This window comes from Sceloporus occidentalis, unplaced genomic scaffold (assembly GCF_023333645.1).
Source record: "Sceloporus occidentalis isolate IW3139 unplaced genomic scaffold, rSceOcc1.0.p SCAF_47, whole genome shotgun sequence".
Classification (NCBI taxonomy): domain Eukaryota; kingdom Metazoa; phylum Chordata; class Lepidosauria; order Squamata; family Phrynosomatidae; genus Sceloporus; species Sceloporus occidentalis.
This window is the reverse complement of record NW_028317027.1, coordinates 1,732,481-1,876,659: the sequence shown is the minus strand read 5'-3', so window position 1 is coordinate 1,876,659 and position 144,179 is coordinate 1,732,481. Positions and strand designations below refer to the sequence as shown.

Here is a 144,179-nt window from a genome sequence, read left to right as displayed (position 1 = left end):
AGCCCAGTCAAACGAGGGTCTTTTTTGGCTAGCTCCAGTTCCATGAGCAGATCACTTAAGTCCTGAAGCTTATGGACTTCCTTGAGATTGATCTTTGGGATGTTTTGCAGTCTCTGGAATAGGGCCTTCTCTATCGCTTCTGCACTACCAAAGGTACGTTCAAGTCTCTGCCAGGCGGCAGCGAGACCTGCTTCTGCTTGTCCCACATAGACAGTTCTGAGGCTCTTGATACGATTTGTAGAGCTTGGGCCCAACCATCTGATCATGAGGTCAAGTTCTTGCTCTACGGTTAGGTTGAGGTTGGCAATGGCGGCTTTGAAGGTTGCTTTCCAGGCTCTATAGCTCTCTGCACGGTCATCGAACTTTGAAAGACTGGTGTTGATTAGCTCTCTGCTCACCATAAACCTAGCGAACTCAGACATATCTGATTTCTCACCGCTTGTTGCCATGACAACTTGTGATGCCCCTGGGGCGTATGGGCTGCTTGGCGTGAAAGGGTGAGATGCTACCGGGTAAAATGATGTTGCTGCAGGGTTGAGCTGTGGTTTAGCCTCTGTAGATTCTGATGACTGCTGCTTGAGCTGTGGAGGTAGGCCAGAAAACACCTGATCTTGCTGTAATAACTGTCCTTGAGTGGGCACATCCGGGTGACGGTTATTAGCTTGCTCGGGTGCTGTGGGTGGCACTAGCACCGTAGGTAAAGCTGGTTCGGAGGTTGCAGTGTTGTCGGCTTGTACAGTACTGGAAATAGGGGGTGACACGGGTAACTGTTTCAGCACATAGTCACTGGTGCGATCGACTGGATCGTCCATTTCCTGTGGTAGTGAGCAGACTGGATCAAGACCTTGGCTCAATGCTTGCTCAAGTATTCTTACTTCGGCTAACGCAATTTCCTCATCCATCTCTGATTCAAAAATCTTTATCCGAGCCTCTGCTTCTGCTTCTACCCTCTTGGCCTCTGCTTCTGCCCCAGCTCTCTTGGCCTCTGCTTCTGCCTTTGCAAGAGCTGTTTTCTCAATGAAGGTACGTCTCGCCTTGGATTGTTCTGCATTTATGCGGGCCTCTAGTATTCTGTCACTCATGGCTGAGCTTCTAGAGCGCGATGATCTGTATGACCGAGAGGAACGTTTAGATGAATTTGATCTGTGTGATCTAGTTTCCTGCATATGAGAGATATGGAGTTCCGCTTTATCTTTAACATCCTGCACCATGGCGTCTCTTTCTCTGTCTAATGATTCTGCCTTGCTCAGTTCTGATGAGGCTTCATCGATATTAGAGTCTTTTAGAAAGTTTATATACCTTGTAGATAGCCCCTTGTATCTTTCATAAGCTGTGTTCAGCCGTCCAATGGCGACTTGTAACCTGGCAGCACCACCTGAGGAGGATTTAAGTCCTGACATGAGGGAGGAAACCTGTTCCCATTGCTCTTCCAGGTTATCACATAGCTCATCTTTCATGGTGTGATAGTTTTCAATGACCTTTATCGTCGGTTTAAGAGAGCGTTTCGGTCGTGCGTCTTGATCTGCTGGAAGCGTGGGCTCTGCTTCCTGCTCTTCATAATTACCATTATCAGGTTGCATTTGCTTTGTTTTATCACTGGGGAACTCAGCAAGGTCCTTTTCGGCCATTTTGATTTAAGGTGCGCTATCTCTTTAAGAAAATAAACTTTTGAATTGGGGGCTGAATATCGCTGCACGGTTCCTATAGGGCACCTGATAAGCTTCCTAAGGTGTTTTGAGTGAATTGCTGGGGTTTTGGAGTTGTGGAGGACTTCCAGGCGAGGGAGTAGATACTGCAGATGCACGTTGATTCCCCTAGGCTTGTCCAGACATGTTCAGTGGCTGGGCAGATTTGCTGCACGTGAGCCTGTTGCTAGCGAGATTCCTGAGTGTGGTACTGGTCACTAAGGCAGTTTTTTGACTGTTCTGTCCCCACATGAAGGCGAATGAAGGTGTAACTGGTAGTGGCTGTGTGACTTTCCTACCTTCGTGTCCAAGCAGTGGAGCAGACAGGACCGGCAAAAGCTCAGGTTAGATGGATACACGTAAACACGGAGATTTGAATCAATGTGGGTTTATTTGACCCAAGTCAAACACAAACAATGATACTGAAACCTTGGTGTTGTCTGTTAATATCTTTCCTAAAGCTATCTGCTGGTCAAAAAACTGATGCCTTACGTGCCCGAGAGATGAATGTCCAGTCACACAGAAAGCAGATCCCTCCCATAAGGGTTGCAGGAAGTGACATGGACCCAGGCTCCTGAAAACACGCCCAACTTTATTAACAAGAACAGAGGCGTGCAGCATACGAATTCTGGCCAGCAGGTGGCAGCAAAACAACAATACATATAAACAACATGGTGATGGAAGAAGTGACAATATGGTGGACATTAAATAAATACAGTCCAGAGGACAGCACAATGTGTACTGGTAGCACCAGAGGTAGTAGTGGTAGCAACAGGTACGGTTGTGGTTACACTGGTAATAGTGGTTTTATCCATGCTTCATCATAAAATAGCTTGCAAGCTACGGTATCTTTGCCCTGGATCCCACCAGGTCACAGCAGTAAAATGCCTGATTTTGTCACTGATAAAGTATTTATCAATTAATAATATATGATAATTTGTCCACAAATTAGAGGTTTGGCTGATAAATGGGCAACTGTCTTAAATGAACAACTCTACTCAGGAACAGATTTTACATTTTAAACAACTGAAACACAGTCACACTGTGCGCAAGCCCAATAAAATGCCCGGTTTTGTCGCCAATATTTATCAATTAGTCTGTATGAATCCGAATGCACAAGTCTAACTGGGACTCACCCTCAATCTCAATATCTACCCTCTCCATACCCCCCTCCATTCTCACTATGTACCCTCTCCCTACCCCTCTCCCTACCCCTCTTTGTAGGTCACTTACCGTGCAGTTCTGTGGTGGGAGCACGAGGCATGAAGAGCTGGCACCCGAGACAGACGCCTCACGCTCCCACCACTGCACTCGGGGCAGAGCTGAGGCAGGTAGGCGGCGGCAGGGAGCAGAGGAGACAGGACGCCGAGCGGTTGCTGAAAACGACCGCTCGGCACCCCTTGGGGCCCCCTGACTGGCAGAACTCCAGGGCCTGGTCGCAGTTGCGACCCCGGTAGTTCCGCCACTGTAGAGAGTTGTACACCGATGAGAAATAACATTATGACCGCTGACAGGTGGGGTATATTACTGTATACAGCGTAAAGGATGTTCACACCAAATATTAATTCGATTTAGATTTTTCCTCTGTTCACTCACATTGCATTTTTTTAAATGGTAAAAAATAAACTATGTATATTTAAAAAACATTAAAAAATAAATCTTTGTCAAAGGCTGGTGGCAGAATTAGTGTTTGGAAAAAGTTAAAATACCACCATTTGAAATATCCTGGGATGTGAAGTTTTCAAAAATATATGGTTTGATCGGAGTACATTGAATTGGCCGGCTTCAAAGATGTCCCAAATAGGACATGGGGCAGGATGACCAGATGTCAACGTTCCAAGCTTCAAAAATATGCACTTCCAAAATGTGGTGCTTTATCTCCTAAACAACCTGACAAACCTTTGCATGGGTGCTATCATTGTACTCTGGTGATGATGCTAAACACATATTGGGCACTGGGCGTGCAAGTGGCAGATGAGGTTAAATATAGAGAAATGCAAAGTTATGCATTATGGTAAAAATAATAAAAATGCAACCTATTCTTTAAATGGAATATCCTTGAGGGAAACTACCAATGAGAAGGATTTAGGAATAACAGTTGAGAACAGATTTGACAACAGTGCGCAATGCCAGCAAGCAGCTGCGAGGGACAATAAGGTTTTGGCATGCATAAAAAGAGGTATTGATTCAAGGCAGGAGGATATTATCTTGCCTCTTTACAGGTCATTGGTAAGACCTCACCTTGAATACGCGGTACAATTCTGGGCACCGGTCCTTAAAAAAGACATTATGGAATTAGAAAAAGTGCAACGGAGGGCTACAAAATTAATAAGGGGATTGGGAGATACTTGTTATGAAGAGAGACTAAAAAAGTTAAAATTATATATGCTAGAAAAACGGCGGGGGGATATGAAAACATTATATAAATATATGCAGGGCCAATATAACAAGCTCTTCAGTGACCTGTTCATTAACAGAATTGTACAAAGAACAAGAGGTCACCCTCTGAGACTGGAAGAGCACAGGTTTCATAGATGACAAAGGAAGGGAATCTTTACAGTGAGGACAATAAAGGTATGGAATTTGCTGCCAAGGGAGGTGTTGTTATCAAATACATTAGATGCCTTCAAAAGGGGACTGGATATTTTTTTAGAAAGGCATGACATACAGGGCTAGAAATAGAATAACATTAATATTTTAGAGCTTCTTGATCCAAGGAGAAATCCAATTGCCTCTTGGAGTCAAGAAGGATTTTTTTCCCCTGATGGCAGAATTCGAAGTAGCTTAATTAGGGTTTTTTTGCCTTCTTTTGGATCAAAAATAGGAAGGCTAGGTAGAAGGGGGAACTTGATGGACTTAGGTCTTTTTTCAACCTTATTTACTATGTAACTATGTAACTATATTAAGGTATTGTTTGACAGTGACATATACCAGGAGTTCTAAATTTATACCTGAAGTACGAAAAAAAAAAAATTACTATCACAAACTTTGGCAAAGGGTGGTGGTAGACTTAGTGCATGGAAAGAGTTCAACTATCACTATCTGAAATACCTTGGGGTGTCTAGGTTTCAAAAATATTTATTTTCATGGGAGTAAATTAAGCTGACGTCAAAGATGTCACAAATAGGACACGGGGGCAGAAGGACCAGATGTCAAAATTGCAAAAAACTGAATTGCGCGTGTCCCAAATGTGGCCTTTTAGCCCTCAAATAATCTGACAAACATATGCATGGTTGGTTTCACTGTACTCAGGAGATGTTGCTGAACACATATTGGTGTGTTATTGTGGAGTGAAATATACCAGGAGCTGTAAATTTGTATCTGTTAAGTACAATTTGTGTGGGAAAAACCCACAAAATAAATTACTACCACAATGGCTGGGAGTAGAATTAGTCCATGGAAAGTGTTAAAATACTACTATTTGAAATACCTTGGAGTGTATACTTTAAAAAAATAAGTGGTTTGATAGGGGTAAATTGAACTGGCCAGCTTCAAAGATGTAGCAAATAGAACATCCGGACATGATTACCAGATTTACAAACAAATGGTTTTGAAATAGCAAAACACTACTGTTTAGCAGATTTTTCAACTAAAAGTGAGAAAAGGTGATTTCTTTCAATTTTTCACCATATTTAATATTTTTATATAGGAAATTAGATATGATCAAAAAATGGTATCTGAAGAAACCCCTCCCTTCTTGTTCTGAAAAAAACAAAACAATAAACTTTTGTGAATACACTAAATGAGAGAGAAGAAAATTACAGCCTGGTCCTTAATTGGTTACATTTCTTTTAATAGTAAACACAATTTTAATAAAAACACATGCCATACATAAAATGTATTTTAGAGTCTTTACAATTTTAGCCATATATGCTAAATGGCACTGTGACAGTCTGCTATTCGCTTTAAAACCAGTAGATGTCACTATTACCAAACGTAAAGCTACAGCCATGATTTTGCCATGATGAAATCAACAATATAAAAAAATACCCAAATGTTAAACAATCCAGTAACAGCTTCAACATATTACCCTCATACAAGCAATACACGTGGCACGCAACCGTCTAAAGGAAATTTAAAAAATATATATAAATGGTGGAAAAATGTTAGTACCAAGGATTAAAAGGTATCTATCTACCCATGGACTCAATTTTAGAATTACTAAAAGAAAGGTAGCAGTGCACCTTCAGATGATAACAAATTCATGCCATGGTCATAACCAGCTGGCCAGAAAGAAGCAAGCAGGACCCAGAGACAACTAAACAACGAAATGGTTTCGTAATTAGGGAATCAATATATATTTTTGATGGAAGATGAAACAGACTCTTGAAGTGCTATTTAATGCAAGAGCACATCTTCATATTAAAAGGCAGAGAGCTTCATCCAACTTGGTCTGTAAAACATATTACCATTGACAAGCTAACTGATTAGAAGGCACTAAGTTGCAGACCACAAGCGTAACCAGACCTAGGGAAACTGCAATAAGTATGTAGACAAGGTGCAACCCTGTAATGTAACTATATGCAAGGAGCTGGATTCCAGAACATTACGGTTTTTGGTGGATAGGTGGTGGTACATCTTGGCTGTCTTCTCTCATTGAAAATTTCAGAGACCCCTCTCATAGCACTCTTGAGGACGGCCAAGAAGATCCGGCCCCCCTGAATTTTTTGGCTGATGAAGGAAGGAAATGAGAGCATATCCCTTTGAGGTGTGCCCCTTCAGAAGATTTCACTGTGGCTCTTACTGAGCACTTTTTGGATACCACTACCACTTTATCTTGTGAATAGTGAACAACAGCACCTCGGGCTTTATTAAAAAAACAAGGTGCAATGCAAGGGAACACTGGTGCTGAAGCCAAGGACTGGATATATTATTGCTAGCATTCTATATTAAAAGTTACTTTTTACCAAACCAAGAATATTAGCTGCTAAGGTTAATAGAATTCAAAGGAACACAACCATTTAGCAAGTTCACTTGCAAAACACAACACCACTCTACAGTGCTAATTAATGTTCCTCTGCTCAAAGCAATGAGAGGTATTATTTGGGTATTAATTAATGTTCAGTATGCTTTATATAGTTTACACTACCGTACTTTGGGGTCTCTTCGAAGTGTCCTTGTTTTTGAAAGAAAAGCAAATTTTGTCCGATTAAAATAACATGAAATGTATTAGAAATACAGCGTAGATGTTGTCAATGTTGTAAATGACTATTGTGGCTGTAAATGTTTGATTTTTAATGAAATATCTTCATATATGTACAGAGGCACTTTATCACTCCTATCACTCCTGTGTTCCAATGGCATGTTGTGTTGGCTAATCCAAGTTTAAGTTTAAAAAGCTAATTGATCATTCGAAAACCTTCTTACAATTATGTTACACAGCTAGAATGATGAATAGAGATATGATTCACTGTGGAGGTTTTGTATATAGAGTTTGTAAAAAAGATCAATTCTCTTGCAAACAGTGCAATCACCATTGCAACCAATGGGATGTTCTGACTGCTTGCACCACGTTTACCACGTTAGCACTATATATGTTACCTTCTGGGAGTGGCAAAAGAAGTTAGAGTTTTGAGAGCTTTTGAAACAAACGCCTTATAAACCGACAGCCAAAGATAATTAAACTAAATAAACCTACATTGCATATATTTCATACATGATATACTTGCTCCACCTTTCTGTGTAGATTGTCTATATACTAGGGCAGGGGCGTCCAGCGGGCCAAATGCGGCCCGCTGGACCGGTAAGGGAGGTAAGGGAGTGGGAGAGGTTGTTTGAATGAGTACGCCTGTGAGGGAATGAATCTGTGAATGAATGAATTTGTGTGTGTGTGTGTGATAGCATGGATGTGTAAGTGCTGGAACCTAGGCATGATGGGACTGTGATTGCTGCTAGCAATCACACTCCTATCATGCCAAGTCAGCCAGTACATGCTGAAACCTGGCTAGCTGCCCCCTTGTGTATTGATGCTGCCAGCAGTATGGGGTCTGCACTTACAGCCACCCTGTACCAGCATGTACTGGCTGATTTGGGATGATAGGAGTGTTATTGCTAACAGCAATCTGCTAGCAGTAATCACAGTCCCATCATGCCTAGGTTCCAGCATTTACTGGTTGCCTGGGTATAAAAAGAGTGTGTTTGCTGTTAGCAATCACACTCCTATAATGTCAAGTTATATTGTTGATTTTTTTATCCAATTGTGGTGTGTTACTTTTAATAAAAGTGTGGTTAACACTAAAATTGGACAAAAAATACTGGGGCTGGGGCGAATTTTAAAATGCCGCCCCCCCCTTATCTACCCTTCCTCTCCCTCCGTCCCTGCCGCCGCCCCCCCCCCCCCTTGTACTTACCTTTCAGCAGTCCTGCGGCGAGTCTCCCTGTTCGGTCTCGGTGCCGGCTATGAGGAAATCTTCCGGCACTCAGCATTACAAGCCAGCACCGAGACCGAACAGGAAGACTCGCCGCAGAGGAGAGAGAGGGGCGCCGAGCGGGTACTGATAGCTTGGTAAGTGAAAACCACTTGGCGCCCCTTTCTCTCTCTTTCGCTTTAAAAAAAAAAAAAAAAAAAGGGCTTGGGGCAGCAAAGTGCCGCCCCTTCAAAAGTGCCGCCCCTTCAAAAGTGCCGCCTGGAGCGGTTGCCCGACTCGGCTCCATTGTCGGGCCAGCCCTGCCTTAGATGATGCAATACCTGGCTATGAGTGCTATGAACAAGCTATATACTCTTGAAACTCTACAATAAAACAAATTGTCAGAGGATTTCGGTGACTGCTCTGGAATTAAGTACAATATTTTTGTCAGCGATCACAAAACACATATGCTGTAGTTTGGGGTTTTGGCAAAACTTTAATTGATGAGATTTGTCTATTAAGTATCATGATCGGAGGTAAAGATCAGAGGCCACAGGGTTAATTCCAATTCCTATTACAACAATGCTTGTAGTTTTAGAAAACGTTCATAACTAATTATGAATTAGTTAATTATCTTCTAAGTTGCACTTTATGAGGGTACTACTTATTTCCTGTGAGAGGAGGCATAATGATAGACTGTCTAAGACAAAACTAGAAGTCGAAGCAGAGTATACCCTCAAGATGACATATGAATTGAACAGAGATTTAGAGAATGACTTTATGATATCAATAACTATGAGATTGCATTATGAACTTTTCAATATCTCTTACAGCCTCAAGCACTAAAAGCACATGGCATACACGCAGTAAGGGAATTTAAACACGGATAGGTTAGGCACAATATTATCCTGAATATAAGAAGTAACCGAGGACTAAGGTTTGTGGATCTTACTGCAGCAAAAATGATCAGAGCAAATCAGTCTAATGGTTCTTATCTTTAGTTAAATCATTGTTGTATCATACTGCAGATAACAAAAAGTCTGGTGGAAATCTCTAGTTTTTGGGTACATAATAAACTCCGTAAAAGAGGGGCTTATTATGTTGTATAGAAACTGAAAATGCAGTAATGAATTTACATTTGGGTTGCTAAATGGAAAAACTGTCCCACATCATTATGGTAACAGTGCCCCACATCATGCCATGATGTCATGCACCACCCATCAGTTTGACAACACACATGGAAGCTTTGCACTGCAGTAGGTTAACTACACATGGCAAGGGGAGACAGGGGTGTAAAAATACTTTTTACATCTCCACACAGCCAGCCAGGGTATCAAACCGGCAACCAGCTAGGCATTCATTTTAAATAACAGCTACTTGACAACCCTATTTTACATTGCGTGTCGCAATCTGAATGTTTGCTTAAAGAAGATGTATTTAAATCATGAGCTATAAAAAAATCATTAGACATTCCCTTTAACTTGACAAATCTCCTGCTGTTCACTTATTTCTCTCTTTGTACTCTGGACACCTTAATTGCTAGCCTAATAAAATAAAACCTAAAAATGTTTAATATTTAATAATGTTACTATTGAAGCCCTGTAATCAGGCCAGTAATGAAACCACTAATGTGACGGATACTATATTTTTGCTTAAAACATAAAATTCATACTTTTGTAAATTCTGTCTTTTTCCAATTAAAGTTTAACGAGGACATTATAATTGTAATCATATCTTGGCATGCATCTAGATAGATATAGATATTTTTTTTTCCGGTAGGGTGATATTTTTTAAACCATACACATACTATAACTTAGTGTGGGGAAAAAAGTTAGTATCCAGTATACACTAGGTGGCGTACGGATAATAAGTACAAAAAATCTTTACAAAAAAGTAGGGAAAAACAAAAAACACAAATAACCTTGAAATATATTTAAATATCTGTTATGATTCCATAAGTACCTCATATGCCTAAAATGTCAAACCAATTTTTCAAATTTGGTAGCCCTAATAGTGCTCACAGTTTGGCACAGATTTTGGAAAGCAGACAACCTAGGCTATTTCACAAGGGTCTTTCAACCTCTTTTAATGCAGCCATGTCCTCACCAATCTCTTTGCAATTTAGTTTTGGATTTCTTCCATAGGCTAGGTTTGATCATGTTGCAGGGAGATTGTTATAGATAGCCCATAGCTGAAAATGGTATTGTCTGTCTTTGAAGCCCAAACATCTCTGATTCCCCTAGATGGCACTGTGCTATACTTGCCCTTGTACCCGTCCAGCCTAACTGTATGTTGCTGAAGACTCATGTCATCTCCCTAAGTGTATCCATTGTTTCACCTATACACTACTTAACCAGTGTGAATATTCACAGGGAGGGGCACTACACATTTCTCATGGCAGAATGGGCATGTGCTGTACATTTAGTGGTGCCACAGGAGGTAAAATTGTTAATGATAATCCCACCCATTCTTTTCCAGCCTTCAGTCCCCGTCCAGTTACCCATATTTTTAGCCCTGTCCATTTTATACCCCTCCTACAATTTCTACAAATTATGTCAATATTATAGGAGACCAATCTTTAAAAAAATACTTTTGGAATTAAAGCTGACAAACCGAGTTAATAATGCATCTTATTCAATAAGGTGACCCTTTTTCAACACCTCTTTGGAGGATATTAGCATGATCTTAAATGAATTTTCTCACTGTACATGAATTGACCCAGTACGTTTTACCTTCCCTTATGTTTAATTGAGTACTTCCCTCCCATATGCACCCTCTGTTGCAAAAAGTCTGCCCATGCTTTTCTTTTCATTTATGTTTATATTTAAGTTATTATTATCTCAAAATTGCGTTCACGTGCTCTTGTGGATTAAGTAAACATTATATAGGTAAATAAAGAATGGATTGTTACTATATTGAATGGTTATATATAGCATGAAGTTTACCATCTGTATGACAATACATGTCATGCAATATTAAAATGTATTGGAGCATACAAGATGTACAAAAATATACGTGAACTCAACACTTTTGGGAGGTGTATGCATAAAATAGTGATTCTGGTGCAAAATTGTAAGATATATTTTTACCATAGCAACCAATGAAAGGTTCTGCTGGCTGGAGCATTCCATTAGTTGCTATGGTCCTAAAATCACATTATTAAAAAAACACACAAAGTACTCATCTCGTGCAGGCATTTCTATAACCTTTAACTATGGTCTATGCCCATACAGAACATTTAGCAGTCCAAAGAAAAGAAAATGTCTAATTTTGGTCTGATGTGGTAGAATGCTGGGTTACATGCAGTGTTCCCTCTAAGCTGTGCGCTTGTGCGTGCGCACATAACTTTTCGAGGGAGCGCACACGTTCTAACATTGTGTGCACAGTACCTAACGGGGAGCTGGGGGGGCGGGCAGTCCGTCCAGGGTGACGCTGGCACTCCTCCAGATACGGACATTAATGTCCGCCGCTGGAGGAGCAAGCTCGGTTGGGGAGATCAAAAATCTCACCCCAACCGGCTTAAAATCAATCAAGGGAGCGGGAGGTCTGTTAATACAGACCTCCCATCCTGCTCCCTTGCTATGCGCGCGGCAACTGATGCTGTGCGTCGGGATTTGATGTCAGATCCCGGCACACAGCACTGAAGCCACGCCCACCTTCTTTACTGCACCGGAAGGACAGGACACAGAAGAAGAAGAAGAGTCAAGAGGAAGATGAAGATGAGGAGGAAAAGTAACTAACAGAGGAAAGGTAGGAAAACATTAAGTGAGAGTGGATTAGTAAGTGTGTGATAGTGATGGGTGTTATGCTGTAGTTTATGCTGAATGTTTGTGAATGAGTGTGTGTGTGATAGCATGGATGTGTAAGGGGGGGGGATAGCATGGCATAGGGAGGCTGTAATCACATTAATATGATGCCCAGGTTCCAGCATGTACTGGCTGCCTGGGCATGATAGGAGTGTGATTGCTGTTAGCAATTATATATATATGTGTATATATATGTATATATATATATGTGTATATATATGTAAATATATATGTATATATGAGTATATATATGTATATATATATATATGTGTGTGTGTGTATATATATGTGTGTGTGTGTATATATATATATGTGTGTGTATATATATATCTGTGTATATATATATGTATATATATATGTGTGTATGTATATATATATATATATGTGTGTGTGTATATATATATATATATATAATATTGTTGTTGGGGGTTTTTGTCCAATTTTGGTGTGTTATTTTTAATAAAGTGGGTTTTTTTTAAAGGGGGGGTCATTTTCAGTTTCGGTCATATATACTGAGGCAGACATTGACGGTGGTACAGCATAACACCTATCACTATATACTGATATATATATATAGGTATATATATATATATATATATAGGTGTTATGCTGTACCCCAGTCAATGTGTGCCTCAGTATACAGTGATATGCTGTACCCCAGTCAATGTGTGCCTCAGTATATAGTGATAGGTTTTATGCTGTACCCCTGTCAATGGTATGCAGTTTTTCCCAATAAAAAAAAATAAAAATAGATATATATATATTGATCCTTTATGCAGCCCGGAGCCCCCGCTCATGATTCGCTCATAATTAATTTTTGCCGTGAGAATTTCACCTTTAGAATAGACCATGGAGTCAAAAGGGTTGGAAATATATAGCTCCACCCCCTTGCAATGTGATTTTTTTTTCAGCTCCACCAACTTTATATGGACTGTAGAAGCATATTGTGCGCACAAAATTTTGGCTCAGGGAAAGAGCCAAGAAAAATTAGAGGGAACATTGGTTAGGACCCACTGATATATTGGAGTACTTTGGCGTAGGTGTGGGCTACGCATTCTATGGCCATAATATTTAACGGAATCTCCAATCTTATTATCTTAGAAAGGGGTTCTATATTTCACTGAGTAACTTGCTGGTTAAGACACAAGTTAAGAAAAAAGAGGGAAATATAACACTCAGTGCTACGGAATTTGATGCTGCTATATAAAACAATAAATAATAATAATAACACCTTTAACATTTTGAACACCATGTCAAGACTGATGAGGAAAACACTGCAGCTTGGTTCATTAATCAAATACTCATGGATGAGTTGTGGAAAGATTAAGAATTTCATGTTGCTGCGATAACTATGCATCATTTAGGGTGTTGCCTGGTCTTGAATGGAGGATCGGGGGAGAGGATGTCAACAGAAGCGATGTCATTTTGCCCTAAGGTGAACTTCCGCCAAAATGGTGGTACTTTCGACAACGTCCTCTCACTCAATTGGAGGATCCAGGGAGAGGACATCACCGGAAGTGCTGCCATTTTGGCAGACGTTCGCACCAGTTTATGTCCATGGCAATGCGGATGAAGGTAAAAGAGAGAAGATAGAAGAACAAGAAGATGCGGAAGTGGAAGCAGAAGGGAAAGTGTTAGAGATAGTAGGGAAACATTTAGAGAGTGTGAGAGAGAGAGAGAGAATGATAATCAGAGGGTGAGAGTGTGGAAAAAGTGAGTGAGACTGAATGAGAGTCAATGTGGGCACCGAATTTAAAAATGCCCTCCGATTTTGGTCCGAACCGAATGGGCAGGGGATGTAATTTGTTGTCTGAGAATTGCGAGGAATAGCAGTAACCCTTCTTATCAAAAAACAAACAAACAAAGTGTACATTTCTTCTGAAGAATGAGGTTATTATTAGACATATGCAAATGGTACAAAAGCAATTTGGACACATTTTTCGGCTTGTTTTTGGCCCAGAAATAACCCCATTTGTCACAAGCAAATGGAAATGTACATTTTTGTTTGCTTGTTCTTATGTTAAGAAGGGTCAATGCTATTCCTTGCAATAGAACCTATGAGATTGTATGGTATCTAATTTTGTATATAAAGGTTTGAACATTTTTCTTGCCTGCAAAATATAAACACATGTAATGTTATGTTATGTTGGAGTACAATCAGGAAACCAGTATATATCCTATCAAGGAATAAGTCGATTAGGGGATTGTAGCGAAGTATTCATACCTGGACACCAGTGCCCGTGACAAAGCTTGTGGAAGTCATTGTTCTAGTGAAATGCTTTTTAGTGACTGTCCATCAGTTTCTGCCAGTGTAGGACTGGACAAAGTCTATTTTGTGCTAGCCAGGGAAGACTCTAAAATGAAGATCCCTGTTGGGGAATCAAACAATTTGCTCAAACAATACCTTTGGCCTTGGTACATGAATCATGCACTGGGATAGGATTTAAAACGGATTTGGACTTTTACAGAAGCTGAGCTAACAGGTCTGAAAGCATTTTCCCTGTGAATCCCAAGGCCACTCTAAGCCTGCAGAGGCCACAAACAGTTAAATACATTTTCAGCTATACCAAGCAATGGACTATTATTTATAAAAGACAGCAACTGCAGTGCGATACACTTGCATAAAATAGGGATAAAGGTAAGAATGCTGACTGCTAAGTGAAATGCTAAACACACAATAGTTTCAGTTGAAGAAGAATTCACTTAGAATTCTAAGGAAATAATAAATGGTCAGTACATCATGTTATTACGTCTTGAATATGGAACCAGCTAAGCAGTGTGTGCTTTAATGCCTGCAAGGGATTTTCATTAAGCCACGGCTCTACAAAATATTATTCATGTCTCACCCTTAATTTGTGCAGAGACAAGAAACAACTTAGGACATTTGTTCAGGGCAAAGAAATATTTCAACCCTACAGTAAGCTTGCAAACACAAGCTGATTATGTGCTATCTGATGTCAGAAGGATTTTGGTGGCTAATCACTCAGAATAAGAAGCACAGAAGTGGAGGCACATTTTTAACAATGTACTTTATATTGCTTAGGTGATTATACTATTTTCATTTTTACTTACACTAATAAATAAAGTAGGAATTATCATTAGTACGTTTAATGAACTTTTAGCTGTCAGAATCTGTTATTTATAAATGGCACTTAGGGCAGTCAGGCTTTCTTCCCAGAGCCGGCGTTACCTATAGGCAATGTATGCACCGGCCTAGGGTGCAGAGCTACGCGGGGCGGCACCTCTGATGTGGACTGGATGGACAGTTCAGTATGCTGCATTGGAGGCACCCCCATGCAGATCCACTCGAGGAGCAGGGCTGGTTGGGGAGAACCAACTGTCCCTCACTGCTCCTTTCCAATTCTGCCGATGCCAGCAAATACCGTATTGGCCCGAATATAGGCCGCACTTTTTCGCCCCACTTTAAAGACTTAAAGTGGGGGGAAAAAGTGCGGCCTATATTCGGGCCCAAACGGTATTTGCTGGCATCGGCAGAATTGGAAAGGAGCAGTGAGGGACAGTATATTCGGGGTCTAGCGCCCAATGCCCGTGACATGCAGTTCCGGGCGCCGGGCAGGCAGCAGGGTTAGGATACAGATCCCCCGCAGCGGTGCAGGGGACCTGCATCCTACTCTCCGATGCGCTCTGACAGCCTCCCCTGCCGGCACTTTCCACGAGGGGAGTCCCGGCAAGGGAGATTGTTAAAGCGCATCGTGCAGACATGCTGGCAGCGGAGGTCGTTTACGCACATCGCCGCAGCCGGTGAACGTCTGCATGATGCGCTTAGACAATCTCCCGTGCCGGCGGAAGTGCGCGTATTGCCGTCCCTGCAAGACACACGGGAGTCTGCTTTGGTAAGTCGTGGGGGGGGCAGAGTGGCAGTATATATCGGGTGGAGGGCAGAGTGGCAGTATATATTGGGTGGAGGGCAGAGTGGCAGCATATCTCGGGGGGGCAGAGTGGCAGCATATCTATTCTACGTTTTTTTTAACTAAGAAAAATTTTTCCTTAAAAAAGCACCTAACTTTAAGGGTGCGGCCTATATTCGGGTGCAGCCTTTATCCGAGCCAATACGGTAATATCATATGCCAGCGCTTAGCACATTGGGTGGGGGGTACAACTGGGATGTTGCTCCCCCCAATATACACTAATGTAGGAGGAGGCCTGGTCACGCAACATTGTGCTGCGTGACCCCACAGGGGCAGCTCGCATGGTGGGTTGTGTCTAACACAGGCTGAAGCTTTGCGTGGTAAGTGAGCTGCATGAATGTATCTGTCTTTCTGGATATGCATGTTAGTGTCTACCTGTATATGTTAGTGTGTGTGTGTCTGGGTATGCATGTTGGTGTTTGCCTGGGTATGCATGTCAGTGTCTGCCTGGGTTTCGCCCCTGGGTCAGGAGTGAAGTCACTCACACCGCAACAGAGCAGTGACACAGTAGCTTTGCACTCCCACCACAGGACCTCATCAAGGTAAGTGATGGCAAAAAAGGGGAGAGATATATATAGTGAGAAAGGAGAGATATAGATAATAAAAATGGACAGATAAAGGGAAACACATAAGGGGATGGATAATGAAGAAAAAGAGAAGGGAGATAACGAGAAAGACGATAGACTGGAAAAAAGAGAGAGAATGAGATTTAGAGATGGGGAAAGACTTGCAGAAAAAGAAAGGGGAGAGATAATAAGAAAACAAAGGGGAGAGATAAAGTGAAAGCAGGTAGAGAAGAGATAAAGAGATGGGATAATGAGAGATTGGGAGATAAACTCGTTTGAGCAGGGCCCTCCTGTCACGGTCTGCCCAGGCTGCGGAGCTGCATATCTGTCCTGCTTTAGTTTCTCTGCTTTGTTTTGATCCATTCCTGGATTTCCTTTTGCTTTGTTCTATTTTCCATTCCTTGCTTCTGCTCCGACTCTTTGCTTCAGCTCTGCTTCCTTTATTAGGTTTGCCCCACCTGTGTTCTGTTTGTCTCAGTCTGCAGTCTGCAGTCTAAGGTATGTCTCTGTGCTGTGTTTGGTTTACATGTGTGGTTTGTTTTGTATCTTGTCAGCAGGGATTAGCGTTAGGACCCACCGTCATTGGAGTACTTTGGCGTAGTGGTGGGCTAAGCATACTATGGCCATATCATGTGACGAAATCTCCAATAGTTATCTTGTGGTCCTAGGCTAGTTTCTGTAGTCATGTTTGTGTGTCTTTATGTACCTTTGCCCTTCTTCCTTGAATCATCTGAGGATTCCGGTTCCTCTCTCCTCTCCCCATGTCCCTGTTAATATGTCCTATCCTTGCTTATAGGAGAAGCGTCCGAGGGTTCCGGCTCCTCACTCCTTCCCCTGTGTTCCTTGCCTTCTTCCCTGTCCTTTGTTGTGCCCTGTACTATGTATGTCTTGTCTAGTTATGTTTATTCCTCGTCTAGTGCCTGTTTATATTTTGCTCTATTCATATCTTGTTTCTAGCCACTTCTCATGTATATTCTATATCATGTTTCTTGCCTGGTCTCCCTTTCCTTTGCTGTGTTATGTGTCTGCTACATTAACCCTTTGCTTAGCCTTCATTCTCCCAGCCTGCAGCATCCTGCTCGTGATCAGTGTGATATGCTTCATGCCTGCTCCTGGGTGCCTGCAGGATTCGTTTTATTCTGGACTACATCTGCTGCCATATCAGGGCGCTGGTGTTTGGCTGCACTTCCTAGGTGCTCAACGCCTGGGTGAGTGTGGTCACCCTGCACCAGGCCCTGCCCCAGACTCCACTGCTGCATCGAGACTCTTGCAAACAACCATCGGGCGCGCTGGGTCCTTCTGCCATCAGCTTGGACCCAGTCCGTGACACATGACCGCAGGTAAATGGTCAGGAGTTCGCGGAGTGGAGTTTGCAGCGTCAGCCCTTCCAGTGGGCCTCCGTATCCGTCTGCCCTTCCAGTGGGCCTCCGTGCCTGTCTGCAGCATTCCAGCCCGGCCAGAGGGCTATCTATCAAACACCCCACCAAACGGGGTTTTCTGTTGTGTGCACCCCATCAAAAGGGGCTTCCTGCTAAGCTTGCCCCTTCCGGTGGGCTTCCTGATGTGTGAGCCCTTTCCATTGGGCTTCCTACCGAGCGTGCCCTTTCCGTAGGGTTTCCTGATGTGTGAGCCCTTTCCATAGGGCTTCCTACCGAGCGTGCCCTTTCCGTAGGGTTTCCTGATGTGTGAGCCCTTTCCGTAGGGCTTCCTACCGAGCGTGCCCTTTCTAGAGGGTTTCCTGCCAAGCTTGCCCCTTCCGGTGGGCTTCCTGCCAAGCTTGCCCCTTCCGGTGGGCTTCCTGATGTGTGAGCCCTTTCCATAGGGCTTCCTACCGAGCGTGCCCTTTCCGTAGGGTTTCCTGATGTGTGAGCCCTTTCCATAGGGCTTCCTACCGAGCGTGCCCTTTCCGTAGGGTTTCCTGATGTGTGAGCCCTTTCCATAGGGCTTCCTACCGAGCGTGCCCTTTCCGTAGGGTTTCCTGATGCGTGAGCCCTTTCCGTAGGGCTTCCTACCGAGCGTGCCCTTTCCAGAGGGTTTCCTGCCAAGCTTGCCCCTTCCGGTGGGCTTCCTGTCATGTTCCTGAGTTGCGGCCAGCGACCCACTATGGACTCCCAGTATGAGTGCCTGCATCCGGGCTACCCTGGTTGAGTATTCTCCAAGTGGGCAACCTGCCGTGTACCCTGAAAGAGGGTTTCCTGAGTTGCGGCCAGCGACCCACTATGGACTCCCAGTATGAGTGCCTGCATCCGGGCTACCCTGGTTGAGTATTCTCCAAGTGGGCAACCTGCCGTGTACCCTGAAAGAGGGTTTCCTGAGTTGCGGCCAGCGACCCACTATGGACTCCCAGTATGAATGCCTGTATCCGGGCTACCCTGGTTGAGTATTCTCCAAGTGGGCAACCTGCCGTGTGCCCTGCAAGTGGGTAACCTGTTGTCTGAACCTGAACCCGTGCCTGAACCGTGCCTGTGCTTGAACCTGTACCAGTCGTGTCTGCCCAGCAAGTGGGTTACCTGCTGTCTGCCCAGCAAGTGGGTTTCCTGCCGTGTCTGCCTTGTCAAGTGGCTTATCTACCTTGCCTTCGTCTGGCCCTAAATGTCAGCTAGAGACTACTTCCTCAATCCCGTACAGTCATTCTGATTCCTGTTTTTGGAGGAGATTTGTCTACTAGCGGCAGTGCTGGTCATCGAAGGACTCCTACGTTTTTCGGACTTTGTATGCTGGTTCCTGGGTTGACTTGTTTCCTCCGTTCTCCCGTCAGAGGGCGGGCCTTCCTTCTATTGCTGTTTCTGTTCGCGTCCGGAGGCCGCTCTTTTCGGAGGGGGATACTGTCACGGTCTGCCCAGGCTGCGGAGCTGCAGATCTGTCCTGCTTTAGTTTCTCTGCTTTGTTTTGATCCATTCCTGGATTTCCTTTTACTTTGTTCTATTTTCCATTCCTTGCTTCTGCTCCGACTCTTTGCTTCAGCTCTGCTTCCTTTATTAGGTTTGCCCCACCTGTGTTCTGTTTGTCTCAGTCTGCAGTCTGCAGTCTAAGGTATGTCTCTGTGCTGTGTTTGGTTTACATGTGTGGTTTGTTTTGTATCTTGTCAGCAGGGATTAGCGTTAGGACCCACCGTCATTGGAGTACTTTGGCGTAGTGGTGGGCTAAGCATACTATGGCCATATCATGTGACGAAATCTCCAATAGTTATCTTGTAGTCCTAGGCTAGTTTCTGTAGTCATGTTTGTGTGTCTTTATGTACCTTTGCCCTTCTTCCTTGAATCATCTGAGGATTCCGGTTCCTCTCTCCTCTCCCCATGTCCCTGTTAATATGTCCTATCCTTGCTTATAGGAGAAGCGTCCGAGGGTTCCGGCTCCTCACTCCTTCCCCTGTGTTCCTTGCCTTCTTCCCTGTCCTTTGTTGTGCCCTGTACTATGTATGTCTTGTCTAGTTATGTTTATTCCTCGTCTAGTGCCTGTTTATATTTTGCTCTATTCATATCTTGTTTCTAGCCACTTCTCATGTATATTCTATATCATGTTTCTTGCCTGGTCTCCCTTTCCTTTGCTGTGTTATGTGTCTGCTACATTAACCCTTTGCTTAGCCTTCATTCTCCCAGCCTGCAGCATCCTGCTCGTGATCAGTGTGATATGCTTCATGCCTGCTCCTGGGTGCCTGCAGGATTCGTTTTATTCTGGACTACATCTGCTGCCATATCAGGGCGCTGGTGTTTGGCTGCACTTCCTAGGTGCTCAACGCCTGGGTGAGTGTGGTCACCCTGCACCAGGCCCTGCCCCAGACTCCACTGCTGCATCGAGACTCTTGCAAACAACCATCGGGCGCGCTGGGTCCTTCTGCCATCAGCTTGGACCCAGTCCGTGACACCTCCTCACCTGTTGTCTCTGTAAGTCAAACTGTTATGTTACATACTACTTCTTATGTCCTGTCTACCCATTGTACAGTGCTACGGAATTTGATGTGCTATATAAACAATAAATAATAATAAAGAGACAGAGGAGGATAAATAAAGAGAAAGAGGAGGGATAAAGAGAAAGAAGAGATAAAGAGAAGGGAAAATAATACAGAGAAATCAGAGAGGGATAAAAGGGAGAGATAAAAAATGAGATGGGAGGAGATCTGGGTGTTGGGGCAAGTCCTATGTGCACAATCTGGGTGCTGGGGCAAGTCCTATGTGCACAATCTGGGTGCTGGGGCAAGTCCTATGTGCACAATCTGGGTGCTGGGGCAAGTCCTTTGTGCACAATCTGGGTGCTGGGCAGTTCTGTGGCTGTACTATGTGTGTAATCTGGGTGATGATGATGATTATGTTCCTACATCACAAGTGGAAGATGGTGAGTGTCTACTACATATGGCAGGGGCGTCCAACATGCGGCCCGCGGGCCAAATGCGGCCCTCGAGGTGCGGCCCACGTAAGATCGGCAGCCAGGGCAACCGATCTTACGCGGGCCGCACCTCGAGCCCTGCTACAACAAGAGCCCTGCTACTTACCTGTGGGAGGGTCTTTTGTACTGCACAGAGGAAGAGGAACCCAGCAGAGTTCACGTGACATCACAGCACATCCTGCTTCCTCTGGCAGTACCTGCTGAAGTCTGTGAGCAGCATCGAGGAGCTGCAGTGCAGGTAAGGGGGTGGGGAGGGTGTTTGAATGAGTATGCGTGATTGAGGGAATGAATCTGTGAATGAATGAGTATATGAATTAATGAGTGTGTGTGTGTGTGATAGCATGGATGTGTAAGTGCTGGAACCTAGGCGTGATCTGACTGTGATTGCTGTTAGCAATCACACTCCTATCATGCCAAGTCAGCCAGCACATGCTGAAACCTGGCTAGCTGCCCCTTTGTCTATTGATGCTGCCAGCAGTATGGGGTCTGCACATCACTTACAGCCACCCTGTACCAGCATGTACTGGCTGACTTGGCATGATAGGAGTGTGATTGCTAACAGCAATCACAGTCCCATCATGCCTTGGTACCAGCATTTACTGGTTGCCTGGGTATGATAGGAGTGTGATTGCTAACAGCAATCACACTCCTATTATGCCAAGTCATATTGCTAATTTTTTTTGTCCAATTGTGGTGTGTTACCTACTTTTTTAAAAAAAATTTGAGTTTTTATTATTATTTTTAAAGGTGGGGGGCCATTTTCGGTTTTGGCTAAGTGAACCGTGAATGTTTTGGTCCAGAATTTTCATTTTGGTGCATCCCTAGAATAAATAGAACTATTTCATTTTTAATTTTCCTGAATTTGTAGTCACAAAACTTTCTAGGCCCAGAAATCAGTGAGAGGAAAAGTAAAGGTTTTGTGTCATTTACTTTATTTTAATTTGCATATTTTATTAAAGGCCATATTTTCTCACAGTGGCCCACTGCAGAAAAAACTTGGACACCCCTGACATATGGGATACATGTTTAGCATGTTAGGAATACTTTGCCAACCACACATCCAAGAGTTGTAACTAGGGGCTGTTTCAGAGGTCCAACTCCATGCAAACATTACATCCACTTCTGGAAGTGAAAGGAGGAGCAGTGGCACTGACACAGGACACATTATGCACACTTCTTGATTTATGGCATTTATGCTCCTGATGTATCCTATATGTGGTTAACCAAATTTCTTCAAAACCATGGTGAACAAAAAGCACAGGCTATATGTTGTATTTAATTTAGTTAAGCTTAAAAGCTTAAAAGTAACAGTTCCGAATTGATGCCAGCAGGTAGAGCATAACATAAGAAGAAAAAACATATAATTCACATAAAATTATATTGTCGGCAGTTAGCCTTTTATATTTAATAATCTTAGAAGAAAAGTGGCGACGGTGCCAATATGAAGTTCCCAGTGTTTATTGTGATTTCCGGCCTAATTCTTACTGCTGAGTAGACTTGCTGTCATTCGCAATGCACATTGTAAAAGTCTTAATTTGACTGCCTACCTCAAGATCAGTCCAAGTGTCTGAGTGCACAGAATAATTGGCTTAGTGAAGCCTCACAACCTGCTGGTCTCGCCCAGCTGGGAATACCTCTATTACTGTAAGAGCTTAGTAACACTTCACAGAACATAGTTTTGTCTCTGAAAATGTGAAATTCAGAGTGGATAAAAGCAGCTTGCATTGCAAGCACTGAGCATGCAGATAAATAATGAGATTTGATTTTGTGTTGTAAGCTCTGATATGCCATGCTATGATATTTGGTGTACCTGGTTTTATTTGGTCTCACTATAAGAATGCACGTACATAGTATGTATATATTCTTGGGCATCATGTTTGGTCAGGACTTGGGGCTGCTTCATCATTTTGACATAATCAAGTATTTCAAGGCTAAATCATTATAATATTTTTACCATATTTTCACATGCTCAAACATTTGAATGTGAAAATATGGTAAGCAATTATGGATGTAACTGGATTATAGCTGTTCTAGTCCTGCTAATGGTAACAAATCGCACATAGTATGTACTGGAACTACAACTCTAAATGCAACCAGTAGTCTGGGATAGCATTAGTCTATGTTCAGCAGTTTGATAATATACACCACTCTTTGTTGCGCTACCCTCCTTGTGTCACGACAGAAGTCTGACCATTGATATTGAATTGGCACCCCCTAAATGGCTATAACAGCCTCCACCCTAATGTAAAGGTTTTCCACAATACGTTGGAGTGTGTCTGTGGGAGTTTGTGCCCATTCAGCCAAAAGAGCGTTTGTGAGGTCAGGCACTGATGTTGGATGAGAAGACCTGGCTCCCAGTCTCTGTTCCAGTTCATCCCAAAGGTGTTTGATGGGGTTGAGGTCAGAGCTCTGTGCGGGCCAGTCAAGTTCTTCCACACTAAGCTGGGACACAGTCATGCTGAAACAGAAACTGTTGCCACTAAGTTGGAAGGATACAACTGTCTCAAATGTCTTTGTATGCTGTAGCATTAACATTAAACTTCACTGGAACTAAGGGGCCTAGCTGAAACCCAGAAAATTGCCACAGACCATTATCCCGTGGCTGTGTGATTACACCACTATAGGTAACGCATGGTGAGCATAAAAGGCATACACATTCAGATTCCCGGGTTGCTGCAAGAGTAATATCCACCAATAAGTACACAAAACAAAGCAAGGATTCAGTGCATACCCAGCAAATACCATTCAAAAACACCAATCCAAGGCACACATTTTGGGGATTCTGTCACACTATATGAACATATATTGTTTAGCCTGCCACTACATCAAAGTACCCCAAGTTTGGCAAGTGCCTTAGGTGTTATTTGGTGTTGAATTATTGCCTTGTATTATGCATAGTGATCGTCGGCTTGTGTGCAGCAAAGTGATAATGTTGCTTCCAGAGGCAGTTTGGAACTGGTCTACCGCTTTGTGGCTGAACTGTTGCTACTCCTAGATGCTTCCCCATCACAACAGCACTTACTGTAGACCTGTGCAGATATAGAAGGACAGAAATTTCCCAAACTGATTAGTGGCAAGGGTGACATCCTATGACAGTGCCACGTTTAATGACCGGTTCTACTGCCAATATTTGTCTATAGAGAAAACAAATCTGATGTGCTTGATTTCATACACCGGTTAGTATGGCTGGAATGCCTAAACTAAATAATTAGGACAGGTACTATTGGTCATATAGTTTGTGTATATGACATATATTATATATACACACACATCAACATTAACAAAACAAGCTATTATTTTGTACCTTTTCAAATCATTTTAACTCTGTAAGAAACATTTTAGACAAAAAACACAGAATCAGCATTTCTTGACATGGATTTGCCGTATGAAAATGGTTTAATTTGTTATGCATGGTCAGTAAAGTTAATGGAAATTGACACATTTTCAGAAGATTTAGGAAATTACTTGGTGCTGTAGAAATGCTTTACATAGTAGGGCATGCACTAAACCACATTATGTGCCTAAAACATTATTAAAAAGTTAATAGGAGCATGCCTTTTTCTTTAGTATAAAAAATACTTACTTGGCATTTTCTTGGGTAGCACATCACGCAGCAAAAAAAGTTGTGCAGTCAAATACATGACAATGTATATATTTTTATGTCTACTCTATCACTTGAAATATCTTTTGGACAAGTATGTTATAAACAACTAAGGAAAAATGCACAAAGAAAACCCCTAGAACAGAGGGTAGACACCCACCCTCACCACCTGTCAAGGTAGAGCCATCCTCGCCTGCTTTGAAGGATTTACGTACAAGTGGGACAATCTCCCAAGGACAAAGGTCTCAGACTACACAAATGGTCCAGGAGGCAATCAAGGAACTTTGTGGAAATTAAGACATCAATAAACTCTGCTATTAACTAGATAGCTCCTAACAAGACCAAAATCACAGAGTTGCAACAGAGGCACGGTGATCTGGTGGATATGGTGCTCCAGATGCAGGAGGAACTGTCTGATTAGTCGAATACTATCCTGGCCTTACTTGAGAAAGTTGATGATTGGGAGACCCGTAGCAGAGTAAACATTCTGAATATTCTGGAATCGGTCAAACCCTACCAACGTCTGAGGAACATCCAAAAGTGGCTGCCAGGTGCTTTGGGTCTGACCTTCACCAGAAGACCTGCCCCTGCTAATAGTGTGGGCACACAGGATCGGCCCGGAACGAAAAGGCGCAGATGTGTAGCTCTGACGAGTTATCTTCCAGCTGCTTAACTTTTATGATAAATGAAGAATCCTGGCAGCATACAGATCCAAGGGGAAATTGCTATATGAGAATCAGAAATTCCTTTTTTTTTTTCCAAGATTACACATTCCAGGTTACCTCAAGGTGACTGGAGTTCTCCCCTATATGCAAATATCTGCACACAAAAGAGGTCACTTCTAGGATATATACACCGCAGAGCCCAAGGTTAGGGAATAAGGCATTGTTCTCTTACAGCGAGCCAAGCTGCCAAGGCTCATCAACTCGCAGAGGGAATTGTTAATGCCTCGTATAGGAGAGGGAGGTGATAAAAGCAATGGGTACCCTGAGTTTTTACAAAATTCTTCACCCCCACATTACAGATACATTAACCAACTTATTTAATGAGGTAATTTTGGGAGAAACTGCCATTCAAACCTTTACAACATCTTCATAACCTAAGCCAGATAAAGAAAGTTTTTTTGTCTGCATATAGACCCATTACTTTCATAAACCAGGACATTAAGTTACTGTTGAAAACATTAGCAGATATGCTAAGGTTACAATTAGTACTTCCCCAAACCCTGCATCCAGTTTAGAGCAGGTTTGTTAATGGGAATACACACAACAGTTGTGTCTATTTTAATAGCTAGGCAGCAGAAAGGCCTCCATGCACCAGCTTTTATTAGTCTTGATGTGGAAAAGGCTTTTGACCTGGTGGTTTGGCCTCACTTGGAATGAACCCTATGTTAGGGTTCCAATAGTTTGGAGCTGCTTTTCGGACTTTTTTCAGGAAACTTTATACTAACCTTGTAACAAAAATCAACCCTAATGGGCTGGACCTTGGGACGAGATTATGGAAAGATTCATAAGACCGGGTTGCCCCCTGTTGCCTCTCTTGTTTAATAAAGGCTTGGACTCCCTAACTCATGCCTTCATCAATTTACCAGACATAGAGGTCATTAGGGTGCAAGGCAGAGATCAAGGTGTTTTTGCAGATAATATTTTTTCCATTCTGCAAAAATTTTTGGATAGGTTGGGCCAGGTAATATGTTTTAACGTCAATATGTCTAAGACTAGAGATCTTTCTATGAGCGCTTCAGAGACCCCTCCAGGAACCTGTGCATTTGGTGTTACATAGGAGTATCATGCCCTTATGTATTGGGGTCTCAAATGCCCAAACTTACTATAATACCAAAAAAAAAGAATTGGGATGGGAACACCTTTAACTATTTCAGGTAGGGTAGCATTGAGCATTGAAGCTCTTAGGCTCATGTTTCTTGTGAGTTATATGGCAGGGCAAGAAGGCCAGGATTACTCCGACCCAGTTGCAAAGTTCAAAGTGCAGCCCGGGCTTTAATATCCCAACCCCAAAAGACTATAATACAGCAGCACCCACACGATACGCAATAGATTGGATCCAGGCCAGTGACAGGTATACAGATGCATATTGGGACAAAGCCACCTGTGGTGATTACTCTCCCCTAGCCTTGCTGGATATGTCTGTAGCCCAATCTAAGGCAGTTGTCTCTAATCCTCTACTTGTTAAAATGATAAAGGCATGAAAACTATTTGATTATGTTTGCTCCACATACCACACCTACAGTTGATGGATACTTATGACACAACTTGTAAGACACATAGGACCATACCTCCAGCTCTATGTAAAGACTTCTTATCCAACGTCTGTGCCTGACCTTAGAAATGCTCTACTGGATTAATGGGCAAAAATTCCCACAGAAACACTCCAAAATCGTGTGGAAAGGCTTCCCAGAAGAGTAAAAGCTGTTACAGCTGCAAAGGGGTGACCAATTACATATTAACACCTATGTATTTAGCATGAAATATAATAAAAGTCCCTTTTGGTGTAATGGTCAGGTGTGCCAATACTTTTGTCCATATAGTGCATGTCACTTAGGATAGCTTACTATGCTTATTATTCTCTGTTTGAGAATGGGTCATGTGCAGGACCAACTGTAGAAATTATAAAGCTGCCTCAGCAGGTATGTTCCATTGCTTCTGGCAATGCCCGCATATACAAAAGTTCTGGACACAGACTCTGGCTTTCTTTAAGCAAGTAGGGATACCACTACAGCAAATAACACCTGAGCTGGCTGTCATATGTGTTATTGATGAAAACTTCAGGGGCAATAAGGCAAGGATTAGAATAACTATGGTCACAGCAAGAAAGTCCATTTTAAATCAATCGATAAAACACACGCCTCCCCCGGGCCCTCTTGAAAACTAAATTGCTATATGGACTGGTTGGAGGCCAGTCAAGACAAGGAGTAGAACGTTCACTTCATTTTTTTCTGAATCTGGGGTGAATTACCGTATCTGCTCGATTATAAGACGACCCCCCCCCCCCAAAATCAAAATATTAATTTAGGAAAAAAACAAAAAGCCTGAATATAAGACTACCCTATAGGAAAAAAGTTTTACTAGTAAATATTAATTCATGTAAACTATTTTTTCATATTTAATAAAAGCTATGATTGAGAAAAATATATATTTTTAAATTTCCTTTTATTTGCCAACCTGCCCCCCCCAGTTATGCACATCTGCCCCCAGGGTTGCCACTCTGCCCCCAGAAATGCCTTATACCCCCCTATTTGCCACTCTGCCCCATGATGTGCCTTTTAACCCCCTATATGCCCCTCTGCCCCATGATATGCCTTATACCCCTATATGCCACTCTGGCATATAGGGGGTTAAAAGGCATATCATGGGGCTGAGTGGCATATAGGGGGTTAAAATGCATTTCTGGAGGTGTATATATATATATATATATATATATATAACTGCTAACAGCAATCACACTCCTATCAAGCCAAGGCAGCCAGTACATGCTGGAAACTGGGGATGATAGTAGTGTGATTACAGCCTCCCTATACCATGCTACAACCCCCACCCAGAGGCGTAACTAGACGCCTCAGGGCCCGGGTGCGAGAATCTGTTAAGGGCCCCCCCCACCCCCTCACCCCCCCAAAAAAACCATGATTTTTACCCAACAATTTTTTTTCAACTAATTCAACAAATTCAATTTACATATTGAATCATATCTGTAAAAAAATCAAAGAAAAAGGGGCGCATGTACAAAGGGCATAATCCAGGGGTGTCCCAAGTTTTTTCTGCAGTGGGCCACTTCATCAGAATTGTATACGTGCGCGGGCCGCACTCATTTTTCACTGTGACAAAAAATATGGCCTTTAATAAAATATGCAGATTAAAATAAAGTAAAATGACACAAAACCTTTACTCTTCCTCTCACTGATTTCTGGGCCTTGAAAGTTTTGCGACTACAAATTCAGGATTCCCTAGATTTATTCTAGGGATGAACTAAAATGAAAATTCTGGACCAAAACATTCAGGGTTCACTTAGCCAAAACCGAAAATGACCCCCACCTTTAAAAATAATAATAAAAACTCGCATGTTTAATAAAAGTAGGTAACACACAATTGGACAAAATTAGCAATATGACTTGGCATGATAGGAGTGTGATTGCTAACAGCAATCACACTCCTATCATACCCAGGCAACCAGTAAATGCTGGTACCTAGGCATGATGGGACTGTGCTCGCTGTGATTGCTGTTAGCAATCACACTCCTATCATGCCAAGTCAGCCAATACACGCTGGTACAGGATGGCTGTAAGTGATGTGCAGACCCCATACTGCTGGCAGCATCAATACACAAGGGGGGCAGCTAGCCAGGTTTCAGCATGTACTGGCTGACTTGGCATGATAGGAGTGTGATTGCTAACAGCAATCACAGTCCCATCATGCCTAGGTTCCAGCACTTACACATCCATCCAGTAAATGCTGGAACCTAGGCATTATGGGACTGTGATTGCTGTTAGCAATCACACTCCTATCATGCCAAGTCAGCCAGTACATGCTGGTACAGGGTGGCTGTAAGTGCAGACCCCATACTGCTGGCAGCATCACTACACAAGGGGGGCAGCTGGCCAGGTTTCAGCATGTACTGGCTGACTTGGCATGATAGGAGTGTGATTGCTAACAGCAATCACAGTCCCATCATGCCTAGGTTCCAGCACTTACACATCCATGCTATCACACACACTCATTTATTCATATAATCATTAATTCACAGATTCATTCCCTCAATCACACACACTCATTCAAACACCCTCTCCACCCCCTTACCTGCACTGCATCTCCCTTCGATGCCGCTCACAGACTTCAGCAGGGGGCTCGGCCTCCCTCTGCCTTCTCTGCTAAAGCACAGAGGAAGTAGGAAGTCCCGTGAACTCCGCTTCCTCTGTGCTGTCCAGAAGACCCTCCCACAAGTAAGTAGCAGGGCTTGAGGTGCGGCTCGTGTAAGATCGGTTGCCGTGGCTGCCGATCTTACGCGGGCCGCACCTCGAGGTCTCGCGGGCCGCATTTGGCCCGCGGGCCGCATGTTGGACGCCCCTGCCTTATTTAAAAAAAAAACTTAAAAAAGATTTCGGGCGGCCCCTTGGCTTGGGCCCCCCTGCCGCCGGGGCCCGGTCGCAGTCGCGACCCCTGCGACCCCGGTAGATCCGCCACTGCCCCCACCCCCTTTACACATCCATGCTATCACACACACACTGATTCACAAACATTTAAATACTCATTCATTCCATTAATCACACATACTTACCCAAAAACCCTCCCCCACCCCCTTACCTGAACTGCAGATCTCCCACTCGCAGACTTCTACAGGGGTCCGGCTGTGCGAGCAACTTCTCTGGCCCTGCCCCCAGAGGAAGGAGGGGGGAGGTAGAGTTATGTGAAGACTGTGCTAGCTTCCTGTTCTCCTGCTGCTAGTAGCAGAGACGCTGCTCGCGACCAAAGCCCGGTAAGCAGCATGGCCCCAGCAGACATTTTTTTGAGGTCTGATTAGAAGACGACCTCAATTATAAGATGAGGGGTATTTTTCAGAGCATTTGCTCTGGAAAAAACCTCGTCTTATAATCGAGCAAATACGGTAATTGATACGCTTGACAACACTGTTAAAACTAGCATATATGTTACTGTATGGCACAGCCTTGCTATACTTATAGCATAGTCTGAGGTTAGATGTTGACCACTCCTTTTTTCGCACCCTTGTGACACCACCACAACAGAATCGAACAAAACATGGGAGACGGACTGTAGCTATTCCTTATATTATACTGGACCGTTGGACAGAGAGATGGAGATGGGTTAATTCTTTATTACTTGCTTATTTTGTTATAAAATATTGTAACAAGAGGATTCTTTCTTCACTAGACATGTGGTTGAAGCTTGGTTGGGTCCTTTACCTACAAGAAAATAATAAACAGTTGAGGAGACTGGAGATATTAACCTTGCAATATAACGTATACTGCATATACTGTATGTGAGATGTAAACCGTGGCTAGTATTGTCAACATATGTATATGTCATACCGCTAGCTCTGTAACACCTCTTTAGGGTCCCCGTAGCATGCTCGGTGTCCTGGACGAATCCAAGACGGCGGTGCGAGTATCAGCACTCAGCATATCCCTGCCCCCTAGAGCAAGGTCAGAATACCAATATACCCCCCCCAAACACTGGCGTAGTCCTTCTCACAGCCCCCATTTGCTCATTGTCATTGGGGGTGGGGGGTGACAGACCTCTTCCCTACCCCATATTGTCCCGTGTAGCTCAGCTGCTTCCTGACCTTAGGCGTCCTCAGTGTTAATGAACCTGTGCTGCCAGCCCTGACCTCTGAACTGTGCTTTTAGACTTACCCTCTTTGGTACCTCGCTTAAGATTAGCACCTGTGCTATCACTTTCTACAAGTGGTTGTGTCTCCTGATCTCGCTGCCAGTCATATATTGTATGGGCAAGCAATACTACTGCATTCAGACTTCAGGTTTCCCAGGTACGATAATGTACATTGGCACCTTATTTCATCAGATAAAATGTTCTATTTTCACGCTCTAACTTTCCCTTCTTTTATTGAAATAATTTTTCATTGAGAAAAGAACATTGTGTGTATTGTTTCTTCTGGATTGCAAATACAAAATGTGTCTCTTACTAGAGAAGAGAAGAATTGATTACGGTGATCTCAAAATAGCAATGCTCCAGGTTTGGGTCCTTGCAAGAATGGCAGCCTCATCCAAATTGTAGATTTATAGTGTCATTATGGGTTTTTATTACTTTACCTAACTTCTGTTAAGGAAAAAACTTTATTCTGGTGTCTTTGTTTGTTTGCTACATAATTTGTAAACTGTTTTAATTCATATTTAACTTTTACTAATAGAACACCCCAGCTATATAGCATGTAATATCTGCCTGTTAAATACTTAAAGTTCCACAAAAACTTTGCCAGGTTCCACAAGTTAATCGAATTTTATGTTAAGACAAGTTTATTGCACAGTTTTGCTAGGAAAGTTTTCTCCAAAAAGGCATCACTCGTTAATATGCAAATAAAGGAATTAAATGTGTCACAATAACTTGGGATTTTATGTTATAAATAACTTTGTTTTTAACATACAGTTATTTAATTGGCCCCAAATAATTTTACATTTATTACTTGAAAGACTAATGGTTTAGTAGCTGCTCTTAAATTTTCATAACCTGAGAGCTACTAATATCTTTTATTTTCTTATGCAATTACATACCCTTAATACAATAATTCACTGATCTTCTGATTAGTGTTATAAATTTGCTGGTCAAAGAGATTGATCACATCATGGAAAAAAGCAACAATTGGTCAATGCTTGTGCACTTTCTATTATGTGTATGAAAGTATTAGTGAAGTTGAAATATCTATCTTTGTTTCTTCTTTGGCCTTTTAGTGTTGTCATGCAATATCACTGACACTCATAACAGCTCCTTCTCCCTGTAGGAGAAGTCTCTGATATGTCATGACATTTTAAAGGTGCTATCGGTTACCAATGGGAGACACAGACACCTACTTAGAATTCTAGATGTGTAAAGCCCTTGAGTGACAAAAAAAAGCTATTGCCGACAGCACGGAAGACCCGATTCTTGATATAATTGCTCTTGAGACAGTTTTAAGCAACAAGTAAATTTAAAATTAGGTATTATTTTTAGGGGAGAGAAATGATACAGCTACTACTTTCCAATAAGCCCACCCAGACCACCAGTGAGCTTGCACTAAACAGATGGCGAATAAGAGATGGGCCAACACCAAACAGATCTCCTGTTACCCTCAAGCCCTATGCAAATGCTTAGGTGCATAGCAGATAATTCTGCTTTGTTTTAAGTGTCACTTTTCTCTGTCTTCACAAGTCCATGTTTGCTATGGCCAAACCTTCCCCCACAGATTCATTAGTCCTGTGAAAAACATTGATACTTGTAATGAAAAACTCTAGTCCAAAGTCCAGTGGTTCTATCACCATAGAACTAATGGGATATTCATACCGATTGGACCATTCCAGTATTTGATATGGTCATAAGACACTTATTTTAAAATTTTGCCAAAATTACTTCATAAATTACTCATGTTATAGAAACACACAATACAAGTATAGCAGAGTTTCTTCAACATTAGACCATGGCAATGCATATTGTTACTAACTAAACCAAAACATAATTCGTCTTTCTGTTGACATTTTGAACCTCCTTCACCTTGTAAATCTTGATGAGCTGTATTTTTCCACAGTAACATACTTGCATTGCAATTACTTGCCGTAAAAATACATTTGAAATTAAATACTGACAGTAGTCCTTGTCCTATTTTCATTTTACTTGAAAAAAAAATTAGTACAAAAATTAGTTTCATTATTCTGAAGCAGACTTCCTATCTTTGACAAAATCACAGTGTCTTTTGAAGGTTTTTATTTGCAGCCTTCAGAAAGTCAAGCACAGCATCCAAAACTTGTCAATATTACAACTTCTAAGTCTCAGGAGTCCTGACATTATTGAATATTTTATGTTCTTTTTTTTGTGAGGAAGCCTGGTTTGAAAATCTATCATTACACAAGCAAATTTACTGAATCAGCTAATGGTAAATCATTTGAACTGGCAATGTTGTACCCTGAAATAACAAATATATAGATATAAAAAAGAAGTATTAATATAAAACTTGTTTGGATGAACATAAAATGGATCTAATGTATATATTACCTCCTCTGGGTCAACAATCGAGTCTTGGTTAGGATAATCCCACTTGTTGCACCTAAGCAGTGTTGGTCCTCATAATTGCTAGAAGTACATATATTTCAGCTGTTTTAGAGGTGTGTGGTTAGAGGCATGGCTGGGGGCAGATTAACCCCTTAACGTCCATTGCCGGGTCAGGCACGTCATGCAAAACGGTCACTTAACGACCTATGACGTGCCTGACACGTCATCAGAATTAAACAAGCTTAGAAAGTGATCAATGATCACTTTCTAAGCTTAAACGGTGTTGCTGTAATGCCTCGATGACGAGGCATTCAGCAACACCGAGATCGGCATGATGGGCCATGTCTGGCCCCTCCCCGGGGCGTCAACAGCCGCCATACATTGTATGGCGGCGGACGCCCGTTTTAAAAGCGTTTAGGAGGCGATCAACGATCACCTCCTAAACTTCAATGGTGTCGCTGGAATGCCTCGATCAGGAGGCATCCAGCGACACCAAACACTTACCTCTTGATGGACTGTGACCGCTCCGGAGAGCAGTCACAGCCGCAGCTGCACGCAATCTTCACCATCCGCAAGATGGCGGCGGCCCGAGAAAAAAAAAATAAAGTTGAAAAAGTTCGCTAGACAGTCTCCAGACCCTCTAGAGAACTCTGGCTCCACTTGCAGGTAGGGCATAGGCACAGACTGACCAAAATAGGGGAAAAAAAGCACACTTCCCAAATGTGGCCTTTTAATCCCAAACAGCAGCAGTCAAACCCATGCATGGGTGGTATCACTGTACTCGAGAGATGTTATTGAACACATATTAGGGTGTTGTTTGATAGTGACGTATACCTGGAGCTATAAATGTATACCCAAAGTACAATTTGTGTAAAAAAAAATACCAAAAAAATACTAACACAAAGTGTGGCAAAGGCTGGTGGTAGAATCTCATGCATGGAAAGGGTTAAAATACTAGCATTTGAAATACCTTGGGGTGTCTAGTTTTCAAAAATATATGATTTGATGGGGTAGATTGCATTGGCCGGCTTCAAAGATACCCGAAATGGCACATGGGGGGAAGAATTACCAGATTTGGAAAAAATGGTTTTGAAATAGCAAAACACTACCTGTACTTAATGCTCCATAACGTGCAGAAAAAAGCAAAAAGACATAAAAACATTGGGTATTTCTAAACTCAGGACAAATAGTAGAATATATTTAGTAGGTTTTTTCATTCGCTTTTTTGGATGAGTAAAAGATTTTTGGGGTAAAAGTCAGAAAATGTGGGTTTTTTTTACATTTTTCATCATATTTTATTATTTTTTTTATGGGAAATTAGATAATATGATTAAAACAATGGTATCTGAAGAAAGCCCTTCTTGTCCTGAAAAAAACAACATATAATTTGTGTGGGTTCACTAAATGAGTGAAAAGAAAATTACATCTAAACACGAACACCGCAAAAGTGTTAAAACAGCCTCGGTCCCAATGGTACAAAAGGTAAAACACAGCCTGGTCCTTAAGGGGTTAAAAAGTTTCTTGCTGCAATAAATTGTACAGTTCTCTGCAAATGAAAAATGTGATTCTGTACCCAATCAATACATGTTTAAGTAATCAAATAAGGTATTTAGAAGAAGATCCTATTTAACTTCAACAATTAAATGTATGAGCATGTTTCCAGCTGGTTATAAGGCATCACCTATATTTTGTGATGGGCTATAAGCCTACTTTAACTTTCTCTCCGAGCTCCTCCCAGAAGTAACCACCATCACAATTTGGGTTTTTTTCCATAGTTCATCATACCAACCTAATCTTTTACATAACCCCACTTGTGCTCACTTAGCAAAAACGCACTGATGTGACTTAGTGTTAAATAATACTGTCATACACTCATACTAACCAAACATTCTGACCACCCAGACAAGAGGAATGTGGGTCCTGAATGGGGGCACTTGGGTAAGTGGCATTGAACAATGTTTCTGGAGGAGATAATTCAGAAAATGATGGGTATTCTGAAATATATCACATTTATTCTAGCCATTGACATCTAATTCATTTCCAGGGAATGTTATGATGATGTCATTTTTATCCCCAAATCAGCAGAGGATGCATAGACAGAGGTGGGCGGCTCACTACAGGAGAAGTGAATGACTGAACTTGGCAGAAGCACAGAGAAGTAAAGATTGAGCAGCTTGTGATATAAAAATGTAACTTCATTTTTACTATAGCTTCTTTAAAGGAATAATGTGTTTCTATACTTGGGTGGCACTTTAACATTAAAAAATATAAAAAAAGGTTAGGTGCACAAAGCTGTGCCAGTCTTATCCTAACTTTCCACTAAAATTTCTCCATTTGTCCACTGTTGCTTATTTAATGCCGTGGGGTAAACAGGAGTGGCAAAGTTAGCAGATTCCATGTCTGAGTATCTTCATCCACCATTAGTTCAGTAGAGAGTTGACCCATGGGTCAAAGGATGGGTCAATAGATGGGTCAAAGGATCCAGAAATTGTCTGATCCACCATTCCCTGCTTAGTTATGTGTTTTGTCAAATTAATTCATACATAATAAATACCACGCCCAGAGCTTTTACAACTGCAGATATAAAATCCTTTGACCTACAGTGTACCTGAATTATAGAATTAAATTGGATTGAATCAATATCAGAGTCTGCGGAACCTTTTTTTTCTAAAGAACAAAAAATAATGGCTCTTCCACTTTTCAAAATAACAGTAATCTCTCGCAGTGAGGTATTTTGTTCTATTTGGACAAAGTGCATTTGTAGGACTTGCTGAAGGTCGCATGCCCTAAAATTCATTATTATGGTACAAGAAAGGCTAGCACTTACACCGCAGGATACAAAAAACCTTTTTTAAAATTTTGCAAATACACTAAATCATACATTCACATTTTTTTTTATAAATACTTGTAAAGGATTTTGGTTTGATACAACTATGCTGTCCCTTGATGGAAGGTATTTTTGCACCTTGAACATATTTTAATTTGGTTTTCAGTGCTTTAGAAATGAAGCCCTGGTATACAATGCAAATAATCTGTTTCAAATTTCACAGGATAAGGCATTTATAGAAAAGGATTTAGGTGTTACTAGCCTCCTGTGCTCTTTCTACAAATTATTGTGGTTAAATAAATTCAACAAACTCCATCCTAAATGACATACCAATTCCAAATTTCAGAACATTAGCATAATCAGGACCTCATTAGCATTGCAATAAAGAATCAGCGTGATGTTTGAATTTGAAATCTAACCAAAATATCACGACTTCTACAATGGCTCCATATTTGTTTTATATGGAGCAAAGCCCTGTTCCATTTACTGATGTACTTAATTATTATATATATAACAGTGTATCTAATACTTTTAAATTATCGTGGCGTATAAACAAATATGGAGGGGATGCTAGTTCTCTTGGTAAATGCTTGCTATAGATATTTTCCTTCTAAGATTTCAGTAAGGCTTTTGACACTGTCCCACATAAAAGACTTATCAATAAACTGCAACTAAAATGCAAGGTCTTGTTACCAGTGGGGTACCTCAGAGATCTGTACCTGGACCCGTTCTCTTTAATATTTTTATTAGTGGTATTGCAGAAGGTCTTGATGGTGAGGTATGTCTTTTTTGCTGAAGATTTACGTAAACTGGAAAAATGGTCTAAGCTGTTGCAACTGACATTGGATGTGTATAAATGCAAGATTCTGAGTATATAATATTTGAAACAAACCTGTCCTCAACATCCAAGGAAATGATCAGGGCTGGCGCCACCTATAGGCAAAGTAGGCACACGCAAAAGGGGTGGGTGAAGTGGGAGTGGAGCCAGGGGGCGGCAAAATTATGTTTTGCCTAGGGTTGCAAAAATTGAATAAAGGAGGAGAGCATATTTAAAAGAAGAAAACTTACCACAACAAGAGGACATAGCCTTAAATTAGGGAGGCAAAGGTTTAAAAGTAATATCAGGAAACATGACTTTACTGAGAGGATAGTGGATGTATGGAATAACCTTCCAGCAGAAGTGGTGAAGGTTAATACAGTGAAGGAGTTTATGCATGCATGGGATAGGCATAAGGCTATCCTAGATATAAGATATGGCCAGGGACAGTATAAGGCCAGGAAAGTATTCAGAAATTGTGCAGACTAGATGGACGGAATGGTTCTTATCTGCCAACACATTCTATGTTTCTATCTTGCCTATAACATTTAAGATCAATATTCCTACCTTAGAAAGAAAAAAAACTTAGATTTATAGTAGATTAGTCTACTAATAATGATACTGATATATGTATATATTAGTTAAAAAACTACTGACCATACCTGGGAAGTGCCCGTAGAAGGCTACCTAGACTTCTTCTTTCTCTGGGGCAGTGGGTTTGTAAAGGGATGGAGCTAATCATGGAGGTGATGCTATCCGTACACAGGGGCAGGTCTAACCTCAGACAGTCTTAAGTGGAGGGGAAATGGGTAAGTAGTGGGTATTGCCAAGCATAGGTTCCCCACCCAGAGATTTCAGGTCACCCTTGAGAGGTCCAAGTGTGCTGCTAACTTACCACAATACAAAGCATAAGACATAGTTAGTATACACAATACCAGGTTCTTATGAGCAAAAGACATTAGCAGAAGTGACTCAAAACTGTTTGTTAATGGCAACTTTAACCCTTTATGTGGCTTACATGATGAGCCATAATGATCCATATTTCATTTATTCCCATTCTTCTTTTAGAGAAGAGTCTTGTCAATTAAAAGATTGAAAGAACACAGTCTCAAAGTCTAATTTACACAGTAAGAGAAGTATGGTGGAAACTGGAAAGATTTTTAAAAGCAGCTCAAGTAACTCAAAGGGTTAAAAAAAGCATAATGATTGTACAGGGTGATATTGTATTATAAGTTAAAAAACAATTATAGATCTGATGCCTACATGCTAATAATAACCAAAGAGGCCTTCTGCTGGTTATATAACTCCCCAGGAACCTTATTTCTGATAAACAGACAGCAGCCTGCTTTGAACAATTCATAACCTTGATGAATATTCTGTTTGACTTGATTTCACATGAAACATTTCAAGGAAAAGCAAAGGAAACCTAATGGAAATATAAGAATGCATGTAGCGTATTGAGAGGATTTAGCAATATTAATAAGCAGAAGGCACATAACTCACCTTGTCTGGAAAGTAGAGCACTGGAATGTTTTCCTCATAATTACAACAGACCTAGAGTTATTATTTCTCCCTCTCTGGAAAAATAAAAACGCCTTTGGACATTTATTTATAAAAGCTTATTATTTACACTGTTAGCGAAAAAAAGTAATTTCCTTTAAAAAACTTTTTACATAATTAAAATAGTCCTGTTATCAACACCGTACATAGGTTAGTGAAATATCTATGCAATATGGAATAATGAAAAGTAAATACTTGTGTCTATGACTTGGGCTTTGCACGATAGAATCATGAGGCTTTTGTACACAAAAAATACAGAAAGCACACCCTAAAAGGTATACACATCTAGATTCTAGGGTGCTGCTGAAATGACCAACATGCAAGCATAAGAAAGCAAGAGATCTCATCACACTATATGGCCATATATTGTTTAGTCCGCCATTACATGAAAGTCCCCCAATTGAGGGTGCACAAGAACAACCGTCCACAGTATCTGTCGCAGTTGGCATACCGTTTGTGGATGAATACACATATTACTCACTGTTTACCCTCGCTGTTTTATGTAACGGCATAATCTCACCATGCCTTGAGCCTTCACCTTGTTGATTTTGTGACAATTTCTTGGATTGTGCTATGCTCCTTACCTGATAAATGATCAAGTCTGGAGGAGGGCTACCAGTGTGTGCTCCTACATGTTCCCTACTTACTTACTAATGTATAATTCCTGCCATGAGGTATTCACCATGTTTAGAGCCAGTTCTGTTTTGGTTGCCAAATTTACTGACCACCTTTATTCCATGGAGAGATTCCTTTCTTTAGATTTCACATACTGTACATACATTCCTAGACACACACACCCACTCTAATACCTTTCACATAATACAAACATACATACATACACTCACTGTAACACATTTCACATACATACATACACACACACACACACACACAGCCACTCTACCACCATACACTTACACATTCATATATACAAACACACTTACTCTCTCTGATCATCCAAACACTTCACTCTTTTTCACACATTCTTTTTAGGAGAGCTAAAGGTTTATTTGCACTGTTTTATTAAATTTGAAAGTGATTTCTATGTTTCCAATAATGTTTTCAATTATTTAAATAGATGTGATTTTTAATTTCATACTTACAGACTATAAGGGTGCTCTCCCAATTGGTTGCAACCCAATACATAATGCCATGGGACACAGTGATGTTAGGAACTATATGTTTTCACATGTATCTTATTTATGACTAATATGTTCTTAAAATATGCTTTAACCCCTTAAGGACAATGGGCGGTCCTTAAACCCATTGAAAAAAATGCATTTTGAGCCCCTACATGTACGGGATTTGTCATTAAGGGGTTAAAAATCCATGGTTTGTCTCTATTCTAACCATTCTAATATTGGGACTGACACCCCACATACCAGTTTTGTGCACAATAATGCCACCATGAAATATGTGGCTGGTATTCAATTATTTCCAGGGGGTGTTTTTATTTCTAGTCTAGCCCTAGCAGCCTCCTGCACTTAAACAACCCCCACTAAATGCTCACATTAACAGCCTCTCGCACAAGAACCCTTCCCATGACCATTATGGAGTAGCAGCCTTCTGCCCCTAAACGGCACCCCTCCCTCACTGCACACAACATTGCCAGGCAGGCCCTGTCACACTAAGCCACCCCACTGCGCAAAAGCACACCTCAATGCGGAAATGTGCTGGGCGTAACACGAAGGCCCAATCAGACTTTAGCACCAGCTCTCTGATGGGATCTTCACCTTAAGCCCCACTGTGGCCGATGTTTCACACGGTGACCAGACTATTATATATTATAGATAGATGCTGAAACTGTCTTCTGGGGTCTCATCAGGTGCACTTGTGTTACAACTATTATAGACCCACAATAATGGCAATGCATGATGCATATTCTGAACTATATTAGAGTATACAAAAAAAAGCACCTCAATAAGAATTTGTATATGCGCGATAACCCTGAATAAACAGTAATTTTTAAGCATCACCAAGCATAGTAGGTTGAAATGAAAATAGAAAAAAGAAACCCAAAAGCAATCTGAGAGGTCAGAGTTCAGAAGAAAGCTCTTTCTAGTCTTAAAAATGTTGGTAACAGATTTAGCTGCAGGCTGTACTTTTTCTTTACTGATTAACTAACTCACTCACAACTGATTTCACAAATGTCTGAATGAATAACAATTACTGCAATGATTTCTACTTGTTAGTATAAAGTTGTATAGAATACAAAACATTCCGCAGAAGGGAGAAATAGGATAAAAAGAATGGTTGTACCAGTCCTTCAGGGTCAGGTGATTACCAAACATCCAATTAGCTGGTTGGTTGGTTGATACAAGGAACTATTGAGGAAAACAGTGGGCTATTAGAACATAGTCGGTATAGTATTTTCTTCCTCATGTACCGACCTAATTAATCATGCCTAATTAATCATGTCAAAACCAGCTTCATTAGCTTGTCTACCTTTTCAGCAGCAGCGTGACACTCTTTAAGCGATTTTTGTTTGGTCTGTGATATTTTTTCATTGATTGATGCCAGAGGAGCTTCCTGTCGGCGACCAATAGAGTCGCTCGCACAGACCTTTAACTCCTGACGCTGAAACTTGGCCTGGGGAGGGAACAGGAGTTAAAGGTTCATAAGAGCGACTCTATTGCTCTATTGATGCCAGAGGAGCTTCCTGCAGGCTACCAATAGAGCCGCTCGCGCGGACCTTTTACTCCTTGCGCGATCCTACGGATTTCCCCTCCCATTAACCCATGTGTTGCTGCGTAGACAAGGTAGGCTAGAAGGGGAAGGGACCATGATGATTAGTTAGGAGATACTAACGAAGAAGAACACGAAGATTCTTCGTGTTGTGCATCTTCATATACGTTTTGCCGCCGCCATGTTCGTTTCTTCGGTATTCAGGCTGAACAACAAAAACGCACCCTTCGTGTTTGTTTTCATGTTCGCACAAATACAAAATGCACAAGTCTATTTTTAAGTGTATAAGGTTATACTATCAGCTCAGATCCAGTCAAATGCTGCAAAACTAATAGGACACCACTTCATAGTAAAGATGGACAATGACTCAAAACATACTGCAAAAAAGTGGGATATTCTTCAATGGCCGAGTCAGTCACCGTCTGACCTCAGTCGAACTGGACATACATTTCAGTTGCTGATGACAAAACAGAAGGCAGAAACAAGGACAAACACACAATTTGATGATGTCCATGGGTTCCGGACTTCAGTCATTCATTCCCTGGAAATGATTTTCCACCAAGTATAAGAATCATCATTTTGTTTATGATTATGTTGGTTTGTCCAGTTCCTTTTGAACCCCTGAAAATCGGGGGGGCTAGGTATGAAAATTTTAATTTTATATTGATATTTTTATTACACCCCTTGAATTAAAGCATAAAGTCGGCAGTTCAATCACATCTTGATTGCTTCATTTCCAATCCATTGTGGTGGCATAGAGTCCTAAAGCAGTTAAGCTATTGGCCACACCAGTGAATACACTATAGCCACACCCCAGCTGCAACCTGTAATAGTAGGTATCAATAGCTGCCCTAGCTGGTATGATTCTTGGATGATGGGAATAAGTCATATCTCAAATAAGGTGCTTTTAGGATGCTAAGAATTAACCACAATTGTCCTACTTGCAAAAGAGATACATACCCATTGTGGGGGATACCAACTGCTTTTCGCTTACACACAATTTCTTATTAATAATGTATGAATAAATTATCTCATATTATATTACCGTTATGGTTAATGGGGTATTTAGGGTTAATTTAGGGGCAGTTATGGTTGATGGGGTCTTTAGGGTAAATTTTAGGGACAGTTATGGTTGATGGGGTGTTTAGGGTTAATTTAGGGGCAGTTATGGTTAATAGGGTCTTTAGGGTTAATTTCAGGGGCCGTTATGGTTAATGGGGTATTTAGGGTTAATTTAGGTTGATGGGGTGTTTAGGGTTAATTTAGGGGCAGTTATGGTTGATAGGGTGTTAAGGGTTAATTTAATGCTGATGACTGAGGGTTAATTTAATTAATTTAATAAAGTTAACTGAAGGTGCAGTTAGAGGTAAAGGGGGGGGAAACCAAGGGGAATCTAAATCCTGGGGGCAGTGAAGATTATTAATGTATTGATTTATAAAAGTATGGTATCAGTGATATTCTCTGAATGATTCGAATCGCTGTAAGATTCGAATCTCTGTAAGATCCGGATCCCTGTAAGATTTGAATCATTGAATAATTTGAATCTTTGAATCATTTGAATCTTTGGATCATTCAAATCTTTCAACGACTCTCTGACTCTATAAGTCATCTTTCCTCTGTAAATTAATGAGCTGTAACCTGATCCCAGAGTCTGTGTCTGAGTGCTCTGCAGATGGCTCGCTCTAGGATCAGGTTATAACTGCATGATTCACAGACTGAACTGCTACAAATGAATCGTTCAGTCTACCGAACCGATTCATCCGGATCACTAAAAATAATTGGCTCAAATGAACGATTCGTTCATGATCGGGACATCACTACTGCCACATTCTAGACTCACCTTTCACTTACAGAAGCAGCATCTCATGTTTTAGGAAGACATCCATACTCTAGTTTGCATGCAGGACCATCACCATTTACAGCAGCACTACATTAATGGACACACACCCAGCAGCATGCTATGGGACTAAATTCCTTCCAAAGTTGGACCAATTTGGATGAATAGATCTCTAGTTATGGTTTCTCATTTATTATGTACATATTAAGTACACATGGATCAGATATCACATTCACAGAAGAGAATCAAATTAAATCAAACATTTTATTCAACATCACATCAGTAACGCTAGGCGCTGTAGCTAGCACACTCTCCTCCACTTTGGGTTAAAAGTGTCCCCATCCTCTCCATCCCTGGACCTCTTCTCAGGAGTTGTGCCTTCTCCAAAATATTTTCCCTTCTTCCCCTTTGGTGTCAAACTGTCATCCTCTTCACCTTCCAACTGCCGCTTTATAGCTTTCCTGCTTTCCTCAAAGATTTCAATCTTTCTTTTTTTGGTAAGAGCAAGGCCATCATCTTCTCCATGCCAGAGTTGTTTCAGTGCTCTCCTGTAATAATTTTCAGCATCCACCATTTCCACATCAGTTGGAAGAAGATCAAACACCCTCATTTTGCTGTTACCTACTCCTTTTGTCAAAATTAAATTCTTTGAATCCAAATCTCTAAGAGCAAGAATATCAAATGACATTTCAGTTCAGAAATACCCAGTTTATGTGGTGACCACGATGACATAGGATTGTGACATCACAATGATTTAGAGCAATAGCCCATGTTTTATGCTTCCACATACATAGAGACATTTACTATATATATATATATATATATATATATATATATATATAAATATATATATCATTAGGTTGGTCAAAACCAGTTTATAATTTTAATCCCTCTCTTGGTATATTGTTCCTGAAATCCTGGAGATTTTTGCCATTTTACCATATTCGTGCTCAGTTGTAATTCCTGTTTTAAATGCATGTAGATTGCATCTAGTTAGCAGGTTTTTTCATTAGCTTTTGTAGATGAGTAAAAGATTTTGGTGTTTTTTTTTTTTAAATCTTTCATTTATTTTCATTAATGGGGTATTTAGGGTTAATTTAGGGGCAGTTATGGTTGATGGGGTCTTTAGGGTTAATTTAGGGTCAGTTATGGTTAATGGGGTCTTTAGGGTTAATTTCAGGGGCTGTTATGGTTAATGGGGTTAATTTAGGTTGATGGGGTGTTAAGGGTTAATTTAATTAATTTAATAAAGTTAACTGAAGGTGCAGTTAGAGGTAAAGGGGGGCAAACTAAGGGGAATCTAAATCCTGGGGGCAGTGAAGATTATTAATGTATTGATTTATAAAAATATGGTATCAGTGATATTCTCTGAATGATTCGAAACGCTGTAAGATTCAAATCTCTGTAAGATCCGGATCCCTGTAAGATTCGAATCATTTGAATCTTTGATCATTTGAATCTTTGGATCATTCAAATCTTTGAACGACTCTCTGACTCTCTCTGACTCTATAAGTCATCGTTCCTCTGTGAATTAATGAGCTGTAACCTGACCCCAGAGTCTGTGTCTGAGTGCTCTGCAGATGACTCACTCTAGGATCAGGTTACAACGGCATGATTCACAGACTGAACTGCTACAAATGAATCGTTCAGTCTACTGAACCGATTCATCCGGATCACTAAAAAGAATTGGATCAAATGAACGATTCGTTCATGATCCGGACATCACTACTACAAATGTCTTGAGTACTAATGGTAAAGAGTAGACAATATCCCAACTGGAATTTAATATTTAAATGCAGTTTCCTTTAAGGCACTTCTGTGCTAGATTGCTTGTACACTTGGAGCTAAGATTCCAACATCTTTTCAGTTTGTAGGAAACAAAAGTAATGCTAGTAACACAGCAAATCCTGATTTTACATGCTCTTAAAATAATGTTACTGTAAGTGCTGCCCTGTTGATTTATGTGATATTTAAGGTTTTATAGCAATCATAACAGTACAGAATAACAATAAATAACCGAAAACAAATTTGAAGGGAATAAAAAATGGGCTATGACCTTTAGTGGGAAAGCTGTCATTGAACCTGTTGGTCCCTAGTAAGATGGAACATTGTCAATGTTAAGCAAGATAGAGCAGAATGTGAATGCTCGATAGGAAGAAATTCAAGTTAGTGGATCTATTTTGGTCTTCATAAATGTGTGGAATCCATCATTTCCAATTCCTAGATTTGGTGTATTTTTCCCCAGAATGATGACATGGTTGGGTACTTTCAGCTATGAATGGGGGCCCCTAAATGCTTTAGTGTCATGCCCCAGAGTCTACTGTATGTACTGGGATTGTGTTACTGTGTTCTGGTCATAAGAATTAAACTTTACTTTGAAACTGTCAATAACTGTTCTGTGGGAAGCAGTACTCTTTCACCTCCTGACATATTGTTGGGGAATAGCCCCATGACCTCCACATGGGGCCAATGTGGCAAAGCCCCCAAGGCTGTTGTCCAAGTCACCTAATTTAAGGCAGTCATTCAGCATAGGATTAAGTTCACAACATGATCGCTAATATCCCATGAACATTACGGTCTTATGCATGCCTCGGAGCACATTAATGTCAAGCCAGGTTGCACTAACGCAACCATTGTCAGGTAGCCCTTAAAAGGTACTCAGTTTTCAGCCTGACACGATCCTTCTGAAAATCAGCAGACAGCACCGAAGATTTGTCTTTGCTCAGTACTTGTTGGATTAGTGGTTGTGCTGGTGACATAGCTCAGTTGGTAAGTGTATTTACCAGCAGGGTTCGCTTAAACCTCATGCTCACAAGTTCAAATCCCTGTGGTTGAGTCCCACTTGGAGAAAGGGGCTTTATAAATAGTAGGTGTTGCCTTCATTGGTGCAAGTGGTGTGTTCAGATAAACCATACGGCTCAACGAGGCATACAATGAGCCATTCCATCACTCACTGAAAACCATAACCGTATTGTCCATGTACGTAACTGTGTTGATTTTAAAATTCTATGTAAACAGAATAACTAGGATAAATCATGAATTGAGCTTGGGATGGAGATTAACTTCAGTATTTTAAACAAAAGTAATTTCTCATTTACTATGGTCACCATTTTACATGCACAAGTGCAAAAAAACAAAATGGAAAAATTGATTTGAAAATAATTCTGCAGGTTTATATATGACAGGTGCTAACCACCTGTCTATGTTCCAGCTGTTTGAAACATTGCATAGAGGCATTTCAGCAATTTTTTTGGTTTAAATTGCATATTTGTAACAAACACAGCACCGTCTCATATAGGATAATTAAAGAGTAATTTTCTCCCTGGATTAAGGCTAGAAAGAAAACTCTGAGTGATGGATCTTTGTGGCGTTCAGAACATCGAAGGGAACAGAGGTATATTTGCATTATAAAGACACACCACAGGGGAGCACAGATGTTAGATACACACAGCGGAGAAATTATTCTCCTTTCCAGGTACACTAGTCTGTCTTTGTCGTCTGCTGTGCTAAATATTCTTGTGTTAAGAAAACCATTTTTAGAATCTGCTGATAAACTGCACTGAGCTTTACTTGAGATGAAAGGTCAATTTGTTTGCATTAAAGAATTGTTTTGTAATACAGGGTATACAAACAATGCATTCAAATATTATTAGTGTTGTGTTTTCTTCATGTAATTTGACATACATTATGAATATCTTATTGTGCAAAAGTTCTGGAAATGAAAAAGCATTCACAAACAATAACATATTCTATAGTTCGAAGTAGCTTCTCCAATAGTGTCATTGTTTTTGGATTTTGTACATTTTATTCACAAAAGTCTCATATATGAATATGGTTTCAAAAGAAAGCTGTAATGAAAAAAATATGATGTGTGCGTATGCTAATTGAGAAAGCAGGGAATTACAGATGAAGACATGGCAAAAACACTAATAATGCTCCGGGCTTCCTTTCGCTAAACCCTGGTTTTGATGGGGTTAATATGCCTTGTTTTAAGGCATACTGTACAGTTATTTGATTATCACAATAACTCAGAATGTAGTCTGTGAATAAAATGGATATTTGAAGGAAGCTAATTGTTAACTAGGTATGACAGAATATTGAATTAACTGGTATAAACAGCTTTGACGCGTATTACAATACACAGACACAAGATTTACGTACAATGAAAATATCTTTATTTATCAAACACTACATTTGAATGCATGAATTTATCTATTTCCAGGTAGCTTTCCAATAAAGGATCAAGATATAAATATATATATATATTACATGTGTGACCCTGTATAATAAAGATAGATCTGGATATTCTCTACATAATATAAAACATTTATTCAGAAATGTGAATTGTACTTCAAACAGTATTAATAACATTTCCAAAGAATAAAAAATCTTTGCCTTCCTTCATTTCTGTTATAGACGGGTTCTAATATATATCTAGAAATGATGCATTGGGATCGGTGGGACCATTGCGTTGGTTGCTACAGTGATTTGAAGAGTTGGCGTGTGAGTTAAAATCTTGGACATGATGTAGAAAGCGCCTGATGGTTTATGAGAAATACTGGGGTATCAAAGTTACATAACACAATATGAAGGCTGACAGTTCATCCCTTTGGTGTTCTCTGGTTTTGTTCTTAAAGCTTCAAAAAGGCAAGCTAGGCATTCTGCCCTCTATGTTCCAGGAAGCCAAAAACACAGAAAATAGTTTGTCTCGTTAACATAAACGGTCAGTAATACAACTAAAATACAAACACGAATCAAGAAAGTAAATCAAGGAATATTATAATACGGCCCGTTTAGCAAGATCTTTTGCTTGCTGGGTGATATATATACTGATTTCTACATAATTAAAAGTATTTTACAGCAAGATTGTAATATATGTAAATTTCAGCTCCACACAATAACATTATTTTTTGTTGTATTGAGCAATCAGACATATCTATCTACAGTATATCTGTAGGGAGATATATTATATATATATATTAAATATTTTCCATACCATGGATATTCTAATGTAAAGCTTACATTTTTTTTTATAATCTATTAATAGTTATCCTTTAATTAAATATTCTCCTCCTTAACATACTCGTGACATCAAGGTTTCCTCTCTGGAGATGTTAGATTGCTTGTTAGTTTTCCTAAGACTATTCCTGTCAGCAGGAGCAGTCACCTTGAAGGTGGGATTGTTTTAATAGAGGTAATAAGCAAAAGTTTCACTTTTTGTTAGAATTACGCTTTAGCACTGCATTACTTAGAGATATAAAATAGTTTTGCTCTTTAAATAAATGGCCGTGATATTTTAGGTGTACCAGACAAAATTACAGCTAAAAGCTACTTTTGTGGTTCATCATTATGCATTTTGATGAGCTGGACCCAACTTCCGCCAGAAAATACCATATAGATCTGTGTCTTTATGGTGGCTTTCGAAAATATTTACTTTGATCAACCAGCTCAGCCTACAGGAACCATTATTATTATTTACTGTTTTATATAGCGCCATCAAATTCCGTAGCGCTGTACAATGGGGAGACAGGGCATAATAGCATGTAATATAACAAATTGACTAACAGACAACAGGTGAGGAGGGCCCTGCTCAAACGAGCTAACCATCTGGACATGCTTTACAGATAAAAGGTTTAGCTCCTAGCTATTGGCAAAAATAAAAACCACAACCAAAAACAATATATCTTGGCCGTTGAGAAGAAAAAAACTAAAAAAAAAAAAACCCCCATCAAATCTATTTGCCGCTAAATTCTAGAACATATTTTATTTCTTACACATAGATGATATTTGTCCCTTTCTAACCCATTTTAAGCATCATCCAACATTATGGACGAATCTTCCCATCCAAGACAATATTAGAGTCGCTCTTATGATAATGAAGGACAAAATCAACAATTTACTCACGTGACGGAAAATAAAGTTTCATTAAGAAATTTCGCGATATGTTTATCCCCTCCCCCTAAATATTGTTAAATATATTAAGACAATAATAAAAAAAATAATATAACCAGATACTCCAATGTTTATGGTTGTTGGAACAAAAATGTTGTTTTAATGGTTACTACTAAAATGTAGCATAGCAAAGACACTTTCAGCTACGGCATACAGAAATACTCTGCAATCTATGCGTAAAGAGACTAATGATGTTGTCAATTTGGTAAACAAGCACTAATAAAGCTTAAAATGTTCCTCACAATGACCCTTTCTTAAGTGGTAGATGAGTCCAAATCCCAAACAATAAAGGCGATTAACCGTCTTGGGAATGCTGTTTGGCTGTCGAGATAAATAGATTCAATGCATATAATGAAGCAAAATAAAGCTGAGCAATCTGAACACGGTTTTGCATATAGAAGGCACCACTTATATCAGAAAAGTAAAAACGAGGTCAAATTTGCAATAAAGGTGTCATCCACATAAAAATGTGAACCTTGACAATCCATATTACTTTGTGTAATTTAAAGAGGGCATAGCAGACTTGGCTATTTCATCTTCTTAGTAAGAACCTTCCATGCATACTCAATACTCAAGACATGACCGATCAAGATAATGTGGGGAGACGGGATTTGTAGTAGACAAACTGCAAAGCACATTACATCACTCCTATGTAACAGTGTTAGAGATTATGGAATTACAGGTGTGATGGTTGTAGTCTGCATTGTAGTGAACTCTTTGGCCATCGATTTAACGTTTGAGAAGATAAAACACACCCTTAACATATGCCTTGCGTATTATATATTTATATTATAGGATATATACACACATACTATAGAATATATTCAGTTTATCTGAATATACAGGCTCAGCTGTAATGTATTTATGGGAATAATTTACATAGTGGTAATCTGCATATGCCATTGTCAGAACTGAAAATAATTCTCCACTGAAAAAGGAAGAAAAAAAAAAAAATAGTCGTATAAAATTAATGGGTCAATTTATATTCTTGTGAACAGCTATGCTTTCATAAAGGCTGAACAGCCTTAAGAGTTATGATACTGACAATAAAATGCAGATTTGTAACAGACATTACTAAATGTTTTATAATATGAAAGGAGCAAGCGTAATTTAGCATGTGAAATTTTGTTCAGTAAAATAAATAGCGCCTATGTTCAGCATAATAAAATACGGACCTCATAAGACAACACACAGGCTGTTCATTCAAAGGAAATCTATTGTGAACGCTCAAGTTTTTGCATTTGTGTGAACTAATGAAGTGTTTCTTTGTTGTTCATACATTTACTTTCAATGCATGTTTATTCGTCACTGATTTGTCATTGGGAGACGACTGATAAAACTTGCTTGTATGCTTTCCATGGATTTTTTTCATCATTTGTGATGTTTATTTTATTGTGTAAGACTGCAGATAAATATATGTCCAATACAGCCAACATTCAGTCTACTAACTGAAACAAAGACTTAAGCGTGCCTATCCTGAAAAGAACATTTTATATTTACATGTAAATGTTCCAATATCAATATCTTATGCACTGCTGTTTTGTGGTTTTTTTTTTTCTTCTTTAATACTGGAACCCGAAGGATTACGTGATCATTTCAATGAGAAATCTGATTGTAACAGAGTACAATGACATTGTGATTATACAGAAACTGGCAGACCACTTCAAATGAACTGTAGATTTATTAGACTTCAATTATTTACATTTGAAGGTTTCCCTGCTATACGTATTTCCTGCCATTTCGCATTCCTACATAGAATACATTTTTTTTTTTTTTTTTTTTTTTTACAGGACATGGCAAAACAGACCAAGTATTCCTATATTAACAATTGTTTTCGAAATAGCTTCCTTTCCAGGAAGAGACACAATAAATAATGCACGCATCTGTATTGGGAACTAATGAACTACAAGTACAAGCTTTTTAATTTTGACTAACATAGGCACGCATCGCTTTCCCAGAATGCCAGACTTTCACCTGGGCTACTAATATGTTCATCACAAAATAGGTTTGGCATTATATCAACACAAATTAGATCAGATGTGAGCAGGTAGAACTACTGTTAGTCTTTTTGTGCTGTGCACACATATTATTGGGGACAGGTGAAGTATATGTCAATATATACCCGAATTGGAAAGTGGGGAATGGCCTCGATAGTGCTGTGGATAAATGATTAAATTACAAAAATATATATACACTGTGCAAACTTGTTAAGAGGTGGAATACAACAAGAATAAAATCTATTTGTGGGAAAACAAATTCAAATATGAATATTTAATTCTCCCTTCAGGTTTCTGTGAATTACGGTATTTGCTATGACGACCTCCCAAAATTGTAATATTAATTTAGGGAAAAAAAAAGACTATCCTATAAGGAAAAACATTACCAGTAAATATGAATCCACATGCAAACTATTTTTTCATATTTAATAAAAACTATGATTGAGAAAATGCATTTCTTGTTTTAATGTCCTTTTATTTGTCAACCTGACCCCCAGTTATGCACATCTGCCCCCTGATATGTCACTATGCCCCCCCGACTCACCCCTCGTGCTCCAGACTCCCTGGTGTCTAGTGGGGCAGCCGGTAAACGCCTGCGCAATGCGTGCAGCCAACCTCTGCTGCTATCCGTCATAGAAGTCCAGCGGGAGTGCCGGGCAGCAGCAGAGGTTGTCTGCATCTCGCAGACCTTCACCGGCTGCCGGAGAGGAGGATCCAGGTCCCCTGCAGTGCTGTGGGGGATCTGGATATTAATTTTACAGTCAGACCTCTTTTTAAAATGATCTCGAATATAAGACGAGGGGTATTTTTCAGAGCATTTGCTATGAAAAAACCTTATCTTATATTCAAGCAAATACGATAGATCATTTCTTATTTTATTTTTTATGTTAGCCAGCTGATTAGCTAACAATAATAGGAATCATGGTGGGACAAACCCCTAAAGCCAGGCAGCTGAGACTGATAAAATCTCATTGTGGGCAACAGATACATTGCCATAGCTGAAATATTCTAGACAAACCGTATTATACTAAAATCACATCAATATATTAAGCACAAAACACACATTAGCATTTGATTGTAGCGAATATCAAGTACATGACGTAAAGATTTTCTAAAGTAAATTATATTTTCCCAAATTACAATTAAACTTTTACCTGCATAATGACATTCAATTGACAGACACTAATTTAACTCCACATTATGCAAGTTTCAGTGCTACAAGCATCTAATGTATGTGTGGTACGCGATTAGCTAAAATACAGCATTTGGCTAATTTACTTGTTCTTTGTTCAAGTAGGGAAACCAAGGTGACATGAATTTTTAACATAACCCATTGTTTTTATATTTACGTTAAGAATCTGAAAAAAATCACAATGTGTTTAAAGACTTCACTAAAGACAGACTCAATAACTTTGAGGGTCCTCAAAAGACACATTTATATAATCTATGGTGTAAGGGCCGTTTTAGACACTTTAGAAGAGCTATTACGGAAACCAATGTTTACCCGATTACATGGAGTTAAATAAATCTTTGTTAAATTATAGTAACATCTTCCAGAAACTTTCTGTAAATTCCCTACGCTGTCTTCTGCTTTTGGTGCTTGAAAGCGATACATTAGGGCAAAAATGTAGACTGATCAGAGTGACAAAGAAACCAACAATGCAAGAGCCAGTAGTGTACACGTGACAACTTTCTATGCCCCTATTTGGGGCACTTCAAAATTCCACTCTAGCGGGCCACTAACGGGCCAGGTATTATGTGTATCCTTGAATGAAAACAAATACTTTAATGCCTTTTTTTATTGAGATGCTCCATCTGGGATACCCAAGGATATCCAGCCCTTGGGGAGTTGGAGTTGTATACCACTGACAAACAGATACGAAAATATATAGTATTTAGGAAGAGCAAAAACAAAAAAAAAACACCTAGGTAACAGCAGAGTCTTAAAGTATTTAAGGCACAGATATGGTTATATCTATACGCCTACAGGCACTTTGCAGATCCACTAATGGGAGAATGTTTCAAATTCACCAGAGTCAGCTTAATAGGCTTATAGTTTCAGCTACAGTGCACAAAAGAGACATAAGCATTAGCAAACGTGATAGCGAACATACGCTGCTGAGATTTTCACACAGCTTTACTAAGGTGTTGTAAACGTATTCATACATATTTATTTATATTCGAACAAAAACAATTTTTAGCTGCTACGGAAAAATAAAGAACTTACGTTTTTTTGATTTACACCAAAATCATAGGGAAAAAAGCAGACCACTGGTTTTCAGTGTTATTGACAGATATATATATATATTCTTTCTAGGACACGGGTATTGCAGCATTTAAATTGAACAGTAATGTAACATATGACATAAACTTGCTCTATGTAAAATATATGCATATTTTCTTTCCTATACAATTAAAGTTTGGTAAGCCAGTTAACCAGTAATTTTTTTTTTTTAAACAATATCCTCTATTCTAGTCTCCCAATAAAATATATATCAAAATATTACTAAAAAATTTCATATATATATATATATATTTAAAGCTCTGATCAGACTTCAGAGATATAAGATATACATAATACAAAAGTCTTTGTACCAACAATCTTCTCTTTCAGAAGTAAAAACAAAATAGAGTTCACTGTGCAAAGTAGAAAATATAAATAACGTTTCCCTAAATTTTATAAAAAAGTTGTTTCTAGCGTTTCCCCGTTCCCCACGGTCCTTATGAAACTTTCAGGGTGGAAACCAATATTACATATTGACACTTCTTCCTGGTCTTTGGGTATATAGAGATCAGTGGGGAAAAACCTAGAGTCTGACGATCTTGTTTGATCACTGCTTAACAGGTGCTTTGGTTGGGAATACTCTTTAAACAAAGGAGTTGACGTCATCCAATTTATTAAGCTGACATCTGATTGGTCCAGATCGGCAGATGGTGTGCTCCAATGGGAGTTTGCTGTAACAGGAGAGTCTTGATAACCGAGCTGGTTACTAACCATCAATGGATTATCCGGCTTCTTGTTTGTAGAAGTTAAAGGACTGAGACATATACTTGCATCACTTGTTGGATTCCCTTCTTTGTTTTGCAAAGGTAAATACTGGCCTTTCTTCTCATGCAGCACATCAGAGTCTCTTTTGTTCCTGGATGGATGGATATCACTGATGTTTGATACTGTAGTGTTATCCTGTTTTTCAGTAGCTGCTGGTGGTGTATTGGAGTTCAGCCGGTTGATAACACGAGTCAGACACTCCGGGTGAGCTTTAAGAACCTGTTGACCAATTTGCACCTGGGTTGGACATAGAGTTCCCTGGACAGCTTTGTACAAAAACCTACACGAAGAGAATAAAAAAACAAAACTCATTTGGAAACACGAATCTCCTTGTTGCACACTTATGTATCAAGAAAATTAAGTTGTTTTCAAGTTTTAATCAAATCTTTAAGGCTGGCTTGTGCAACAGTCTCAACGGCTCTAACAAGACCCCTGCCCCCCCCACACAAATGCCAAATATTTAAACTAAAATGAAACAAGTTAAGTAGAAAGTAAAGTCAATGAAAAAAGTTAATGTGGAAGAATGTAACATAAAATGGGTGAAATAACATAAGAGAACAAAAAAAAATATCAACAGAAAATATAAAATACCTGGGTAATAAAGCAGCAATAGGACACAAAATGCAAATTAAATAAAACGAAGGACTGGCCATTAGATTCTGCATTGTCCAATATGGATTTGAAGGAGGGCTGCATGTCGGACAGGATGAATTGTAAATCAAAGCCACACAAAAAAACAGGAGGATACTGTACACAATAGAGCACACGTTGATCCACGTCTGAAAATAAAACAAGTACAGGTCTTAATACTCAACATATGCCTTTAGACTAAATTAGATACTTATCTTTCATAAACATCTACCTTTTGAGAGGGTTGGAGCACGTTTCTTATCTTTTTTTTTTTTTAATGATTAATGCGTTCAGGACCAGGAGTTTTTCATATGCTAAAGACCAGCGTTTTTACCTTATTATTAATAGTGGTAACATGTTAAAAAAAAAACAAAACAAAAAAAACTAACAAAAACCCCATACTAAACTAAAATTTCTTCTACACAGTAGGTGCCACGTTGACCTAAGTTATATCCGGCAGCATCCCGATTACAAGTAACACCGTACATTGTTTTTAATGTTTTAGAGGGCCACATCCCTTACAAGGAACCATATACTGTATTTGTTTAAATGCTACGGACTTAAAGGGTTTGGTGGTAAAAGCATTTTTTTTTTTTTTTTACTTGTAGTGGTAAGGCTAAAACATTAGGGCACTTTTTAAATGTTTTCCACTATACCCAGTGCAGTATGGAATTCCCTCTTGTTGTGTTTTGGAAGAGGGACAGCTTTGCATTACTGATTGTAATGTGTGTGATCAGCCAGCAGGGAAAGCGATAAGGAATCACAGGAGGGTCTGGGAAGACCCTCCTAGGTCTCTTCTCACATCTTGAGAATCTTCTGGTTGGAAGGGAGTCAGCATTGAGACCTACTGGAATGAAATGCCCGTTATTGCAGTATACCAGCGCACATGCTGTTACACCGTTTGGCAGAGATGCTGGCTTCTGCTGACAGGGGAGAGAGTTGTTAGACAGCCTGATCTCCCATGCAGAGGCCGGGAGATGTCCCTGCTGCAGCAAAAGACTGGACGTACTAGTACATTCAAAGGGATATTCCTGTCATCTTTTTGTGGACATACAAGTATGTCTATAGGGGTCTTAAGGGGTTAAGAACAAATAGGAGCCCTCTTCTGTTTTACAGATTGCTAATATACAAGATTCCATCTCTATTAACAAACCTACTTTTGATTTTAGTAATGAAATGTACTTTTTAATACACCACACAATGTAATAACTTATCAGATATAGGCATAGTGTGTTATATACCTGCAGGATTTTTTATTCCACTTACCCATGTTTTAGTCTCAATACCTAAATGCAGCATAATGGTGAAAAGTGCACACGTGACAATTGGAGTTCCCCAAGTGAACAAATCGGTATCAGAATCATAAAAAGTCTACAAAACAGGAAAAAGGTGTATGGTTCAGGTTTTTTGTCACAATGCAAAATTAAATAAAATGAATAAAAATGATGCTACTTACAAAATACGGAATGAAAAAGCACATGAGACTTTGGTAAAAAGCATCAATCATGTTACTCCAAAACATATGAGGCTTATATTCCTGTAAAACAAAAAAGACAGCAAGTGAAAGAAGGACAGAAGCAAGAATGCTACACACCAAATACCTACATATGCCCCCAATAAATGGTAGATTTTCTCATGGGCAGTTTCTGAAGCAATAAGGACATGACATTTTTTTTCCTTTTTCTCTCCATCTAACAACTGCACACCTCTGATTGTCCAAGTCTTGGAACACAGGTGATACCTCAATACAATTGTCACTTCTACTCATTCTTGGTCAATTATTCTTCCAAACTCCCTATAGCAGGGGTGTCAAACTCAACTGGGCAGAGGGTCTGTCTACAGACACCTATTGCATACCTTGAAACTTTTAGGCTCTAGACACCAGGAGTCCTACTTTTTTGGAGGGGGGTGGCAGCTTAGTGAGGGGCAGGGTAAGCTGCAAGAGGGGAGGGGCTATCCTCGCTTGTGGGCATGTATAGCGGTATAGTACATAGGTGGGGCTAGTGGCTTGTGTGGGAGGGGAATAGGGGGAGAATGGGCGTGCCTGAACACCACTCCTGTGTCCCGGAGATCAAGCGTCGTGTCTCCCAGTGCTTACAGACAGGCACTCATGCAACTCACAGTACTTCTAATCACACACTTTATTCACACAAATCACAGGCACTCGCACGACCATTTCCCATTCTCCAGGTTTCATCACTTGTCTGCTCCAAGCTTTGTCAAGATGAGACAAAGACTTCTTGATTTAGCAGACAGGATTGACAGGCACCTATTCCACCAACTGGGTACCTAGGGGCAGGAGGAGAGGGTTTAAAGGGCCTGATGGCCCCATCGACTGCATAATTGACACCCCTGCTCTATGGATTCTAAGATTTCCTGTTTTTCATCTTTTGTATAACTATTACAAAATAACGAATTTTACATAAAACGCTTACATAAACATTACTAATTTACCTCCATCATCTGTCCACTTTTATAGAGTTCAGGCACTGCAATCAACATCTCTTCTGGAAGATCCTTGTCAAGAATTCCAGTTACAAGTTGTGGAATGGATGAGAACAATAAATTAAAAAAGATCAAATACCACTGGTCAATCATTGAAGATCCAGAGAAGCCACAGTAGAACTGAAACCAAAAGAGGAGCGCCACAAACATCTGTATATAAGAGGGGAGAAACCAAATAAATTGATAGAAATGCCACTCGATAATACATGACTTATCAGACTAGATAGCATATTACAGCCAGGAGAATATCTTTACTATATTGTTATTAACAATTATTATAATTAGTATATTATTAGTCACTGCTTGTCACAAAGCTGAAAATGGTTTTAGCAGTAATCGGTGCTCTTCCAATTTCATAACTGTAAAATAATAAATCTTGGGTGGATTGAAAGGCTATTGCTGCATAGATAGATTTTAAGTGGACCTGTCACCTTAAAAAAACAAAACTCCTGCTAATAGAGTGTACAAAAAAGTTTCTTTTAAAAGATATTTGAAAAGAAACGGTAGTATGAGTTTTTGTTGTTAATAGGACTATTAATTTACACCAACGGTATCCGTCCTTTCGGCTAGAATGCTTAATAGCACATCATTAACCCCTTGAGCATACAGTTGTACCGCACAGGTTTCAGGAAGGTTCAATGCTGAACCCTGCTCGCCCCTAGGTTAGGATGCATTTGATGTGTGTGAATGCTTTTCCCGTGAAACACTGCTGATTTCCCAAAATTAATTGCGTTTCACTTAAAAACTGTGTTTGTGTTACTAACGTTTAGAAAGAAAAAATATGGGCATTATAAGAACCCCTATAGATTTGGTCATTTATCAAATCAACTGCCCATCTCTAGTTTTCTCCTGTATGATACAAATAAGGCCAACGGTCAACACAAATAAGCATGCGGAGAAATGGAGTGGCTACTGGAAAACTTGTATAAAGAGAACAGAGCCACGACAAGGTAACATATGAAAGTGAATCCAATGCAATTTAATTAGCATACAGTAAAAAGAGAAATGGAACGCACAGAAGGGCTTAGGGTATGACATACATATCTACTTTGTGTTGCTGAGCAAAGGGAGTTAACATTGCTGGAAGTACCCATCTGGGCAATCAACGTCATGTATTTTTCTGCAGATTTCACAGTTTTTGAGATTAGTGTCTGGAAACTCACTATTTGCGTCATGTTATCCTGAAAAATAATCTATATAAACCTTGCAATAAAATAGGTTGTTTTATTTCCTTAGCTGCTAGGGGAATTCGCGTAACAAAGTGCCTACACCGGGACAATCTCTAAACTACTCATTTACGAAAGCAGTAGTGTTCAATAAAAAAGCTGGGCTCTTATTAAATCTATGTTGAAACTGCTGAAGCGGAAATGTAAAGCAGAACGATCATTTATTCAAAAGCTAGGACTTTGTACACTTAGATGCTACTAACGTCTAGCGAATTAAAGACACACTCCAGCCATCATTGCACCTTTATGCACTTAAATAATCTTTTTTGTGTGTAAACGCATAGATTGATTCATCTGAATCTCTATGCTTTGTTGTTTTTTCCTTGGCCCCAGCAGTTGCAGGAGGTCCATTCTGCTGCCTCCGAGACCCCAGCACAAATTACTTTCAATGCTTTCCTTCAAATGATCGTCTCCTTCAAGCAGCCAAAACTGGCACACAATGTGGATAAGCATTACATGTGAAACGTACTTTAAATTGGTTGAACACTAAAATAACCCCCTAAAAATGGGACAGAAAATGCATTTAATACCAATCGCTGTTATCCGCCGCTGATTGAAAGGCTAGTTCCTAAATAAGTAAATGAAAGGATAACCTGGGCGTGCCTTTTCAGACATGGATTGGGCAGAGATATGGGATTAACGTTATGTAAAAGGAGCAAGTATATAAATCTATGCTGTGATGGTAAACCAAAGACCTCGAGTGTTATAAAAGGAGCGTACGTTCACCTGTGGATGCTTTATTGGCATCTGGAATCAGGCAGTCAAGGTGGCTAATTCTATATTTGGGAAGCCTATGCGCCTTTGTATATTCTTCCTCTTGAAAAACACACTTTTACTACATCAGAAAATAAACTCTTGGCATGATTAAGCTTATTGGTTACAGACTTGGCTACGTACTGATCATGCTGCAATTTGAGTAGCTGAAAGATCATGGACAACAAGATCATGGATAAGCCGATGGTTCATCAGACCTCACAAAACGATGGATTCCTCGTTTTTAATCCTCCATTTTAATTACTGTACTTTCTCTAGATTTCTCCCTTTTTTCTATTGCCTTTTTTTCCTTTTTGTTTTTCTTCGGTTTATCTTTTTCATGTTAAGAATGTTTTTTTATTTCTGGTTGGATGTATAAAAACACTGTGTTGTATGGTTGCTACACATCTTTTTTTTTTTGACATTGGGTGCAGTGTTTCCCATAAACAAAACAAGTAAAAAATAAAAAAATTAAAAAAAAGACAGAACACACACACTTTTGGTGCAACTTTGATGCAAAGCAGTAAAGGTTTTCAAAACAGTCAAATTGTCAAAACTTACTGCGTTCTTATAGAAGAAGTATAACACCATGTTAGCCAGTCGTGAATAACACCATCGGCCGTGGACAAGCAGAAGTTTCTCCAAATATCTGAATCTTGGGACAGCAAAGTCGCTTGCCATTACTGCCTGTAGGAGGTAGAGAAAGTGGTGTCATTTACTTTAGACAGCATGTAATTTCCATTTTCCTCTACAATGACAAAAATGCTGAAGTTAAGTATTTTGTGGATTCTGTATCATTCGTTTTTCTTGAATGCGAGAATGTTGGCACGTGGAATTGTTTGATTAACAAAACCCCCCAAAACAGATTCTGGTACAAATTAAAAAAATAACACCTTTTGATAATGCTGATAAAGCCCACCTTTAAAACTTTGTAATTTTTTATATATGAATGTTTTGGACGTGTTTACACAGGAATAGTGCCTTAAAAATAAAAATAAAATTCCCCATCTTCTAAACATAAAAGTATATTTACATGCTGGTTGACCGATTTCTTTGGAATTCACTAGATGATTATTTTTTGCAATAAAACATATGCTCAATATGCACCGTTCGGTTACATAATTCCTTCCGTCAGCTGAGTCATTGCTTTAACATCTCTCATTCGAACTGCTATTCATCCCTTTTTAAAGTAACAAGCATTTATACACCAGTAAATGTGTTCTTGCAGACGCGTTGCTTTTTGCCGTTTACAAAAAATGCAAATATCCTCTGATCCAGCAAAGGTGGAATGGATTGTTCTTATGAAAACAATACTGAGTATTTAACCGACGTTCAGAAAAAAACGCCTAGTATTTTTTTTTATATATATTTTTTTAAAACCACAAAAAAAACAAACGCTGTGCAATTAGATGTGAACTTTCTCTAATAAGTATTATGACACATAAATGGAAGTCAGTTTTATCGGCTGGAGTTTACGAAGTTGTTCTGGTAAATGTAATGGAGTGCAAACAGAAATCAATTTGCTTTAGTGCATATAAAGGAATGCAAGGCAAGGTTAATTCAATTTGCCACATAGTCCATTTCTACAGCTGCAGAAAGAACTTGAATATGTTACAACACTTTCAGGTAAGAAAAATAATAATAATACGTACTAGATGTGAGTAATGGGCACAAGCCTACTGAAGGGGGTAAGACCCAGTAACAGAAAAAGCACTTATGCAGACACTGGTTTTCCAACTGGGACAAGCACTGGGTACAATTAGCTAAAGGAGTGATCCGTATCATATCTGGTAAAAGCACTTAATAGGCATGGTGGTAAGAAACACGCTATTTTACAATAAGGGAAAAGAAAAGAATTATTAAAAGCATGGGTTTTTTTTTATGCCTTTAGGTGTATTTTTTTTTTTTAATGGGACAGCAATACGTTTACATCGTGTACTAAACCTGTATCTGATAATCCTTATGCGATACTTATTAGTTAAAAGGGAAGCCCGTCTGCATATCATACTCCCAACTCCTGTCATGTGGTGCCAACAACTCACAACTATGTTCCATCTGTTTTCACTACTACTCACGGCTCATCTACCAACGATTTAACATCTCTACATCTGGGGCGGTTACGCTGCACACACAGCATTATCATTTACAATGCGGTAATATTCACCAGCCCCGTGCTTTTCAAACCTGATCAATCCAACTTCATTTTTTCTATTACATTTCAAAATGAATTAAGTTGACCTTTGAAATTCTCTGCAGAAGCAATTGTGGACTCTTTACCCATATAGTCTCATATAAGTTTTGTTTAGTTTTGTCTTCCTCTTGCCTCCCCCCCCCCCCCCCAGTAGCACATACTGATTTTACTAGTATTATTTGTTCTGGGACAAAGTAGAGGTGGTAGAGAACTGCGTATAAAAGTTACTTTATTTAACTAAAACAAAAACTAGATTTGATTCCTTGCTACTGACCCTCACGTTCTTTAACAAAAAGAGCAGGGTCCTTGAACGTTATTGATCATTTTGGATGTATTACACACATTATATATTCATATATGAGTATTGAAAGAGCAGGGCTAACCTGCTTTGGAGGAAGAGACGGTGGAAACGGCCACAGTATAAGGATGAACAAGTTCCAGGAAGAGAGGGCAAACAGGCTTTAATAGGGACTAGAAACGTTTGAAAATCAAATAATGTCTGATTCTTTGATCTGATTTTTTTTTCTGGTTTTCTTGTGACCATATGTGCATTTATGAAATGGAATTGATCCAGAAACAAAGTTGTTTTTTTTTCTCTTTCTTTCTTGTAAGTATTAACTAGTCAACAGTGTGATAAGGATATACGTACGTATATACACACATACATATATATATATATATATATATATATATATATATATATATACACACACACATACACACATATATATATATAAATGATGAGAAACAGCATGATTTGAAAACTCTTCTGCATGGAAACAACCTAACCTGCATGCCTTCCTGGCCAGATATTCCAACACCAACATCTGCCACCTGTATCATGCTGACATCGTTGGTTCCATCCCCTATGATGACAAAAAAAAAAAAAAAGGGAGCGATGTCCGAGTTATAAAATGGGACATCATACGGGTTATATTTAACGTTTAAGAAAAATGCCATCCATAACAGTCATAAAAACTATAGTACTAATTACAAAAGGATCACTAATTTGCTCAATAATATAGCTCCAGAATATCGTCAGTATTATCTTTTAATTGGTTATTGACCAGCAGATGCAGTTGGAGTGTACTATATATTTTGCCTCTATTTTAATAACTAGTGGCCATCAACCTTTGAGTGAAAACCTAGTGCTCCTACAGAGGCATTTTATCTTGAAGCTCACATCCACTTTTTGATTACGTTCACATGAGCAAAAAAAACTAGCATATAACTAAAATTGTAACGGAAGGAATCATGTACCTATCGCCAGTGTCATGGCTTTGAGCTTGTCTCGCACCAGTTTCACCACCATGCTCTTCTGAAGTGGAGTAGACCGGCAGCAGAGAACAGAGCGACACTGCCTAGCAAGTGACAAAAACGTGTCTGCTTGTGTTGTATCTAGTGCAAAGGCCAGTGTCTTCCCATCAATTACAAGGCCAAGGTTTGATAGCTTTGATCTCGAAGACAATTGGGGATTGCTTTGGACAGAACCCATTTTGGCATTTCCAGCAGCCTTCTCTTTGGAATCACTCGAGATCTTGGATTCCACATAGTGCAAACACTGATCGAGCAAAGCAGCGCAGGCTTCCTAGAAATAAACAAACCCATAATATTACAATTGTAAAGATGTAATGAAAAAAAGTGTCTTTGTGGGGGGTGGGGTGGTGGTGGTGATAACACAGTTAAACTGCCAGAAAACACAGCAGGAGAATGAACGCTTATCAGTCTAGAACACAATAGCACGCAACAGTGCATAATTGCGAGATTATTTTGGAGTTTGCCGTGATTAAACAGAAATGTTGACCCCAAAAAAGTTGTGCCGTCTACTTGTTTTACTCAAACAATATCGGGCAAAAAAAAAAAAATAAAATCAAAAAATCTGAACTCACCTTCTACTTTTCATTCATTCAATGTAAAAGTTACTAGAACATAGTCAGCACAACTAAAATCATTTCGTAAAAAAATAATTGGCAGAAATGGGCACTACCCCAGCTGTCAATGTGAGGAAGAAAATGAGCAATTTCTATGCACGAGCTTTAAGCAAAGGAAGGTATAACACACTTTGCAATTCTTCAGAACTGTACAACTTCCGCTGAGCTTTTGGACTGGAAAGTGTTGAGATGGCAAATAATAAGGTCAGTAATTCATTAACAAGGAAATTGCTTTTTAATGGCAAATGACATTTGCCCATTTCCATCAGTTGAATCAAATCACTAGCTATTGCAAAAGTAAGGTTGAAATGCAGTTTGACTACACTACACATGTACCAAAATGCTAACGAATATAGTTAATTTAAAAGAATCAGGGATTCCAAATAGGTTTCCATTAATTCGACATTTACAATTATAGGTGCTATTTTTGCTACAATTATTGTTGAACTCTACTAACTCTACTAAATAGATTTTGGCTTCAGAGTACACAACAGTTACAGTTACAAATCAGACGTTATTTTTCTTTTGGAAGTTGGCATTTTAGAAACTGACATTCATGCCAAATGAGTACCAAATATACACAAGGGAAAAATACTTACCAAGGATTCAGCATTTAGAGTGATGATATCATCATCATGATCTAAAAGCTTGCAAGAATACCCAATATTCACGGCAGTTTCTTGCTTGTCACCAGTCAGAACCCAAATCTGGAGTCCTGCTTTTCGCAGCTTAGTGATGGTCTCTGGAACTCCATCCTGTAAGCGGTCCTCTATGCCAGTAGCACCTAGTTTTTCAAAGAATACAACAATGGTTGCAGAACAGCTAAATCAAAGCAGTCTATTTATTAAAGCAAGAGTCTGCAGTAGACGTATGTGTCAGCTCTTTCACCTTACTATACATTAGGAAGTCTAACCCCGGTGAGAATCAGCTGTAGGAAGGTCTTGTTAGGTCCCATATAATGTATAGTTAAAATCAGTGAGGAGAAATCTCCTTGAACATTTAATTATAACACTATACAGGACCAGCTCAGCTCTTCTTGCTGGATGAAACGGTTAGTTTTGGCCCTTCTTAATAGTGAAGCATTACAATTGCCCTTTTTAAATTGATGCTCCAGCCATTATATGCAATTTAATGCATATGACAGATCCCTTGAAACGCAAACGCATGAGGGGATTCTGCAGAAATTGTCTGTCCCATTATTTCCTCATACAGAAAGTTTCTTAAAGGCACCTCTCTCTCTTTAGGCTGCACATATATGTACTGTAGCTTGTACCATGATCCCATGTAGCTGACAATACACAACATATTGAAGGGCAGAAACACATAGGAAGAGAATAACTTATGAAAGTATATACAAAAAAAACCAAACAAACATATATTACATATATTTGTTCTTATTTTACATTGTTTTATTGAGATATGGGGTTTAGTGTGCGGAGGGGCACCGATTGAAGCATGTTAGACTTCTACAAGTTGTTTTTTTTTGTTACCATGATTGCTATTTGATACACACAGGTACCACCCAGGACCTTTTTGACAAACATTTAGGATATGCTTGGCACTGAAAATGTTAAACCACTTTTGAAGAGGGGCTAGTTTTGGATTGATTTCTTTAAACTGCAGCTTTTACAAGCATTGATGATTTTGTCCAACAACCTGATGGAAATCAAAACACAAAGCCTTCTTCCCAGCAAATTCTTCATGGAATACTATCGTAATGTGCAAATAACTGGGCCATCGACACAAGGCCTCTTATGTCAAAGATTAAGGGAATGTTTATTTGCAGTATCAGTGCTAACAGTGTGCTTAACACTAGCGTATCAAATAAGTAAACTAAATAACATGTCAGTAACAAAGCTTGAAACAGTTTAAAATACTGGCACTAAAAACAGAAGGAATAGTTGAGACTTTGCTCCAAACAGCATCTGGCAACTTCTAAAATTATTTGGTGTTGCCAAGTCATATGGTTTTGGATCTTAAAAAAATTAATTGTGGATTTTCATGAATATAAAATAACAGAAATGTGGGCTCCAGTTCAGCATATTTCAGGTTTTGGTATTTACTTATGTTGTTCTGCTTAAGGAAAAACATAGTTGTCTCGGCAAACAATACTTTAATATAGTTTCCTTGTAGCTGGAATTATGACTATAGAATTTTACTGATCAAACATCCTCATGTGAAAAAAATGGCGCTTGTAGAAGATACATTTACTATATGCTGCTATGTATTAGAGGAATATTTAGTATTTATAGACGCAAAACCAAAGAAAGAATGTCCTTCTCTGTTTAAGATGGAACTGATGCTTCTCTAGTCAAGTGGTCTATAGCTACCCGCTCTGTCTTGCAGGAAGAAAAGCCTCATAAGGACCTTGGATGTATAATATGCCAAACATACAAATTCTAAGACATCAGTGAAAAACATTTGATATAACCCACTTCCCATCCTGATGTTAAAGACGTGTATCTGCAAGTTGATAAGGTATACAAGGTCTGCAGATAATATCAGGAAAAATCAAGCTTTAGACATTAAAGAGGCAATCACAAACTCACACACCCAACTGGGCTAGCAGCCACCGCTTGGAGAAGCCCCTGTACCATGGATATTTCCAGGAAGCTCACAACTGAAATGGATCATCATTCCTAATGAGTACTCCAGCACAAACTAACTGCGCATTCACCTTGTGGGGTTAAATTACAGATACAGACAGTGTTCCAGAGGACAAGGCGCCAGACATGCTAAACCATAAATGGTACTTTTTACTTTAAGCGTACAAACGTAAATCAGTCCAAAGGCCCCCCCCCACATTCCTTTTTTTACAGCAGATACAGTTCCTACTAGCAACCGCCTCCGTTACTGTATACATTATCCTTATTTATGGATCTGTGATTAAAATCTTTTATCAACCAATAACGGCTACTGAGATCTGCCTGGTGGTCTATAAAATCATTGCAAAAGAAACCGGATGACCAACATAAACAAGAACTGGGGAGGGGGTTCCGCGAGCCAAGGATGGCTAGAATGGCACACTCAAGACTGCACATCTTCTAATCATTTCATGCAAATCTGAAGCGTTTTCAGATGTTTGTCTACATTATTCGCACTCCTCCTTCCTCTTCAAGCTACATTTTCCACATCAGCCGATAAATGTAATTAAGCATATTTTAATTATTTCCAGGAAAGGAGCAAAGACAATAAAGACAACCATGTTGCTTGGGGGCAAATGTAATTGCCAATTCTTCCTTTGAGAAGGACTACCCACCAGTGAGTGTGATTAAATTCTCTTCTATTGAAATGAAGAAAGAGTGGGACTTAGAATTCCCAAGACTCATTTGCTACGGCTATATATTGCGGAAAATCAAAAATAAGTCTGGGTTAAGTTACACAACCCTGTAAGGATTCCAAGAACACGCATTCTTACACTGAAGTAATTAGCACATTTTGACCAATATTGCTTGGTTGCTTCGGGAAAAAAAGGCAAGATGCCTAGTTTACAGTTAATAAACTCTGCGATTCTTCAAGGGCATTTCACACTGTTAACGATACTAAGTATACATAGCCACGTCCTTCACAGTACCAAAGGGGACAGTAACACATTACTAAGGCCTCTGGCACGCAAAGGATTAAAGAACAAACAAATGATTTTCTAGCGTGAAAGCAAGATTAATAAACCTACCAAGCAAGTGTAGATTGGTCTCCAGGCGAACTGCAGATTGAAACAGTAGCTCTTCACGATTCTCTAGCGAGGATTCTGCTTGTAAATGAAATTTTAACCAACATGCATATTCCTCCTTGCCAAGAACCTGCAAAAGAAAGTAATTTAAAATGTGCATTATTTATGCGTAATAATCTCTTATGGTAAACTCTAGATTGATAACGCATACAGTTTGTATGATGGTCGCTAAATTATCAGAATTTCATTTTTATATATCAATGTACTGAATAAAAGGTATAAAAATATATGTAGAATGAATCAACATTTTGGTTACTGCTGTGTAAAGCTTTTGGGTGTCAGATATACGTCTGCAATTCCATATTAACTAAAACATTTCACTCTAGTGAGCTTGTTCTGCAAGAAGGGATGAGTTGACTACATAATTTATAGCTAAACTGGTGAGCTGGTATGTTTTACTGCAACCTAGTTTACAATACACACCATATGGGTAGCAAGTAGTGATAGTAATCAGTATTGAGAGTTGAAGGAGTGTACAGATTTTTTCTGTTACTTTAGGAATGTAAAAACACCCCTTCAATCAGGGCATTACTAATTCCAAAGACCAATCACTTTAAAAATGGCTGTCTGGCACCAATCTGTTTATTACGCCTCTGTCCACTCGCATTAATGAGAAATTAAACAATGAACTTGGCTGTGCAATAAATAAAATAGCATTTTTTTCCCCAATTTATATTTAGACCATATGAATAAAACATCACAGGGGCTTACTCGTTTAGCTATACATAAGGTCCGCAGTCCATCAATTGCATAGTAGTTCAGATAATGTTGAGTTTTCGCTTGAATTTTTCTTTGGTGTTTTCCTATAGAGCTGTCTAAAAAAACAAAAAAAAAAACATTTCAATACAACAAAAAGGCATAATTGCACAGGCAAGTGTGTAGCAACGTAGTACAAAATCTACATTAGAACAAAAAAACCCAAACATTCTCACCATCTGTCATAAATACAAGCAAGCCTTAAAACTGGAGAGGTGCTTATGCTCCCTATATAAGCTTATCCAGACATCCAACCCTGAGTACACTAGGAAACCGGTGCATGTTTCTGATCCAGGGATGTTTTTTTCCTAGAAATATACTTCGCAATTGTTGGATCACGTTAGAGGAATCCTACACCTGGCACCATCCCCTAGTTGTTTTTCTTACATTTTTTAAAAACTCCTGAACTAATCCCAGAGATTCTCAACTGCAAGATTGATCATGCCTTAAAAGTAAAAATAATATAAAAAAAAGGGCACTGCAATTCATAGTTCTTGTAGTTCAGAGAACAAAGCTGCAAAACAACTTAAAAGACGACTATGGAGAGGCTGTAAAAACTGGAACGGTTTCAACATGATAAATGTTCTGACACTAAGCAGTGAGTGAAATGTTCAAATCTCTACAGCCAACATCAACTTGCCAAATGGAATGGGGAAAGCCAGCGAGCAGCAATTTAACCTCTGATACATAGCTCTGGCAAGCATGCTCTACGGGGTAACCCATAGATTTACCTAAATATTACAGATCAGGGGGATAAAAGTTACACAAGTGAATAAAAATGCAAACATTCAAAGCAACTTTTGAAAGGAGAAAGACTGTTTAGAAATGTGTAAATGTGAAACTGAGGTCAGAAACCGATACTAAAATTTTGTTAGTATCATTCTCAATAGAAGTTTTTTTTGCAATATAGTTATTACCGCCATATTACAGAGCATTTCGCAAACTCAATTCAATTTAACTTTAGACTATTGGACAATGGCAGGTTTTATTGTATGGCAGTTCATTCCAGTATACAACGTGACAGCTTTCCCTAATTATATAGAAAAATACAATCAGATAAGAACTTTATTTTTGTTTTATTTTTTAATAACTTGTGTTTTTATAAAAATACAGCTTTTCCTTCAGCTACTCTAGAGATTTTTTTTGGATATGATTATACATTACAATTTCCTGTAACAATGCATTCAAACAAAAGCTACATTACATTTTGCTGTTTTGAAGGTAATCACAAAGTCGCTGCTACAAAAGGACAGGAGTTGACATTGATGACTATGGCACTTCTCGCGTAACACTTGATTTTCAATCACTGTTTAAAATGGGAAGGTTACCATTTATGCAGTACTGTGCAGTCACTCTTCTAAGGTTATAAACTAAACTTATAAAAAGTGACCTTAGCGTATTGGATGTGCTTTCATTCTGGCATGGTGATCGTTTCAGCTTGGTACTTTGATGTTGTTATGCATGTTTCTACATCTACGCAGTATAGATAACCAACAGCGGGTCCTCTATAAAACGCTAGGCTCGTCTTAGGACCTGATGTTGGTGTACTGTATGTTTGAGGTCAAATTCTGTATGTGTGGTTGGTAACAGTAATAAGGATCGCTGACCTTCAAGCTCATTTTGACAGCGGAAGGCAGGTTTACAGGAGGACGCCAGAGTAAACACTAAGTAGAGTACACTTAACAAATGAATAGTATAAATATATATCAGTAGTGTTTAATGAATGATCGAAATGATGCAAAATAATGATAAAAAATAATGCAAAGTAATCATTACCTTTGGAACATGGCTGAACAAGATCCAAGATGACGGAATCCGCTCCTTTAGTGTAAACAACTATTTCATCTGTGAGAGGGTGCCTGACCACCACGGACATTCTTTTTCTGATGGAATCAAAGCCCAGGGTGTGTAACAGTTCAAAATTCAACCTCCCCAAGTGTGGCAGTTCTACTGTCACTTGGTCAGACAATCTACCAACCAGAGAACAATTATATGCCCTGGCTGCATATACAAGAGCAGCTTCATCAGGAGACTCTGCTTCATAACGTAATTCTCCTTCTTGCCCTTCTGATGCCATGCCAGCCTTAGAAGCCAGTCCGTTAAAACCCCTCTGCGGAGAGCCGGACAGGTTTCCTTCCAACTTGACAAAATTGCCGTCAATCGAACTAGAAGACAGCACGCCAGATCCAAACCTTTGCATTGATTTACTTGTTGAAAGACTAGAGGAACTGCTACTGTTGGAGCCAGATGTCAAACGGCTTGGAGTAAATCTACGGATGAAATCCTCTATTGTCTTGACAGGAGATTTCAGTTCGAATCTAACTCTCACCTACAAAACATGAAGATTACAGGAACAAGGTGAAAATATATTTAAGCAGAAATGGTATATTCCACGGGCTACAACTCTTGGTCAGAAGACGTAAGCACTAATCATTATCTCAAAAATAATATAATAATAGTATGCCTATTTACGTTGGCAACATGTGCGCTCTTATTTCCACTCTTATCTTAGGTACTCTATATTTCAGGAGGTATTTTTCTTTTTTTCCCCACATCAATACAACATCAACTTCTCTTCCAAAGTCTGGAAGCACCCTTGCCTACATACAATAAATATGTATAATTATTGTATATTCATTAAACAAGAGCAACAATAAAGATAATATGACTTCATTAAACTTCATTAGTGCTCCCCAAACAGCCTGCTATAAGTTCCTGTAAAATGTTGGATAATGGATAATACAAAAACAAGTGTCAAGATGGAACAGGGCTAAAGGACACAAAGCAAAGCCTTGATTCTCCTCACTCTACCTTTTGTCGTGGTTGGTTTGGAGACGTAACGACCACAGTATTGCAAATTGTCAAAGCAACAAAAAAGTCAAAGATATCCAGCAGCTCAGGTGTGAGTTGAGACAATAGCTGTCCGTGATTTTTCACAGTTTTCAAAGCTTTTGCACAATCGTTGACCTTTTCTAGGAGTTTTGGGTCAGGGGTAATATCTTTTTCCTTGCAAAAAGAAACAAAAATAAAAAAACATTTGCAAATATCCTCACTTACAGTCTAGCAACAACTGCAACCCACGTGGCGGAAGCAATAAAACACTACCGTTTTCATGAAAAAGACAGATTTCATTACATTGTTATTATGCACATTAACCATTTCTGCTGCACCAAGTTAATTGCACAAGAAAAGAATATTAAAAGAATATACAGTACTGTTTACTATCTAGATATCTGTCAATAATAACACATATACCGTATTTGCTTGAATATAGGCCGCACTTTTTTCCTCCACTTTAAGTCTTTAAAGTGGGGGTGCGGCCTATTTTCGGGGTCTAGCGCCCGGGCAGGGTTAGGATACAGATCCCCGCAGCGGTGCAGGGGACCTGCATCCTACTCCCCGATACGCTTAGACAGCCTCCCCTGCCAGCACTTTCCACGGGGGGTGCCGGTACGGGAGGTTGTCTAAGCGCATCGTGCGGATGGTCACCGGCTGCGGAGGTTGTTTACCCACATCGCCGCAGCCGGTGACCGTGCGCACGATTCGTTTTACCTCTGCCCCCAAGACTTACCAGAGGAGACTCCCGGGTGTCTTGCGGGGCCGGCGGGGGACATCTACGCAATACGCGTATACAACTTCCGGTGCCGGCACCGGAAGTTGTGTACGAGTGTTGCGTAGATGTCCCCTGCCGGCCCCGCAAGACACCCGGGAGTCTCCTCTGGTAAGTCGGGGGGGGGGGCAGAGTGGCAGCATATCTCGGGGGGGGGAGGAGGAGGACAGTGTCAGCATATCTCGGGGGGGGGAGGACAGAGTGGCAGCATATCTCGGGGGGGGGGACAGAGTGGCAGCATATCTCGGGGGGGGGGAGACAGAGTGGCAGCATGTTTTTTTGGTGCTTTTTTAAAGGAAAAAACTTTCTTTAAAAAAGCACCAAACTTTTAGGGTGCGGCCTATATACGGGGGCGGCCTATATCCGAGCCAATACGGTATATATATATATTATATATATATCTGCTGTGTTTATGGAAGTCGGCTTGTGTAACTAACCATAGGGCTACTGAAAGCTGTATGCTTAGACAGGATACTGGCCCTCATTGCCTCGGCTCTGCTGCCCGTGCGTCGGTGAGTTTTGGTACTATGACTCCGGTGGACAGCTTTAACACTGTGATGGCTGCCACTGCTGTCCCGGCGGGGCAAGGTAGCAGCTTTTGGTCCATTTTCATCATCTTCAGAGTCTACCTCTTGATACATCGCAAGACGCTTTGCTGTAAATTGAAGACACCGTGTGTTAGAAACCCATTTAAAGCCAATGTCACACAAAATGCCTGCTTCATAACCTAGAGTTAGGGGAGTTTAATATAACAGCACATCACGTACTAAACATACTGAGGAGTTCATTTACATTACGTCTTCTGCTAGTTAAACTTAGGAATTAAAATGATTTCATTATGTCATAAAACACGACAAGACTCTAAACAAACTAAGTGGGTTGCAATTTTTTTGTCATCTCTAGGAATTTGTTTTTTATACCATGCTTGCAAATTTCTTTAAGTAATATTATATATAAAACAGTCTGTTGCTTATGATTATGGCATTTCGTGTCACGAGTAGATTGCGAGTAAACAACCTACAGACATAAATATTTGTACATTTCAAGTCCATACTGTCAGAGTTCAGCGATAATAATGTAGCATATCCGTATAATAAACGGACCTTAATAAAACGTGAACAAAATAACAATCCATGACACACAACAAATCAGCCAGATTTAGCAGCGCAATTACACAGCTGGGAAGATGATATATATATATATATATATATAGATATGGATAGATAGATAGATATAGATAGATATATACATACACACATACATAAAAATAGCTAACTTTCAATATGATGTATTTTAAGTTAACAAAAAGGGAAACTCCAGCAAACATATGTACTTTAAAGGGGATAACCCAGCTGAATTAAATGAACAGTTTCCCCTTTGCAGATGCATGGAGGTAGTTGGCAGAATCCCCCATCATTTGCTCTCTTTTACCCCGCCCCCCCCCCCGTTCCTTGGCTTGCAGAAGATGCTTTCGGCCAACCATCTCTAGCTTGCCAGCGTGCTCAAAAAAAATGTAACCTACAAAAGGTTATAGGGATTTTTTTTTTTGCATTTTGGCATGAGTTAGTTGATTATGAAAAACTCATTTTTAATAGCTTCTGTATTCTCACACATTTCAGATTAATTAGGCTGAGTGCAATAGGAAAAGATTCACTTCCTTCTGATTTATATTGTTTTGCTAAACTACACCAAATGGCTGTGTTTGGTAGGGATCCAAGTTGTTATGTAATGCACTGCTTGTTATGCGCTGTTTTACCCATCGTACAGTGCTGCAGAATACGATAACGCCATACAAATCACTAAATAATATTAACAATCTGCCAATACATCAAGTGTATTGCATATAGCAAACATACTGTATTGTTCGGTAACGCTAAAGGAGGCGGCTGGTGAGCGCACAAAATGTTAAGCTAAACGCAAACTTATGGAAGCTCCTTGGCTTCTAGAATGTCTCCAACTCTGTCTCGTGCATAGTTATTGTTTTACATAGCGCCATCCAATTCTGTAGCGCTGTACAATGGGTGGACAAGACACAACAAGTAGTATGTAACATAACCATTTGACTTAGAGACAACAGGTGAGGAGGGCATATTAGTATTATATTATATCTCATACAAATAAACATATATATATATATATATATATATATATATATATATATATATATATATATATACACATATAAAAATTGGTATATCCTTCATAGCAGCAAAGAAACTCCAGATTAATGCAAGTTAGTGGGACAGCTCCGAGGCTACAGTAAAACAAATGTGTAATAAATACATTCATAGTTAACCCGTTGTATGAGCCGCGCACGGAGAGTTAAAAATGCCACTCTCAAAACACAGATGGACTACAAATTAGAATGCCCCCCACCCATGTAATGCTTGTGCCTTGCTTTGTCCTGTTGCCAGCCTATTTATTGCTGCAGTAGCAATTTCTAATAATAATACTCTGCAAGCACAACCCCATCCTGGCAAGCGAAGGCTGAAGCAGATGCCCATCTCATGGGGCACTGGAAAACCAACAGCTGAAACATTATTTTCACAGATGGCATTGTTTTCCTCATATCTGGGCCGCTCAGGTAGCTTACTATGCATTTGTCCTGCGATTGCATCCCTAATGCGAATGGATAAAAATAATGTATTTGTTCTACCTGCTGTAAAGCTTCTATTGTACATTAGGATTGCAAGAGACATAATACAATGAACCAGCAATTTTAAAGTGAAGTTGCAGTCTCTATCCATTTACTATTTTGCTCTGCACGATGATGTACGTCGACAGTTCTACGAGTGAAGTTACAAATAATTCCCTTTCACAGCACGTGTTAATCAAAGCTTGGCTTTAGACATATAGCTGTTTCTCTATAAAAATCGGACCAAAAGAGACGAAGAAAATGATTATATTTTATATCTAACATTAAGCCATAATGGACTATTTCACCTATAGATTAAGGATTAATCTATTAATGAATGTTGATTTTTGACCACACTACACATGCTGTGGTTGGACTTTGGAAAGATTCATACCATATTCCATTTAATAAGACTGTTTTTTGATAAAAAACCTTTACAAACTAGTAGTCCTGTGTACATGCGAGAACCTCAAATTGAGTCTTTAAGATTTAGAGGTCAGATCCGTCACCTAAAACGCATGCACAGTTGGATTGTAGGCGAGTCCATACTTTGAAGTCCATATGATAGCTGGAGTGTCCCTTTAAATTATAATGCACTGAATCCTGGCTCCATAAATCAGAACTCAAATATTTTTGGGAAGTATAAATTACTAGTATTTTAAGATTACATTGGTTTACTTTCTCTGTCTGTCCCAAAATGGAAATCTAATGAGAAACTCACCGTTGGCATCGTGGGAATACTCCACACCAGAGACTGTGCATCTTCGGAAAACCATTTTATTTTCAGTAAGTGTTCCAGTTTTGTCAGAAAACACATATTGTATCTGTCCTAGGTCTTCAGTAATATTCAGTGCCCGGCACTGTAGCTGGGAGTCTGTTTCTTCATCGTACAGGTCTTTGTCTTGATGAATAAAGTACACTTGGCAGATTTTAACGATTTCAATGGAAACATATAGGGAAACCGGAATGAGCACCTAACATTTGAGTAAGAATAAGCTGAGTTAGTAAACACACTAAAAGCACTTAGTGCACAACATATCAGCGATGATCAAGAAATGTATGTAAAAATATTGCCACGGAGGGTGGTGTGGAAAGCTTTAATATCGCACAAAAAGCAGGGCTACTTAATATTTAAGCCAGTAAAACATACAGTACTGTGCAAAAGTTTTAGGAAGGTGTAGAATGCTTTAAAAAAAAAAATCATCTAAGTCAAATCAATATTTTATGCAACACCCTTTACCTTCAGAGAAACATCAATTCTTCTAAGTATACTTGAACAAAGTCATGGATTTTGTTGACATATAGTTAGGTATAATGGTTTAATCATACACCTAACAGGAGCTAATGATCAATTTAATATGTAGGTTTAAACACAATTATTAACTGAAACAGCTTTGTAGGTGGAATAAAACTGAGGAACAGCCAAACTCACTAACAAGTTGAGGTTGCTGAAGACCGTGTAATGTCAAAAGTCATACACACCATGGCAAGTCTGACCACAGCAACAAGACACAAGGTAGTTATACTGCATCAGCAAGGCTTCTCACAGGCAGAAACCTTATGGAAGGCAAGGGTCTCCAGATGTTCTGTCCAAGCGCTTTTGAAGAGGCACAAAGAAACAGGCAATGTGGAGGAAACATGCTTACTTCCCTTCACAATCAGAAGAAGTCCAGCAGTACCATCAGCTCAGCATTGGCAGAAACCAGCCATCCACTGTCACAAGTGGTCTTCATTGAAGACTTGTGAACAAAAACCCATACCTTTGGCATGGAAACAAGTCCAAGGTACTCAAATGTTCATTAACACATAGAAACTAGAGTGCAGAGAAACAACAATAGGTGCTCTGGGCTGATGTGTCAAAATTTGAAATACTTGGCTGTAACATAAGGCAGTTTTGTGAAAGGCTGGAGAGCGGTACAATAATGAGTGTTTACAGGCCAAAGTGAACCATGGTGGAGGTTCCTTGTAAGTTTGGGGCTGCATTTCTGCAATTGGAGTTAGAGATCTGGTCAGAATGTATGGTCTCATCAATGCCTAGAATTACAGGCAAATACTCATCCATCATGCATCTGATGGTAGTGATGATGCGGGCCCTACAGAGCCTACATAAAAAGCAAGTTCACCTAGAATTGATGCCTTTTTAAAGGAAAAGGTTGGTCAAATATTGATCTGATTTACATTATTTAGCGTGCCTACTTTTGAAAGCATTCTTACTTTTCACACCTGCCTAAAACTTTTGCACATAGCCATATGCAACAGGAAAGATCCTAAAACAAAAGTTATTTTTACTAGGACTTTAATCAGCAAAATGTTGTTACCATAGAACATTTATATCCTCTTAAAAATACATGAATAACAGTGGGAGCTAGACAGCTGTTTTAATTGGTAGATCACACAAATTAACTTCATTGTACTTGAGTCCCTAATGCAACTAAATAACGGGAAAATAATGGAGACTTTGAAGATTAACATAACATGCCAGCTATAAAAAATACAGGAAAATTAAGAAATAGTAAGTCGTTGCCGAGAATATTTTTCTATTAAATTTCTATACCTGTAAAACAATTATCATGGTGAAAAATAAATAGACAGCAGAAAGTACTGGACTGACATAGTTTCCATCTGGCCCCAATACGTCAAACACTGGTCTCTTTTCTCCATACTGCCAAACCCAGAGACCATGACCTACAAAAGAAATCACATGTGTTAAAATGACAGCATTTAACAAAAGATAAATGCTCGCTCTAATGTAGGGCTGAAACAACGAATCGATAAAATCGATAATAATCGATAACGGAAATCGTTGTCGACGATTTCCGTTATCGATTAATCGAGTGATCGATTCGTTGTTGGAGCACTCGGCTCCTTTTACTTACCTCCGCGAGCGTTCCCCGCTTCCGCTACACGCGCTGCACTCTCCGCCTTCTTCTAGTTGCGAGTGGCTCCGTTCGCACAGAGCGGTTCGCTCTGTGCGAGTGGCTCCGTTCGCACAGAGCGGTTCGCTCTGTGCGAGTGGCTCCGTTCGCACAGAGCGGTTCGCGGGGGTGGGGTTTCAGGGGATGCAGGGCAGAGTGGGGGTGGGGGGGCAGGCCAGGGTAGGAGACTGAGTGCAGGGCAGAGTGGGGGTGGGGATGCAGGGCAGGAGACTGGGTGCAGGGCAGAGTGGGGGTGGGGGTGGGGTTTCAGGGGATGCAGGGCAGAGTGGGGGTGGGGATGCAGTGCAGGGGGTGGGGATGCAGGGCAGAGTTGGAGACTGGGTGCAGGGGCACAGTGCCAGGGCTGGGTGCAAAGTGCCAGGGCTGGGTGCAAAGTGCTGGGTGCAAAGTGCCAGGGCTGGGGCAAAGTGCTGAGTGCTGGGTGCAAAGTGCCAGGGCTGGGTGCAAAGTGCTGGGTGCAAAGTGCCAGGGCTGGGGCAAAGTGCTGGGTGCAAAGTGCCAGGGCTGGGTGCAAAGTGCCGGGTGCAAAGTGCCAGGGGTGGGGCAAAGTGCTGGGTGCAAAGTGCCAGGGCTGGGTGCAAAGTGCCGGGTGCAAAGTGCCGGGTGCAAAGTTTCTTGAACAGTAATAGTCCACCTCTTTTCAGAATGTTTGGGGTTATTTTGTTTCATAAATATTGTGTTTGGGTTTTTGTACTTTGAAAATATTGTTTTTTTATTACATCATAACAAAATAAGAATGTTAATGTAAATTTTAAGTTGTTTTTTAACATCCAGTTCATTAAATTATTTTAAATAAACAAAAAATTTGCATATTGTTTTTTTTTTATCCGATTAATCGATTAATCGAAAAAATAATCGGCCAACTAATCGATTATTAAAATAATCGTTAGTTGCAGCCCTACTCTAATGCATTCCTGGCTGCAAAAGTGCTTTCCATGTAAAGAATTCCAATAAATATTTTTTTTTTTACCTGGCATACATGATAACGAAATAAACGTGCTATATCTAAAAACATGACCAGAAGGCATCAGGACAGAGTAGCACATCCTTTGTTTTTTTTGCAGTAGTTGGGAGATAAAGCTGACAAGACAGCCTGGACTCTCCCCTGTCAGCATAAGGCAGCTTCACTGGCATTCTGTCTCAGAAGTAGAGAGCCAGGAGGGTCCGTCCAGACCCTGACGAGATATCTGATCATTGCCTCAAACAGCGATCAGTAATGCAGAGCTACATAGCTATCTGTACAAAACGACTGCTTAGTGTTGTAAAGGAACCTTTAGTCCCTGCAAAACATAAGAAAAAACTCTCTGGAGTATTAATTTACTCTATACCAGGGGTGTCCCAAGTTTTTCTGCAGTGGGCCACTTCATCAGAATTGTATACGTGCGAGGGCCGCACTCATTTTTCACTGTGAGAAAACATAGCCTTTAATAAAATACGCAGATTAAAATAAAGTAAATGACACAAAACCTTTACTTTTCCATTCACTGATTTCTGGGCCTATAAAGTTTTGTGACTACAAATTCAGGATTCTAGATAAGTAAAAATAAAATAGTTCTATTTATTCTAGGGATGCACCGAAATGAAAATTCTGGAACGAAACCGAAAATTAAGGGTTCACTTAGCCGAAACCGAAAATGACCCCCCCACCTTATTAAAAATAATAATAAAATCTCAATTTGACAAAAATTTCAACAATATGACTAGGCATGATAGCAGTGTGATTGCTAACAGCAATCACACTCCTATCATACCCAGGCAACCAGTAAATGCTGGAACCTAGGCATGATGGGACTGTAATTGCTGTTAGCAATCACACTCCTATCATGCCAAGTCAGCCAGTACATGCTGAAACCTGGCTAGCTGCCCCCCTTGTGTATTGATGCTGCCAGCAGTATGGGGTCTGCACATCACTTACAGCCACCTTGTGCCATGCCCCCCACTTACAAATCCATGCTATCACACACACTCATTCATTCACAGATTCATTCCCTCAATAATTTTCATTCAAACATCCTCCCACACCCCCTTACCTGCACTGCAGCTCTGTCGATGCCGCTCACAGACTTCTGCAGGGGCCCGCGGCCTCCCTCTGGGTTGTTCGCATTCAGTGCGAGCAACTTCTCTTTTAATGCACAGAGTCATGTGATGTCACGTACATTCACGTGACTGCTGGGTTCCGCTTCCTCTGTGCAGTACAAAAGACCCTCCCACAGGTAAGGTTGCCCTGGCTGCCGATCTCACGCCGGCCGCACCTTGAGGTCCGGCGGGCCGCATTTGGCCCGCGGGCCCCATGTTGGATGCCCCTGCTCTATACTATTATATATACACACACACACACACACATACATACATACATATACACACTATATGGACAAAAGTATTGGGACCTGCCCATTACACAACAGAGACTTTTAGGACATTGCATTCTAAATAGATAGACATTAATATGTAGTTGGTCCCCTCTTTTTTTGCAGCTATAACAGCTTTCACTCTTCTGGGAAGGCTTTCCACAAGATTTTGGAGAGTTTCTGTGGGAAATTTTGCCCATTCATCCAATAGAGCATTTGTGAGGTCAGGCACTGATGTTGGACGAGTAGGCCTGACTTGCAACATATTACATATTAATGTCTGTGTATTTAGAATGCATTGTCATAAAAGTCCCTGTTAGTGAAATGGTCAGGTGTCCCAATACTTTTGACCATATAGTTAGAGTGTGTTTGTGTATATTATATATATAATTTGTGTGATTACACAAACCACGGAAAAAGGAAATTAAGGGGTTATGTATCATTACTTGCTAAATTAGCAATTTACATTTTATTATAAAACTAACATTTTCCTTTTAAATCTCAATAAAATGACTTGGCTTTGCTAAACACATACATGGGGCTAGAAGAAAAACAAAAAGATCATAAATAGATGATGTGGCAATGGACTTTTTAAATAAATGGACTTATCACTTTGTATTACACACCCAGAAGCAATTTACTCACACATAGATAAAATACATGTGCAAACAAACACTCTATGCTTGCAAAATCACGTAATGTAGAAACAAGTGCAATTATATATTGTCATTAATTGACAAAGCACATGCATGCTCAGGAAAGTGACAATAACAGAGAACAGACTCAGCACTTCATTAAAACCGTCACAACATTACTGAATCATTGCCAAGCGAAGAGAGAGTGAAGAAAGAAGAAATCTTATAAATCTCGTAATGAGGATAACATCATACAGTATGGATTACAAACGTCAGACGAACCGATCCAAAGAAGGCTTGTATTTAGAAGATTTCTTACCAATGGCCGAAAAGAGGCACATAACTAGGAGTATAAGCACACACCAAAAGACATCCGTGTTCATCTGCCTCTCAAGCTTGCTACGTTTGTAGCGAGGTCCATTGTTGTTTAACAAAGCTTTGGTCTCATGGCCTAGAAGGGGGAGATGATAACATATAAGATCTATAACTCAAGAAACTCATTAACTAAGGCCGATATATAATGGGACCTACGTACCTGCATATATAACAATCCCAGAAACAACCTCTGTGTTTCGAAGAGTACACCCTCGTAACAAAAGATTTTCTTTATAAAGTCCAGCCTTTTTCCCATTTTTGTGAACACTGGAAAACAAAAAGCGTGGCTGAAATAGGTAAAAGGTATTTTAGCACACGTGGATCACACATAGCACTGCAAAGAGAAATGAATGCTGAAAGTAAAATGGGAAAATAAAGTAAGTAGATCAAGTAGACAAGCAGGAGCTTTGGTCTTAATTTATTCTCTTCTCAGAATCTGAAGCACAATAAAAATGTACAAATGTCAAAACTAATCTGAGACACAGTGATCATATAAGCCGCCATCATTCTCTGTCATTTCCCCTTAACGCATGAACAGGAATATAGGCTCCCTGGTCAGGTCATGGGTAAGCAGATATTTGTGCTGCATAAGCAGAAAAAGATAAGTCTAGCGTATCACTGTCAATAAACGCAGCGTTAACTACATCCAGTCTGGGATCATTACCATTTATACTGGTCCCTTAGCACTACCAGTAGATGGAAACTCAGCAACTGATCTCCATTAGCTGCGGTCTACCTGATAAGTCAGAAATAGTACTCTGACCTAGGTTTATCTAAACAGATCTGTGCATTGAGACATACATCAGGGACCTTTAGGAAAAGTGTGCAAAGATATCATTATTGCTCTGCGACACAACCAATATAAAGAGGAAACCTAATAAATTAAAACCCAAAGGGGTCTTGACACCTATAAACAGTATTGTGTTGCGTTAGCATTTTATTTTGACAGAAGACCAAAGGTCTAGTAGCTACACCCAGTTTATCGATGACAATTTTTATTTAAGTGGTGTTTGATTTTTAAAAAAATCTTTATATAAAGGCTTAGGTCTCTTCGTTAAATGTTCCTACTTATTGAACGAGAGTTAATTATTTATAGCATGACCCTTCCTTGTTTGCGTCTTGTCAATGCTAATTGCTTGCACTGGAGAAGATAAACAAGTGCACTTACTGGACTTCACTGCCGTTTGTCAGTATTAATATTATAATGGAACGTGAATTAAAAACAATTTCTCCAATTACAAGCATGAAAGGCAAAAAGCAGTGAATGTGTTATTAACAAGAATTAGGTCACAGGCACACAGATTGTATGGCGTGAAAACCGGCTGTGGGAAGACACAACGCAGCACATCCACTAAAGCACTAGACTCCCGTGGAAGCTAGAAGAAGCTTGCCATAAGCAAACCGCTCTCAAATCTGTAACAATGGAAACATGCATTTCCACAACTACTTTTAAAACTGAAAGAGGATTCCATCTCTAATATTCTTGGGCATAAAACATTTTTGCCTTTGCAAAAATGAGTAATATATTACCGGATAGCTATGTCTTCCTGACTCCTTATAGGTAAGGAAAAGTGGACAGAGTTAGCCCCCTTTCCAGATGTAGCCCTTGCCACAGCCACTTTTGTCAGCTCCTATCACAGAAACCGTCTGTAGTAGATGAACAAAACCAGAGTTTTCTGTTTGGCCCCGTAAAAAAATATTTGGGGTAAAAAAAACCTTTGAATCTATCATGTTTAATAAAATACCACCATACAATGACAAACTTGCAGCCATTTAATCTTATGGATCTTCCAAGAAAACAAAACCCATTCTATTTCCCCAGAGGAGTTTCTTAATCAGCTTGAAGCCCAGACACTGCTGACTCAAGCTTCTTCTGGATTAACATGAATCTATTGACCACTGTTAACAACTGTGTGTTTATGGTCAAAGTGCGGCGCTGTGGAATAAGTTAGTACTTTCTAAATATATAACAACCATGTAGCGTGTAGTCAATAGTTAGTAAAGTGTTAGTAAAATTTACTTTCTTACAATTTTTACACACAACCTGAAAAGAAAGAATGAAAATACTTACATATAACCTCGGAACCTACTGAGGTCGTTATTTGGTTTCTCGCATTCTATGACACTGTTAAACTTCACTGGATCAAATTCAGATTCCTGAAATACAAATATAAAATGCAAACACTTACATCTAACACAAATTAATTATAAAATGGTTTTATTTCTTTAGTTCTCATGAACTTTAGGCATCCAAATATAACCCAGGAAGCCCAAAAGCTCCAAAAGAGCAAGAGCAATGGGGATCATCTTTCATTAAATTTTTCATTTTTTTTTTTCCATGTATACTCAAATAGAAAAAGTATTTGTAGACTTGCTAATCTGGCAAAAGCCTCTTTACTGTGATCCGCAGTCCTGGACTTTATGTGGCATGACTTTTCCCAGGGCACTAGGTGAACAAGACCCTATGTGCCAAGCACTGGTGTCACCACCTCTTAAAGACATGTTGTTTTGGAGTCTGATATTTTTATCCAGGTCAGGTTTAACCCTTACAACTTCACTGGGATATGTACTAAACTTGGATCATTTTAGAACATTAAAATATTTTGGTTCAGTTATTAAATTGGTATTTGTACATTGAAACTTCACAAAAAAGAACAATTCATCTTATTTTTAAAAAGGCTTTACAAATGTTGCTTCAAAAGGAGGAATTTGAGATTGTTAAAGCTGTATATTCTTTCTTGTGGAAAAAATATGCTAACATTGCAATAATTACATATCTTATTGTAATAAAATTGTAATTAAAATTTATCTTCACATAAATCTTACCACCTACTATTTTTGTATTACTAGTATTAGATTCAAATACGTATTTTTATTTAACACAGTTTTAGTTTTTGCATAATAGGCAGCTGCATTTGAACCTTCTGTATGTTATATTAGCCCAATTTACTAGCCAAACTCCCTGATTCCTCATCATACTGCCAGTAGTAAATAGAGAAATAGAGTGGCTCAGACTTAAATCACCCAGGCAGACATGGACTATTAAGAATCTATGGAAACGGGCTTCATTAGCACTGCCAATAAAGCTCATTGTGGGGATAAGCACCCAAAATATAACATGCCTGACAAAAATGTAGCCCCCAGGTCTGCTGATCAAGAACAGTTGTTGCAACAAAATGAGAGAGAAGAAAAAGGGTGCTACCCTACACTAAATAATTGCTAAAAAATAAAAACCTTCAAAAGGGACGACCTCCACTAGACAACTGAAAACAAGTAAACAAAGAATACTGGAAATTCTGTAGCTGTCTGATAGAAGAATAAAAAGTATTTAATTGCATCCACTTATTTCTGTACCCAATGCAATCAAAAGAGGTACCAATTTAACACTATCCATGCTGGTACGTATTGTCAGCCAGCGGTGAACGGGTTTTCATGCTACAACTTGAGCTACCGGTGACGCACGTAACAGAATTTATTTTGAAGGTTGATACTTAACAGCTTTATCTGCAGTAGAGCTTGAAATTTGCATATTCTGCTTAACTGCAAATTTCGCTTTGGAGGTCTTTCCAAAAGGTTTCATGCCCAGAAACAGTGCCAAAAATCACTGTAATCCTCGCAGATGCGGCAGTTACCAAGTCTACAGGCAACCAAGATGTCTCATTCGCTATCTTGAGAGCCATCTAGTACGAGGAGGCCAGAATGACTGTCGCATTTGGAAATGGTTTAGTTACATCGTCAAGGTTTTCCCCCTTTTAAAATATTAAGAACCTCAACATATATAGTTTGGAGGTGCAAATAGAGAAAGAATGCAGCAGAAACATATAAATACACAAAAGGCTCCAAAACAGAACAGTTTTCATTAACTATATTAGACTTCTTCCTTTATACCGCTGACAGCTGCATATTCATCTATAAAAAAAACGAACACACACGCACACACACCATCCTCACACCTGTGTTTGCAACCATTCATCTTACAACACCCACCAATTTTAAAGCACATGGAGGATTGCTGCAGTGATACTAAATTACCATTGCAACATTTGAGGCAGCTTCCAATTACAAATACCAAGTGTTAATGGATATCATATCAGGATTATTTCAAATGAGTAGAAGGAAAAAAACAAACAAAAAAACAAACAAACTAGTTACCGGAAGATTTAATTGATTACAACATAACCCCGCAATGTTAAAATTAAATTTCCCAAAATGAATCCCAACACAAGCACTTGTGTGTTCAAAACTTTCAGTTTCATCATTAAGCATACAAGACATTTAGTATAGCAGATTAACACGGAAAGAAACGTTCATATTAAATGGATTTTCCATGGACACCACGCTTTAATGAAGAATGCATATTAAAGTACTCTGAGTATTTTAATATGTATTCTTCAAAAACAAATGGGGAACAAAGAGCAGTTACATGCTGGAGCAAACTAGAGGTGAGCACCGCATAAACAAGGAGATGCGTGGCAAGGCAAATAGAATAGGAGTGGGGAAAGGGGCAAATACATACAGGGATTTTGAAGAACCCCCCAAAGCATTTACAAAAGGAGATACAAAGAAAAATGTAAAAGGGCCGAACAGCTATAACATCCATTCACGTACATAGGATGGTCGGAGTGTCCCTTTAAAGGAAAGTTTGGATTATGGTTCATAAAAGACCTACACAGTGATTGTACCACACCTATTAATTCAAACATAATACCCTATAATAAACTGGCAGTGCAGCGAGGTTGGGGTGACCAGTGATCTCCTTTCTAATCGCCCCATTGAGCAGTGGCCCCTTCATGTTTCAGCATCACAATACCCCTGCACATATAGCTCGTCCATGAAGAAATGGCTTGTTGAAACTGGTATGGAAGAACTTGACTGGCCTACACAGAGACCCGACTGAGCAGAATCAAATCTTCGTAGTAGATAGCATTCATTGGAGAATGGAGGCTGAGGGAGCTTTTTATTTTAGAACAAGGATGTTCAATGAGCAGGTGTCCAAATACTTTTGACCATGTGGTATGTATTCCAACAGAGTAATTTAAAGATTTGAGTTTTTTCCCCTACTATTATGTTCAAATCAGTCTTGTTAAGGAAAACAGCAATTTCTCTTGCAGAAAATGCACATTATTTCTCAGATGAAGACGAAGCGGGAGTCTAGGCCAAAATGCACCGAATGTACAGAACTCCCATGAGTATATATTATATTTCTTCTTACCATCTAGTTATTCTCAGATACTAGTTTAAAATAGAAGATTTGGGACAAACTACATAACCTTCAGGGAGAAGAAAAATAAATCCTTCCTCATCCACAAAGACACATTCTAGTGCTAGCTAGCTAAAAATACATGAAGGGAAAGTCAATGTTTCCTTTTACGCGACGCAAGATGTTCTGCTTGCAGCATGATAAAGTTCCTTGAATGCACTAGAATAATGAAGTCAGGAATGTAACGGGTTAAGCGAAATAAAACACAAGCACCTTATTAAAAATACTTCTATCTAAACAAACACACTCCCATATCCTATAGCAGGGCTCAATAAACTTATGTATTATTTGCATGCAAGACTATGAGTTAGTAGTCAGTATATATAATAGAAAATCTGTCCCATATATTATTTTTGCTGCATAGGATAGCCGGGTTTCTTCTTTGTATTCCCCCCCCCTGTTACAAAAGTATTTAATAAGCACATTAATATGCATTGTTGGTTTGGTGGGGCTGTATGGGACACTAAACTAAACTGTGAAGTCAGACCCATCACGGTCATGTCTGGAACAATTGAAGAAAGATAGGGAGGAATCATTGTGAATCTATAAATTCTGCCGGCTGTTCTTAATGCTAGCGAAGGCTTGAGTAAAAAATTCCATATTCAATTATGGGTGCGGTAGCAAAATACTTGCAATACAGAAACAGCATTGATTCCTTGCTCACAATGCGAGTTCTGTTTAATAGTTCAGTAAACTCCATTGGCTCTGACCGGAATGTATCTAGGTGGGTCAGTATTAAAGCAAATGTTTTGACAACACAAGAAAATACTCTTTAGATTATTGCAAGCACTATTTGTTCTTTCCAGTGAACACTAGTAAAAACAACAGATATATATATATATATATATATATATATATATATATATATATATATATATATATATATATGAGTAATTAAACAATGGAGTTCTAGGAAAAGTTTATTCTGTACATTGGAGCTAGTCGGAAAATAGATTCCAAGTAATGATTTAAATTCACAAAAATTAACTTCAGGGACAGTCCTGGCGTTTGTGGAGCAATGTAAAAATGATATGGGGGGGGGCTGCTTATGTCTCCAAGGGAGGTGCAACCAGTTGGGGGAACAGAGGGCTCAAAGATTTACAAAAGTCCAAAAGTAGTTTTCTTAACGCCTTCAGTCCTAAAGACTAGAACTTTTTATTGTCACTTTTACCATATGTTTGTTTTTTCCATATTTGATTAACCTGCACAAAGAAGTAGGGCCACTGCTTTTACATATTACCCTATATTACATATTTTAAATATAAATCGGGTTAAGGGCTGAGGGACACTTTAAAAACATAGTATAAAAATGTTTTATTGTTTGCCTTTTTTGCACGGGTTTCCTGTGTAGCATGGCTCAAGATCCCTTTTGAGGACCTCATACATTTGACATGGTATGACATCATTGGTCTCCCAATTCAGTTTATTTATATTTCATTTCCCTTCTATTTTTTTTTTTTTTGAAAGGGAGAGAAACTTTCTCCACTTCCTCTTCCTAAAATGTCTCTATAGCCCTGCATTGCTGATTGCAATATTTGCGATCAGTCAGCAGGGGAGCAATGGAAGAACTCCTTCAATGCTGAAACGACTGATAGCTTTGTTGGGGACTCCTAGTATGACTGAGTACTGCTGCTACACACGATCGGGGAGAACCCAGGCTGTCAGACAGCCTGATCACCTGTGTAGCGGCAGGGAGATGGAAAGTGCCGTTTTACTTACTCTGCTGAATTTGAAACTTGGTAACTAAATGCAGCGCTAGTCATTCAGCAGTACTGGATGTCGCTAAACATTTCCCATAAATGGTTAATTTTAATAATGTAAAATAATGCACTGAAATGTTGTCTACATAGTCAGGAGATCAGAATATATACACATATACACACACACACGTACACTCACTAGCCACTTTATTAGGTACACCTGTTCAATTGCTTGTTAACAGGAATAGCTAATCAGCCAATCACATGGCAGCGTCTCTTCTCTTGCTCTGCCCAGGAACAAAGCAGAGTCGCGTGATGTGACGTCACTTCCTGTGACTCCGCCTTGTTCCTGGGTGGAGCAAGATTAGAGACGCTGTGAGGGAACAACTCGAGGGCAGCCTTGCGGGACTGCGCGGGAAATCTGCAGTTCGGGTAAGGAGGTGGGCGTTATTGGCCACAAATGCGGCGGGATTGGGCAAAAAAATCAGCGGGAGCGGGATTAAAAAAGCAGTCCCGCGCAGGGCTCTACAGTGAGCGGCAGTTGTGTGCACGAAAATGCCTTGTTGATCAGAGGTCAGAGGAGAATGGACAGACTGGTTCGAGATGACAGAAAGGCAACAGTGACTCAAATAACCACTCGTTACAACCAAGGTATGCAGAATACCATCGCTGAATGCACAACACGTCGACTCTTGAAACAGATGGTTTATAGCAGCAGAAGACCACACCGAGTGCCATTCCTTCCAGCTAAGAACAGGAAAATGAGGCTACAATTCGCACAGGCTCACCAAAATTAGACAATTGAAGACTGGAAGAACGTTGCCTGGTTCGTACCAACTGAGGATCGTTTAAATGAGACAGCCTACCCGAGTATTGTTGCCGACCATGTCCATCCCCTTATGACCACAGTGTACCCATCTTCTGATGGCTACTTCCAGCAGCATAATGCATCATGTCACAAAGCTCACATCATCTCAACCTGGTTTCTTGAACATGACAGCGAGTTCACTGTACTCCAATGCCCTCTACAGTCACCAGATCTCAATCCAATAGACCACTTTGGGATGTGGTGGAACGGGAGGTTTGCATCATAGAAGTGCAGCAACTGCGTGAAGCCATCATGCCCATATGGACGAAAATCTCTGAGGAATGTTTCCAGCATCTTGTAGAAAGTATGCCACGAAGAATGAAGGCAAATCTGAAGGCAAAAGGGGGTCCAACCCAGGACTAGCAAAGTGTACCTAATAAAAAGTGGCCAAGGACTGTGAGAATTAACAGTGATATAAAATGAACCAAGAAGTTTACATATTACTTGAATTTGATGATCCACTGATAATAAAGCTAAAAATGATTGATGTTCTAAGAGGAAGACCCCATGCAGATTTGTACGACAAGCAAGGTCACCAAAGCAGGTTCATGGTTTAAGGAGAGTCTATTTTTTTTTCTAATTCAGAAAATGATGTCCTCCTTGATAACATATTTAAGCCAATACTATTCACTGGTTCTGAGTAAGCATTTTCTCTGTTTAGTCAGGTATTTTCATTATTAGTTATTTGATATGTTCCCGTTTCTTCCTATCTCCACATTGAATCCGTGACATTGAACAGTTGAGAGTTATACAGACATATAACATTTTTCTTTTGTTATATGTCACATGGTTTCGTTTTGTTAATACCTGTGCAATTCTAATACAATAATTGGTGAGAAGTCTAGGAAAAACTAACACTGTTTTTCTTTGGGCTCTTAGATCTTCTAAGAACTACTGCAAAGAGTTTTTGAGCAAAAAGATAATAAAAAAATATGTAAAACTAAAAACATGGTATGAATAATAATCCCACGGTCCCGACAGTATCCTTTGTAGGCATTGATAACCTATTTTAATTTAACAAGCTCCATGCTCAGAGCCTGATAGGTGGTTTGCCAAAATAATTAATCACCGAGTATTAAGTAATTTTATTAAGTAGGGACAAATGCTCTGCAGATTACATTTTCTAGCGTGAAATTCTCACCATAGACTTGTCAGAATCCTGTGTCACGTTTCAGTTTCTTGTATGGCAGTCATAGGTTTTTGGGACATTTTGCTCGACTAGTTGATGTGTTTAAAGACATACATGGGGAAGTGGAAGTCTGATCACAAGCAGATGGTGTCAAATAGCATAAAAAATATTTAGAGGCAGAACTTAACCATGCATAAAATTGAAAGAGCAGATTGTACTATACAAGAACGCGGTTAGAACTTGAACTGTGTGGCACTTGGAGTAATTCAATTGCAACAAGCGTCACGCATGATTTCAATCATGAGAAAATACATATGCCACCCTGAATATCATCATGTTACATGGAAGCAAGTTTCATAATACCTGCTTTGCGAGCGATTTGCGGGAAAGATTAAAGATGTTTTTTTCCGGATCATTTAAAAAAAAAAAAAAAGGCAATTTATATTTTCCCTGCAAATATATTTAGGATTTTTTTTTTTTTGCCTCCAGCAATATCACAACAATTCAGTCGAATACTTCTGAATGAGCGTGCACAGGTATTAAGGATGGCAGGTAAGGAACCCTTCTCAGTACTCAGGAGGAACATTTTCCTTAGGCTAGGATATAGCAGCGTGTATTCATTATGAAAGAATAAAAATCTGACTTGTTCTCTCCTCTCTGGGAGTTCCTCGCCTGCAATGTTATAATCAGTCCCACTGCACTAGGAAATCAACAGATCCAAAAATACCGTAATGGTGGGATCTGCAAATGCCCGTCCTTTCTGGGTGCAACATTGCATTTAACCATACCATTATATTAAGAACACATTTATATTAGATTGCTGCACAATAAAGCAACCTCCTTGTGATATACAATTAAATGTGATTTAAGGCAACTTATCACTTTTTACATATTAAGTGACTTAAATGCAGCTGTAAACATTTCTACAACTGATGAGTTATCGTACGCCATAAAGCAGTCTTTACCATTTAAAGGGACTGCTAGTTACATTACTACACAATATCCCTGCAATGGACATTATGCCCACCAGGGGATCTTCTAAAAAGGCTGTGTATACAAGCAGTTTTCCTCTTAAGTACACAAAAATGACAAAAAAGCCCCTGCTTTGAGATATAACTAAGGAAAATGGTTGTGATATAAAACAAACATAATGCCTAAAGACCACGTCCCAATAAAAAGAGCCCCTTGCATAACCATTAAAACCTACAAAACGGGGAAAAAAATGTCTCTTTGTCATAACACTGCCTTGCATAAAAGCACCAAAAATAACAGCTTTTCTGCCCTTGCCATCCACGCATAAGATAACCATGTATCACTTGAGGAGGACAGACGCAAAAACTAATGGCTGTATAAGGATCTACAGGACATGCATAGTACTCTCATTCATATTCGGGAGAAGATGGAAATATGGAAAACTACGGCTGCTCATGGATACGCAGGACAAGTGTTTCAGCGTTTCGCTTCTTCAATGAGCCACACCATGGAATATATTAGCGGAGTGAAAATATGCACAGAAATAACAATGCGCAAAAACGTAAAGAACAGAAAACGCACATTTCAAACTGAACTTTTTACTCACTTTCTAACTTATGTAACATCTGGTAGTTCAAATAAATGCACGGCATTATTTTGCAAGCAAAAACGGTGCTTTAGAGCAGCCAATGGTGAAGGCGACTGACACGATTAATGCCTGGTTTTATAAAGTTTCTGATGCTTGGCTCTTTAGCTCCCCCTGCCTGTTAGTGCAAGTAAGAACTCGCAGCATGCGAAGAGGCAGAAGACAAACGCACCTATCCTACTGCAGCAAAAACACAACAAAAATCCGCTAGCACGAAGGTCATAAGGAAAAATGATTACTAAAAATAGTAAGAAAAAAAAAAGTTTTTTCCTAGACATTATGAAACGAAAGTAGTTTTAAAGCACAGCTTATGACTTTTACACGCACTGTGCTTTAAACTAAAGTGCCCTTAAATGCCCTGTTGTCCAAAACACCAGTCATAATAGATTCACAGATGAGCATGTTAAACTAAATGTGTGGCCTAGTATAAATACGAGTGTACTGTTTACGGTATGTATACAATCAGCCTTTCTGTGCTTAGTGTATATGTAAGCAGCAGAGAAGAATGAAAACACATCATTCATCAAACGTGCATTCAATGCAGTCTCACATTCCAGGAGAAAAATGTTCAAATATAAAAAGTTAGAGTTTCTTGGAACTCTGGCGTATACGCGCCACGGACAAATGTTTATTTTCAGAGTATAAAGTTGTTCCAAGGAAAGTTATGACAGTCCACAGGGCGCTTTGTTCTCACTGCGAAATTCCCGCAGCATGAGCTTCTGTGCAGTGAAACGCCACCTGCCCTTGACCGTGTTACCAATGCATGCTGTGCACAGACCCATTATTCTTAAAGAAAAACCCGACGTCAGATAATGTTGACTACACCCTATTCACAGCAGGTTACAAAGAGAAACGTCTCCACCAAGGCAGACCTGGGAACACATGAAAGCACCTAGGCAATAGATAAGAACCTTAATCTTCAAAACACTATGGATGTTATTGCTTAAACAATAGTAATAACATTAAAAAGCCTCTATAGAAGGATATATGGCACTGTTTAAGATACCTGTAGATTTCTCTGTCACTTCCACTGTGCTATCCCAGCGTAAACATTGTAAGCAAGTAGTATACGTCTTTGTTAGAGCTATGTAGACAAACACGTTATGGCTTCAGTACCATGAAGTCCATCAGCTTCTGCTGAAGTTGAATATTACAATAGTATGCATTGGGGGTCGTTATGGTCCACATGGTTTGGGGCCATAAGTAGCAGCATTGTGCATAATTGTGAAGAGCATCCCTACGCAGAGGACTGTCTAAAGAAGATGATACAGTTCATCTCAGTAGGCAAATCCCAGAAGCTAGGTAGCCATTGATCTTAACCATTTTATTTCTAGCAGTCGATTATGACAAATTCTGTTTCATTTCTCTACCCAGTTACTCTTTACTACAGACACCTTATGCTATTTACTTATAGCTATGAAGCCACACACACACACACACACAATAAAGGAGCATTATGTAGAATCGTTTGTTTCTGCAAAAGAACAGGTAAACTGCAGAAGAATAAATTATAGAAAACATCACAGGAGAGTTTTAAGAACAATGCTTTATAAATATTTTGGTCACACAGACTAGGTACAGAGGATATAGAGCTATACCAGTCAGTAACATGACAGACCGCGGTTTCTTTTAAGCAGAATGGTATTGGAATGGTTAAAAACGCTTGTGAAGGTTGGATTTAACAACTCACCAGGTCAGAGAATCCCTTCACCACTTGTCTTTGTTTCAAGTTTGTCTCTCCATCCAAATTGGCGGTTTCAATGTGACACAGCCCATCAGGATCACTAGAGGACAGCAGTAAAATATCAGCGGGAATTATTTCGTTGCAACGCAGTTGAACAAAATCTCCAACTTGCACTTCTTTCCAGTATTTTTCAACATACTTCCTCTCAATCCTAAAAACAAAACAAAAAAATAAAAAAACATATATATATATATATACATACATACACACACACACGTGCATAAAATATACAAACCAACAGGAATTAAAATATCAAAGTATATTTGACTTTTGGTTAACAGTATGTGGCTAAAAATACTCAGTGAATCTATGAAAACATGCAAAAAGCACTTGGGTTCAATTTGATGACTGAATGAAATCTATATAATAAGCACTTATAGATTGGATTTTTTAAAAACCTATTGTATTGTACCTTTGCTGATATATCTGTTGTTATCTGTTATTTTTTCCATTGCAATCTGTGTGAAGAGCGCCATCAAATAACATGGAATATATAGATCTAAGACAACAAATGCGTTCCCCTTGATTCTCCGACACGAAGAGACACGAAGAGAAGCATAAACCAAAATTCTTTTAAGATATATCTATTGATATATAAAGCATACACGTGTTTAACAGGATTCTGCTGTTGTAAATAGAGGACAAACAAACAAGCTAACACAATGACAAAGGAATACAAACTATGTTATCATGCAGGTGAAATCTGAATAAGAAAAAGAAGCTTTTTGCTTTTCTCAGGATGGAGCTGCTCATTATTCACCGATTCTATCTAGGGCGGCACGGACATTAATCATATTCCTTGTTTACAAGCCCCGGCAACCTGGTCTCATAAGTCAACTAAATCTTATTGACGGAAACCAAGACTCTTAAATTCATACAAGAACATAAAATGTCATACCTTAATATGTCCTTTCACACAATCCCTCTCCCCTGTACAATCACTACCAAGCTTTAATAGTAAGACTATATTACAAGGAGTGTAGTGCACACAAATCTTTAATGTGATATTCTAGAGTTCTAATACCTGTCATTTTCAAGATAAAAGTAGAATTGGTGGTCTTCTAAACATCTATAGGCTTTCATTGGCTTTCTGGCTGGAGGTCTGCTCATTCTTATTACATGCCCTCAAGCCTTTTGGGAAGCTTACTGCTTACCATCCACAACAAATAATCCAAAATCTCAACTTTATTTGTAAGGGGCCCAGTGTAAAAGATGATTTATTGCAAGAGAGACTTCTAACACTCCCTTCAAACAGAGACAGATGTTGATGGCATCTAAACTGCCTGTTTCTCCTGCTGTAAAGACTTACTTTTAATCAGTCCTTGGTTTTGTCATATACCCATCATATATATGTTTACATTACTTCACTGTATTAACCTCTTAACCTCTAATTAGAACGCGTGATTGTGGCCTTATCGTCGTTCCAATACAATTTAGTAGACACAAACCATAGGTTTCCATGGTGATAACCCCCCCTTTTTAAAGCTACTGCAACAATCACAACCCCCCTTGTGCCATCATATTCCAGACTAATCACAGAAACACAGCCAAACGACACTCTACAATTCCAATTTGGATTGAAAACAGTGGATGATGCACAAGAAATCCTTTCCTTGTAACCTAGGGACCAATACGACAATGTTAGGGCAGGTAGGTTTGGCCATTTTGAAATCATGATTGCAGACCATAGGGAGCAATTTTAATACTGTTTGTTGTAAAATCCCCCAGCCATACATTCTGACTAATTAAAATCTGTGGGAGAAACAAGTTTCATTAGAATTGCCATAAAGAATCAGCTCAGTGTGGTGTTTGAGCAGGGAAAATCACCTAACATGTCACATGACTGACAACAATGGCCGCCTCCAGGTCTGCAGATAAACAAAGTTTGTTGTAACAAAAATAAAAGTAGGTTTTTGGCAATGCTAACCAAAATTAGCTGTATTTAGCACAGCAAGGGAAAAAAATCCCCAAGGGGCTTCCCGTTACCTTAGGACTTAACCAATGTACAGATATAGCTTCAGGCTGCGTTTTCAGAGTCTTAAAATAATATACTTGTTTCACCGTTTAGGCAAGGAAACAGAGCTTTTTGATCATTATAAAGAACATATGTACATAAAAAATAAACCTTAGTGTTTCTATCACAGATACATCTTTACAAGTTTTTGGGCTACATCTTTTTTCATAAATCTGTTTTCAAGCTCTTATGGTTACTGCTGGAAAACCGTTGGAGTTATTCTAATTATTTTACCGATTTATTTTGGTTGATTTTATTTACCTATATATCGACCATTTGCATTCTTCATTACATGGCAAGGAATTAACGAAGTTCATAAATCGGACATAATATGCTCAACACAGGCAGGTTTTGGTGTGTCTTTATGGCAAGATCAGAAAGGGGTATCGCTAACGGCTGATGGGACAGGTACACGATTGCAAGATTTAGACATCATAAGTGATCTGCAGGGGGGGGGGGGGGGGGATGATCAGGAACCTATACAGGCTCTGTTAATCAAATGGACCCCCTCTTACATTGCCTGGTTATCCAAGACCCACTGAATATTTTGCATCCAAGAACCACATGCAATGTTCATAAATTAAGTACAGAAAGAACAGGACAAGGTATGACATATTGTGCCATACAGAACAAAAATAATATTTACTGTTCCTTAATCACATAGGAAAAGGTGGTAAATTGCAGACATCCTGTACATGTTTTGGGAAAAATGGTCTCAAATTGAAAACATATAATCTTCAGGAACGCCAAATAAAACATGTATGTTTTGTGTACTTTCTGAAAACAATTAACATTTTCTAACAAAATGCCCGATGTTCCAAAAAAGAAAAAAAAAAAAAGAAATAAATACTAGGAAGGGATCAAACACAAGGTTATTGATGTTATGATTGCTGGAAAAAAAATAAAAAAATATACGTACGTATTAATAATGCTCCTTATAAATAAATCAAAACTGATACTCTTTATTCAAGCAAAATTAAACTTTTCTCCACTATTGTTCAGCAGAGCCATAAACAATACATGGCACCTTCTCAATGCAATCGAAGAGTTAAACATCCATGATCCATCCTGATTTACACCTTCACTGGTAGACAAACCACTACTTAGTACCAGAGAGAAAACACTGCCGATCCCCTTTTAAGAGGAATGTCAGTGGCAGCTTTTACAACAATATTACCACTACCTATAGCATTTACATTTTTCCCGTAATTGTCTTGGGTATATTTAGTTTAAAAGTTCACCCGATGGAAGCCGAGATAGCTAGCAGCATGTGCCAGAAAAAGAAAAAAAAAAAGTAATTGATTTCCTGTCCTTAAGTTCTCTCCCTTCTGCGCTTTATCAACCTGACTGGCAGAGATGGGTCCATGGATGCCAACAAATTGGTTAAAACATATCTCACACAATACTGAGGTGCTGATTGCGGGATTGAAGTCAAACAAGGCTGGGGCAGGGAGAAATTGATTTATTAGAAAGGCAAACTGTATAACTGAGCACAGTGCCAACATATATATATTTATTTATTTTAAAGGTAGTTTTAATCTTGCAAACTCAGGTCAAAGTTAGATTTTTTTTAACCCACTGGAGGACCCGCACCCATTCCCATCCTCTGCTTAGTTCATTACTTTCAGTTGCCACGCGTGAATGACAGAACTCTTCAGACCAATTCTCTGTGACCCTCACTGTTAGCCAGTGGTCTTTAAGTGCGGCATAAACTTTTTTTTTTTTTTTTTCTTTGCTTAATTTTGCATTCGGGTTTTATAAACTGTTGAATGTCTCGCTCCAGTTGCACAGTATCACGCCGTGCTCTTAAAGTTTTATTGCCGTACACTGCTAAATCATGATGCCAGAACTGTAAAATATAGCACTTGGCACAAGGTAGCCAAATGGCATTATACAATCAATTTCCTGTCAACGTTTTGTCCCTTACCCCACAATTAAAGTCATGTGACCAATTAATAACCAGCTGCGTAATATTGAGCAAGAGGGGGGAGCAGTAACGAGGAGGTAGAATCCTACAGATGCTTAAATTGGAAAGTTAAGATGTTATACATAAAAAGGTTTCTAATGCCTATATATATTTGACGTAAAAAAAATTATTCTTTAGTTTTAATATTGTTGTGGATTGTTAGATATTTTGATTCACTATAAATCCTTTTTTAACACTGGGATTACATACATGATGAGGCAGAGTCTCACACAAAGGATTATGAGGTCACAATTGTCAACCAAAAACAGGAAAAAGTAAAATAATTCGATGAGTGGTGTTCCCTTAATTAAAACAAGCGTCTTAACGCTCAATATTTTTTGCCCACGGTCCGATTGCAAAAGTTTCAGGCCGGTTGACCTTTTGTTTCTCAATCCCGGTCATTCCGTGTCACCTCTACCAATAACGGAACTAAAATCCATTTTCGTTACAGAGCGCGAGCAAGATCACGTCGTAATATTACAAATGGGAGAATACAAAATTAAAATTAGGATAAACATACATACGATGCACTATTACATAAAGAGAAGAGGGACATGACCCTGCGAGGTTGCAATCCATTAGAATATTCTGCACAATGCTATTGCGAAACCATCTCAGTCCGTGAAGAATATCATTAACAGAAGGATATTAAAACAATTTCTGTATCCCATTACTTGTTACAGCGACGCTTCCCACACAGATGAATGGGCAAGCTTTCAGTAAGCTCACGCTTGTTCCTGCCAAGAGGAGTAGTTGACATGATTTGGAGATACAATGTACTATATATTCTGAGTCATTCATTCTGGTGCAAAGTCAATAGCACAAGTAACAGATATTAGCCCCTGATATATGGCATTTACATCTTTCAACGGCGGCCTGGGGCACTTTGGAAGGCACTTTACACTTGCTACTATACAGGGGCGTTGTCAAGAAAGATCTGGGGTTAAAGCCAATAGTAATTATGACATGTGCTGCACCTACCTTTTCGGCGATAACTTTTTGTGTATGCGTTTAAACACAGATAAAGCCATGTCATTGTATTGTGTTATTTTGCATGTAAAAAAGCCAACTAAAATAAAAGCAGAAGAAATATTCCCATAGCCTTATATATGCTTACCCATCTGCTTTTCAATGTAGTTATCTTGCGTATCAAAGCAACGTCTCTGCAGAGTCCTAAACAGATAGAAGGTATTCCAACGATATATGCCCTCCCCAGAAATTGGATAGATTAGTTCCCCTACCATTCTGTGAAGCCATCACAGTGAGACGTACAATACACAGTGAACATACAATAATCAGATTGTTTTAGCACCCTTCAGTTCATGGAATTCTTGATGCACCAAGACGGTTTTATAAAAAAACATTTTGCCGAATATTCAAACGGAGTGTAAGCGCACACTTACAATGATGTACATGCAGCCACTGTATATGGCGAAACAAATATCCGTCCCAACAGCACATTGCATACGAGTCCTGCCACAGCGTGTCTTCACAGAACAGATAAAACCAGAGACCATTTACGATAAAATACAAATCGAATGAAACAAAATTTGCTCATCAAAAGTCACAGAGGAACAGACTTCACTAGCATTGCCATAAAGAATCAGCTCAGTGTGGTAATTGTGCAGGGAAAAAAAAATCGCCCAAAATATCACAAGACTGACAACAATGGGGGTCTCCAATACCAACCTATATTGCTACACAAGAACAAGAAAATTAATGAGAGCGGGGAGCAATATTACAGTGTAGAAGAAATTCGTAATTCAGACAGGAAAATATATCTTGTCTGCTGTCAAACAGCAGGTTACGATAAATAAAGTATATTGGGGAATGCCCACGATAAAACACTTAATACATACTGTATACCGGAGAAAGTTTACAAGAAGCAATGGATGGCATATACAAGATAATATCCAATATTCAAAGCTTGTCTAATAGTTTGCATGTTTTATAATAATAATTAGTGTGCATGTTTATTAATAATGAAGCACATTTAAAACAGAACATAAAAGAAACACGATTAGCTTTTATTGAAGGGTATATAATAACTTGTTTAATAAATAATTTTCCTTTTGCTTTAAATATCAAAGCTAAATACTCTGGATATCGAGCTCTAGCTTGGACTAGCTTACTAAACATATTGCTGAAGAGCGTGCATTCATTCTACCCAGGCCAGATACATATCCACATCTGTTAAGCTTTCCGTCTATTGTTTTGGGGAATTTATTAACAATAATCCAATTTTGTGTCAACATGTCTAAAAAAATAAAAAATAAACATTATCTGTTATTTAGGAATTCATCCGTACCAGCCCAGGTGTCCCCACCCTTTACAGGTGTACCAAAGGATACTCCAGGACAATATGTGAAAGTTTTCCTCAAACGAAATGCCAAATCAAATAGAACATAAAAAAAAAAAAAAATAATTAACACCGATACGCACTGATAAACATTTTTTGTTTTGTAATGAAAGAATCACCCTAGAGTTGAGGTCAAGATTACGCACATCGTTCCTATGAATTAGGGCATTAATGAACTTATTAAAAGAAAACCAAGTAACTCTCTCCATCTGCTAAGGTACTTATCTGTCTTTCTCTAAGGCCGGGCAAACCTCAGGCGTCGGTTACCATGGCAACTAAAATTGCTTCCTGTTAAATTGTCTGCTGGTAAGTGATAAGGAGGGAAGCCATGGGTGCTGCTGTAATGCAAGTGAGTATGTTTGCTGCTTGCGGCTGACATTGCGCGTACTACCTGGTAAAGAGCAATTATTACCGCATTGGCTCGGCTATAGGGCGCACCTGAATATAGGCCGAACCCTAAAAGTTAGGTGCTTTTTTAAAGAAAAAAATTTCTTAGTAAAAAAAAAAACCCACTTACTTATGCTGCCACTCTATCCCCCCCTGAGATATGCACTCTGCCCCCGAGATGTGCCCCCCCCCCCCCGGGATATGCTGCTACTCTACTCCCTCCTGAGATATGCTGCCACTCTGCCCCCAAGAGGTCCCCGCCCCCCTAGACTTACCAGTGCAGACTCCCCGGGGTCTTGCAGGGCCGGCGGGGGACAGCTACGCAGTACGCGTACTCAACTTCCGGTGCTGGCACTTCCGCCGTGGGAAGTGCTGGCAAGGAAGATTGTTAGCGTACATCGCGCAAACGTTCACCGGCTGCGGCGATGCAAGCGTTAACAACCTCTGCTGCCGGCACGTCTGCACGATGTGCTTTAACAATCTCCCTTGCTGGGACTCCCCCCGTGGGAATTCCCGGCAAGGGAGATTGTTAAAGCACATCGTGCAGATGTGCCGGCAGCGGAGGCTGTTTACGCTCGCATCGCCGCTGCCAGTGAACGTCTGTGCGATGCGCTTAGACAACCTCCCGTGCCGGTACTTCCTCCGTGGGAAGAGCTGGCAGGGGAGGCTGTCTGAGCGTATCAGAGAGTAGGATGCAGGTCCCCTGCACCGCTGCGGGGGATCTGTATCCTAACCCTGCTGCCTGCCCGGCGTCGGCCGCTAGACCCCGAATATAGGCCGCACCCCCACTTTAAAGACTTAAAGTGGGGGGAAAAAGTGCGGCCTATATTCGAGCCAATACGGTATTTGTTTATATAGCGGCATCATATTCCGCAGCACTGTACAATCGGTAAACTTGAAATAACAAGTAGCATAACAAATCGAATTGCGAGAGGAGGACGCTGCTCATACAAGCTTACAATCTAAATTGCACATCGAGGCAGGCACCGTGAACGAGGTCACAAGAGCCCCCCATATCCAGTGTGGAAAGTGCATTTTAACAACAGCACTTTCCTGACTACCCCCATTCTAGGCAATCGGAGAAGAGCTCTCACTTAATCAATTGGAGTATCAGAAGCCAAACAGTGTATCATAGATACCTAAAAGCTATTTTGGATCAAAATATTGGATAATTGATTTACTGAAGCCTGGCTAACCTCATGTTAACACTGCTTCTCCTGCTGCTCTCTCTCCCCTAGGGTGACCTCCACCTCACTCACACTCACAGGCCTGATGAGTGAGATGAACGTGAGAAATGGTGGTGGTGTAGGCTTCCTAGTATATTATATGTATGTTCTTTTGTCATTTGGTCGCATTCTGTTAACCAGCAGGTTGTTTGTTTTTTTTGTTCTGTTTTTTAAACATTAGGACGCTTGCTGCTTTAGTTTCTGTATTAAGATTACGCTCCTAAGTGGGTTTCAGATCTGCCTTGTTGCTTTACCCACTGTACAGGTGCTGTACGTTTTACTGGAGTGTCACAGGTGTAAAACCCGCTAGTTTCTACAGAAAACCTATGTGAATGAAACAGAAATGTATTTATTAACACTGAGAAGATAGGTCGGAACTATTTTTATTTTGCTGGCAGATGTGAATTTCTGAACCAACATTCAGGCTCAGATAATTTGACTGTAATTGGTTTTATATTTTATATGGAATTGTCAAGCCATCAGAGAAAGGAAAATGACATTTTTATTTCAATGTATTTGCTATGCCATGGGTACCTCATTTTACACTATTATCAGGAAACAGACAGGCTGTATATAAATACTTGCCATTGGATGATAATTTTATAGAAATGCGACAACTAAATCTTATTTCCCTTCTTATTAAACATATCATGTTCTATACCTTGTCTATGTCCTGCGCCATCTAACCTTACACATCTTAATATAAAATGCTGGAGAACCCTTCGTTACAACTAAATATATGTTAATGCAGACTATTGCATCTGAATGCCTTGTAATGTTGTCAAAAGACCCTGGTGACACATGCATTGCCCTATGTGTGGAGTAGATAATCTCAAAAAAGATTAGTGATGGACAGCAGACCAGGGACCCAAAACAACCTAGTAGGGTCTTATATAAAAATTTTTTTACAAAAAAGTCTCCAATTTTTTTTTTATATTCACATTGGAATCCATTTAACTGAATGCAAATTAGATCATGCACTTTTTTACGTTCCGTGCTCAGTAGGTACAGCTGGTTGAGGGGTGACAGGGGAACTCCCAACACAGGTTTATACCCTTTTGCGCTACGAATCTCAGAAATAGTAACTTTCAGTCTCTGTTTCACATGCACCTACCCACAATCCTCAGTTTGTGGAACCAGTTCTCATGACCTGGAGGGCTCTTGGAGACCAGAACATGGCACTGATTTTGTCATGTGTGATGCAGTGTGATTGTAGAAATATTTAGTGGCATCAAATATCTTTATTCAAGCCACCAACTGCAAAAATAGTTGAATGGATATTTACTTGCAACGATACTCTGGCTTCACGTACAGAGCATCCGGATGTCAGCGCAGGCTACTAGCAAACCTTAGTGCACAAAATAGCGCACCACTCCACTTCTAAGAAAGATCCCAGAGGGCTATAAAAACGGCTATTACTTTGTTGAACATAAATCAAATCTTATGACATATAAGAACAAATGGCAGACTATAAAAAAAGTGGTTATCTGCCCTTGGAAAACTGAGGGTACACTAAACTTGGAAATGGGAAATCATGGTTGAACAAACATATGCTAAAAATGGGGAAAAAAGCTGTCATTTAGGGGAGTAAAATCCCTGGTTACAAAAAGGTTAAAGAAGGCTTTCAAAGCTGGAAGGGGAAGCAAAGCGGGCTTACAACTACAGTTGTGTCTGGAAGCTTTTTTTTGTGTGTGGGTGTTTATGTTTATATATATATTTATATACACACACACACACACCTTCCATAGTCTGTTACTTGCAGATAAAGGCTTTAGGTGGTTAATACTGAAGCATACCCAGCTTAAGTGTTTTGCTATGGATCAATTCTGCCTTCTGTTTCCTGCCTCATGAATTCTGTCAAACATTACATCTGTTCCCGACATAGCAAACAGAGTATAACAGACACAGGTGGCAAATAACTGTACAACATTGATAATGGTAAGTATTGGAAGGAATGCGTTCAGTGCGAACACCAATAGTTATCAGTTTTGAAGCAAAAAAAAACCAAAAAACAAACAAATGACATTTGGTAATTGTCATAAGTTTATGATAAAACGGGTTGGTCAAGCTCAGTACAAAAAAAAAATTAACCTTAGAAGGTGAAGTAAAAGTACAGAAAACACATGGCAGGTGGGGTGCTCAAAATTACCCTTGAAGAACACTGCCACTATATATTATATATATATACACACACACACATACATACATTTATATACACACACATTCATACATACACACATACTTTCACTTCTCTACACACACAATAATGTGCCATATTATATACCACACTCTAGTTTGTATGTGCCATATTATGCATTTAGACTATAGGTATGAGTTCTAGTTTATGTAACTTAGATAGAAGTATGTCTCTGCTTTTGACAGCCCCCCCCCCCCCCCACACAAAATGAACTTTGGCCAAGCATGCAATATTTTGGTAAGAACATCCTGCACAAAGAGAATATACACGTTTGCTGCATTGACATATAGTTGTAAACGCTTATTTGCATTATTCAAGTTTAAGAAATAACCCATGCTAAAAAAACCAGACAAGTGCATTTTAGAGTGACACGTTTGGTGTAGACTTGGACAGGAATCCTGGGGGAAAGTAGTCATGGCTTTTATAATTTTACCAGTGTCACCAATTTTTTTTATGCCAGTTTATCCTGATCTTTGAGAAAACATTTGTTACTGACTTTTAAAAAATATTCTGTCTGGATCTTAAATTCAACAATTTATATAACGCTAAATGCACTTCACAAAGCCCTGATGTAACAGTGAAGACTGCTGCCTCTTTTCCGTTTGAAGACGTTAGGACCCAACCTGTGGTAGAGGCTGTCACACAATAATCTTCTTCAAGAAGAACATTTAATAAAAGGTCAAAAGCAGCTCAAGGAAAGTGTTTCAAACAAAGTGTTTTGTGTGAATATAATGTGCACGCTAAGCTACCAGCACTTGCCAATAACTATAGCAGCATTAACTTTAAAGAGACTACTAATTGACATGGATAGGTTTTAGAGGCTTGTTGGCAATTGCAAAAGCTACGGGACCTAAACACCTTCCTGGCCATGAATGCTGGTAGTTTCTGGTTCACAGAGCCCTTTTTTCTGCTCATCCCAATGGTTGGGTCTTATTAGCCCCTCTAACACTGAACAAAGCAGCACTGGAGCTAATGGACAGTAAATATACAATGTGTCAATGTGGCCATACATCTCCTGCACAGCAAATAGCTTGAGGCCAGAGGTTAACACATATAGGGGGTATTCTGTGTGTATTCCAAGGACGGGCGTACATTTAAGCTCAGCTAGCACATACATTAAAGCCTATGTGATGGCTGGAGTGTCCCTTTAAGCGTATTCACAATGACCTAGTGATTGTTGAGGGGGCATAGCTGGGAGTTACATCTGTGATAGTGTGATTTACATTTCTACATTATCGGGAATGATTCAGGGAAGAGGAAATTAGTTCACTTACATACATTACAAATGTTAAGCATTGCAGGTAAATTTCCGGCCATAGCGCAGTAAAATTGCTGAGCGAAAGATTTAGGGTTTTCTTTTGATGTGGGCGCTGCATGGAGTATAAGCCGAGTTAGCCCCCCTCTAAAGATCAGAAGCAGAGCTGCCAAGCATGCCCTTGATGGATTCAGCAAAGTCTTAGAAACCCCGAAAAGACAAATGAAAAGTATAAAATGTTATGGTATAGAAGTAAAGAAGCATGACATATTAACTCCTTCATTACAAACCTTACATTTACAAAAGCCGATATGAAAGGGAGTCAAATACATTCAACCCTATGGTACGAAGATAAACACAATCTATAGTGTGCTAACAAAGACTGCTTCTATAAAGCATTAAATACAAAATAATTAAGTGGTTTCAACCAGGTGTAATATAAGCAAAATATATCGCTTACAGAGCAGACACTTTGCACATGGCCGTGCATGGATAGAATGGTGTAAAGTTCTACAGCCATAACATGACCTAAATGAACAGACAGGGGATGAAAGCAGTCAGGATTCTAAAACATGCTGTAATAATCATTGTGTGAAGCAGGAAACTGAGGAAATCTGGTGAAGAAACTATTAACAGTAAGGTGCTGGGAAGTAGGAACGCCTAGAATTCAAATTCTTAGTCTTGCTCAGTACCACCAATACCCCCAGCAACAAAGCTTCTGGTGGTGGAGCCCGGACTGATAAGCCTACAACAACCAAACCATGTACCACGTGCTAAGAAAACACAACCTAAGAGTCTGCAAAGGGGACTGATTCAGGTTATAGGGGGAGGAGGTAACAACGCACTGCTAAAAATTGCTGCTGGCAGTACAAGTTTTAGTTAGGGTAAGATGCATCCATCCATGGGACCCAAGATTAATGGACATCCCATCACAGGTCTACTTTGTATGGCATGTGTGGTTCAATTGGAACAGTGCGCTGTACTGCAGGTACATCAGGACATTCAAGCTGCAGCTCAAACACCGATTCTGAGAACATTAGAAACAAGTCAGAGATAAAAAAAAATTAAAAAAATAAAAATTATCGGCGGGTATTCACTAATGGAAAACGAGATTAATTTTTCTGGAATACCTAAGAAAATAGGACCTTGAAAATATTAATTCTTTGATTCTACCACCATGAATCTTACTCCTGTTTTTCCATAAACAAACAGCGCAGAAGAACTTGTACATCACTCAATTCACCTTTGAAGACACAAACCTCTTATCTTCCCAAAGGAGAATAAAATATTTACTTTTTGGTCTGTTAACTTGTTCATGACAATTTTTTTTAATATGCAAGTTTCTATTAAAACAACAAGTGGCAAATATTTTTGGCATGTGTAATGGGAACCTCTAGCATTTTCTTCTTTTTCTGTAAGTGGCATACGTGTGCGAAAAACATTTTCGTTACCTGAGGCGTTCTGCCTCTTCTACAAAGAACACATTGAGTGTGGCATAGGTTTTCGACACAATAAAGTGCCTTGTGACAGTCTCCAAGAGGCTTCCAGGTTGTGAGAACTAATGTTACAAATAGTAGAGGGTCACGGGCAGGTTACTCAGGCAAGAGATAGAAATACATTATAAAGATACCATGATAGTTCATGATAAATACACTAGTAGAGTTAAGTAAAAGTTCAGGCGCTAAACAAAAAATATATATATGTATAAAGTAAGGTAAAAATATATATGTGTATAAAGTAAAGTAAAAATTAAAATATGTATATATCAGGTGCTGCAAACACTTAAGTATAACCCCTTTCTACCAAAATACAAATGAAAATTCAATAGTGTTGCGCAGAAATATTAATGCTTATATATAATATTAGGGCTGAAACAACGAATCGATAAAATCGATAATCGATAACGGAAATCGTTGTCGACGATTTCCGTTATCGATTAATCGAGTGATCGATTCGTTGTTGGCTCCTTTTACTTACCTCCGCGAGCGTTCCCCGCTTCCGCTACTGCACTCTCCGCCTTCTTTTAGTTCCGTGACGGATGTGACGCGTTCCGGAGGTAAGTATTCTTCATGTCTGTGCGAATCGCTCTGTGCGAGTGGCTCCGTTCGCACAGAGCGGTTCGCTCTGTGCGAGTGGCTCCGTTCGCACAGAGCGGTTCGCTCTGTGCGAGTGGCTCCGTTCGCACAGAGCGGTTCGCTCTGTGCGAGTGGCTCCGTTCGCACAGAGCGGTTCGCTCTGTGCGAGTGGCTCCGTTCGCACAGAGCGGTTCGCTCTGTGCGAGTGGCTCCGTTCGCACAGAGCGGTTCGCTCTGTGCGAGTGGCTCCGTTCGCACAGAGCGGTTCGCTCTGTGCGAGTGGCTCGCTCTGTGCGAGTGGCTCCGTTCGCACAGAGCGATTCGCGGGGGTGGGGGTGGGGTTTCAGGGGATGCAGGGCAGAGTGGGGGTGGGGGGGCAGGCCAGGGTAGGAGACTGAGTGCAGGGCAGAGTGGGGGTGGGGATGCAGGGCAGGGTGTGAGTGTGGGGGCAGGGCAGGAGACTGGGTGCAGGGCAGGGTGGGGGTGGGGGTGCAGGGCAGAGTGTGAGTGTGGGTGCAGGGCAGAGTGTGAGTGTGGGTGCAGGGCAGAGTGGGTGCAGGGTGTGAGTGTGGGGGCAGGGCAGAATGTGGGGGCAGGGCTGGGTGCAAAGTGCCAGGGCTGGGTGCAAAGTGCCAGGGCTGGGTGCAAAGTGCCAGGGCTGGGTGCAAAGTGCCAGGGCTGGGTGCAAAGTGCCAGGGCTGGGGCAAAGTGCTGAGTGCAAAGTGCCAGGGCTGGGTGCAAAGTGCCGGGTGCAAAGTGCCAGGGGTGGGGCAAAGTGCTGGGTGCAAAGTGCCAGGGCTGGGTGCAAAGTGCTGGGTGCAAAGTGCTGAGTGCTGGGTGCAAAGTGCCAGGGCTGGGTGCAAAGTTCTGGGTGCAAAGTGCCAGGGCTGGGGCAAAGTGCTGGGTGCAAAGTGCCAGGGCTGGGGCAAAGTGCTGAGTGCAAAGTGCCAGGACTGGGTGCAAAGTGCCGGGTGCAAAGTGCCAGGGGTGGGGCAAAGTGCTGGGTGCAAAGTGCTGGGTGCAAAGTGCCAGGGCTGGGGCAAAGTTTCTTGAACAGTAATAGTCCACCTCTTTTCAGAATGTTTGGGGTTATTTTGTTTCATAAATATTGTGTTTGGGTTTTTGTACTTTGAAAATATTGTTTTTTTATTACATCATAACAAAATAAGAATGTTAATGTAAATTTTAAGTTGTTTTTTAACATCCAGTTCATTAAATTATTTTAAATAAACTAAAAATTTGCATATTGTTTTTTTTTATCCGATTAATCGATTAATCGAAAAAATAATCGGCCAACTAATCGATTATTAAAATAATCGTTAGTTGCAGCCCTATATAATATAATGCGAACAATATATATGAAAAAAGGTGTTATGAATAATAAAGAAACAATACTTATATTTTTCGTCTCTGTGTTTTCAGTTTTTCAGTTGTGATTTTTCTCCCAGTGTTTTAACATATATAAGAAAAAAAGAGTAACAGTGTTTTCCGTATAAGCAGTAAATCTGTATCAGATATTTTAAGTGCGGTATCCCACTCACATTGATGAGAGCATTATAGTTTGCTCTAACTTTCTGGACATAAATTGAACGGTTCCACCCGCCAAAGGGATTGTGTGGGCTTCCAAAACTCCTTCCCGAAGAAAACAATTATCGGTCCACACGATAACACCACAAAACAAAAGCCAATTATCGGTCCACATGAGAACACCACGGAACGAAGCAAAGAGGCAGAAGGTAAGGTATACAAATATTTAATTCGTTTACAAACAAAAGTGCGGTATGTTCACATTTAGGATTTCTTTCTCGGATCTCTCTCTCCAAGCGGACAACTTCCGGGTGTAGTAAACTATAATGCTCTCATCAATGTGAGTGGGATACCGCATTTAAAATATCTGATACAGATTTACTGCTTATACGGAAAACACTTACTCTTTTTTTCTTATATATGTTAAAACACTGGGAGAAAAACCACAACTGAAAAACTGAAAACATAAGTTTTGTTTCTTTATTATTCATAACACCTTTTTTTCATATATAATTGTTTGCATTATATTATATATAATCACTTTATATTTTGCCTTTTAAATTGGCATTAATATTTCTGCGCAACACTATTGAATTTTCATTATAAATACACATATATCACTAGTTAGCCTAGGATATTAGTAAGAGGACATAGAAGTTTGGTGGGATTTCCATTCTTGGAAAGCGGCCTAAATATTGTTTTACTTTATACAGCCATAGTTTTGATATCAAACTTTTTGAATAACAACTGACATCGGAATGTACTATGCCAACTAACAGAAAAAAAAACATGTTAAACATGTTTCTGTCCCATCAGAAGTAAAACATTGTTTCCAGTGCTGGATACAGCAATCTGTCACTTTTGGCATTTTATTGTTTTCTTGATCTGGTTTTTTTTTTCTTTTTTTCTTTATACGGTTTCATAATCTCCAGATCTGAAATCTACCTAAGGCATAACCAGGGTGTTCACATATTCCTCCTTAAATCTGCACCATTGGAATCCCACCATCAGCCCAATTATCACAAATATCTCGGGGAGAGGCAGAAATGTAAAACATTTGAGATGGCAGCCAACATGGCAAAACACACACACACACACAAGAAAGTAACCGAGCTAAACGTGTATAGCAAGACTTGTGAAAAGAACGAAATTAAAGAATTAAAAAGTTCTATGTGGATGTACTAAGACCAACAATAAGAGAAGGATATATCAACTCCGTGTCTAAAGTCTCATTGATAGGTTTGTGTAAAGGCCTTTAGCCATGATGTGATTTGTATGTTTCAGCAGCTGCATTTGTCTAGGTTGATAAAGTCTTGTCACCATGGCAACCAATGGCCATGTGCTGTTAACAGTGAAAGCTAAAAAGTGTTAAGTAAAGTTTCTATTTAATTGGGAAAAAATCTGTACATCTGAGACTCTGATGCTTCTTTAAGATCCTAACTCGGCCTCATTCAATGATTTTGGCATGCAAGTACCTAAGAGTAACAAGACACAAAGGTCATTTTCCATGACAGATTTCCTTTGTGTTAAAACCAGAATGAACGTCCAAACATTATATGTGCGAAGAAGGAACCAGTTATATGCATGTACCGCTTGTAAAAAAATATAAATAATGATGGCCCCAACTGTCCCGTCACTGGTAATAGTGCTTACACAAGGCTTACGCTCTAACGCATCTCATAAGGAACACTTTACACAACAGGGTGGTGTATGGCAACTGACACACACACACAGAAAAATAAAAAAACAACAAGCAAACACAAAGGCAGCTAGATTCGCCGACACGCGAACAACAGCCTCTTACAAAAACGCTACCAAACTGCCAAGTTTCATTTGGATGAAAGGAGTGGAAAATGGAATTTACAGGGGTTGGCGCTCCATCTGTCTCATTTAAACGCAGCCACTTCAACAACACGTGTACTGTGGGTGTACAACAAGATTTTTCCACTGGAGGAAATAAAAAAAAAAAAAAAATAAAAAAAAAAAGGGGGGGGGGGCCCCATACAAAAGCACAGTGTCATAAAGCGATGTCAAAGTGTGGAGCACTGGACTTGCCACAGCAGCAGGCCCCTTTATGTTAGGTAAATATCAAAGAGCTGAATGCCTGTGAGGACACAATAGGAGGATGCGTTTTATTGTCGGGTGTACAGATGCTCAGCCCCGCAGGGCACGCCGTTTACACCGTAGCAGGAGTTTGTTTAGTGCCTGACAAAGTGGGCGTGGCATTCCCCGCGGACTGACACGTGCTATGTGGGCACCCCTCGGCCACGGACTCGCTTTGCAGCAGGGTTCAAGCAAACATTGTCCCAGCTGGACGCTTCTAACAGCACAAGGTCACAGAGTGTCAAAGATGGGGAGAGGCGGAACACCCCCCACACACACCCAGGGTCCCGCCCCCCTCCAAAATGAATGGAGAGCCCGTTAGGAGTACAGCACATAACGTGGCAGCTTTTACTGAAGCAGCTTCTTGTCTAAATCCTCACGTGGGACGGGCCTGGGTGGGCTCTGTGCTTAACCCCCTCCGGGGCAGGGCACTGGATACCGATGTGCCGCACACACTCCAGTAAGGAGCATCTGCAGTGGGCGCTAGGGGATGCAGCCTGCTCCGTGCGCCGGATCACTGCATGACAATCGTCCCAAAGGATGAGCAGACAAACACTGGTCCTGCTGCATCCACTATATTCATACCGAGCTCCAGCGCAGCAAGTCGAAGCAGCCATCCACCTGCCCTCCCCTGGGGGCAACTGCTGTGATGAAGCGTAATTTAGCATATGTGTTAAAGTGGCATATATAATTATATATAGGTGTATTTATGTACATATAAAGAATAACTACAGTAAGAGCCAAGTTTACTCCAGGACAACACGGCCAGCACTGTTACTTATTGGTTACTTTTATGGAGTTACACTCAGTAATCCCCGGAGGCCCCCGACCCCATTACCTGCTGTACACCAGGCAATCCATGTGGTTGATCTCCTTGTCGGAGCGGTACCTCCGGTAATCCTCCCACAGGTCCTTGATGGCGGTGACAGCCAATATGAAGAGTACCGGTGCCAGGGCCAGCTCGGGTTTGAACGCGTTGACGGCAGGCACGAAGTTGAGCAGGGCGATGAAGACGAAGTAGACATTGGCCAGGCGGTGGAACTGCTCGAAGAGGTTCTTGGGCAGGAAGGACAGCGCCGTGTATTTGGTGGTCTTGATGGAGTTGGCGGCGTGTAGCCTGTTGGGGTTGTCCGAGGCTCCCTTGCCGCTGCTCTCATACAGCAGGTTGGAGCAGACGCTCCTTGTCTTGCTCTCTTTGCTTTTCCTCCTCTTCTTCTTCCTCCTCTTGCTCACCTTGTCTTCATCTCTTGCCACCGGGCACTGGGGGTCACCGCCACCGTCTCCTCCATCATCTGCCGCCATCACCATGTCCCAGAAAATGCCTCCTTGCCACCAGCAATAAGCGTGGAACTCCGAGCAACTTCACTTTTTTTTGTCTCTCAGAGTTGTCCCATTCCAACAAAAACAAACCCCCCAACAAACTGTGAGGGGGAAGCACAATATAACAGCCACCCTCATCACCAGCCCGGTAGAGCCACCGCCATAGTGCGCAGGAGAGCTTATCTTCAAAGTTTTTTCCGCCTCCCAGAATCTTAGATTCCCGCTTTGAACTTTCGTTTCCAAACTTTTGGTAGCAACTCGAAGAGTAAGTTAAGCCCGCCCCCTCCTGTGTCTCGCTTAGGTTCTCAGCCCCGCCCACGGTGTGTCACTCATACCAGTCCCCCTCATCAGTTTCCGCTTCACTGCCCACCCTGAGAAGGGGAGGGGGGGTGTACTCGAGCTGCAGTATATTAGTCCTTAGAGAAACTTTTAGAAATGAGCTCAGAATCAGACGCAACTTTAATAAACTTCCATCAAGACTACCCCTGTATTCATTTAAAAAAAATATATGTATTGAATTTTAATCTTGGTCACACATATTAGAAAACAATCCAATTGTTAAAAGAACAAAAAAAACAAACCACATGCATTCACTAGTAACATGCCAAAAAGTTAACGGAAATGAAGTAGAATATGATAGCATTACACAATTTACTGCTAGATTAGTATAAATATAAGAAAACATAAGGTGCTTTAACTCATTGAGACAAAATATTAAAGACATTGACATGATCATTCTATTATTTTTGGAACTTAAAAAATAATTAACAGTCACGACATGTTCTGTTATTGCTATACTGTAGTTATTAAGTGTTATTTATATAATACCAACAATTACGCAGTGCCTTTTACAATACATACATTCAAAAATTAGTGAAAGAGGGCCCTGCTTGCAGGCTTACAATCTAGACACCTTGATATTTAAAGAGTTAACGTATTTTAAGGGGTTTTTTTTTAAATGAGGTTTGCGTAGCTATATATATTCCGAATCCTTATGTTTACTTGGTTTATAATTAACTAGACTTCATTACTGACTGGCTTAATCAGTTCACAGCAGTTAATAAACCAACTGTTCTGTGAGGATGAGTGCTTATTGCAATTAACTAGACACAGTTTAGTGCCCAGGAATACATTGTCGCCAGTAATTTTATTTCCGTTACTTTTCTGCGTGTTATGTTGTACAACTGAATGCATCTGTTTGTTTTTTTCTTGTTTTAAGAATTTGTAAAATGCGGCATATGTCAAAAGAGGATTTGGAGGTAATAGTTTGTAAGCTCACAAGAGCAGGGCCCTCTCTATGTATACCAGTATACCTTAACATGTGTTTATGCTATTGTCAATAATGTACATTATCCGTTTTAATGTTACTCTACCCCTATAGTAACAGTGCTACGGCATTATTGCTGCTCTATAAATAACGGTAATGTAATGAGATATTGCAAAGAAGTAGAAGAGTAAGAAGTTGCTTGTTCAGGTCAATGCAAGTATTTGGGTGTAGAGTAATGGATCCCAGTGGATCTTTAGATTTAAGTATGTTCAGAATCTCTGCCCAAGGTAGAGTACTTCTTTGTTGCTCCAGTCAGACAAATCAGTTAAATACATCATCAAAGCGACACGCCAGCCATCATATGCAATTTTATGCATATAATAGCTGTGTGGTCCTTTTCAAATTTCATGTTGAAGAATCCATCCATATGCATTTTCCCCTTTCCATACCCCCTAGCTAAATGCCCTGCAGGAGATGGGTTGGGCAGAACACATCTTCCTCCACATGATATAATCACATTTTAACTTCCTGCAAGAAGGGCCAACTCCAACGAGCTTCTTCTGCGTGAATAATTTATGTGGCCACGTACTTCTAAAAATAAAATCAACAATTGAATTATGATTTTGTTGTTCAAAATGTAAAGTGAAGGGAATTAATCTAAACCCCTAGCACCATCTCAGTAGTTCCAATGTATATTTCCTATTTAATAGTTCTGCATGCCTAAGATAAATTCTTACAATCTAAGATATGCCTCATAACGTAATATTTTATTTAATTTCTAACAATGGATAATTGTTTTTCTGGCCGTATAAGACATATATATAAAATGCAGTACTGTGCATAAAGAAAACACTATAGATTCAGTGGCTACCAGTTCCAGCTATAATACCCTGAAATCACAGAATACATTATGTCATTGTTAGCAAGGGACTGCTATGAAAACCTGACTTGATATTAAATTACAAAAGATTTCTGTATTTTGGTCTTGATTGTTTGTGGTTATTTTCTCTGACTTACTAACCCTTTAAAACGACTTAATCGAATCAAGCACACAATCAGTCTTTAAAGGGTTTATCGTTATCCAATTGTCCTGAGATTTAACAGCCTATTGCGTTAATACAAAGATATGGACACATCATCTTCCAATTCATTTTTCACCTATTTATCCGTATTCAAGGTCACAATAAACCCTTCTCCCATCACTTATATAAGCCTAGCTTTAGCCAGCTTTAAAGCATTTTCAGTGACATTTGTTAAATTACTGAAATTATTTTAGGTTTATAATGGAAATATATATTTTTTAATAGTACTTGTTTAAGTGACATTTTGCCTAGCTCCCTAGTAGAGCGAGACAAGGTTTATTTTAGTACAGAAGGATGCCAATATGGTGGTAGATCGGATCGGAATCAAATTGCATAATAGTTTTAAATTTACTGTGAACCTTAAACCAAGCATTTGTGGTAGAGACCCCACAGGGCATTCTTTGCCACAATAAGTTTCAAAGGTGATTGCTGGTTGGGACATAAGATACACTGTTCTGCCTAAAAAAAACAAGAAGAAAAAAACCCAAATAAAACCAAAAGAAAATGGCATAGTTTTCAGATGGGGTGCTAAATATAAATTTTTAAGTAGCTGTAGCAAGGACTACAGTCATGAGAGTTTATAACCTATTTGATGTGAGTGCGCTGATTTAGAGATTGTATATATAGGTATTGATATAGAGAGACAAATGTGGAATGAAATTAGAATATTTCTACAATGTATTACTCTTTTTTACTGAGATAATTTTATAAACACATTTGTTGTGGTTTTTATAATCAGTTTTGGTATTGATGTTTACTGGTATTTTATATATAAAGGAAAATTAACACAGGACTTGTTACCAGATGAAACTCCTTTGGCCTATCTATTCAGAAAATGTTTTGCCTTCTTGCAAAACCTTAAATGATAATATGTCCCTAGTCTTGTCATTTTCTCAGGATTACCATTTGATCTTTCCATGCCTGCTTAAATCTCTTACTGTACTAACTTCTACCATTTCTGGTGGAAGGCTGATCTGCCCATATCTTGTCCTCTCAGAGAACTAAATGTTTCTTGCACCTAAGCTTCTAGTTCTAAACATGTACTCCTGTTACTAACATTTCTCTTCTTTTTAAATATATCTCATTCTTTCACTTTGATAAATACTTTATGTATTTGAAGGGTTCTCTCAAACCCTTTTTCCATTGACTTTCCTCCAAGCTATACATTGTAAGATAATTTAGTCTTTTATCCTGCCAACGAGAAACAAAATGCTGATTATGAATATCAACTGCTACATAAGAGTCGCACACATATATAATCAGTACCAGACAAAATGCTGTGATAAAAATTGAAAGGGCTTACATTTTTAATATGATTTTATGTATTGCTTACACTTTTCAAATAGTATGTCACTATATATGTTTACTGATATATCCATGTCTTTCTAGCACGGGCGGGATGGATCCCCCCCAGGAAATCATGCGGGGGGACCGTTAATAGAGAAATCCCCCCCAGGGCTGTAAGTGAGACGAGTGCCTTCGGTGCACAGCTGCCCAATCAGCAGCTGTAGCGTGCAGGACTGGTTGGGGAGATCACGGATTTCCCTAACCAGTCCAACATTAAGGTAACACTTACCAGTGTGCTCTCTATCACTGAGCGCCGGGCGATGGGATATGACGTTTATATCCCAGCCCCGGCGCTCAGCAGAAACAGCTGTGCGCAGCTGCACTGCACTAGAGCGGCAAACCAGAAGGAAAGGAGGAAGAGAAAGCAGAAAGGAAGAAGAGAAAGGTAAGAGATGTGAAGAACGAATGGAGGGGGTATGATGTGCAAAACAAGGGGGGGTCTGATGTGCAAAATGAGGGGGGTCTAATGTCCAAAACGAGGGGGGTCTGATGTGCAAAACGAGGGGGGGGGTCTGATGTGCAAAACGAAGGGGGGGGGTCTGATGTGCAAAACGAAAGGGGGGTTTGATGTGCAAAACGAAGGGGGGGTCTGATGGTAGATATGTGTGTGTGCATATACATATGGTGAGGCATGTATATGGGCAATGTGTATGGGCACTTGGGCAGGCATATATGTGTGTGTGTATAGGGCAGGTGTGTATATGTGTGTGTATGGGCACGCGCATATAAGGGCAGTGTATGTGCATACGTGTGTATGGGCAGTGTATATGTGTGTATATAAGGATTGTATTTGTCTATTTATGGGGAGGCATGTGTGTGTGAGCAGTTTATGTTTGGGCAGGCGTGTATAAGGGTAGTGCATATGTGTGAGTACGGTCAAGTGTGTATGTGCAGGCAATTGCAGTGCATATGTGTGTGTATGAGCAGGCATGTCGTACTTAAAGGGAAGAGAATGATTCCCTGTAACACATGTTTAACTCAGGGGCACCTAGGGTTAAATCCAGGCCTATTTCTGGTTAAAATGAGTGTGTGTGTCCCTGTATGTAGCATTTGGACATAAGAGAATATTGCGGGGTGCTACTTGGTCTAGGGCATCACTAATGCAAAGCGCCACATGTGAAATGTAGGGGTAGGCAGAGTAAGTGGAGGATGTGTTTGAATGCGTGTCTGGGTGTGATAGTGTATGTTTGTGGGTATGTTATTGTGCACATCTGTTTTTATGGGTATGTTGGTATGTTTCCAGGTGTGTTATGGTGGGCATGTGTCTAGGTATATTAGGGTGGGAATGTTTTGGGGTGTATTATTGTGTGTGTGTGTGTATGTTTTTCAAGTGTTTAAGTGTGTGGATATGTTCCTGTGTGCATGACGTGTTAGGAGTCTTAGATGGTTCCTTCAATACATCATAGTAGTCTCTGTGGGGTCCATCTCTGGTTGTAAGATGTTTCTGTGGGAATTTTCTCCCATTCATCCAGTAGAATGTTTTATGAGCTGAAGGTGATATACCAAGACATTTTGGACAACACTATGCTTCTAACTTTGTGGGAACAGTTTTGGGGAAGGTCCTTTTCTATTCCATCATGACTGTGCCCCAGTGTACAAAACAAGGTCCATAAAGGCATGGTTGCAAAAATTCCCCACAGAAACTCTCCAAAATCTTGTGGAAATCTTTCCCAGAAGAGTGGAATCCGTTATAGCTGCAAAGGGGCACCAACTACATATTAATGTCTATGTATTTATAATGCAATGTCATAAAAGTCCCTGTTGGTGAAATGGTCAGGTATACCCTACCAGTAAAAAATCTATCCCCCCCAGATTTTTAGGGGTTCCTACGCCCATGCTTTCTAGTGCCTACCTTAAACTATATAAATGTAATTTTATTAAAGGGACAGTTTACTGTCCATGATAGCTGCACTGTAAGTACTTTATTATGCATTGAAAATAAATAAATAAGAACGAAGCACTTAAAATTAGTAGAAGATGCATCTTTGCAGCTGTCCTCCTCCTCGATCAGTGGCAGGAAAGCGCTCCCATTGCTTTCCATGCATGTGCTCATAGCACTTGGTGAGCCAGCAGTGGAGCTATCAGTAAGTATATTATGCACAATGAGATGTGTTTTAATGGCAAATGGCTGGGGGAGGCAAAGGGGCAAATGCATATTGGGGTATTCTACAGAATCTCCTCATTCACTTGGGGACACCATGGAAATGTAAAGAGAACTCTCAGCATTATGATGGCTGGAGTGTCCCTTCAACTACTAATGAGTTCTACAGCTACTCTGCATTTAGAATATTCTGCATTTGGTATCGAGTAGATATGTTTTTATGATTTATAATTATGTTTTGTATGAACCTATGTTTAACAAACAATTTCTAAGAATTTGGAAAACAGTATGTTTCTCTTCTTTTTTTCATTAAATAACAATTTAACAGCTTTTATTTATCTTTGGTATACATTTGGGTGGCCTGCCTCACACATAGCGAATGTAATGAATCAAATATGCAAGGTCAACCTTCTGCAATACTATTTGTAAGATCTGTGTATACTTGGCAGGAATATACATAGTTTTTATGGAAAACAGTTACAAATATGCTCTTGACTGTTATTATTTGACCTAACATATCCAAACCTACCCTTCACTCTGCCCATCCTTTGTAGTCCATGTTTGACCTTAAAGGTTTCCACCACCACCCATTATAGACAACAGAAAACCGGGTGTGTAGCATTGTTTGGATTGTAACTCAGAGAAAAATAGTTTCAGGCAGAAAGCACAGATCGAGCTATATACTAATCAGCAGCACCTTGATGTAGCATTGCCATCTTAAACAGTACATAACATTTGTTCACATATACCTTATTTATTGGTGTATAACACGCACTTTTATAACTAAAATACGAAGCTGAAACCCTACCTGCGTGTTATACGACGATGAATCCTAGAGCTGCACGACTTGCAGCCACGTCTCCCTCTCTTCCGGTCCTGGGGAGGGCGCGTGTTATACGCCGGTGCGTGGTATACACCGATAAATACGGTATTGTATGTTTAAGTCTGTTAGTACTTTTAAGAAAAATATATTACACTACATAATGCAATAATGGAAGTTTAAAATAGTTGAAACCAAGTGCCTGTTTTTAGTACCCAAGCGAAAGCGAGGTACAGCCAAAATGGAGTTTGCATATAGGTACATGATCTGGTAAATTGTAAATATAAAAACATAAACATTGTAGACATATGGAGCTAATAGCAGGTACATAACTGCCACACAAGGGTAACCATTCACACTTAGGGGTTGAGTGCCCAGTTCTGTTTGGCTAATTGCCAAGAGAATATAGGTTTAAATGCAAGTTAAATGTGGAGTTTGAAGACTACATTTCATACAGAATAAATAGATATTAAAAATGCAACGCAGGGCCTTGTTACATTGAGGAATTTATTAACTAAACACAGAGTTGGCAGGAGAGTTTGCAGGAAGTGCGATTTCAACTTTGCTATTCATTATGAAGGGCCATGCTGGCAAGTTTCTCCAGAAGAGCCGAGCTAGTCCTGCATAAAGCATAATTTAAGATCTCAAGAGATCTTGCTGACCTAACTATACATTATAAAGAACCAGCCAAGCTATTCCTGGAGAAGAAACTCACTAGGGTTGAATATACGCATGAGTTTAATTCAGTAAGTAGTCAGCCATAAGAAGCACCCTATGTAATTCATCAATGTACGCATAAGATATTGTCACAATTTGATGAAAAAGTGCTAGAAGAAATTGGCAACCAACTTTAAAACTCTGTTTTTTGCACAATTCTCTAGCATTGATTGCAAGTTGCTAAATGTTGGGTTACTTACCCCTATACCGTATTTGGTTGATTTTACAATATTTCTATCCTTATTTTGATATCATGGGCCTTGATGATAAAGATGATAAAGTGAAAATTAAACTTTACTTGCTAAGGTAAGCAACCTTCACTTTAAAGAGGTTAACAAGTTCTTTGCATCATCATAAAGTGTTTTGTTTTTTTTAATTTTAGAACTGTGAGTTAAGCCTGATTCTCTACCATGATCTCCATCATTTAAGCCAGAGTCTCTATGATTGATCAAATATGTGTAGAAATTAAAAGCCTCATGGAGTTTCAGGTTGATTTATAAAGGTGCTATAGGTACAAAAATAGGAAAAATATGCAAAATATTGCAATATGAGCTGGTATTTTTTGACTTAGAAAGATGCTTCCATTATAAAAAGTCCTGATATTGTGCAAAAAAAGATGCTGTTTTTTAAGCTGAGATAAACTTTTTCTTCAGTAAATAGATTGCGGATGGAAATGTTTATTAATGTCTGAAAATTTTAATGCTTATTTTTTCTCGCCTGAAATATTTATGGATGGCTGGCAGGAACACTATGTTAATGTAATAGATCAGTAAATATTCAATGTTGAGATTCCAAAATGAAATGGCAGGAAAATCAATTCAACATTTTTATTAAGTATCCTGTGCTACCGAGCCTACTATACACCTATAACCTTCTGTATACATGGAGTTATTTAAATAGATAAAGCATACCGCTGCACATTCTCTTGCACCTTAAATGTAGAATTGCAATGAGACAGCACTTTAAATTCAATATCATACGTTAGTTTATTAAAGATTGATCAAAGCCTACTGAACAGTTCTACACATTATCCATTGCAGTGGAAATGGTGTTTTAGAAATATTTTTTCCGTTTGTTTTGAAGTATTCTACAACACTTAATTTATTATTTTAGAATTCTTATTATATTCCTAAATGACCATGCATGGGCCACTTAAAAGTAGACTTTTTGATTTATATATATTTTTGGCTTGTTAATGTACTTTTGGTTGTGGACTGGACCCTCCTTGCAGAAGATGAGCCACGGACAAAGTAGAGAACAATGCAGAAGCAGCAACAGCAGATCAGTCAGCAACCAGAAGTACAAGACGAATAGTGAATCAAACACAAGCTGGGGTCAGGTTATCGTGATCAAAGACAATGTGCAAAACTTGTAGTCAAGGAATAGCCAAGTCTAAACACAAACTGTCAGGAATCAGCATGAGTCAGAATGAGCTCCATACACGGGCAAAGAGAAAGGCAAAATGAGAAATGTAAATAGTATGCCTGATTAGACATCATGTGACAGTAAGTAGATGTATAAATGGCACATGTATGTCTACGTGTACGCAAACAGACTGTAGGAAACGCTCAAGGACACCAATACTTAGTAGATGGGGACAGGCCCGGACTGGGACAGAAAATAGGCCCGGGCATTTAAGACTGAGCAGCCCATTTTTATTTATTTATCTGCCCCTTCTTACTCTGTCCCCCCTTATCACTACGTACCCCCTTCCCCACTTCTCAATATGTACCCCCTCTCACTATCTATCCCCTCTCCCCCTTTCTAACACCTATCTCCCCTCTGCCCCTTCTCACTGCACCCCCTTCCCTCACCCTACTTACCTTGTTGCCGCACAGGGTTTAAATTAAAACATCGGGGGGGGGGGGGGTTGTTGTTTTTTTAAATTTTATTTAAATATTAAATAAAGTAAAAAAAAAAAAAGAACAGCCCCCCCCCCGATGTTTTAATTTAAGCCCTGTGCGGCCGCACACCCCTAAGGCCGGCCCTGGTTGGGGCTGCCCGGCCTCCTAGAGTGGCGGACCCGTTCGCAGTTGCTGCGGGCTTAAGGGGCAGGTGCCCCTTATGCCCTGCGTTAATGCGGCCGTAGAGGCCGCATAGGCCCAGTCAGTCCAGTCCTGATTGGGGTTATTTTAAGGTAGGGGCCTGGAGCTGCAGCTCCATCAGCCCCTACGTCAATCCGGCCCTGCAAATGCCCGGTGTGCCCGATGGCCAGTCCGGGCCTGGATGTGGACCTGCCAACTGTTAAAGGTGACTTAGGTCGGGCCTGTGCTATGATCACTATAGGAAATGCCAATTACTTGTGGATATACTGAATGTTATATGAGATGCAGAAGTGTAATCGGAAAATAACTGATTCCTTTCTGTTTCTGTGCTGTTCAATGCCTCCATGTAGTCTTTGAATAATAGACTTACACTTGAAGAAAGTCCTCTTGTTCCTTCAGACCTCTCGCCTAAGTAACACCCAGATTCCTATCAAGTCTTCACAGATCATAGCTGGTAAATATCCAGCAAGAGCATTGCATTGGAATACATTACATACATACAGCACCATCAGATTTCATAACGCTGTTACACTACAGGAATTTACAATAACATTAAAACTGAAAATATACAAAATTGACAATAACAGTAACAAATATTAGGAAATACTAGTACAGAAGCAGAGCACAACTCTCTCTTTGTGAGATTACATGGTTGAGGGGGAGATGAGAAAGAGGGTGTTGGAGTAGTTGGGTGAGGATGGTTTGATTATAATAAGGGTGATGTGGACAAGTCAGTGGCAATGAAATCTTAAAGGTCACGAGAACCAATGCTTTCTTCCAGGATGTAATTTGTGCCCATTTAGCTAGATAGATTGTATGCTTCCCTGAACAGGTGGGATTATCATGAGCTATTATGAATAAGCAGGGGAGAGTCTGATGGAACAGGGTAGGGAATTTCATACATTAGGTACATCACTAGTAAAATCTCTGATATGTTAATCTGAAGAGGTGATAACAGCTGAATATTCAAGTCCTGGGAACAGTGAAGAGAGCAGTTAGGATAATATAAGACATAAGAGCAAGAGGCATAAGGGTGCAGTGTTGTTAAGGGCTCTGTAGGTGGGTCAGAAGTTTATAATGTATTCTGGATTGTATGGGGAGCCCATTGAGAGAATGGCACAGTGAGGTGGCAAAAGATGGGATCTGGCAGAGGTGTTTAGAATAGATTGGAACATTAAAAGGCAGGAAAGACGGAGGCCAGTTAGTGTTTCCATAATCCAGACAGGATATCAAAAGGGAAATGATTAGCATTTTAGTAGTCTGTTGTGTAAAGAAAGGATGAATTCAGAAGATAATTAGCAGGTATAGATGGCAAGATTTCATAAGTGACTGTATATAATGGGTGAGGGAGAGACCTGAGTACCAGTGTAACACTTTCTGTTGGGTAGGTTGTAGAATTCTTAACAGTGATGGCAATGTCATGAATTATGAACAAAGTTTACTAGGGAGGAACAAGAAGATCAATCTTGGAGATGTTGAGCTTCAGTTAGCAGGATGCAATCCATGATGTGATTTTCAGAGAGACAGTGAGACCTGTTAGAAGCAAGGGCAAGGCATAAGGAAAGGAAATTGGCATATTCTCAGAATAGGGACAGTACTGAAATCTGTAGTTGGTAAATCGCCTTCACGTGCATGGTGACATTAGAGAGGAAACGAATAGAGTGAGGAAGGTAAAAGAGAAAGGGAAATGTTGGTGGCAAAAACAGAAAGGTGAAGTGGGGAGACAGGAAGATACATTCCACAGCGCACAAGAGTAGTGGGTTTGCAATAAACGTGAGTTAGGAGGCACTGTGGTAGCTTGGATTCTTACAAAGTGTTTGAGGACAGGAACAGGTAGCTAAAGAAGGGCTAGGCTTGGGTTGGATATCACACTAGAAAGATCTGGTAACTCTGAACATTATTGCAATCCCACATCATTACACTTACCTGCAGTTTCCCCAGCTCAGCTATCCAGACAGTGATGTCACAAGTGTCTCGACAACTCAAACAAATCATAACAGGATCCTCTTCAACCATAATGACTTAAGATTCACTAAAATAAGATAAAATTTTAATAACATTTCAATACATTGTTAAAGGTGCCGTTCAAGCAAACATGTAGAACAGACCTCAATAAATCTCACAATGGTCAAGGTGGAAATTCTGTGTTGTAAAGTGTTTGACTGTGTGCTAATCCTCACTTGGTTACTGGTCACCTATGTATACTGTCATGTTATTAATCTTTAATATTGACTCTGCCTGACTATATTATTCTGATTATTAATGTTTTTCCAGTCTAGACTGAATTGTTGTTTAACTTCTCTTTGGTGTTGGGTTACTTTATAGTATATTGTTTCCCATTGGTAAGCCAATCCTTCCGGCACAACCTCTTTAGGTTGACAATTACCCTGCGCACACAGTGTATTCTACCGCGTAGTTGGACCCACTGGTGCTCATTGAAACATATTGTTAAACAACATTTTTATTAGAGTTAATACATTTACTAATTTTAATTACCTAACATCATTCTGGTTCTAACATACTGGAGAGCTTTTACAGGCTGTGAAAAAAGACATTACAAAACATCTTTTCAGAATAATAACTTAAATTGAGTTCATGTTGTGAGTAATCCACAAACAGGTGAAGTTGGCAGAACTCTGCATTGCATACTTTGGCTGTCAAAGTATTTTATTTCTAATCTAGGTAAAGAAAACTTGGACACTACACAAAAATGTTGAAGCAGTAAATAACTTTTGGTCTGTGAAGGATTTTGTTCATGACCTCAAAATTCATTTACTCCTACAGACTTTGCTCAGTTTGACAAAATAGAAATTAGATGGTACATTTATGTTTAGAATATAATTACCAGATGCCTTTTGACAAATTAAACCAAGTTTAATTTTATCTTTATGTTTTTAATTTTAGGAAAGAAATTGTCACCAATGAAATCTTTATATTTAAGAGGTGTTTAGCACTTTTTTTAAAAAAATGTACTTCCCTTTCTCTTTGGGCAAATACTAATTTAAAAAGTATGCTATATTGCTAATATTTCATATCACTCAAGTAACCTTGGATAATCAACCCTATTTGATATATATATATAATGCCTTGTTACCATGGGCATTGTTGGGCATTCTGAACAGGCCTAAAGCAAGCAGAGTAGGCATGCTGCACTCTCATCCTGCCCAGCATTTAAATTTCCAAAAGACAAGGATCCTGTTACCTCTTCCGTCATCCCGCGGGCAGGGGAGCTGAGACGCAGCCCGCGCGTCCAACCTACTGCTCGTTCTGTCGGCGGGAGCCGCCGCTGGGTCCGTTCTGCTGCTCGACGTCATGAGAGTGCATGCGTGAATGGCTAACTCATGAATATATCTTTTTTCCTCCTCCCCTAATTAGGTGGGTAGGAGGATCCAGATTGTTAAAGGGATATTTAAACCCTCAGTAGGCACTTCACCTTTGCCTTATAGCCTTCACTAGCGTTCCTTTGCTGTTTTTTGTTCTGACTCCGGCTAGTTCTTGACCTTTGATGTTTGCTGCCTGCCCCGACCTCTGCTTGTGACCCCGACTACTCTTCTGCCTGACCCCTGAATTTATTATTTTTTTTTTAATTTTGGTTCCTGATTATACTGAGCTTTGCTACATTCCTGTGTCCGCTATACGCCTCCGTGCACTGTTGCTGGGCTCTCCATCTCCGCTAGGAGGCACCTTTCCATTTTCTGCAGTGTGGATCCGCTGCCAGTACCGCAGTTGTGACAGATCCTCTATTGTCCTCCCTGTCTCTCTGCTTTCCACTGCTCCCTGCAGCCTCATCCAAGTCCATCCAGCTCCCCTCATACTCCCAGCCCCCCCTGCTCTTACCTGTTCTCTCAAGCAGAAAATGTCCCTTGAGGACCAATGACATACATGCCATGTCTTTGTTAAAAATGCTCCCACATCACCACAATACCATGGGAGCAATTATTGAGGCTTAACGCCTCCATAGGCAGCTTCAGGGACAAATAGTTCGGTTTCCAGCCCCTCCCCTCCCCTGCTGCTCTCTTCAATGCCGTGATCGTGTCTATGATGCAATAGCAGAATTTTAGGGCTTAATGCGTGTGTCTTCAATCCTGCGTGGGCCAAATCACAGTCAATGTGGTGCTCCTATGGAGTTTTGTAAGAATTAAAATAAATACATAAATAAACATCTTTAGCAAGGTGATCTGTGTTATAAATACCAAGTTTGAAAACTGAAACGTGCATGTTCCAGTTTAAACCCAACAATGTCTGAGAAACATGCCATAACCATGCATGTGGGATCAGGGCCGGCCTTAGGGGTGTGCGAGCTGTGCGGCCGCACAGTGCGCCACTGCAGCAGGGCCCCGTGCGGCCGTCCCATCACCAACGCGGCAGGGAGAGGAGGAGAGAGAGGGGCGCTGAGAGGTCACACTTGAAAATGTTTTTAGCAACCGCTCTGCCCCTTTTATCTTCTTAGCTCCCTACCACTGCCCTAACTGCGGTGGTGGGAGCTCGAGGCCTCTGTCGCGGTGCAGTGCTTTATAATGAGGGCCGGAATATAACGTCATATTCCGACGCTCAGCAGTGAACTGCAAGGGAAGGGAGGGGTGTGTGTCTTCGTCTTCGCCTACGTTTTACCGCCGCAGTCTTCTCTTCGGCGTGTCTTCGGAACAAACACGAAAACGCACTCTTCGTGTTCATTTTCATGTTCGCCCGAAGACGAATGCACAAGTCTAGTATATATCACCTTTACTAAGGTTTACAGAGGTTATATTGAGGAAAGTAGATAAATAACAAGCAAAGTAATGATATCAGAGCTGCAGATTTTTAAAAAAAGAATATTAATTACCCCAAATCCAGTAGTTTTCTAAAAAACACTGTAAAAAAATATTATAATAATTTCTTTTATTTTTAAAGAACCAACAACTTGGGTAGCACTTCTTACAATACATATATTGAAGGGGTATGACAAAAATTAGGATTGACAGACTAAGACAAATTATATATTGAGCTTACAGTTTTTCTTTATGTCAGCCAGAGATATTTAGGCTTGTTTTTGATGATTAGAATACATTAAAAAAAATATCAGGTAATGACATAATGTCATGTGTGACGGGACCGACCTGTACCCCGGCTGGGTACGCCCGCGGAACGTTGCTTCTTCCACCCCATGGCCACCGGGACACCAGCGATTAACCCCTTCACTGCCAGACAGAACCAGGGTACAAAGAGAAGGGTCTGCCTTACCACTGTGGCTAGCCGCAGCTGAGCTGCACAGGGGCTATTGTCCTGAAAAGGACAATACGTGATCATAGCAGAGGACACAGCTTTTCAGGAACCTCGGCGGCACTGTAGTATACAGAAGTATTGCAATACAGTGCTCTACCGCAATAATAGCATTATATACTGCCCTCCAATCACTTGTAGACCATTAAAAATTGCAAAGGGAGGAAAGGAATACGAATGGTGTATTCTACCAGAAATAGGTTCATGATGGGACATTAGAAAAAAAGTTAATTGTGTATTTTTAAGCACAGTGCTAATTAGACTTGTCCATTGGTATTCGGGCAAACATGAAAAGGAACATGAAGGGTGTGTTTTCGTTGTTCAGCCAGAATACCGAAGAAACGAACATGGCGGCGGCAAAACGTACTTCGTTTACTAATCTCCCTGGTCCCTTCCCCATCTAGCCTACCTTATCTACGCAGCATCGCAGGGGTTAACGGGAGCGGAAATCCGTAGGTTCGCGAGAGGAGTTAAAGGTCCGTGAGAGCGACTCTATTGGTTGCCTGCAGGGGCATTATAACGGGTTCACCAAGAGAGCTCCCAGAGATCACCCAGTATCCTCCTGTTGTCCCCGAAATCACTTCCAGCACCAGCCACCATGCGCACCTTGGAACCCTGCTATGTGTACCCAATAAGTAGACACAACTACCTTGAACTGAGTACAGCAGGAATGAACAGTTTATTGATGTAAAACATAGACTCATATAGCCACAGAACTTCATTAACATAAATTAACAGATACATGTATTCAACCCAACCTTTAATCCCCTGGCAGCAATCCCATTGATGGACTTAATTAAACAATGGAGTTCCTGCCTGTGCTGTCTTTGTTTGACAGCCAGGCTGGAGCCATCTCTGAGTACCTTGGGGCCCTGTATGACAGGTCATTCTGTCACAGGCATCCTCTGGCATCAACCAATTTATTCCCCACAAAGACGAACACGAAGACGAACATGAAGAGTTGGCCGGCGCCCAAGTCTAGTTCTAATGCTATATTTTTTGTTTTGGAAACTTTTTTATTTTTAAGTAATTTATTTTATTTGGTTGGTACAGAAGATGATTTCCAAAGAGACGAGCGTATCACAATGGGTTTAAGATATACATACAAGCGGAGGAGCCCATGGGAACATGATACATAGGCATAGTAACAAAACAGAATTACCAATTGACATGGTATCCAAAAACATAAGATAGTGTTGTCAGGGCGAAACATTTCATATTTTAACAAAACAGGATAGACCTCTGTCTTGTAACTGCATGCGCAGAGTTATGGAGTATTCTGTGATAAACACATGATTATTCACCAGGAGTAAAGGTTGACTTATAAAATGAATTTACATGTTTGGCAGACACATATTTTCACAGGCATAATTGTTTTCCCAAGGCAGTTAAACTGTCGGATAGACACCAACTTCAAGGTTCATTCAGCAAGTTGTTAATGAATGCATTAAGAAGAGGCTTTATTTCAGCAAAACAAACAGGGGTGACAACTGTCTATGTAAACAGCTTTTAACGCAACAGACATGCAAGGGCATGTTTGTGGGAGAGTAGTTAAAAGAGTGTGGTTTCAAGCCTTTCACATTACCTTGGTTTAAACAATTGTAAGCTCATTTGACCAGGGCCCTTCTCACCTGTTGTTTCTGTAAGTTAAATTGTTATGTTATATACTGCTTGTTATGTCCTGTCTGCCCATTGTACAGAGCTACAGAATATGATGGCGCCCCAAGAATCAGCTTTAGTTACCTATACCTGAACCCAAACTTTGTATCCTTATAAGGATAGAAGTTGTTTACACACGTTTACTTCCGTACACTTATTTAAAACTTACCAAGAGAAAGAAGTCCTTACTATTTGTTATTGTCAGGCCCCATTCAGCCCGCGGAGCTGCTTATCTCTAGTTCCCCTGTCTCGCTATAGTTCCCCTGTCTCGCTATAGTTTCCCTGTCTCGCTACAGTTCCCCCTTTGCTGTAATCCATTCCTGGATTTCCCTGTGCTCTCCAGTTTACTTCTGATACTTTGTTTCAGTCCTGCTCTTATCTTCAGCTTCTGTTTCCTTTATAAGGTGTGCCCCACCCTTTGTTATGTTTGTCTCAGTCTGCAGTCTAAAGGTATGTCCTCGGTTCTGTGTTTAGATTCAATGTTTATTTTCAGCTTATTAGTAATTCAGTAGGCAGGGTTTAGTGCTAGGACCCACCGAATACTGGAGTACTTTGGCATAGTGGTGTGCTAAGCATACTATGGCCATAAAATGTGACTAAATCTCCCATTGTTATCATATAGTCATAGGCTATATTTATGTGTGTCAGTCTTTTATGTGCCTTTGCCCTCTTTTCCCTGAATCAACTGAGGATCTCGGTTCCTCTCTCCAAGTTAAGATATCCTATCCTTACTTAAAGGAGAAGCGTCTGAGGATCTCGGCTGCTCACGCCATCCCCTGTGTTCCTTGCCTTGTTCCCTGTGCTTTGTTGTGTCCTGTACCACGTATGTCTTGTCTGGCTATGTTTCTTGCTCGGTCTCCCTGTTCCTTGCTCGGTCTCCCTGTTCCTTGCTCTGTCCCCCTTGCTTGCTATGGTTCTGCTTTTACTCTGCTTAGCTTCTCTACTCCATCCTGCACATTTCTCTGTTGAGCTATGTCTCATGCCTGCTCCAGGGTGCCTGCAGGATATCACTTTGTTTTGTTCTGGACAACATCTGCTGCTATCTCGGGGCCCTGGTATGTGGCCGCACATCCCTAGCTGCTCAACACCCCGAAGAGTGCAGTCGCCCTTTACCAGGCCCTGTCCAACTCCGCTACTGCTTCACTTGCCTTCCATCTCTTTCGCATTCATCACAGTATTGTGGTTGTGTTTTGCAAGTTTGCCAGAATGCAAAAAATGAGTATTGCGGATTATGTTAATAACTTTTTACCGGAATAACGTTTAGTTTTAGGACAGTTTTTTAAGAGTATCAATCTCCCTTTGCTTTAGAGTTGATAATGGAAGGCTGGCACACCAAAATACTCATCTCAAAACTGTTGGTTAAAAAAAGGTATTACCACATATACTTATTTGTTGCATTCATACCAATGGACTAACTCAACTTGTTTGACAGTAATTCAGATTATTTGTCTTGAACCCTGGCCTTATCTATGTTATAGCTTTAAGCATTATGTGTCTGTCAAACACATAATGAGTGTACCTTTGATGCTGGTGAAGATGGATCCACTCACTGGGAATGGCAGCATCCCCGTTCATGACAGGCAATAGAACGGAGTGAGAATGCTACCCATCAGATATAAAGGAGACTACTATGCTTGTTTAAACCTGAACGTAGGCACAGAACAGCAGGCAAAAATCATGAATCCCAGGCAGGAGCAGATTGGTTAGTTGTAGCAGAACCAGAATGGGGTTCATTTTGGGTTGATAGCAAATTAGTCCGCAATTTTAAGAAGAAACGTATTAGAAGCATGAATGCTGTGCTACAAAGTATGTTTTACCATCATACCAATGCAATTAAGTACAAAAGCCACAATCTTTATTTAGCAATACCGTATCATAAAAATAACATGTCACACAGTATGCTAATGATAATTATTCCATAAAATTAGAACTACTCTTAGTTTGTAATGCATAATTTCCCCAGTAATCCTAGGGTGAATTCAAATTTACATGGAAAGACAGTCACAGAGCGATTAACATTGATGTAAAACCCAATCTATGGGGAGTCCATAATGTAGCTCCTCCTGCTACTACAACTTTAGCTAGCTGTATTCAGACAGTTATGCCTTACTCTTGGCCTCTGTATTGTCCGCATTAATCACTACATCACTGTTATTTTTATATTTATTTTATGTGTGATATGACCTACTTAGTGATATAGATTACTATTTTTTATGGGTTTTTTGTATAGAACTCATGATCTAGTTTTTGGCCGTTTTTAAAATAAAATGTTTATACTGCATTGCAATTTTCCATACTAAAAGCATTATTTTTATCTATTTTATTATCTACTTGGAGGCCAAGAAAATGTCTATGTGCCCTAGTCAACTATAGTTTGTCAATTTATAGCAGAGAACAGAAATTCATCAATCTAATGGAAATATAATTGTCAGTTACCTCATTCCCCCAGGAAGTAAATAAACTTTTTGAGTTCAGTCTAGGAGCCTAAAGGGAGACGTGAAACACAGTATGAAAACGTTTTCCAGGAAAATGTACCATAAGCTGTTTGGTGCATCACACTAGTCTAAAAATACATGCAAGCAAGAAAGGACCTCTAGTGGACATTATCTTCCCAATTACTGTCAAAAAAGCTTACATAGAATGAGTAAAATAGCAAGCCATTTATTAAATAAACAGCTCTGTGTTTCTAGGAAATGTGTCAACCACTAAAACCAAGATCATATCTTCTCATATCACACAATGTCAGCCTGTCAGGTCTTAAAGTACAGGGTGCAGTCAACGCTACTATTCCCACAATGATATTAGTAGAAGTATTATTAAACACTCATCTACAGACACCAGACAAGCCAGAAGGCTTGCTTTTCCCTCAGAAATCTCATGGTGCTTTCACAACCACAAGGGATTCTGGGTAGGCACATGCAAATAAGGTTAACAATTATCACCTTTGCCTCTATATCCACTTTATACATGGATTCCTTGAAAGTAATTGCCTGTCTTGTACAGCGGGCAATTACTTTCAAGGAATCCATGTATAAAGTGGATATAGAGGCAAAGGTGATAATTGTTAACCTTATTTGCATGTGCCTACCCAGAATCCCTTGTGGTTGTGAAAGCACCATGAGATTTCTGAGGGAAAAGCAAGCCTTCTGGCTTGTCTGGTGTCTGTAGATGAGTGTTTAATAATACTTCTACTACCCCTTAAATTTTAGTGGAAGGGTTTCCATCACCTTTTACCCACCATAACTTATGTAATCACAATGATATTGAAAGAAAAAGGGGTAGAGAAAGAAAAGATCTATATATAAACCCTCCCCAATAAAATAAAACACAGGGAACCATTATAAAAGAATATGGAATGTTAATGTTATTTCATTTCTCATGGGTCTTCCCATGCCAGATTAACAGGTGTGGTGAAGAGGATCACTTGTGAGGGAGCCTAATTAGGTTGAGTGTCTGGTTATGCCACTGTCTGAGTCTTCCTCAGACTGCACAATCTCTCATGTTATTGTATTTGCATGGTTAAAGACTGTCACAAAGGAGAATGCACAATTTTGTATATAAATAACCACAATCTGTCAAATATAGAATGTGTGAATGGAAAGTAGCAATGGTTTGGTAGGACTATGGCATAGATAGATGGAATCGTTAGAAGTAGCCTAAATAGCCTTTTGGTTGGAAATGCAAAACTCCTTGACTTGAAGCCGAAAATGAAGATTGTCAATTTTAAACTTCAACCTCATAAAATTCAAGAAACTCAGGGTAATATTAAATGTATTCTTGCTAATGCAAGGAGCCTAAATAACAAAATGGGAGAACTAGAGGCAATAGCATACACTAAGCAATATGATATAATAGGCATAACAGAAACATGGTGGGATGAGACTCATGACTGGGCAGTTAACTTAAAAGGTTATACGTTATATAGGAAGGACAGAAAAAGCAGGAAGGGAGGAGGAGTATGCTTGTAAGTTAACAACGAGCTAAAGTCAAATATTAAGCATCTTGAAGGCGACAAGGGATTTGTGGAAGCTTTATGGGTAGATATCAACTTGGGGCAAAAAAAGGAAAAGAACTACTGGTTGGGATATGTTATAAACCACCTAATGTTAATAATGCTGCACATCTGGGTAACACATTAATTATTGGAGATTTTAACTACCTGGAAATAAATTGGGATAGAGGGACTAGTAGTTCTGCAAGGGGATTCAGGTTTTTGAACCTGTTAAATGACACATTCATGTCACAACTGGTACAAGCACCAACTAGAAAGGATACTTATAGTGATCACAATATGGTCTCTTTTGAAATAAAAAAGAAATTGCCCATGGGGAATAAAGTATATATAAACATATAATTTTAAGAAGGCCCATTTCAATAAGATAAGGGCAGCTTTACAACTTATTGACTGGCAAAAACTCTACAGGGATAAAAATACTGAGGAAAAATGGAGTATTTTCAAACAAATATTAGCAGGGTACACTTCTCAGTATGTAGTTGTACCACTAGGAAACAAATATAAATGAAACAAATTGAAACCTATGTGGCTTAGTGGGGACGTTAAGCAGAAAATTAAAAATAAGAAAATGGCTTTTACAGCATTTAAATCAGACGAATCAGAGGCATCCTATATAAGATATAAGGAAGCCAATAAAGCATGCACAAAGGTGATTAGATGGGCTAAACTAGAAAATGAGAGGGTGATTGCCAAAGAGAGCAAAACTAACCCCAAAAAATTCTTTAAGTACATAAATTCTAAAAAAACAAAAAATGAAAACGCAGGTTCATTAAAAACAGAGAGGGGAGTGTTGGTTAAGGAGGACCAGGAAAAAGCAGAAACTTTAAATGACTATTTTTCCTCAGTATGTATTAAGGAAATATTGTGAGCTTAACTTCCGTGGCTGGGAAAGTATTTGAAGGGCTGTTTAGGGATAATATTCAAGAATTCCTTGGGAAGAACAATATTATTAGCAAAAATCATCATGGTTTTATGAAACATAGGTCCTGTCAAACTAATTTAATTGCATTCTATGAAGAAGTAAGTAGAAGTGTCGATCAGGGTGTTGTAGTGGATGTAATCTACTTGGATTTTGCCAAGGCGTTTGACACGGTTCCACACAATAGGTTAGTATTCAAACTGAAAGAAATTGGTCTAGATGCAAATTCTTGTTCTTGGGTAGAACATTGGCTTAGAGATAGAGAACAGAGAGTTGTTATAAATGGTAAATTTTTAAGCTGGTCGAAAGTGGTAAGTGGCGTCCCTCAGGGTTCTGTTCTGGACCAATTTTATTCAACATATTTATAAATGACCTGCCAGTAGGCGTTGAAAGTCATGTTTCTGTGTTTGCAGATGACACTAAACTAGGTAAAGTTATACAGGGCGAGCAGGATATTACTGTGCTGCAGAGGGATCTAGATAGACTGGGGGACTGGGCACACAAATGGCAGATGAAATTCAATGTAGATAAATGTAAAGTTATGCACTTCGGGGTAGCGAATGCACAAGTAACCTACACCCTAAACGGTAGTGAATTAGGGGTAATGACAAACGAGAAGGATTTGGGAATTGTTATAGACAATTGTCGTGTATAAAAAGGGGCATCAAGTCGCGGGATAAAGATATAATGTTGCCTCTGTAAAAAACAATGGTAAGGCCGCACCTTGAATATGCTGTGAAATTTTGGGCACCTATTCTAAAGAAGGATATCATAGCACTAGAAAGGGTGCAGAGGCGGGCTACAAAATTAATAAAAGGAATGGAGCACTATAGTTATGAAGAAAGGTTAACTAATTTATATCTGTTTAGTTTAGAAAAACGGCGCCTCAGAGGGGATATGATAACATTATATAAATATAGTCGGGGCCAATACAAACCATTGTGTGGAAATCTGTTCATAAACAGGACTATGCATAGGACACCTGGTCATGCGTTCAGACTGGAAGAAAGGAGATTTAGTCTAAGGCAGAGGAAAGGGTTTTTCACAGTAAGGACAATAAGGATGTGGAATTATCTGCCTGCAGAGGTAGTTTTATCAGAGTCTGTACAGACGTTTAAACTGCAACTGGATGGATACCTGGAAAAACATAATATTCAGGGATATAATCTTTAATTATGGGGAAGCAGCTTATTGATCCAAGGAGAAATCTGACTGCCATTTTGGGGTCAAGAAGGAATTTTTTTCCCTGGTTAGTGCAAAATTGGAAAGAGCGAAACCGGGGTTTTTTTTTGCCTTCTTTTGGATCAACAGCAACAAATTAACAGATATGGGAAAGGCTGAACTTGATGGATGCATGTCTTTTTTCAGCCTATATAACTATGTAACTGTGACGGATCGTCCTGTGCCCCAGACTGGACACATCCGCCCGTCAGCTCCTTCCCTCTCCCAGTAAGCGGGCACGCTGTGGCTGTCCGAAGAAAGCAGTCACAGACCAGCACTTCCCTCAATCATGAGACAGGACTTCATGCTTTGAGGTTAAAAACAGAACTCTCTTTATTACAAACACACAGAATTTATATACAATCTACATTCACTGTGCACCTAACCCAACCCCCAATCCTATCAGCCACATCCCCTCACAAATCCCATCAGCCACATCCCCTCACAAATCCCATCGGTATACAGGGGATGTATCAGGTGAGGGGATTAAGGGATACAATGGGTTCCCCCACCTGTGTTATCCCCCCTGTAGTGCGGGTGCCGTCTGGGCAGACAGGGCTGTGTTGGCTGATTAAGAGCCCCAGCCAGATTATAGGATCGTCTCTTTGAAGGCTGGGGCTGCAGCCACATTCAAACGGTACAAATAAATATAATAATAATAATAATAACAGTGAAGATCAGACATAGGTTCTTCACAGTAACTATGTAACCACTAAAAAGCAACACTTAAGTCGACAGGAAAACAGCAACACTAGCGATTGAACAATACACACAAAGTAAGATTGTTTACATTTTTAGGGCTCTGTTTTCAGCAGTTATACTATTAGAGTTGTGCTCATGCAACACAAATTGTCCCAAATTAAAAAATTGTGTATTTCTTTTGCACGTAATGATTTTACGTTTACTGTTTAGGTTCTAGTGCCCAGTGGAACTTAACAAAAATGTTCTGTATTAAAAAAGGTGAAATTATTATTATTTATTTTGTTTAATTCATTTAAAATTCAAACTGTTTGTGTTCCATTGATGGATTGCCTGTGCCACTAGCGACAAAATGGATTTATTGGTAAAGACAGAATAATTTGTGATCAGATGACTGATTAGTCAATTTTATCATTTTAAGAAAATGACACATTTTCCTTTTGATATTTGCATTTCAAATGCTAAAGGCACAAGAACAATGTGTTATATCTATATCTATCTATCTATCTATCTATCTATCTATCTATCTATCTATCTATCTATCTATCTATCTATATATACACACCCTGCAGCTCCAGGCCCCTACCTTAAAATAGGCCCAGTCAGGACCGGACTGACTGGGCCTATGCGGCCGTCCTTAATGCAGGGCAAAAGGGGCACCTGCCCCTTAAGCCCGCAGCAACTGTGACCGGGCCCGCAACTCTAGCAGCGGGCCCGCTACTTCTACCGCCAGGGGGATGCAGGAATCCAACGGAACCATGTGACGTACGTGACCCTGCTGCGCCTCTGCTTCCCCTGTGCAGATCTGCAGAAGTCTGCGAGCAGCGCGTACATCATTAGTTCAGGTAAGGGGGTGAGGGAGGCTGTATGGAGTATGTGAGATTGAATGAAAGAATGAATTAATGAGTATATGTGAAGGAGTGAGTGAATGAATGTTTGTGAATGAGTATATGTAAATGAGTATCTGAATGAGGGAATTAATGAGTATCTGAATGAGGGAATTAATGAGTATCAATGTATGAATGAATATCTGAATGAGTGAATGATTATCTGTGAATTAGTGAATAAATATTTGTGAAAGAGTGAATGAATATGTGTGTGTGATAGCATGGATGTGTAAGAGGGGGGCAAAGATGCAACAGGCAGGCTGTTTTGGTGGCAAAGATGCTACAGGCAGGCTGTTTTGGTGGCAAAGTTGCCACAGGCAAGCTGTTTTGGCGGCAAATATGCCACAGGCAGGCTGAGTGAAACCGTCCATGGAAACCCTCCGGATGCGGGTGTCAGTGTGGCAAAGCCTGTCCAGGTGTTTGTGATTGGGTGTCAGTGTGGCAGAGCCTGTCCTGTTGTGTGTGTGTTTGGGTGTTGGTGTGGCAGAGCCTGTCCTGGTGTGTGTGGGTGTCAGTGTAACAGAGCCTGTCCTGGTGTGTGTTTGTGTATGGGTGTTGGTGTGACAGAGCCTGCCCTGGTGTGTGTGTTTGGGTGTCGGTGTAACAGAGCCTGTCCTGGTGTGTTTGGGTGTCGGTGTGCCTGTCCAGAGCCTGTCCTGGTGTGTGTGTCTGGGTGTCAGTGTGGCAGAACATGTCCTGATGTGTGTGTCTGGGTGTCAGTGTGGCAGAGCCTGTCCTAGTGTGTGTGTGTTCGGGTGTCAGTGTGGCAGAGCCTGTCCTGGGGCGTGTGTTTGGGTGTTGGTGTGGCAGAGCCTGTCCTGGTGTGTTTGAACACAGAAAAGAACCCCAGCACTCCAATCAGCTTCCAATCCTTAGGTTACTTTATTCAAAGAAAGCAAAACAAAAAAGCAACGTTTCGGCCAAATGTTGCTATTTTTGTTATGCTTTCTGTTTTTGTTTTGCCCTTTTTCCTGCTAGCTCCCAGCTTCCTGAAAGTTGAGTGCTGAACCATTTTCCTGTGTGTGTTTGGATGTCAGTGTGGCAGAGCCTGTCCTGGTGTGTGTTTGGGTGTCAGTGTGGCAGAGCCTGTCCTGGTGTGTGTGTCTGGGTGTCGGTGTGGAAAAGACTGTCCTGGTGTGTGTGTTTGCTTATCTGTTTCCTTAATTTACAGTAAGAACTATTTCATTTTTACTTATCCAGAGATAAAATGCCCTCCTGAATTTGTAGTGACTTCAGGGGACAAAACATTCAAGGCCCTGAAATCATTTAGTGGAAAAGATAAGCTATTGTGTTATTTACTCTAATATTTTTTTAAAGGATTAGTTGTACTAAATTGTGGCTTCAGGCTTCCCATGTTGAATGACCAAGTATTATGTATATGTATGTACATATATGTTTTTTCATAAAAATGGGCTGCTCAGTCTGAAATTCCCGGGCCTATTTTTTGTCCCAGTCCAGGCCTGGTTTTAGGGATAAACAAACTAATGGAGGGAGGCTTTGTCTTCCCATGGCCATAGCAGGCCCCCCAAGACAACTCGGCTCCTTACAGTTGTAAGGGTTATACCCCCCATGTTGGTGGCCCTGTATATATCAGTAAAATCCATCATTTGAGCTTCAGAAGCTACTCGTATATATATCTGCTGGGAGATGATAGGTGTTCAATACTGAACCATATGGTTGAATGCATGTGTTTAACAGATATAATTAAATCCCTCATTTTAGATTTTATTTACTTGCTCCAAGGGTTTGTAAAACTCAACCACTATGCCCTTTCCTGGTTTGTGCTTTACCATCATATGATTCATTCAATTCTTGTATCACCTTGCACATTATAGTCCATTTCAGATTTCTATTGTAATTGATAACAATTGAGAAATCTTTTAAACTACACTTTGGACATTTACGTAAAACATTGATTTTTTTTTTCTATTACTGCTTTTAATAGCACATTTGGATTTAAAATTTGAACTAAAAGTATGTAAATATAATTTAATTAGTCTGCATAAAGTTAATTCAAGACCACTTTTCAAAATGGTTAGCTTTCAAGTCTCCACTTACTAATCAAATAAGGACAGAGATATAATTTCAAGCTGTAAGGAAATACAGGGTGATTGCAGTTGAATAGTTTGGACATAAAGATGAGTCCAAGTGCTTGAGGGGTATTGATAAATAAGAGAGAAATAATGTTCTATACCTTGCCCCTTGTCCTCCCTCACACATGTCACAGCAGGGGCATCTCTCTGAATTGCATTAACCCTGTGGGGTAAAACCATGAACTTTGCAGAGATCAAATAATTAAATCAAGCACATAACCATTGTTTTATTTATTATCAATGTAAATATTAACTAATATGTTTTAAAACTAAAATTAAAGTAAAAATAGCAATAATAAGCAACATTCAATCAAATACAGTGAGATAAAGTATACCTTAATTTAACAACTAACTGGTACAGATCATTTAACATAATGTAAATGTAAGTTGATGAGCTCAATTAGCTGACATTTACTAACCATAACAGATGTGGGAAGTCAGCCAAACAACAAGTATAAAGATGTAACCCTATTAGAGTAATGGAGATTGTGCAGATGAACATATAAATAGAGTGTGCATTCAAGACTCTGGTGAGCCCTGGGCAAAATAATAACAGTGGACCTCCCTCCCACCGATACCCAGCTATGTTTCTAACACATGCATGCTGACACATTTACCCATAAACATCCATGCTCACACACACTTACACATCCATACTCACACATCTATGCTCACACACACACACACATATACACATCCATACTCACACACATATCCATCCATGCTGACATACTTATACATGCTCATTCACAAACACTTATACACTCTGGCTCTAACATACATACAGTCATACATGCATATTCCGTCCCTTACTCTCTCCACAGGCCAGTCTAAATTTGTTCACATAGGGCTGGTTGGCACCCCCATGACATGTAGTACCCAGGGTGTAACCCTTCCTTAAGTATGCCGCTGCTCGTGATGCACTTCGACAAAAAGGCAGAGCTTCTAGGCACACCCTTTCCTCCAACTGAAGTAACAGGGGAGAGACTGTACCCGTGGCTCTGTTCTTTTGAGAAAGTCCAACAAGTGGACAGAATAATGCACATAGACTCATGGAGAAAGAGAACTGCAGAAACTCTTTCAGCACAAATCTATCACGGAACAACATGTCTCAACGGGTTCCCATGGAGCGAAAAAGGACCCATCTAAGGGCAGGCTCTGGTGGGCCCGGGCATGTGCACACTTTGCCCACTTTTTAATGCAACCTTGCAAATATAAATAACTATCTATCGGGGGATAAGCCAGTGTGGGCCTATATATTGAACAAGTGAAAATAACAGGGAGATTGCATATTATAACTGCATTTCTGCATTAGTCTTCTCGCTCAGTAATGGTTGTTAGTTGAATAAGAAACTAAAATTAGAACAGAGAGACGCTTTTCGATAGGAAATTGACTCTAAATAATAATCATAAAAAGTAATGTTTCACAGCAGATATAATGAGCTTTCAAGAACAGCTCAGACCCCTCAAGATAATAAGATTAAATATATCAATAATACTTTGTTATGTATGAATCTGTCATGAGATACCGGTGTTCTTGTAGCGTAGTGGGTAATGTCTGCCTGCCTCTGCTGACAGCTTCACTGTATCCTTTACCTCCTAATAGTTAATAAGCATGCAAGAACTTGATTGCCTTGTCCTTCCCTACCAATATGTTTCATATGTGCTGATGTTATTTTTAATGTTGTATATTGCTAATTTTAATGTTATTATTAATTTTGTATTTTCCATTCATTAATAGTAGTAATAGTGCTACAGCATCTAGAATGATAGTTTTTTTTTAGAATGTTTGGGGATGATGCTAAGTATGGAAACCTCTCCACCAGCATTGGTAAAATAATATTAGGCTTCTCCTTAAATCACTCAAATGTCTCACTTTTCATTAGCTGATCAGATATCCCTGTTTAGAGAGGGCAGTCACATGATTGAGCTCATAATACAATTTGTACCTGCAAATGTCTTGGAAATTAAACGTTTGCAATGAAAGGATCTTATTTGCAGTGATAAAGTATGTTGCCTCAATGACATATAATCAATGGTTGACTTGTTGGTGAGAATATATTGCCTATCATATGTTTAAGGTATGTGCTAAGCTGTGCAATACATTAAAAGGAATATATCCTTATAGTAATTTCAAGATATTATTATGGACTTAGTTATATAGATAATGAAGCAGTAATGTATTTTTTAATATTCAAACATCTTATGTGAATTTACATATAATCACAAAAGATTGGGACTGGCTAAGTTTGGTTGAGTTTACACAATGATTTGCATTACTACTTTAAGTATTCTCAGAATAGACAGACACACATTTTTTACTAATTTACTAATTTCTGACCAATAAACTGCCATGTCCAGGGGAAGTACTAAGGGCAGAAGTTTGCATATTTTGAGCAACCCCATTATTCACAACATCGCTTTGTGCTACAACTGACAAAGTGAGTGACAATACATTTTCCAAGACTTGTTTGTATTCTCCATCTGGCCTGTCTAGTAGAGATCTCTCTTGTCATCAAATACAATCAATCATGGATAAATCTAAGACATTTACCATATGTGACATTTGTGACTAAATAAATTACTCTTTGGTACGTAGTTAAGAATGATGAATTGATAAATACTGATTTAAGCAAATGTGTTTTCCTGGTAAACATTGTCAGTATTTCTAAAATTCAGCCTATGTGGCATAGATATTTGGCAGTTACTTTAATTCAGTAATGATGTGCTGCTGATAAACACTATTTTAACACTTTCCCAAGAGGGCTGATTTCTTTACTTATCTTTGAATGGAAAAATAGCTAGATCCCATACCTTATCTTTATGTATGAAGTTGATAAGTCAATTTTGCTTGCAGTGGTGGGTGACCTGTTTTTCTGGCAGCTTCTCTTTAGCTAACTAATGGTATATGACATGAAATGTATAGACAGAGGTCCATTTTCAGTTTAGGAGAAAAAATAGATCAGCACTAGCTAAATGCAGACTAACAATTCCATTTGGGACCCAAAACTATCTGTCCCTACTCAGAGTCTCTGTTTTCCATGAGCATTTACAGTATTTTCAGGAAACACCAATGCCCCACAGTAACAAAAACATACTGTAAAAACGTGTTTGTGAAGTAGCCTGAATAACAAAGATGTGTTATCCTTGTGTAGAATTACATAATTTCATAAATAATTATGGCCTGGTCGTGAAGTCACCTATTATACTTAAGTAAACCATACACTCTAATCACACTCAAGCAGGCAATACTCTTTGGTAGACTTGTGCATTCGTCTTCGGGCGAACATGAAAACGAGCACAAAGAGTCCGTTTTTTTGTTCGTTCCGAAGGAACGTAGAACAGAATACAGTGCCGGCAAACCGTAGGCGAAGACGAAGACTCACAACCACGAAGAATAGAAGATTCTTCGTGATCGTCTTCGTTTTTGCCGCACAGCCGCCAAAATTTCAAACAGGAGTGAGCTGATCCCGGTCTGTCCAATCAGCTCGCTCTTGTGACGTCGCGCTAAGGGTCTCGTCCAATGCCTGTGGTGCTGTTTTTTGAATTCTGAAGGCGCCTTTATAAGACCAGAGCTTGCCTGAGAGATCCATTCATTTTTCGCTGTGACTGCTTTGGCAACACTGCTGTGCTGCATCCGAGCGTTACAGAGAGATTGTTCTGTTCTGTGTGAGACTGGTAAGCCTCAGCCTGCCATTTCTCACAGTGTACTCTTCCTCACTTCAGTTCTACTGAATTAATAATTTTATTAATTTAGTCATTTTTTTATTTAGTTTTTTTTCAGTGCTTCTGTCTGTCATCAACTGTGTAGTGCTGTTGAGTTGACAGTGCACCCAGTGCCTCACTGGCACTGGGATGCCCTTGCCCTGGGCTGGCACTGCCTACTGCCTGTCCTGTCTTCACTTAGATAAATTAAATAATAGAATTTATAAATAATAATTTAATAGAATATATAATAATTTAATACATTATAATATTATATATATTTGTCAGTCATATATATATATACTATAGTATACTAGTGTAGAGTGTACTGTAGACATTCAAGACATCTACTAGTGTCTAATCTAAAATCAGTAATATTATATAATTCATTTTAGCTAGCTTAATAATTAATTAGCTATAAATAAAATTAATTACTACTAGCTTAAAGTTCAGCTAATCTTATTAGTACTCTCGCTGCAGCTCTTTAGTTTGTGCTTTGTTTTAGCAACAGCAAGAGACCAAGTCAATTTTTCTTAATTAATAATATTTTATTTTATTTCATTTGTTTTGCTCACCTCAGTCCATCAGTGAAGTGAACTTGTTGGGCTAGTGAGTGCAGCCGCATAAGTGCTGTGTTCTTTTTTGATCAGCAAGCAGTGACGTTAACTGTTTTGCAAAGATTTTCTCATTTTACATTTTATTTTAATTTTTATTAAAAGTACCCTTGGTGTTTTGCTCACCTCAGTCCATCAGTGAAGTGAACTTGTTGGGCTAGTGAGTGCAGCCGCATAAGTGCTGTGTGTTTTTGTTCAGCAAGCAGTAAAGCTGTTTTGCTGTGACATTTTATTTTCTAATTTCTTTTCAAGAAAGATTGACTGTGTGACGACAACAACTGTACTAAGCAAAGCTTCAAGGTACTAGCTGTAGTACTAAAATAATTCTAATCTTTAATCTTAATCTATAATATATTATATAACATAATATAATATAAATTTTAATTCATAATCTATAATATAAGTAATTCTAAATTCTAATTCATAATCTATATTCTTCTATCTATAATCCATAATATAAGTAAATATGGTAATATATATTATATAACATAATATAATACATTCTAATTCATAATCTATAATATATAAATCATTCTAATTCATAATCTATATTCTATCTATAATCCATAATATAAGTAACTCTAATCTATTAATATTATATAACTTAATATTAATTAATAAATCATATACTGAATCTGATTTAACCTCACTTTAGCTTAGTGGGCTTGAGAGCATCTGCCTAGAGTTAGACTTAGAATAGTAAGGAAATATAGCTTTAGCATAGTAGTAGGCTAGGCTCTTAGACCCGTGTAAATTCAAATTAAAAATAAAATACTGCTAGTTAATATAAATAGTTAATCTTGAGTTAATAATTTAAATAACTTGAGCACTTTGGCAGATTGCACACAACAGCACAGTGCAGTTGTGCATAGTTTAACTTTTTCAGCAGTAGCAGTGAAGAGAACTTCCTCTAATTTTTTTGTCTTTAATATTTTTTTTTTATAGTTTTAAACCCTACACTACACACACAACACAACATTTGAAATGGATCCTGATTTTGGGACTAAAGATGAACAAGCTCCATCTACCACCACCACCAGCACCACCACCAGTTCTAAGATGCAGCCTTTGCGTCAGTCTAGTCGGCCAAGTAGGCCAAGCTCTCGCTTATCATTTGGGGAAGCATTGCTCGAAGGATCATCAAGTAAAGGAAAGGCACCAAAAGCAGGCAGTAGTAGTGCTGCTAGGCCCACAAGCTCTATGGTTTTTTACGGAAAGCCTAAAGCACCAGAAGCACGTTTAAAGTTAAAGGGTAGCACAACTAGTACTTCTACTAGCCCAGTGAGTAAAAAGAAGTGCCTTTTGCCCCAAGCAGCATACTCCCCACCCACAAGCAGCATGCAAGGTACCAAGCAGAGCCAAATTAGCAGCAAGACTCAGAGGGGTTTTCCCAAACCAAAGCGATCTCATTCCTTCGTAGGGAAAACCACCACCCACACCTCTACCACCACTAGTGCTGCGCCTACTGTTCCCACCTGTACCGCCACGCCATGTCCTCCTAGCACCTCTAGCAAGCCACCAAGTCCTTACAATATTTTTGTAAAGACAGTTAGAGAGAGGGCTACACATAGTGGAACTCCACCTAGCGAGGTACCAGAGGAGCCTGAGACTGAGAGTCTGTTCTTCCTGCTCGCACTACTACTAGTCATAATATCAGTCTTAGCTCCAGCCTAGCAGGAATTCCATTTGATCTGGCTAATGAAGAACTAGACTATGAGCCAGAGGAAGTAGAGGAGATGAGTGGTCAGGAATCAGATTCCTCAGGGAGCTACAATCATCACCACCACCAGCAGCAAAACCTACCAAATCTGGTAGAGTTAAAGCAATTAGCAGTCCCACTATGGCCAGTACTGGTACCACCAGTGCCACCACCACTAGCTCTGCCGCTGTTCATCCACCCCGAGCAGTAGAAGCAGCACCCAAGGCACACTCCAAGGCTATGCGCACCCCAATTTGGGAGCTCTTTGAAAATGTTAAAGAGGGGCGCTATGGAAAGTGCAAACATTGTGGGAAGCTAATAAGCAGAGGGAAAGTGTCTGGCCATTTTACCAGTGCTAGCATGAAGCATCACCTCAGCACTCAACACAATGCTGTGCTATTGGGGAAAGATGCAGAAGAAAAACGTAGTGCAGGCAGCATAGCTGGTGGCCGTGGTACTACAACAACAACTAGTACCATCTCCAGAGAGAGTGGAAAAACCCCAACAGCTGCTTCTAAGCCAATAGCAGCAGAAGCTAGTACTGGCAGCCAGAGACCAAGGCAGTTTGGAGCACTGCATGTCCAGCCCACCCTGGAACAATTTGGGGCATTCCACTCCAAGAGAACAATGCCCAAACAGCAGGCCAATAAAGTAACGCAATTTATTGGTCAGTTCATTGCTGTTGGAGGGGCATCCTTCTCCATGATTGAAGGGGAGCCTTTCAAACAATTGATGGCGGCTGTGGCTCCACAATACACAGTTCCGTCACGTTCCACTTTCAGTAGGAACATTGTTCCCTCATCGGTCCTGTGTTTCAGCAGTGAAAGAGGAGCTTTCCAAGGCTGCTGGTCAGTCTGTTCATTTCACAACAGATTTGTGGAGTGCACCTAGTGGGCAGCATGCCTTTCTTTCTTTGACAGCACACTGGTGGCAGCCCGGTGTGTCTAAGGAAGCTGCTGCAGCAGGCTACCGATCATTCCTTCTCCATGCAGAAGTGATGGATGAAAAGCACACTTCCCAAAATATTCTGCATGCAATGAGGAAAATGTTTAGCCTTTGGGTGGGAGCAGAGGTGGGCACCAATGTTGAAGTTGGTTTTGTGGTAAGGGACGGAGGTGCCAATATGGTGAAAGCGCTGCGAGATGGTCATATTATTGGTGTGCGCTATGCAGCCCACATCATCCATCTTGTAGTGAAGGCAGCAATGTCAGAAGGAACTAATGTAGCAGCAGCAGTTCTATCCCGCTGCAGAAAGATCGC

The 144,179-nt window shown here is 39.8% G+C and overlaps 1 protein-coding gene across 1 annotated transcript; it reads right to left on the bottom strand.

Moving 5' to 3' along the window:
* Positions 1–53,389: 53,389 nt before the first annotated feature.
* LOC149289185 (phospholipid-transporting ATPase VA-like) lies at positions 53,390–110,752 on the bottom strand. Its single transcript, XM_089490856.1, has 21 exons — positions 110,289–110,752; positions 92,288–92,492; positions 82,094–82,179; positions 80,183–80,289; positions 79,967–80,098; positions 76,283–76,413; positions 74,450–74,702; positions 71,531–71,748; positions 70,295–70,489; positions 69,260–69,812; positions 67,439–67,542; positions 66,671–66,797; positions 63,597–63,781; positions 62,327–62,654; positions 61,856–61,932; positions 59,437–59,562; positions 56,846–57,046; positions 55,848–55,928; positions 55,658–55,762; positions 54,353–54,540; positions 53,390–54,041 (listed from the first exon to the last, which is right to left on the bottom strand). Exons 1-21 carry the CDS (start codon positions 110,750–110,752, stop codon positions 53,390–53,392), a joined length of 4,518 nt encoding a protein of 1,505 aa, XP_089346982.1.
* Positions 110,753–144,179: the final 33,427 nt, after the last annotated feature.

Excerpts from the sequence above, each read along its gene's own strand:
- LOC149289185 (XM_089490856.1), bottom strand. The coding sequence starts at position 110,752 with ATGGCGGCAGATGATGGAGGAGACGGTGGCGGTGACCCCCAGTGCCCG. Across the intron at positions 92,493-110,288 it reads GATTGCCTGGTGTACAGCAG|GATTGAGAGGAAGTATGTTG; the intron begins GTAATGGGGTCG and ends TTTTGTTTTTAG. Across the intron at positions 76,414-79,966 it reads GTGCCTCTTTTCGGCCATTG|GTCATGGTCTCTGGGTTTGG; the intron begins GTAAGAAATCTT and ends TTTCTTTTGTAG.